The sequence below is a fragment of the Telopea speciosissima genome, chromosome 2 (genome assembly GCF_018873765.1).
Source record: "Telopea speciosissima isolate NSW1024214 ecotype Mountain lineage chromosome 2, Tspe_v1, whole genome shotgun sequence".
NCBI classification, from domain to species: Eukaryota; Viridiplantae; Streptophyta; class Magnoliopsida; order Proteales; family Proteaceae; genus Telopea; species Telopea speciosissima.
The window spans coordinates 17,631,187-17,775,365 of NC_057917.1; the positions used below are offsets into that span (position 1 = coordinate 17,631,187).

Consider the following 144,179-nt stretch of genomic DNA (forward strand, 5'->3'; position numbering starts at 1 on the left):
CACAAGCTGGATCGTAAGTCTGAAACCTATAAGGCGGCTATATCGAACAGTGGCATCGTGAAATCATATTTGAGCTCGGTGATTTTATGTGCTTACAGAATGACAACCCCCCCCCCCCCCTTTGGTTGGAAGCTACAACAAGCTTAGTGATCAGAAGCTTACTGTACAGAAAATAAACAAAACCACATGATTCTTATTCGAACTGTAAATACCAATAAAGTTATTCTTTTGCATGCAGGTTTCCGTTTCAAAACTGAACTAATTTCACCAATTTAAAATGGTTAGTCACTCCAGGAAGTAAACTGTGAATGACCCACATGTAAACTTCGACACCAACGGTTGGCGCCCCAGTCATGATGAAGACTGTATGACCAGGTTTCTATCCACATTCTCTGGTTTCATTGCCTGAATTTCAATATGAACGGGTTTCTACTTTCTACCTTCTACCCTAAATTTCAGTTTTCCGTAAGCAGGACTTCATTTTCCTCTTCTCTAAACATTTATGTTTACCCTAAGAATATACCGTAATGTTATTCAGAATGTATTCTCAGAGAGGGGTAATCTATTCTCCAATATACAAATTCCAAATTTCAATATACAAATTCCAAATTCCAAACTACAAGCAAGAAATTGGTTGAAGTGTTGAACTAATCGAAGTCCACTTAAATGCAAACTTAAACATTTAACCACTTTAATCACTAATTTTCCAGGGAATCTTTCATTAGACAGAGATTAATACCTCAAGGTTCACCCTTCAAATATTCATACTTGAAATAGGATTCTTCGAGAGACTTCTATTCTGATTGGGATTCAAAACAAGAGCTACAGGGATTCTTTCCCACATGTGCCCATCATCACTTAAACTACTGAATCAACCATGTTTTTCTCACCCCTCCCTCCCCCCCCCTCCCCCTCCAAAAAAAGGGATTACAGGTGTGATTTGAACGACTATGCTACCACCAAAGTTCAAAAGCCATAATTCCAAATAGAAATATATTAGAAATTTAATCCTTACACAAGATATTGTTTACCTTCTCATTATTAAATTAATTATCCATCCAAGTTTAGCACTATATAAGATAAGTTTTCTCAGACCATATTTCCCAATGCTACCCATTCAAAAGAAAACCTCTCATAATTTAGGGACCTCTTATAATTTAGGTGGTGAACAAAAATATGAAGCAAGAGGTACTATATGTCATAGAATATGGTGATGAAAACAACCATATATGCAGCACTCATACAAAATGGTGAACCAACCCTCAACAAGTTTTCTCAGAAACTTCCAAACGGTATAAAAAGTTGAGCATACAATGATCCCTCCTAAAGACAAGTAAACCCCTTATGCAGAACAAAGGCTCCAAGAAGAACATCAAAGACTGAGAGCAGAAATAACTCAAGAAAGGGAATAGTAAGAAAAGAACTAAAAACCCGGAAAACAAAATAAAGAACATCAAACAGTGACAAAAAAGGAAAAACAAAGCAAAATGTCTGGCTACCTCAGTAGTACTATCAACGTCTGGTAGTTTTCCCAATTCCTCGTTTCCCAGAGAACAAGTGTTTTGGCCTCAATGTGGGAATGACCCTATCTGCCTCTCCCCGACGAGCATCTTTATTCCTCTTCATCACAGATTTCTTAGCAAGCTTCCACGCTTTAACTTTTTGTTTGGAGTCCCTGAAGCCTTCTCCTGGAACAAGTTCACTAGGTGGCCGTGACGTTGACCGGGATCGAGACCTCATCATCCGCAGCTTCTTGTTGGACTGGTCAATATCCATATCCATAGCATCACTGCCATCACCTCCTCTGGCCAATGACCTCTCCCTCTTCCGACCGACCCTAGAGACAGACCTGCTACGGGCCTCTTTAATGGCTGATGTGGGGTCCAAACCCAATGCAGATAGCTGCCTTCCCATCCTTTCGGATGTGAACTTCCTGTCTTTGTCAAATTTCCTTGGTACTGTAGGCCTGCTTTCTGCAGTACTCTTCTTGATCCTATGTTGTTGAATGAGCAAGCTTTTCTTTTTCCTGATCTCAGCCAATGCTTCCTTCTCTTCCGGTGTCAATTCCTGACCATCCATCTCAAAATCATCGTCTGCGTCTTGTTCAAGTTTTAGACCCTCTTCTCGTTCCAACTCCTCAAGCCTCTGCAAGATATCTGGATCAATGAAGTCATAAACATTGTGCCCCTCAATAAATTCTGGCATTATATCTTCTTTCCATTCTTCATTGGCTAAGATATGGTGCTTCCTCAAGCTAGCAGAGTAGACACCAGCCCCCCCATTCTCATCCTCCAAATCTTTTTCAAGCTTCTTCTTCTCTTCTCTGTCTCCTGCTTCCTTAGCTTTGGCTTCCAAAACTGCCTGAGGTATACAAGGAGGTCTCTCCTTTTCATCTCGCTTCTTTGGCATTGCAACATGAAATCGATTCAAGCAGTCATTGATCTTCTTTGACTTCATCTTCAATTCCACCCGTTGATCCAGTAACCTCTCACAGGCCGCATTCTTCACAGCAATAACCCCTTCCTCAGTTAAAGTGCTCATGGTCAAGAGTACTCCATCACTGTCAGTAGCCTCACCACCTTGACCTAATACCGTCTTCATTGCTTCAGCTTTCATCTCCATGACCAACTTCATGTCTTCTTCTGACAGCTCATCCAAAGGCTGCAAATCAGTCTTGTTACAGACTATAACCAGGGGCTTATTCATAAATAATGACTTGATGCTGTGGAAAAGAGCAGCCTGCTGGGCAATGGTATATCCACAAGATCCTGAGATGTCCAAGAAGAACAATACTGCAGCTCGTAGATGAGCAAGAGCCGTGATACTGCACATCTCAATTATGTTACGATCTTCAAAAGGACGATCCAAAATCCCAGGCGTATCAATGACCTGGTACCTTAAGTACTTGTAGTCTGTGTGGCCAACAAATAGAGATTTTGTAGTGAAAGCATACGGCTGAACATCCACATCAGCCCTAGTGATCTTGTTGATGAAAGAGCTCTTGCCAACATTAGGATACCCACAGATCAAAATTGTTCGGGTGTTTGGATCAATTGAAGGTAGCCTTGCCATGTGCTGTCTGATCTGCTCTAGGTATGCCAAACTTGGGCCAATACGCTTGATCACAGTACACATGCGTCCAAGTGCCGCAACCTTTAGAGACTTGCATCGATAGAGCGAGTCCCCATACTTCAACAGCTTCACATAATCTTTTGATATCTTACCAATAAGGTTCCTTGCAGTGTTGATCTGACCAAGAGCAAGTTTGTAGTGGTCTTTGTTATAGAGGACATGGAGAAGGTCTCCATAGAATGGGTGGATGTCATCCAGCCGCGGGAATTCATCAATAATAGCAGAGAGCTTATCATGAAAGTTCTGTTGGGTGTATTTCACCTTGCGCATATAGAACTGCCGCAGGCGAGATATGGCATAACCCTTGTGGACAACAGTTGGTGTCTGGCGTTGGGTACGGGAAAGGATGATATCAATGAAGTCCTTGCCGGAGGGGACGACAGTGATCTTCTTGAAGTTGTATTGCACCATCTTTACAATCTCTGTTTACACTGAAAAATATATTGCATATTTATTAAATGCACTAAAATTAGCTAATTTCAAGAAACAAGTATCATTATCCAGAAAAATATGAGCCCCAAAGATTATTATTTAAGACTTCCAGATGCAAATCACATTGAATCTGACACAAGTTGTATTGCACCATCTTTACAATCTCTGTTCACACTGAAAAATATATTGCACATCTACTAAATGCACTAAAATTAGCTAATTTTATTCATTCACCCAACAAAAAAAAGCTAATTTCCAGAAACAAGTATCATTATCCAGAAAAATATAAGCCCTAAAGATTATTATTTAAGATTTCCAGATGCAAATCACATTGAATCTGACACAAGCATATAATAAAACCATATATGAACATACAATCGACTTGTGAGCTGTGATGCATATAACTCAAAAGGGAAACAAAAAGCAAGAAAATTTTAAATGAAACAGAAAGAACTTTAACTAATCTAGTGTAACCTAAGGTATGGAACTCGCAGAGACAACAAGAAGAGCAAGAACTGGGCTGCCTCGGATATCTAAGTGCAGAAAATCACGGGTTAGAGTTCTTGAAACATTATCGAAGCAGAGGACTCTTGTTAGAGATGTAATAAAGTATAGAAAATGTATGGCAGCAAATACAGAAACGTTGGGGCAGAGAGAGAGAGAGAGAGAATCAACCTTACGGTGTGATTTAGGGCAGCCACTAATTGATCGTGAGAAAGAGAAAGGGAGAGAGAGCGCTTACAGGTTACAGGCCTCCTTTGGTCTTTGGATCAGCGGATGGGATGGGATGGGATGGGATTGAAGCTCAACCTTTGGCCGCCTTTCTCCGTTTCTCAGTCCGTCTCTCTTCTAGTTTCCCTCCCCTCTCGAAAAGACTAAATTCTAAAACCCTAGTTTTTTTTTATCTGTTTTAGGTAAGATAAAAGCCTAGCTATATAATCCTCCAAAGAAATTTACCAAAAAAAATGGTTTTTTTTTTTTTTTCTTTCCCCAAATGGAGGGAGGGGCGTGGGCCGCGTCGCGCTGCCTCGACACATGGGACGATCCCCATGAAATGAGAAATGACAGAATTGAGCTCCTCTAAAGGGAGACCAGCACGCCCAAGATGTATCCAACCGTTGGGCAGTGCTATACACATCCCTAGACATGCAACAAGATGTGTGCAGTACAGCCCAACCCTTGGATGCCCCTTGGGCACTCCCTGGGCACTGAGCTCCCTGGAGAGGAGTCGGATCTGAAATGACACCCTCATTGATTCTCACACGCACAAGGGTCATGCCAGATTTGTATCATCCCCTTATATGCCTCCTTTTTATTTTGGTAAGATTTATATGCCTCCTTAACTGCATGAAACTACATAGTCCATCCCAATGGTGGTAGGGATGTAAATGCATAACTGAAAATCCGTGTCCGATCCATATTCGAATAAGTTGAGTTTTTGAATCTAGAAATCCGATTGTAAAATATGATTAGTTTAATATTTTTGTAAAAACATATGATATATTATTATATTATCACACTTTTATAAGGATATTTTGGTAATCGGAGTCAATAATTAGGAATCGGAGTTAGAAATCGGTAATCGATATAGGTCAAATTTATTTACTAATCGAATAGTTTATCAGATCGAATAATATCCGGATATCCGATAAATTTCCGAATTCAGATACGATACTAATTTTTAAAATTTCGTAGGTGAAAAAAGTATGGTGCTCGAACCAAATGATCCCAAAACTTCTTCCATCTCCAATTCATTTCCCTTGGCCATGGTCGTTGCACCACCTTTTAAAGACACACAACTTGTGTCAAGGGGCGACCTTTTCTCTTATAACTGACCCTTTAATTTTGGCTTTTCAGGTATCGTTTGTTTTTTATATCTCAAAACTGTGGTTCTGTTTGTATTTAATAGGCTTTGTTTTTTCTCATAAAAAAAAATACATGCAAAGAGGGCCAGTCCAGAGAAAAATGGCAAGAGAATACTAGAAAGCAAAATAACCTCAACGCAAAAAGAAGAAGTAGCATGACTAGCATGGTTCGTGATCTCGGTATCGGTTGGATCGGATCGGATCGGTCGATATGGATCGAGATCACCTAAACTCGGGCAAATATGACACTTTTGTTCCTGTTTTTTTTTTTTTTTTTTTTTTTTTTTTAAATTACATTTTTACCCCTATTCATACAGCTGGATCGAATCGATATCGAGCTCGATCTCGACCGATACTGATCCAATCCAACCAAAATCGGATGATCCGATCCGATACCTCCAACCATGATGACTAGTATCCATGATCCTTAAGCACTAGAAGTAGTAAATGAATGTGTTATAGTCGATCTGGAATCATCCATCCCGGCTCCTTGCAACAATGGTAGTAGATTCTCTCTCGGGGTTGGAGGTCTAATAGAAATCACATCAAATCTTCCCTGCTCTATAATCAATCTAGGAGTTTAAAGTATTGTGAGTGGTGGTCTTCTACCAAATCAAAATTTCATCTTGCTTCTTATCTTAGATTTTGATTGAGTAATTGAAGGCAAAGCTGCCTAAATTGCTTATATGTATCATAGTTGGAATACCAGGTTTTCTGAATCAACTCGTCTTTCAGAAAAGTCTGGTGACTCGGTCTTGTCAAACCCGGTCAAGGCGAGTCATTTTTTTAAAAAAAAACTTTTTAATGCAATAGATATGTATAAATTAATGAAATAAATCAGAAAAATACAAAAAAAAAATAAAAAATTCAAGGAATCACATATCAATGCATTTTGAGTTTATACCATTGAACAAGAGAGGGGAGGCGAGGAGTTGAGGGTTTCTTACTGTTTTAGACTACAGATTTACTATTTAACTCAATTCAGTTTTTAAGTGAACTGACTTTATGGTTTTTTTAAAAATGACTAGATTTGTCGAGTTTGTCATGACTCATGTAAAAATACCGAGTCTTATTTAACTCGGACGATTTATGACTCATTCTCGTCATTTTTTATTCTGAACTAGTCCACACAACTCTTGACCAGATTTCTCAAAATTTTGACTCGACTCGAGTGACTCGCCAACCTAAACCAAGCCAGCCCAGCCTAGGCTAGTCCATTCCATACTTTTCTCCTTAAAAACTTGGTATTAAATGTCAATGCCTATAACCAAATTTTTTTTGTTGTTTCATTTAAGAATATGTTTCATATCGTGATGGTGATGGTGCTGCTTGGCAGTGACACCCACGTGTTTCATTCTCTCACAACTCACAACTCACAACTCACAACATAAACATTGATGTTCCAACAATCACAAGCTTCTACGTTGGCTAGTTGCTTTACCAAAAAAAAAAAAAAAAACGTTGGCTAGTTGTAATTTCTATTGAATTGCAATCACGTTTTTGTTATGTAATAAATTCTAGTTTCTTAATTAGTATACAGTAGCACCAGTGGTCTAGTGGTAGAATAGTACCCTGCCACGGTACAGACCCGGGTTCGATTCCCGGCTGGTGCATTCTTTTTCAATTTCTCCCAAAATCCACCCTTTTCATGGTTGGGTATCCGAGCTCAGGTCGGCCAAATAAGATGCATTTACCTAGTTTTTTCATAGGGGTGTCAATCGGTCGGGTTCGGTCGGTCTCGGTCGGGCCTAGACGGGCCTCACCAATTTTATAGGCTGCACCGTGTCCGACCGTTTAGGTGTTCGGGCTTGCATTGGGCGGACATGGTACTGTTTAATTTCGGTCGGTCGGTGTTCGGTCTTTAATCGGGACAGCCTTATTCAAGGTAAACGGGTCTTAAACGGGCCTCGGTCGGGCTAATGGCCTATTTAACTCTAAACGGACACTAAACGGGCACTAAACGGTGTGAAAAGTAATATCAGTCCCATTTCCCATGTCCACAAACTATAACGTCCCATGTCCCATGTCCTATTTAAAAAAAAATAAGAAAAAAGGAAAAAAGAAGTGCAATTTTGCTGTGTGACTGTGTGAGACTCAAAGACTGAAATTTTGATTTTGTGAGATTGAATAGAAAAAAAAAAAAAGAGGTGGAATTTGGAAGGTTAGTTAGGGTTAATGGTTTTTTTTTTGGTAAATAATTAGGGTTAATGGTTAGTCATTTAGGAGGGTTAGGTTACCTGGGTTGTTACTTGTTAGGGAGTTGGAAGTTGGAACGTGTATACGTTTGGGAATTTTCTCTGGGGTTGGGGGTAGAATAGGTAATAATAATCGGGCTTAGGGGGTCGGGTTTAAACGGGGCAAAGGGGGTCGGGCTCGGTCGGGCCTTTAAACGGGCGGGTCGGTCGGGCACCCGACGGTGTTACTTCCAGCACCGGGAACGACCGTTTATAAACGGGTCGGGCTGAAGCCCGGCACGTTTATTAATCGGGTCGGGCCGGTTCGATCTTTAAACGGCCGGGTGGGGTCGGGTCTGCCGGTGCGGGCCTGGCATTGACACCCCTATTTTTTCATACGAAGTCTGTTTTTATTACCATTTTAGCTACCGATCCAAAAAGCGATGCCGGAGTAAAGTTGGATAATCCTAAAGACATCACACATGAGTTTGCCTCTCATCTTAAGAACATTTTCATCACTTCAAACCCATTGGATGCTTCTTTTGAGGAGAGTTTGTTTGAGCTAGTTTTAAATGATGGGGACAGAAACCTTATCTGTGCCCCCCCCCCCCTTGCGGGGTTAGATGAGATCAAGAAGGTGGTCTTTCCTATGGGCCCTCTCAAAGTTCTTGGAGTGGATGGCTTTCAAGCCTGCTTTTACCAAAACTTCTGGGAACTGGTAAACTCCAATGTTCTTTCCTTTGTCTCTAATTTCTTCATGGGAAAGTCACTCCCCTTCGGAGTTAACCATACCCTACTCTGTCTTATTCCCAAAAAAAGAAGAATCAGTCAGGGTGACTGATTTTAGACCAATCATTCTTTGCAATGTCTCATATAAAATTCTTGCGAAGGTTTTGGCCAAAAGGTTAAAAGGGTTTCTTCCTTTTTTTATTTCTCCCTTTCAAGCTGCCTTCATCCCTGGCAAGCAAATAGCTGACAACATTGTTATTGCTCAAGAGATTTTTTGTTATTTATCTCACAAGAAAGGTAAAATTGGCAACGTTGCTATCAAATTAGATATGTCGAAAGCTGTTGGATTTATGTGTCCATCAAACCCGGTTCAGTCCAGTTCAATCCGATTTTACTTTGTATTAAATTTTTATATATTTTGGTTTAATATTATCACATGCGATATAAATTTTTTGAGCATTATGTGTTCGTAAGTGTTACTTTAAATGGTAGTCACGATTAGGGTTTGGGTTGGGCACCCTTATCATATGGTCGTCGCATTAGCTATGCCTAGACATGTGATGTCAGGGTACGAATGCGAGTACTCACATGTTCGATGTGTGTATTGGTAAAGAATCTACTTTGTCGATTCCCTCATGTGTTACTGCCAGATGTAGGAAAGGATAGACATGAGTCACAGTGACCATGTACCCGAGAAGACCCTGTCACTGCAAAGTGTGACCGCATTCTTTGGTTCATCAATGACTGAGACTCAAGTGAGTCAAAGCCAATGTTCTGGGAATGCGCGAACACTTTGTGAGTGAAGGAGTTACTCAACATGGTCACCACTGTCCGATTGGGGAACACCAAGTTTGAAGTTGTTTGTGAATGGTCGGATCAGAATCTGGATCCAATGCTGTTTTGGAAATGTTTTTTGCAAAACCTATTTTACATAAAATAATAGCTTATATGTAGTTATTTAATTAAAATATTTTATCGAGTTTTGCAGCACCCAATCAGATACACAGACACTCTTGTATGGACATGTACTATGGAATGGGGTTTGACAGTACTAGTGTACATGCCCTAGATTCCATAATGATGGTGTTGATTAGTGGGGGGTTGTACATGATAATAAATTATCATGTATTTGGAATTTGCTAAAATAATTGGTTATTTATTTAATTAATGGATATGGTGCTAATTGTAATTATTCATAAATTAAAATAATTAATTAATTATATTATTCCCTAGTAGATTCTGCTTCTTCACCAATTAGAAGCACTTTGAGTTTAAACAGAAAAGCCAACAAAGAGAGAGAGAGAGTCGGGCTCTCACAGGGATTTTTCCCATTCAGGGTTTTAGAAACCCTAGCTTTATAAGAAGTTAAAAAACACAAAGGGGGAGGGGGGCAGTGCTCCATGTTTTTGGCTGCCCCCCTTTGGACGAATTTTTGGCTCTCCCCTCTCTCTCTTGTGATCTATTATCTTCCCTTCTTCTAGCTCTCTAGACTTTTGAGAGTTAGGGTTTTGGAAACCCAGATCTATGACTGAGGAACTAAAGAGGATCTAGAATTGACTTGAAGAACCTTGGCTGCACCATTGTAGGTTCAGATCTATTTACTTGGAGTGCTCGTTGGAAGAAGAACCATTGTCTATTGGAGGAGCAACACTTGAGGTTCATCAGGTTAACAAATTTATGTCAATTCCTATTGTTTTAATTTTATGATTATTCATGGGATGTGAAAGTAACCCGAATCGATTGTTTTTCCGCTGCTTATTTGGGTATGGGATGGATCCCTCTTTCCATGGGATGGAATGGAGATGTGTTTTCTCTATGATATGGATCCCTTTATTTTATGGGACGTCAAAGAGATGGACTGGGCATTGGTTTGTCATACCAAACCCTAATAGGATCCTAGCAGGGCACCATGGACGACCATGAAAAGCCCTAAAACTTGAAATTAGGATGCCCAAGCCAGTTTGGGGTGCCCTAGGGCAACCTTGAGATTCCCTAGGGACAACCCTGGAGATTCCAAGAATTGGAAACTTTAAAAATATAATTTATTAGTTTCCCAAGGTAACCCACCATGAACAATCCCATGGACCGTAGCATTGCCTAGAAAAGCTTATGACTGGGTAGAATAGAGTCCTATTACATGACTCTTTAATTTCTTAGGCTTTGGTCGGCAGTAGGGTGACCTTGTTCAAAATCTTATTCCAACCCCTTCTTTCTCAATTAAAATGAATGGCAGCCCTTTTGATTTTTTCACGGCCACTAGAGGAATCCGACAGGGTTGCGCTCTAAGCTCTTATCTGTTCTTACTGACCATAGAAGTTCTCTCTTGACTTCTTAAAATCTATAGGGACTTGGGTATGTTCAGGGGTATTAAGGTTGCTAGATCCGCCCCTGAAATCTCACACCTTTTACAGATGATACCTTTATTTTTTGCAGAGCCTCCGAGAATGACATCCTTACTATAAAGGCTACATTGGATTTATTTGCTGACCGCTCGGGTCAAGAGATAAACTTTGGAAAGAGTGGTATGTTCTTTAGTAGAAATGTTCCCGTTACTGAAAGAGCCAAGCTTTGCTCTTTTATTAGGATATCTAGTTACCAATCTAACTCTACTTATCTTGGCACCAATCTCATTCATTCTCGCTCCAAGACAAAGGAATTATCTGGAATTGTCAATTGATTAAAATCTAGATTGTCCACATAAAAAGCTAACCAACTTTATTTTGCAGGTCGTAAAGTTCTTATTCAGTCAGTTTTAAGCTCTATTCCGGCTTATCCAATGTCAACTTTTTGTTTTCTCTTAAAATCTGCAAAGGTATTGATTCTGTTTGCCTCATTTTTTTGGAATGGAAGCACTGGCACTGGAAAAAAAAAAAAAAAAGTCATCTTATCGCCTGGGACAAATTTTTCTCTTTATCCTTAGGGGTCTAGGTATTAGGAAAGCTGAGATTCATAACAAGTCTTTATTACTCAAGTTAGGATGGAGACTTATAAATAATACTGATGACCTTTGGGCTAAGATTTTAAAGGCTAAATATTGTCCCCACACATCCATTATTGACCCTCATGTATACACAAAAAAAGGTTCCTGGTCGTGGAATGGTATAGTCCATATGCTACCAACCCTAAAAAATATGGTTCTTCTCTAAGTTGGTGATGATAGGACTTTTTCTGAAGGACTTCCTTTTTCTGGACTGACCCCTGGGTGAAATCAATTCATGGTCTTAGTTTAACCAATTTTCTGCATTATGATGTAAGAGGGGATTTGCTCTGTAAATATTTTGTTCATAATAGACTTAATAATTCTTCCATTCCCTCTTTTCTTCCTACTTGTTATGTATCTGCCTGTGCTATATTGACTTTAACTAAGAATGCAGATAGTTGGAGATGTTCTATCTCCAAAAATGGTAGATTCACAACTCGATTAGCAGCCGATTTTATTCAATCTTCTTTGAGACCATCTATACACGCTAGAAACTCATGTTGGTGGCCCTTTCTCTGGAAGCTTCCTATTCATCCAAAATTTAAACTATTTTTTTGGCGTATTTTACATGCAGGGATCCCTGTTAAAGCGACCATCTCGAAATGGATCCAGATCGATTCCCATTGTGTATTTTCTGGATCTTGTGTTGCATCCATATGGCATCTCTTCCTTTCATGTGATTGGTCTAAGCATATATGGGTGGCAGGCCCCCTGGGATTGAGAACAGAGTATCTCTCCCACTCCTCTTTGCTCCAGCTTTGTGTTTCTTTTCTCTCTGATAAACATCATAAAAAGGCTCTCTCTATATGGTTCTTCTCGGTCTTTATTATAGCATGTTATTTTATTTGGCACCTTAGAAATAAGGTGATACATGACTCTGTTAAGCCTGGTTCGATGTGGGTCATCAACAATATTCAAACTTGGTTATGTGACTTGAATATTTATCCTCCCCCCCCCCTCTACATCATCGTTTGAGATGTCTAATCCGGGCAGATGTGAGAACTCTATGTTGTTGGTGAAGCCTGATTTGGTCCAGAAAGTGCGATTGAGACCTTCAGAGGGCCGTTTCAGCCTCGAAACGACCTCAGAATACCAAAAATGGAGGGGCTCCACCCGTTGGCGTGGAGTTGTGTTGGGCTCGTCGAGATCTTATGAGTACTTTTGAGCCATGTGTTATGTTTTGGTCCGGCTCAGGTTTTTTGGCAATTTTTTGGGCTAGGGGCATTTGTGTACTTTCTGAGGTTAGGGTTTTCTTATATATTGTTCTTATCTCTTTGAGATAGGGTTATGAGGGTTTGTAACATTTTCAAAGAAAATAGTGAAACATGTTCTACTGCTCGGTCGTGGACGTAGCTTCCTTCTTGGAGGTGAACCATGTAAATCTCTGTGTTGTGCATTGTGTGTGCTCTCTCTATTTTCGTTTTTCTTCTGCAAATCGCCATTCTGTGCGTTGTTTTCTTAACACTCTACATTTTCATGCTTGGATTCAATGCCTATATTACACTATACTATTCTAATTTGCATAGGGACAGCCTCCTCTCCTTTAAAGAGATCAGGGTGGATGTATTCCATTTTGTTGGAAGGACAACTTATTTTGATAGCTGTAGGATTTTTTTGGAGACAGACCTTTTTGGACTAGCTCTGGGTCTAGATCATGCTTCTCAACTAGGTTACAAGAACAAGGAGATCTAATGTTGCAACAAGGATATTACTGCCATGATCCTAGCCCCAACTGCTATAGTGAGGTCGTGGTGTCTGATTCCTCTATTGCTGAAAGTGTCTCAATCTTCTTCAACCATTTCTATTCCTCCAACCAAGAATGGTCATATTTTGGATCTCTCTAACTTTTTAACTAGATATGTAACTGTTAACCAACAGATTTTTATTTTAAAGGGTAACATTGTACAGACTCATTTATCTTTCGTTTAATATACATCTTTTATTCTCATTAAAAAAAAAAAAAAAAAAAGAAGATGGACACAACTCCAACATTGAATCATCAGTCTGATACTTACTTAGTCCTCAAGCGAAGGACCCCATAGCCCAAACCCTATTGAAAAAATCACAAGACAAAAACAAATACCACATAGTCTCCATTCTTTGGTTGCAGAAAACACAAATCTCATGCTTGCTCCCCCAGCTGGCCAATTTAGCTTTACAGGGTACTTCTACATTAAACTCTTAAATTTAGTTTGAATGTTTAACTTCCTCATAAATTTCCACTACTTATTAATATTGAATGAAACTCCAATACCATAGTCCATACTTGAGTTCCTTTTGAAAAATGCAACAACCGTTTTAGTAGTTAGCTGACCTAACTTAGAATAGACACAAAATCAATGCTCATTTCATGGAATTGTAGGTAACCAACCATACATCAAGATTATTTGGAGGTAACATACTAGATAAAAGAGGAATGTTCCACTCATTATTGATAATAAAATCTTTGACTTTATTAAGAATAGGATGCATTCAACTTAGGATCCATGAAACCTCCCAAAAATTAGTTAATGTTCTATTCCCAATACTAATATACTCTATTTATTTTAGTAAAGCTAAAACACTAGCTATACCATTCCACGTCTATGACCCTTTATTTTTTTTTATAGAAAAGGAATTTATATATATATAGGGAAGCAGTTTTCTGTACGAGAGTGTGGCCTATGCCAGCACTCCCATGTGTTTATCTCTCTCCTCCTTAAGACAAGGGAGCAGAGGTGTCTTTTCACATAAGGAGGAGAGAGATAGACTGGCGTAGGCCACACTCCCGGACAGAGAACTTTTTCCCATACATATATATATATATATATATATATATATATATATATATATATAGAGAGAGAGAGAGAGAGAGAGAGAGAGAGAGAGAAGTGATAGAATGTCTGAGAGAGTCCCACTAGTAGTTAACCTCGTGTATAGTGTACTTGCTTTGACAGCATGCCGGTTAAAAAGAGCCAAAATCCCATCATCCCAATATAACAAAACAGAAATTGTATGAGTAAAAGTTCTGAGCTGATAAAAAATGTAAAGAGAATTCCAAAAACCATGAGTAGTCATAGGATCATTGATGATCTGTTGCAGCTCGTCTAAAACATTCCATATCTATACAGTGTGCCATCCCTATGAACTTGCAAAGGTTAGTCCACTAAAAAGCCCTCTAGCTTCTGCTTCTATGGTGCTAGTTGAGTTGATGTAATCCAGTTCAACCAAAGCAAAAAAAGATTTTTTTTCACAACTCCGTAAATACATTACCATTGTCAAGTTTGATTTGCTCCTTATCATCTAATCTGTTGAACATATTCAAATCAGAGATCCATAAAGATTAAGGAGGAATTGCTAGGTTAGAGGGGGGGTTAACATTATTGGTTAAAAGGCCTAGGGGTCCAAACACCCATATCGTGGCTGGTATGGTACATGCAAACAAGCATGCCAAACAGATTCTTGTTGCTCATTGCAAAAGGGACAAATGTGATCAATATTGCTCCACTTGGCTAAGGAGAGCTTAATTGGGAATGCTTCATAACTGATTCTCCATAAGAAAATGGTGAATTTAGGATGGTTTTTAATTTCCAAATAAATTTTCACCATTGAGAAGGAATTCGAGGGTGTCAGGTGTTACTGTTATTGGGCATATTCTGAAGGTATTTAGATGCCAATTTGGTTGAGAAGATTCCTGATGATAAGTGATTCAGAAGATGAACATGATTTTACTTTTAGATGTATTTTGAATTTAAGTGATTGGGATGATAAACAAGATTTATGTATTTATATGTATTTGGGATGATAAATAGTTGTTATCTATTTTGTATTGAATGGATTATGTGGATGCAAGAAATAGGTGTTATATATATATATATATGCAGCTAATATCCGTAGCACAACAATCTATAACTAGAAAATCGCAGTCACAAGTTTTTAGCCACAAAATTCTGCAGGTAAAATCTACAGTTATAAATTTACTACAGGAAAATCCACAGCTAAATATCTGCATCTATAACTTTACTGTGGGAAAATCCACATCAAAATATCCACAGTTATAGATTTGCAGTGGAGATATCCGTAGCTAAACAATTGTAGCTATATTTGCTGCGAAAACATTCGCAACTACAAATCCGCAGCTATAGATTTGTTGTAGAATAATATGCATAAAAAAATCCGTAGCTATAGATTTGTTGTGGAAAAATCCGCATCAAAGAAATCCACAGCTATAAACTTGTTGTGGAAAAGTCCGCACCTAAAACTCCGTAGCTATAGACTTGCTGCGAAAAAGTCTGCATCTAAACATCCGTAGCTATAGACTTGCTGCGAAAAAATCCGCATCTAAAACATCTGCAGCTATAGACTTGCTACGGAAAAGTCCGCATCTAAAACTCCGCAGTTATAGACTTGCTGCGGAAAAGTCCGCATCTAAACATCCGCAGCTATAGATTTGCTGCGGAAAAATCCGCAGCTAAAAAACCACAGCTATAGAGTACCCTTTTCCTGCGGTAGGATATCCGTAGTTACAGAAGTAGCGACGACACTTGTAGCTGCAAATAGAAAACCGTAGGTACTCCATAGCTATAGGCTATTGCTACGGATTTTTTTACTTTTTACTGCGGAAAAAAGCGCAGTTATAAGCCCTTTTTGTTGTAGTGAGTGACACCACCATTTATCCATCTCAGAGGATAAAGGTAGATTTGAGATTGTATTCACAGTACCTGAAGGTAGGTGGTCATTGATGAGGGTTGTTTTCCACTGGGTAGAATCAATAAAGTGGCAGACTCTAAGCTGGTTGTCAATTGAAAACATTGAGGATGGGATGAGATCAGTGGTTGTTGTTGACACCAAGGGTCAGTCCAGAAAAAAGTGTCATTATTGGTTCCAATCCTCGTACTAACCAAGGATTTTAATATTGGAAGATTGTGGCAATACTGTTCCATGTCCAGGTCCCTTTTCTTTTAATGGTGTAGGAGTTAAAAAAAGATCTATTGTGAGAATATTTGGCTTTCAAGACAATTGACCATAAGGATTGAGAATCAGTAATCAGTCTCCAACCTAATTTCAAAAGAAGAACTTTATTTTGGGTTATAGAGGTACACAGACCAAGGCCACCTTGTGGTTTGGGGGTGCAGATCTTTTCCAAGGAGATTGGATGGAATTTTCGAGAACCTTCCCTGTCTCCATTCCAAAATCTCAAACAAATAGAGTCAATTAATTTACAAATTTTATTGGAAAGACAAAACAGGACATGAGATAATTAGGAATAGAAGAGAGAACTGATTGAGTGAGAATCTTACGTCCTGCATTGGATAATAGGTTAGCTTTCCAACCTGACAGTTTATTCTTGATTCAGTGCAAGATTTGGTGAAGACTTTTTGATCTAGCTCTCTTGTGAAATAGATTGATTCCCAAATAAATTATTTCTTGAGACATCTCTTTGATTTCAAGGATTTTGGTGAATCTTCTACGATCATCTGCAATGACATTTGCTAAAACAAACACCACTTTTCTTTAGGTTAATGTATTGTCCAAATAGATCTGAAAAAAGATCTAAAATGGACTTAATTGAAAGGATATCCTCTAAATTTTTTTATTTTTTTTTTTGGAATTGGCGAGCTTTAATAGGGGGGGATAGGCCCCAACGTGGTCTGAACTCATGACCTCTTTATTTGAGGAGTTGGTCTTTTGCCAACTGAGCTGACCCCTTGGGATGATATCCTCTAAAGTTGCTCGACAAAAAATAAAAGTATCATCAACGAAGAAAAGGTGGGATATTTTAGGAGCATTTCGAGCAAGTTTTATCCCTTTAGACATATTGAGGTCTTTATAAGTAGAAAGGAGACGGGATAAAACTTATATAGCTGTAATGAATAGGTATGGGCTAAGAGAACATCCTTGCTTGATTCCTCTAGAGGGGTTGATGAATCCAAATGAGGATCCTTCTAATTTTCACAAAGGATATTAGGTGGCCTATCAGGTCACACCAGTCATCAATAAAGCCGAGAAATTCAAAGATTGCTCAGAGGAGACCCCATTCAATCTTGTCATAGGCCTTAGCCATATCAAGTTTTAGTGCAAGGTAACCTTGCTTACCTTTTTTCTTTCTGAGATGGTGAAAAAAATTTATGGGCTAGAATAATGTTATTAGAGATATATCGCCCCGGAATAAAAGCAACTTGGCAAGGAGAAACAAAGGACTGCAATAAACCCTTTATAATCTATTGGCCAACAATTTAGCAATGATTTTGTAGGACACATTACAGAGGCTGATAGGTCTGAAATCACCTACTCTTATAACACTCTCTTTTAGGAATTAGATAAATGAGTGTGTGATTAGTACCAAAAGGTAAGGTATTGGTGGCAAAAAAAAATTGGACACAAAACTGTAAATGTCACATTTGACCATCCCAGAATTATTGGTAGAAACAAGTTTGAAACCCATCAACTCCTGGTGCTTTGTAAGCTCTCATGCCAAAAACAACTTCTTTAATCTCTTCCTCAAAGGGGATGAAGCATAAAGCAGAAGATTCATCTGGGTCTAGGATTGGGTTGAAGAGACATTCTACGAAAGATGGGTCTAGAGGATGTGAGGTTGTGTAAAGATCATTTAAGGAAGTAGCAAAGGTGTTTGCTATATTTGGTGTTCCAGTCGTCACAAATGACCTCAATTTTTATTGCATGGTAATATTTGGTATTCCCATCTCCATCCCAAATATAAAAATGTCTCGACTTCTGGAACCAAAATTCTTCTTCTACATCAAAAGTCCATGATAGCTTCTGAGTAATGGAGTTAAGATTCTTGATCATATAAGGATCGGTAACGGTAATAATAAAAATGAAAGGACTTAAAAGGGTATCCTTGCCTAATTCTTCCGGAGGATTTAATATTCTCAAAACTACCTACGAACTTTTTTTTTTTTTTGGGTAAACACCTACTAACTTAATAGAATATGATACTGTCAAGATTAAGTATCCTATCAAGTCACACCATCTACCTACAAATCCTAGAAACTCAAAGATTGCTCTAATCAGACCCCATTCCAACCTATCATATGAATTCTTACGGGAAAGAAAATGGAAAATTCCTGAGATATTATAATATTATCAACAATCTGCAGACCAGGGACAAATGCATCCTGGTAGAGAAAAATGTAAAATCCAAAAGGGTGTACGGTCTCTTAGCCAAAATTTTAGCTATCACTTTATAAGACACATATATAAATTAATCGGTCTGAAATATTCAACAAAGACTACATCTGATTTTTTAGGTATCAATCACAAAATGGTATGATTGACACCAAACGAAGGGGTCGGTGTAGTAAAAAACCATGGACAAAATTAAAGGAATTTAAATAATAGCATCCCAAAAATAATAATAATAATAAAATAAAGTTTGGAAACCATCACAGTAGGGGCTGTGAAAGCCCCAATACTAAACACTGCTTCTCTCACTTCTCCCTCAGAGGGCAAGCAACTTAAAGCGAAATTCACAAAATGAGACGCAACGGGGGAGAATAGAGATTCCACAAAAGAATAAGCATGTGACGGCTTATCTAAGTGCAAGTACTTGAAGAGGTGGGATTTTTTTTTTTTTTTTTATGAAAAAACGAAACAATATATTAACAAAGCAAAGAAATAATATCGTTTACAGATCCACTAAAGGATATTCCCCTCCCAAGCCAATTAAACAGAGAATAGACCCGATTATCCCCATCATTACAAAAAATAATTGTTTGAGAGTACAAATCTAGCTGAGATAAAATATAAATAGAGTACCAAGGTCGTAAATTTCCAAACGGTTGCTTGATCATGTCTTGTAATTCTTGAGACACATTCCACATTTGAAAGTTAGTCTATCAAAAAATTTTAAGCTTTTGAGAAGCACATGGGCTTCAGCTTCTATAAAATTTTCTGTTAAAGTACTGTTTAATTGAACTAAAACAAAAGAACTTTGATGCAGGATTCCAAAGGCCTAACCTGACTTGCCTAGACACCCTGTTAGTGTATCCTGCACAAATCAGAATAGGATCCGTTAGATAAGAAACATCAAAGATGTACGAGGAATAGAGTCATTACCATCGAGTTCGATTAAGTAATTCCCTTCTTCATTAGGAAATGGGGATAAGTGCAAATCAGCAATCCAACGATTGATATTATCTAAAATCAACTTATGAAATAGGATGTGATTGTGATGATACTAAAGACCCATCTGCAAGTACTTTTGTTAGAATGTAAGGTGTTAATGAGATCTAAAAAGAATGTTTGAGTGGAGGAGTGATTGAGATTCTCCTTTCAAAGAACTAGCGATCATGTGGCCCAGATCCTCCTAGAGAGATCACAGGTAAAATGAACATGCCAAATTGACTCCTGGTGAGAATTACAATAAGGGCAAAGAGGATTTAGATTACTCCATTTAGCCAAGATTTCTTTTACAGATTTACAGGTATGCCATTGTGTAAGACTCTCTAGAGGAACATCTTAAATTTGGGATGTACTCTATTTCCCAAGGACCTGATACTTGGCGGTGTAATCTCTCTAGTATTGGCCTATTTGCAACAAAACTAGGTGGTGTTGTTTATAATTTAAAAATAAAAAGCTTAAACAAAATAGAACTTAAATGGTATCTTTTTTTCTTTTTCTTTTCTTTTCTTTTTTTTTGGGGGGTGGGGGGGAGCGCTACCTGGTCTCCTGGCCCTGCAAACCTAGACACAGAGGTCCAAAATGACCGATCCACTCCCATGGAAAGGCGGAAACCCCATTCCCTATGATACTTGCGTGCACGCTCTCATTGGCCTCCGCATTGATGTAGGGGCACGCAACCAAGTAGTGTTCTCTTGCCCCTTTTTTATCTTTTTTTTTTTTTATAATGAAAATCTCAAAACAACAAAAAGGTGCAACCAAGGGATTTGTTCTTTGGGCATTTTTTTCAGAACAGTGTGCCTTGATAAGGTTATCAAAGAGAACCCAATATCTGTCAAATGGAAGATTGGATGGGCCCAAAATTTTGTTTACAGGTAATAAACCCCAAGGCCCCCTGCTTATGTGTAACACTTCAAATCAAACAATGTTTGTTGAATGCCGAAATAATGCTTTGAAATTTCAAGACTCTGGGAGACTACCTTATAGTGGTTCAAGAACTGCATGCCAATACATGGGCAAGTATTTGATTAAATTAGACTTTGAAATTTAACACACGATTAATACAGACCATGAACTACTTATTCATTTGTCCATGTGGCACAATGAGGGCCAATTTGATCAATTTATCAAGAGAGCCATGAGAATGAATTTCTCCCTTTTAACATATAGCTATGGTCAAATGTACGCAGTCGTACCCCTGTTTCCAGAGAAGCTGTTTTCAGGACTTGAACCCGTGACCAAACGTTCAGCAAGTGAGCACTTGACCATCACATCCAAAGCACTGTTTATATCACGCAGGCGGTAATTTCCAGGCACCCAAAACACTTTTTAGGTCTAGACGTGGTCGCCATACCTACGACCGATTGGCTTCTTTTCCCCATAATGTAAATAATTTTAGCCTAAAAAATAATAAATTTTGCATGATAATTGAAGTAGAGATATTATTGAATTGTCTTTCTTAATACTAAAATTGAAGTATATTGGTTTAGAAGTAAACATATATTGCTATATTTGGTAAGATTTGGTGGCTTTCACTTTTGCTTCAAATAGCATCTCACTTAAGTGTTTGCTTATCCGAGGAACACTCCTTGGAAGTTTTATTTCTTTTCACATCCTATGAACTTTTTTTGTTGGAAAAATGTTTTCTGCGGCGGAGAGCAAGCTGCGCACAGACACATGGGGATGGGCACAATGACCACCTTGGCTCCCTAAGTGGCAGGCACAGACACATGGGGATGGGCACAATGACCACCTTGGCTCCCTAAGTGGCAGGCCCATGTGTCCGGTCACAGCACATGCAATGCAGAGAACATGAGCCCTTTTTTTGGAGGGGTGCAAGAAAATCCTACGAATGTTCGGAAAGACCAAATGAAGCACCTTTAAACCTTCAGATCATAAAATTAACAGGAACATGGCACAACTTATTGCCAATCTCAAATTAATCCATTCTCTCTCTCCTGTGTTCAAAGTAATTTCAATTCTATCCACCTTTGACAAGCAGTCATTGCAACCTTCCAATCAATCATCTCTGCAACTTGCTTGTTGAATATTCAATCTTAGAAATTGAAGTGAACTACTTAAAATAGCATATCAATAGGTTGAACGTGTTTTCTAAAAATAAACTGATCATTAAGGAAGGCATTACAAAGTTGCAGCCCTTGAAAATAGAATTCAAGAAAAGACCTGCTACAACAACGTTTTGTGATCCAACCATACTATCAAATTAAATTCTTAGCTTCTGGGCATGCAATTTAATAAATAAGATATTCATGAATAGAATGAAACCTTTTCAGGGATCATGCATTAATTCATGAAATGAGACTGAACTGTAAAGAAAAGATGCACACCGTATCCCTTGAATCCAGAATGAAACCTTCTCAGGAATCATGCATTAATTCATAGCAACAGTAATTGTATTGTAAAACAAAACCCAAGCGAATTTCCACTAGAAGGTAATCCAGACTTTGTGAGAACCCACAAGAATAAAGTGCAATAACAACCTACGACCAAAAAAAAAACAAACTGAACGAACTTTAGATTTAAAGGTCCCAGTAAACTAAAGGAAAATATCTCAAACAGCATCCAAAAAAGCTCTCCCAGGAGTGCGTCGTGCCAAAGGTCCATGGCACCCAAGAAGCTGCATACACATTACAAGACTGAATTCTGTAAGTAATTTTCAATTGACACGTGAATCAAGCAAATCAATGGAATAAATTAAAATAACCAACACTATTCAACAGTTAAAAAGGGGGGACAAAATCATCGTAGCCATAAGATGCTTAGCATTCAACATTAGAGAATGAACAATCAGGCTAATAAGCAGAAAACAGACCTTGGCATTGACACCATCTGATACAATTCTGTTCTCCGACTTCCACTTCAGATAATCAGTACGATTGTACTTGGTAAATCCCCTGAAAAATGGAGCAAGGAGGGTTAGTGAATGTGCGAGAATGATAATCTAGATTGGTTTATCAAAAGTCTTCCTCCAAACCAAATAATTATCAAATGAACCATTGTGGTCAGGACAGTATATAATGATAGGGCTTGAGTTGATTATGAAAGAATTTATCCTAATTTATCCTTTCATATTTACATTGTAGGGAGGGGGACTTCTCATACAGAGCATCATCTGTGAACATTAAATTGATTTCAAGGAGAGTTTCTTTCACAAGGACTTCAGATTGGAACAACAGCACACAATATTGATGAAATGCTAAGACCCTAACTCAATACAAAGGGTACAACTTGATGGTGCCCCCTCAATAAGATCCTACCATAAAATTAATCAAACCAACTATCACGATAATACAGTTTGCTGGAATAGTACAGAAGGCAAAAATAGTGTAAAGGAAAAGATCTAGATTGGGTCATGGATCATGTTGGATGATGGTGACAATCTAGCGATTCTTCTAATTTCCTATAGTGATTCTTCAGAATTATTTATAATAAATGAATACACAGATGTACTGTAGGAAATTAGATGTCAAAACATTGCTCTAGTAAATATCATCATTTTTTCAAGAATCAAAAGTATCCATAGATCATACCATGAGGGACTATGTAAGATGGTCACTCAACATCCATCTGATGTTGGGTCCTTGCCAGGGTATATTGGACAGTCTAATTTAATGTTTAATAACCTTCCCACCTTTGCATGGACTATGCATGAGCACGAGGGTCTGGGACTTCAAGACCCTCGTTAGAACCTGGGTAACATATAGTAGAAACACCAAATATACATACCACTTCCTGCTAACAATAATCTTTTGGCGACCAGGGAACTTGAACTTGGCACGGCGGAGAGCCTCCTGCGCATGAGTGCTGTTATTATCCTTGCAGCGGACGGATAGGAGGACCTGACCAATGCTCACTCTTGCACAAGTTCCTTGTGGCTTACCAAAAGCACCCCTCATACCAGTCTGGAGCCTATCAGCTCCAGCGCATGAAAGCATCTTATTGATCCTCAGAACATGGAAAGGGTGCACCCTAACCCTCAAATGGAAAGCATCCTTGCCTGCAAACTTTGTCATGTACTTGTTGCAGGCGATACGAGCAGCCTCAAGAGCCTCACTTGAGACATTCTCCTTCTCCCAACTCACCAAGTGGACACAGAAAGGGAACTCATCCACGCCTTTCTTCTTCATACCCACATCATAAATCCTAATCTTTGAGTCAGGGACACCACGACAGTACCGTGATTTTGGATATGGCTTGTTCTTGATTTGGCGATAGCACCTTGCAGGTCCTGCGTTTGTAACAATAAGTCTGTCAACCACACATCAAATGATCTTCACAAAAACAATTAGATTTAGTTATGACAAGTTGACAATGATCCTGCTCTTAAAAATACAGTACTTGGGGCCACATCTGATAACAAATATAAAAGAAACAGAAAGCATATATTACTTGGAATGGCCACATCTGATAATAAATATAGGACTAACAGAAAGCATGGAATCATAATTTAATACACATGATAATATCCACAGAAAAGAGCAGTAAACAAGTTCTGGAAAAGGTTTGCCCAACTCTCAAATGAATTATTATACATTAAAGGAAAGGGTTGAATTAATGATCTAATTTTTAGCATTATCCCAAGTCAGTAATTAACCAGACACGTCATATGAAGATCAACAAATATAAAATCATACACCGTTATATTTTCAGGCATATCACTACATCTGGATATAAATATATTCTGGACAGCATTCATACAGAAAAAGGAGATGAAAAAAAGATCGAGGGGGAAAATGAGAATTACAAACAAATGTTTATAATATATAATGCTAGATTAAAACATCCATATAGAGTGTGCAAACTAGTCCATCAACAAATATCATGTTTCTTTGGTCCAAAAGAGGCCAACATAACTATAATATAGATGAATTAATAATTTACTGGCAACTATACTAGACAAGTGAATCTTATGTCCATAGCAAAAGCTGCTGTCTCTCAACGAGTTCAATGCAGCCAGCAGGATATAAGGGGTTTCTAATCTTAGTTTTAAGAGACATTCAGTAAAGCTGCAGCTCACCAGCTCATCAAATGTGTGTGACCAAAAAGTAACCTGCGGTGCAGACAGAAAAGGCAAGAAAGTGCCAGCTGCCCTCTTGTACAAACAAAGCCCAAATGGGATCTCCTCCATTGCTTGATATTATGATAAACAAGCAGGTAATGATGGTTAAGACTCTGAAAATGCCTATACCAACCTTCAAATGGTAATAATCCTCCGATCATTGGGGCACCTTGCCTGAATTTAGAATTTAGTGGATCTCCAAAAATGGAAACTGAATGAATAGTAGGATATGGTCAAGATGCCAAACTTTTTAATGACTAAGCTATTTTCCAATCAAAGTATATCAACAAATTCTTCATTTTCTTGAGTAGCTTCTGCTATTGACTGAAATCAATTAATAATTTCCTGTTACAAACTGGGTTATAAATCATTCCAAATAGTTCACAGAGACTGTTTACAGACAACGATCACTACAGTTCCCATTTGTTAAATACGCTAGACCCATCTTCAAGTTGAAGGAATTTCCTAATAAACTAACCTCACCACTGCCTGCCAATACAGGGACGAAGTTCATGCATTGACCCAATAATATATGGAACTCTCATGTCAACAGCTTAAAGGCAGCTCGCACATAGTAAAACATGTCCCATCTAACTAGCATTACAATCATTAGTGCAGATGTTTACACTTTTCAGTGTAGTAATTTAAAGTTTGAAACAACTTCAAATGCTATATCGGGGTAACATAATTTATAACCTATTACCAATAAAAGGTGTTAATTCTGATTATGGAACCGCACCACCACCACCATCATCAGTCCACATATAAGATTTATGAACAATATCACCAACTCATCCACTCCATCATTACAAACCCATGTAATCAAATTTATAAAACTCTGCACGAATACCTAACCATTTCATGCGCCCACCACTGCACCGAAGGAGACACCCACCATGCCATGACATAACGACCCATAATAAAGCCATATATGCTATATAACTGTAATCAAATCAAATACTAAACTTATTAATGCCTACTTCTGCAAAATTTAACATGAAATCATCCATCAAAATTCCCTCCAAAATTTTCTCCTCCCCTGTATGAGAAAAACCCTTACCACTATTCCAAAACCACAATATTTATTTGTATTAAAATCTAATTGAATAGAGAACTCCAACCCAATCCGACAAAATAACCTGCACAGCTCCTACTTGAGAGAGGGAGGGTTTACTAAGAAAACCCTGTATTAAACCGCCTAGCCATCAAACCCAACAGACCAACCCAAACAAGACTCTGAAAAAAGGGAAATGAACCCTACCTTTAGAATCTAGACACAAAATCCATGGACACGCTGAAACAAATGAACACAAATTCCTTACAAGATTTCATCCATAAAACAACAGAAACAGATGAATACAACTAGGTCAGCTTAATTAGAAAACAAAATAACAATTTGAATCGAAAATAGGCATCCAAAAACTCATAAAGCATACAGATCTCTCCGATTAGCACTCCTATTAAGCCACAAATTTATCAAATCACTACAAGAATAAACTCATCAAAACCAAATAAACAAAAGAAAAATCGAATCTATACTTCAATAACAAAAATATATTATATATATAACTGCATAAATGCACAAAGGCCTCGCATCCTCTCGCATGCCACCCAGGAGGGAGACGAATACCATGCAAGAACAATTGACAGAGATATAGAAGCAAAAGTAAAAGAGATTCTTACTTCTCCCCATGGCGAGAAATCTTCAGAACCTCTAGGGTTTCTTGACGAGAATGATAGCGAAGAACAAGAGTGAAAACCCTAAGCCTATGATATTTATAGGATAGGAGTAGCCGAATGAACCCCCCAAACCACCGTGTCAAGGCCAAAGTCTCTACGCTTCTTATTACATTTTCGTGTGGGCGTGCGTCATGGACACTTAGGCCCATGGGCCCATGGGCCGATAGTTTTCAAATATCGGGATATTTCGATAACCGATATGGTTTGGCTGTATCAGTTCGTATCAGACGGTTTTACTTTTAATTTTTAGATGGTTTTGCTCTTACTACGAAATGTTACACCGATACTATATCGGCCAAGTATCAATGTAGCAGACATGGCCGATAAAACTTAATCCGATAACGATATTTGAAACCATGCATGGGACGAGAAATTAAAATTCCCAAATCTAGGTCTTTAATCTCCATGGTCCACCCTTTTTGGCGGTGGGCTTTTGACGAGGTGTATTTAGAATCTAACGGTGCGAGTCTCCTGCCTGGTACCTTATCCCCTCCCCGGTTCGATCCCCCCCTCTCTATACAAAATATATAACGCGTTCATTTTAAATGCGCTTCAGTTTTAAACATGTTTTGTTATATGTTTTTCAAACATATGGGAAAAAAGCAAATGGCAACCAATCCCATTTTAAACGCATTTAAAAAACGTTCTCGTTTTTTTGGGTTTTTTTTAAGACCTTGGATTTGTTGAACAATGGCTTACTTAACTGACCATATCTGTCATGCCCCTATCCCGATGTAAGATATTTTGCCACATAGGGGTCTGACTGGGACAATCACACATCATCCCAACACCTACAAGGATCGCAGATACAGTGTCCCGAGCCACAGTCCACCCTGTCATCACATATTGATAACAGAAAGGAACTTACAAAGGAAAATAAATCGTTCCAGAAACAGAGTTAACGGAAGCGAAATTAAATTAAATCATGTGAAATAATAGAGTATCGGTTCTCTAATGATAACACATATTCCAATTCTAATATAAGTAACCATTCATTACTCTCCTATTAAATAAACACACAGTTTATACATGATTGTAGAATGAAAATAGAAATTAAATGATAAATAATTGCCACAATGGCACCACTCTTGGGTGTACGCCTACATCCAAGCCACAGTCATTGGCTCCACTTGATTCGCATCCAACGGTGCTTATCTAAGTAGTACCTCCTGCATAACAACTAAAAAGGGGTTGCGCAACGGGGTTAGCTAGACTAGCTAGTGAGGGAACACAGGGGAATGCACATACACCATACAATCAATATCAATCAGAATGATGCATGCTGATGTTAGATTCATTTTTCACCTAGCACACAATTCTATCGGTCAAATATATGCTACTGTGATAACTCGGGAGACACTGAGGGTCACTTATCCTATCGCCCCAGTGAAACCTCAATTATCACAAGGGAACCTGCGTCGGTAGAAGCCATCATGACCACCCAGTGGCAAACCCCGATAGCCATCACTACCCCTGTCCTGGCTTCTCCCACTTCCACAGACCGCAGGTGCTCAGACTATCCAACACATAAACCCATGTTGGCAAGGGTCGTAGCATAAGGGAACAAGCATCCTAGCCGCAGATATACTATATGCAAGTCCTATCGTCCCAAGAGGTATTCCTAATACATCAACGTCCCATTCCATCTAGTACTCGGGTACCAGCACGGCACGGCACGGCACATACAGTTCAGGATGACATATAGCAGTTTTTATAATTAAATAAATTGGGGTTTCGGTACCGACACACCCAGCACCGTAGCCCGATACAATGGTGAGCATAATATCGCATTCACAACAGTTCAGAGCTGAATAATAATGCAATGCGCACAATGCTTATAAGTATATATTAGCGCTTAAGATTTCATATTAATATATATTCAGACCCAACAAATCACCCAGAACCCACTCACCTAACATGGGCGCCGCCGCGTGTGGTTGACATGAATCTCACCTAGGCTCCCTGCTATCCATTGAGTTGGGTAGCCTAGGAACACAAAAACAATCATTAAAGTATGCATAGAAGGGTCCCATGCTAGGCTCTCAAGGTTAAAATCAGATTTCAACCAAGGCAGTGCGAGCGGATTCATGGACGGTTTCAGCAGAGGTGAATCCGACCCTGACTCTGTTCAGGCCAAAAGGAAAACATAGAGCGAGCGGACCCACGAATGGAACTTCTTAGTTGAATCGGGTCGTTGATCCGTTCGACACCTGAGGCAATCATAAAAGGGAACGGATCCACGGGCGGATGTGCTTCTTGGGTCCGCCCCTACATCCGTTCAATTCCTGAGACAGACCCGAGAGCAACAGGCTTCGGGCAGAGGCAAACAGAGTGAATCCGTGCCTTCATCCGCTCAGGCCAACACACAGGGTTTATACTGGGCGGACTGACGGGCGGTACCACGATAGATGGATCCGATCGTTTGTCCGCCGGCAGTCTCTTCCGAGATTTCAGAGGCCTTTTGCTCCAGCTTGAAGCTTGGAGTGCCCCAAGCTCTCAAAGACAAATGAGAGGTGTCTAAGCCTTCCTAGGGTCACTAGATCCTTGCCTCACCATCAAGGATCCAAGATCCTACATGGTTTAGGTCTCATATTGGTCCAAGGGTTGGGTTTCAAGGTTCAAATCAGGGATTCATTAGCCATGGCTGCAATTGCAGCACTTGGAGGCCTAGGACAACATCATTAGAGCTCCCAACTAGGGCTGAGCTTCACCTTGAGTCCCAAAATGGAACCCTAGGTTAGCCCTAGCTCAAGGAATTACCAAAATCAAAGAGAAATGGGGGAGAGCTAGGTTTAGGGAGCTTACCTTGGTGAGCTTCCTTCTTCCAGCCACTCTCTCCATCTCTTCTCCTCCTCTTTCTCTTCTCCCTTGGGTCTGGCCAGCTTGGGAGGAGGTGTGGGGCTGCCAGCCATCTTTGCATGGCTTCCACCTTCTTCCCTTCCCCTCCTATTCCTCTCCTACTTCTACTTCTCCTTCTTCTTTCCTTCTTCTCTTGTCTCTTCTCCTCCACGGTTTATGGGGGAGGGGGAGAGATAAGTGAAAAAGAGGGGTTTTCCTATCCTTTAAGGGGTTAGATGAGCCTTAGGGTGTGTTGGGTTTAGGGGTCTTAGAATGTAGTTGACCCATAGGTCTTTAAATGGGTTTTAGTTAGGTCTTAGGGCTTGTTTGGCTTTAGCCATCACCATTAGGTCCATAGGTCATGTTTGGGGTGTACCCTAAGTCCATAGGACTTAATTGTCCACTAGGGTCGATTTGGTTTAGATTAGGGTATATAAAACACATCATTAACCTAAGTTAAGCTTTGTGGGCCCACTTTCATGGCCCACACAACCAATCAATGATGAGGGCAGGGGTCCTCATGGTCCAAAGGTTCAATTAGGGTGTCTAGGACATGGGCATGTGGGTCCCACAGAAAAATAATCCAAAAAGGTTGATGACAGCAAGGGCCGATCCTCGAGCGGATTCAGCACGAGTGAGTCCGTTCGTGACTCCGGTGCTGCTGTCAGGGCCTAAACTTCAAGGAAAGTTGCAGGGCTTTGGTCCACACTTCCAAGGCTTCGAGGGGATTCTTTTAATAATAATCCAGGTCTGAGGTTATAGGTGTTGGTCAGTGCCACTGTGGCATTGCCTCTAAGTAAAGGTCTAAACTGCCCCGGGTATAGGGGTATATCTGGGGTGCAGGTGTAACAATATCTCTCTCTCCTGAATTTTGATCGGCGGCCTGATTCTTTCACCGACGTAAAGATGACTCAAAGGGCTATTTTCGTGGTGTCACCTTCAACTCAAGGTCAACGCATGGACATCGAAATTCGAAATATATATTTTTAAATAAAATTCCTCAATTTATATAAGAATTTGCCCTTTTTTGGTTTCGTTTTTTAGAAATATAAACGTTTAAAATCCATACCTTCCATTTTTATTGTTCTCTGGTTTTTTTTTACCGTCCATTTGCAATTTTTTACCATTTAAAGCCCGTATCGTAAGACTCCACTTTTTTATCGTTCTTGTTTTTTGCTAACTATGGGTGAGCCTAATTGGTAGGTATTACTAAAGTGAAATTTTAATCTTCTCCAGCACCCTCATCTGCCAGTGAGGTGCAGTGAGAGGATAGCTGCATGACACGTAGATTATTCTAAATCCAACGGCTAGATCAAAAGAAAAAAACCAGTCGGCATAATCCATGTGTCATGCAGCCAGCCCCTCACTCCACCTTAGTGGCAGGTGAGGCCGCTGGAGAGGATTAAAATTCCATTGAAGTGTGCTCAAATCTCTACATCATAATAGGTCAGGTGAAGCTTAAATTTTGTAGCAGAGTTCTCTATTCCATATCAATTTTTAACCTAAATTGAATTAGTCAAACAACAAAACAAACTATTGAAGAGGGCTGGTATTTTTCGATCGAAAAATGGTGAAACTAAACTCGTTTATATGCATCTATTGCCATAGGGCATGTCAAATGAGACTGAAATTTGTGGATAGATAGATCGATCCTAGGTCACCCATGTGTTTAGCTAGAGTGTGTCAAATGGTTAAATAAAGCATTTAAATTTTTTCTTTTTTGGTAAACAACATTTAAAAAAATTCAAGTAATATAAATTGCGCATGGATTATCAGAAGGATAAAAGACATATATATGTCAGTAAGGATGTAAACACATCGGATTTGATTCGGATTTACTACTATCTGAATCCAAATCTAGTTACTAATGACATATCTGTATTTGTTCCGATAACCGACGGAATTTTAAGAACTAATATCAAATTCGAATTCGGGAGTTTGTCGGATATCCGAATATTATCCAATCCGATAAACTATCCGATTAGTACATGAATTTGACGTATATCGATTACGGATTTTTGACTCCAATTACTGACTTTTTACTCCAATTATCGATTACCGACTCCCGGCTCTGATTACCGAAATATCCTTATAAAAGTGTTTATAATAAGGGTAATATGATAATATATCATATGTTTTTACAAAAATATTAAACTAATTATATGTTACAATCGGATGGTAAATTATTCGGATAATATCCAATCCGAAATGAAACTATCCGAATCTAAATCTAATTATCTTTCGGACATTGGGATATTTTTCGGAAACCGCTAAACGGATTCGAACATGGACCGGACACGAATTTTTGGCTATCCGTTTACATCCCTATGTGTCGGGTTACATAATTGAGTGTATAATTAAAATTTGTCATCAATGACTAAAAATGCCACATACCCTTCCATGTGATAAAACCTAGCATGTAGGCCATGTAGTGGTTTCTTTGTAACACTCTTTGTAGGTTCATGCATTGATGGCTAGGTACTCCTCTCAACATGAGATGCATCACATCCTCTCTGTCTCACTTTTGATATCAATTTCAGATTCCGACATCGACAGGTTAGCTACTAACAGTCAATCATTGTTTAGTGCTTGACCGGGAGAACCTACATCGGTATCCAGTTGAGATTAACTGTTTATAGCCCAATTTATAGCTTGATCAACTTTTTTTATGGCAGATTTACAATCCATTTATGGCCTAATTAGATTCTTACAATCCAATTAACTTGAGCCCAACTATAAACCAATAACTAATCGACCAAATATAAACATGTCCATGCCTATCCTATGAGGCCAAATAAAGTAAACGCTACGGTAATAATGCATGACCTTAAAATGGTGGGGACCAGTTAGGCCCAAACAAAACCAGCTAGGACCAACTAGTTGACACCCCTAGTTGCAAGGGGAGGGGGGAGGATTGGGGTTGCCTGGGGTGGTGATTGGACCTGAGGGGCTATGGTTATCAATGGAACATTAGAAGTTGATCAAAAGCTTTGCCTTCAGGTCTTCAGTGTCACAATTGAGCTTAGGAGTGCAATGGAGCCAGGTCTTTTAATAACCCAGCCCCATCTTGGCTCAGGCGTAGCCCAGCTTGCAATCTGGCTAAGATATCTCAACTCAGGCTAAACATAGTTGGGCTCAGCCCAACCTAATTCAGCCTTGATTGACCCTAGTTGGGTTGGACTGGGTTGAGCTTAAACTTAGGCCTCAGCCAAGGCCTTGCCCAACTCGAGCCTATAAATCTTTGCCTTGACCCATGGACTGAAAAGCACAACCCATGCTCTATTAGGTTCAGGGTAGGCTCGGGCTCATCGGGCCAAACTTGCACCCATACTCAAGCTTCTCTTTGTAGGTGCCAGTATTGATGTCTAAGTACTCCTCTTGATATGAGATGCATCATATCCTCTTTGACTCGATTTCAATATCGCTTCTAGATTCTGACATTGACAGGTTAGCCACTACCAGACAATCATTGTTTGATGCTTGGAAGTCTCAACAATTGTAATGTCGCGACTATATCATTGTGGAGCCTTATGTGTCGAGCCTAAAAAGCATCAACAATAGTTGGTGAAGGAGATGTGTATGAACTATTTCCAAGTGAGGTGTCGAATTGCTATGACAAGAATAAAAGTTACACATTATACCCTTCATTCCTCTTCATATGCGCCTTGGATCTGAGTTGGAGAAGGGGAAGAGGGGAAGGAGGGAAAGGGAGAGAGACACAAAGAGGGGGAGTGGGCAGGAGAGGAAGAGGGAAGGGAGGAGAGAGAGAGAGAGAGAGAGGAAAGAGAAATATAGGGGAGTTGCAGGGATAGGGGCGAGGAGGAAGAGGGATCGGAAGAGGAAGAGATAGAGAGGGAAGGTTAGAGAGAAATAGAGAGGGGGATGGGGGGGAGAAGAAGTGGGAGAGGGAGAGAGAGAAATAGAAGTGAGGAGTAATTGCGGTAAGGGTATCAAAACCAAACCGAAACCGTCTACCAAAATTGAACTGATCTGTTTAAATCGAAACGGCAGACCGTTTAATAAATGGTCCTGTTACGGTTTAAAAAATGACACTATTTATTTAACTGGTTCGGTTCGACTTAGACCGTTTAATCCAATGATTTCAAATCATTTAATCCAATTAAAATCGATTATAACTAGACCGTCTAAATTGTTTAAAAACCTAGTAACTACTAACTAGTTATCATTGTCGGACTTGACTTGGGATGATTTGAAGGCTCCTTATGGTTGTTGCAAGCCTACAATGACAATCTATTTTTGATATGCAAGTCCCCAATCAGATATTTGGTGTGGCTGCCCATTTTTAATTTGTGAAGGTGGCTTTGGTATGGTTTGAAAACTATTAAAGCCAGTAGGTTCCAATTTAATCAGGTAGCACCAGAACATGAGAATATGATATGAATGGGAGTATGTGAGTCTGGGACCAAAGCACCAAGCTCTTGAGTTTCTCACTTATGGAGAGGAAACCAGTGTAACTCAGTAAATGGTTTTTGAAACTATTAAGGCTTGATTTGGTATGATTTCAATTTCAATTTTGGATTGATTTCTTGAAATAGTCAACAAATAGATTTTTAGTCAAAAAATTGAAATTGTTTTGGTTGTGTCAATATGAAATATTTCAAAAATAAAAAAATCCATTTGATAGTTCAAATTCTAAGAATAGATTCTGTATATTTCTTTGGGAAGGATGGTGGTGGTGGCGGTGAGGTAGTAGCGGTGGTGGTGGTGGTGACGGTGGTGGCAGGTTGGTGGTGACGTGGAAGTAGTGGTGGTGGTGGTGGTTATGGAAGTAGTGGTGGTGGTGGTGGTTGTGGAAGTCGTGGCGGTGGTGGTTGTGGAAGTAGTGGTGGTGGTGGTGGTAGCGGAGTAGTAGTGGTGGTGGTAGCGGGTTAGTAGTGGTGATAGTGGTGGTGGTAACAGGGTAGTAGTGGTGGTGGTGGCGGTGACAATGGTGGGAGTGGGGTGGTGGTGGTGCGACCATTAGGAGAAGAAGGGTGGTGTTTTATTTTTAGCATGAAATTACTACTTTGCCCATTAAATTAACCATATGCTCATTCAAGAGCAAGAGTGCTAAATCAAATGAAATAGAAATTCTGAAACAGCTCCTCAGCTATTTCAGAATTTCTATTCAACTTGATTTCTATTTCACTAAAATAAGATGCTAAAATCAAACCAAACAATTTCAGAAATAGAAATCACCCCCTGAAATTGAAATAGAAATCATACCAAATCAGGCCTAAGTAACCATTTAGTTAAATTGGTTTCTACCCTCAAACACACAAAGTGAACTGCATCAAACTATTTAACCAGAACCGAACCATTTAAGGCCCTTAAGTTGCGGGGATACTAGGGAGAAAAGGGGACAGGGAGGAGAAGAATTGTCGGAGAGTGATAGGGGGGGGGGAAGAGAAACAGAGGGGGGAGTTGCAGAGAGAGAGACAGAGAGAGAGACAGAGAGAGAGAGAGAAGCGGAGGGGCGGGGTCCGAAGGGAATGGCTAATCGAGGGAGGAGAAAGACTAGAAAACCCTAGTTTCCTTTACATATAATAAAATCCAATTCAGTGGTGAACTAGCGATCCCATACCGGTCCCAAAAACCAAGCCAATTCTAGTCAATCTAGATCGATCAAAGCCAATTCCAATTGTGATCTTAATTGGAATCGCCATGATAGATTCGGATTCGGGTTCCATGTTTCTAAACCCCACACTAAATGGGACCCTAGTGGAATTTTTATCATCTCAAGTGCGGTGCACTGCCCAATGCACCACACTTGAACATCTGATAGTGGTCATGAGACTAAGAGGATGAACTAGTACCGTCGGATGCACAAGTGAGGTGCATACAAACTGAAGAACAGAACACAAGGGTTCGGATTCAGATCCTCTACTGCCGAGCTGCCCGGCAGGACAGTGTTGCCAAGACATGGTGAGGCGTGCAATGTCCGCCTTACCCCTGCTCGAGCGCCTTGCCCAAGTGAGGGTAAGGCGGACATTGCACGCCTCATCGTGTCTTGGCAGCACGGTCCTGCCGGGCAGCTTGGCAGTAGAGGACCCAAATTGATGCATGATTAAGGACATCAAAATGGAACCGAAACCAAATATCGGAACCGGAATCGACTATTTATGATTGAACCGAACCGCACCGTAGAAAAATGATCCGATTTTGATTTTATAGGTTCTCTTTCCAGTTTGGTTTTGATTTGCACTGCAAAACCACGGTTCTAACCAAATAAGAAACTAGAAAAACCGAATAGAAATCGATACCTCTTACTCGAATACTAATTCATGCCCCAATTGGATTAATTAATAACATAATAATTAATTTAATAAACATAATTATTGCATTATACTTGAAACATAAAATAAGTAAAATGTCATGGGTTAACTATATATTATATTTATTCAATTATGAATTGAAAATTATGGATGATGTTAAAATGGATTAACAAAATCCTACTTTTTAATAGAAGAAATAGTTTGTTTATCATGTGAGAGTGAAGAAGAGAAAAAAATGAAAAATCAAAGAATATAAAAAGGAAATATGACGAGTGAGGGAGACCTAGAGAGAATGGGAAAACATGAGAATATAAAGACCTTGAAAATCGAGGTTGTCTTCATTACTGTTTTCTGTTTGAGTTAAAATAAAACCGCAAGCGTATGGGTCAATCGTAGCTACGGGTCGAACACGAGGAGATATACGCCACTCTATTTAACTAACTTAAAAGTAATGCAAAGTGAACCAAATTAAAGTGTTAAATTAAACTAATTAAACTAACGAAAATCAATGCATCCTAACTCATAAGCATCTAACAAAATTAAGGGATTAAATCAGCATCCTAACACATGAGCATCTAACCTATCAAACTAAAGCGAATTGAAAGGAATAAAAATGCAACCACACATGCTAACCACATAAAAAGAAATAAGGGAATAAAAATGCATCCATAAACCACCACCATATAAAATTAAAATAAAAGAAATAGAGGGGGAAGAAGAAGAAGATAGAGAGAGATAGAGGAGATGGAGAATGAAATTGGGAGTTTAGATAGTAAAACCTGGATGTGCTTGCATGAATGTAATTGAAAAGCTTGAATACTTGCATAAACTTATCATGGCCTCCTCTTCTAAATCTTCAAATCTTGTCATCAACTTAAGAACTTAGACTAGAAGGCTTAAAACCTAAACTAGAATTAAGAAATTACAACCCAATTGAAGACTTAAATTGAAATCAAAGCATAAACTAAACCTATTATAACTATTAACTAAAAATCATAAAAGCAAACTAGAACTTAGAAAAGCCAAAAATCACAAATTAGAAGGAAAAGAAGATAAGAAATTTCACTAAGTGAATGAGCCAAAAATTACACTAAAATCTGAATTAAAATTGAACTAGAAACTAACTAAAAAACTACCTTCTTACAACCCAGAGGGCAAGGGGTATTTATAGGGGGAAGAGAGGAGAAGAGAGAAGAGGAAAGTGTAGGAGAAATATTCCCTAAGAAAATAGAATATTCTCTTATCCTTCCTCTTTTACAATGCCTTGAATCCTAAGAAAAAAGAAAAAAAAATAGAAAGAAGAAGAAGAGAAGATTGTTTACATAGATTTTCTATTTCTAGAAAAGTAAACTTCCAATTCTAACAAGTGCTTAATTTTCTTTGTAGATATCTTCTCCAAGCAATAAAATCAAAGCATCTTTGACTTTTCAACTTTCCATAGGTGAGAGAATATCTTTCAAAATAAATATATCCCAAGTAGAATTTCAGAAATGCCCTTGAGAAGTTGGAGGAGAGAGAAAGTAAGGGTGATGACTAGGATTCCTTCAAGAATAAATAAAATACCCATTCTGTCCTTTAGAAAACGTGGAGCATGGGGTGCTTATATAGGTCTTACCATTGTGTTCCTTGCGAAAAATCACCAAAAATAGACCCAAATTTCGTCCAATTTGGAGTTGGGGAGCCCAAGATATCTCAAGTTGAAGTTGGACTGTCCAGAGCCCTCCAAATGGAATCTTTCGGGTACAGGAAATATAACTTTTAATTATTGCGTTAAGGCCCCTGGAACACAAACTTTCGCTTCACTTTATCCCTGCCCAACTATCAATAATTACAAATAAACCTTTATAGACCATTTTCGTGCTTCGTTACGGAAACGACCGTAACTTTTTCGTTTCAACTCGGAATCAAGTGTCGTTTGAACCGTTGCGAAGCTGACTCGATGGGCTACGCATCTAAATCATTAACACCTCTAAACAACTTAAAAACGTTTTCTTAACATCATCTCCTCAATTTTCACAAAAATTCACCTAAAACCTGAAAAGCACAAGAAAGCACCGAATAACTCTGTCCAATGTGGTAAAATGTATGTTTTATGCCCTAAGATTTCACACAGAAATGTGTTCATCATTTTCCAAAAAGACATTATACAAACCGCATGTAAACCGATTATGAATCAAATAACGAAAACTAAATAAAAACTGATAAAATCGAACCGTATACAAAATGATAATGATTTTAGTTGATTTTTATCCAATTCAATTTTGATTTCACCTTATCAAATTGTAAACCACACTCCAACCGAATCGAATAACCAGAACCGCACCGTTTGACACCGTGATCAATCCATCATCCATTTCAATTTTGTTTTTTTGGTAAACATCATTCATTTCATGACACCATCAATATTATGGGGTGAGAAAGCATAAGGGAATTTTAAAATAGATAAATGAGTAAGTGTGTTGTTATTTTGGGATATAAAGACAATGACACGTTGGGGTTACAGTAAATATTCAATGATCCAAGGCCCGTGCCCGATGGTGTGCTTCACCCATTGGCCTTTATGGAAAGATATTCCTCAATGGCTCCACTTGGAAATCCGCAACTCTTCAGAAAAATTTCGAAATCCCACGAAAGTGACGATGACTTAAAAAACAGAAAGTATGGAAGCAATGATGGAGTGAGTTTTCAAAAAGAAGTAAAATGGTGGAGCATGAATCGTTCCACCACCAATAATACCAGATATTGAGAGAAAGAAAGAGAGAGAGAGAGAGAGAGAGAGAGAGAGAACCCAGAAGCCATGTCCGTGTGTTTCTTCTCCATTCTTCATATCATCAATTTCTCCGCTTCTGTCTCTAAGTTTCTGGTACTTGTAGCTGTTCTTCACTTCCTCCGCCGTTAATGGCACTGAGTGAATCTTTCTTTTCTGTATAGACAGTCTAGTTTTGCCCTTGCATATAAAATGCTCCGCAATCTTCTTCCTTACAACACAGTATTTTGAAGAAGAGGGAGAAACGCCCCCCAAGAAAAAGAAAAAGAAAAAAAAAAACCCAGAATGAGATTTTGACATAGAAATAAAGAAATTAAAAGAAAGAAAGAAAGAAAGAAAGAAAGAATGAAAATGAACAAGTGGAATTGCATTTGCTTATTTCTTATGGGTAAGATTATTATTTGTTTTAGCCTCTGCTTGAAACTAGTTATACTTTTTCCCTTTGTTTTGTTTCTTAGGAGTTTTTTTTTCCCCATCTTCCTTGGGTTCATTACTAGTTCAGAGCTTTAAACCGATCTATTTTCAAATGGGTTATTGTTAATTGGCACCATGTCTTTGCTGCTCCTGGGTTTCCTTTGTCCTCAGTTTTATAGTTCGCTGCTTGGAACTGGTATCTGTATAATGGTGTTGGTTTGAGACTTCGAAATTCGTTGGGGGTTTAATCTCGAGAGTTACCAGACTTGCATGGGCAAACAAGGACCTTGTTGTCACTGTGGTATTACAAGTAAGTTTATTTTACTCTGGCCTACTTATTGAATACTAATGTTTCTTCCCTTTCGTTTTAAATTGAAATATTCCCTTCTTCTGCATGCAACTAAAATGGTTTTGTCTATACAATTCTGCCTGAGATTTCAACTTTTTTTTTTTTTTTTTTTTTGGGGTGGGTGGGGAGGGAATTAAGTAATAAGTAGTAGTTTGTTTGCTTGGGTAGACAGAATTTTAATTGAATTCCCACATTTTATAAATGTGATAAAACATTTTTTTGTCTTTGTTCCTTGAATTTTGGTTCTGTAGATTTTCCCCCAAATTCTGAATTTAATTATCTCTTGGTGTTAATTTTATCCTTTTAATGTTCTGCTGGTGGATAACTTATTTGACATTGTATCATGAAGAATCATTGGCAGTTAAAGAGTTGTTTCATTTTCGATAGTTAGAGGCATGAGGGTTATTTGATTGTGACATGCTATCTAGAGTTGGAGATTCTTTTCATGGTAGCGAAACTTGTAAGGCATCTAAGTCATGAAATTGGTTGAATGCTCTATTTTTTTTCTTTCTTTCTTCTAAATGGTTGTGTGTGTGTGTTTGGGATGCATAGCTGGGCTATGGTATTAGAAGAGAAGTGCTTTTATTTGGATAAATTGGCATCTTTATAATTCAGTACGTCTTAACTGATGTGTGAGGTGCATCCAGAGGTACAAACTAGGCAGTGATTAGAGTGCCCAAAGCATAGTAGGAGAGCTAGACAGCCAAAGTGAATGTTCTAAGGTCAAGTTAGGCTGAAGATAAATAAGGGTAGTTGCTGTGCAATGTTCTCCCTTCTGAAGCATTGCTTATTGGAAGAATTTTGTATGTGAGGTGATGTTCCTCTTAAGCTTTTTTTGCTTTCACTATTGTTCCCCACAATAGTTTTCCTCTTTTGTTCCTGCTTCATCCAGCTATATCAAAGATGTTAGATCAACAAATTTGTACCCTATCATAGTCTGCTCACAGCTTCCATTGGGTTTAATTTAATGTGAAATTAGTTAAGTCCAGCCTACCCATTGAGTAATTGTTTTGTTCTATCCATCCTACTCTTCGATAATCTCCTGATAATTATGTCACCATTAAAGGTCCATTGCAAGTTTGTGAAGAACATCTTGGCAACATTATCTTAAAGTTTTGTAATAGGATGTAAAATATTGTCAGTGTTGAGAATGTTTTTTACCAAAACATTGAAGTAGTATCACTTTGGTAGTCCATTGCCTCTTCTGTTGTGGCTGAGATGAATACCATAGGCTTCCTTTTTGCATTGAAATATTTATAGATAAATGTGTTTGCACGCTTTCATTTACTTTGACAATGTACAATATCTTATTTTTGAGTTGGGATACAGCCTCTCCGCGAAGCGGAGTTAAGTTAAGGCTGCGTACATTATGACCCTCCCCAGACCCGGCAGTGGCTGGAGCCTCGTGCACTGGGTATGCCCTTTATATTAAATAGTTTCATATGTGAGCATTTTATCTCTTTAACTCTATTTCATGGGATTAATCTATTGTTAAACACTATTTTCTGACATGTATCAGGCCATTGCAAGAAGTATCAACAAATTGAGTTTCTTCTGAATTGTTTTATCAAAAAGATCTTGTGATCAATCTAAGGAACCAATATTAAGTATTGTATTAATCTTCTACATATTCTGTAAATAAAAGCAGATTTAATGGAGAAGATGGAGAGGAAGAAGATAAAGAAGAAGAGAAGAGGCTGCAATCCTTTGGGGAGAACAACCGATTGATATTGAACTCCCCCTTTCACTAATAAATATAAGAATAGGGTACAAGAGACAAGAGGGGACAAAATCCCCAAAATAACCCCACCAAACCCATCTTGGCTAGATGCCAAATGTTGATATCTAACACTCCCCCTCAAGCGGGAGCATAGATGTTAATCATGCCCAGCTTGTTACAAATATAATCAATTCTCACACTTCCCAAAGACTTAGTAAAAACATCAGCAAGTTGCTCTCCTATACGAACATGTTGTGGAGCAATAAAACCTTGTTGTAGTTTCTCTCGAACAAAATGACAGTCAACCTCTATATGCTTCGTCCTCTCATGAAACACAGGATTGGAAGCTATATGGATAGCAACCTGATTATCACACCACAGCTGTATAGGTAACTCCTTCGTAAATTTCAACTTAGTCAACAATTGCTTCATCCACATCAGCTCGTAAGTAACCTGTGCCATAGCCCGATACTCTGCCTCTGCACTAGATCTTGCTACTACTGGCTGTTTCTTGCTCTTCCGGGACACCAAATTTCCCCTCACAAAGACACAATACCCAGTAGTAGACCTTCTATCCACAGGAGAACCAGCCCAATCAGCATCACAAATTCCCTTAACACGTCCATGATCACGATCAGTATAGAGTAGACCACGACCTGGAGCTTTCTTGAGGTATCTCAGAATTTGAATCACAGCATCCCAATGTGACGTCCTAGGAGAGGACATAAACTACTTACTACACTAATTGGAACGGCAATATCCGGTCGAGTCACAGTGAGATAATTTAATTTTACAACAAGTCTTCTATATTTTTCTGGATCATCAAGAGCATCACCACTATCAGCTGTTAACTTCAAATTTGGGTCCATTGGAGTATCCAAAGTTTTAGACCCAAGCATGCTTGTTTCGGAAAGCAGGTCAAGAACATATTTCCTCTGGGAGAGAGAAATACCTTTGCTAGACTGAGCTACCTCAACTCCAAGAAAGTACTTCAACTTACCAAGATCCTTGGTCTGAAATTTACACTGCAAATGTACCTTCAGCTGCTTAATGCCTTCAATATCATCACCAGTGATGACTATATCATCTACATATACCACTTAAAATATCCTGCCAACCTTGCTATGTCGGTAGAACACCGAATGATCACTGCCACACTGAGTCATCCCAAATTCTAGAACAACATTCGAAAATCTCCCAAACTAGGCCCTGGGAGATTGTTTCAAACCATACAACGACTTCTTAAGCTTGCATACTAAACCAGACTCCCCATGAGAAACAAACCCAGGAGGTTGCTCCATATAAACTTCCTCATGGAGATCACCATGAAGAAAAGCGTTCTTCACATCCATCTGAAAAAGAGGTCAATGATGGGATGCGGCAAGAGATATCAAAAGAGGAACGGATGCAAGCTTGGCAACAGGTGAAAAAGTGTCAAGATAATCAACCCCATAAACCTGTGTATAACCTTTGGCAACCAAGCAGGCCTTCAAAATAGCCAAGGAGCCATCAGGGTTCACTTTAACTACATACACCCACCGACAACCTACAACCTTCTTGCCAACAGGTAACTGTACCAAGTCCTAAGTGTGATTGTCAGCCAAAGCAGCCAATTCCTCCTCCATAGCTGTCCTCTAGCCAGAGTGGGATAATGCCTCTGAAACAGACTTAGGGGTAGGATAAGACTCAACAGTAGAGAGACAAGCAAAAAAGTTGGCCGATAATCCTGTATAAGAAACAAAATGAGACAAAGGATGTTGAGTACAACTACGAACACCCTTACGAAGAACAATGGGAATATCAAGATCAGAAGAAGGAATACTTAACTGAGGAACATAATCCACCGATGAAGTTGAAGTGGGAGGATCAGTAGAGACCGGGGGTGCTGTATCATCTCTAGGACGCCGAACAAATGTAAACTTAACAGGAGGACGGGCTGGCCGAACAGGAGGACGCAGATGCGGCGAAGACGGAGCAGCAGCCGGTTGACCTTATGAAACAGTACGTTGCACCACATATAAAGGAAGATCCTCGTCCAATTCCGAGGAAACAAAAGATGTATCATCATAAGTAGTGGACTCAAAAAAGTTAACATCAGCAGAGACAAAGTATTTGCGAAGAACTGCTGAGTAACACCGATAACCTTTTTGAGTGCGTGAATAACCCATGAAAATACATTTAATAGACTGGGGATCTAATTTGGACAGACCTGGACGATGATCTCGAATAAAGCAAACACACCCAAAAATTATGGGCGGCAAAGCAAAGAGAGGTTTAGTAGGAAATAAAAGAGAATGAGGAATCCCATCCTGTAACACAGAAGACGACATACGATTTATAAGAAAACAGGAAATCAAAACAGCATCAGCCCAAAAGATTTTTGGTGCTTTCATCTAAAAAAGAATGGAACAAGTCACTTCCATTAAATGTCTATTCTTCCGTTCAGCCACACCATTTTGTTGGGGTGTGTCTGAACAAGAAGACTGGTGCAACATACCTCGGTCAGCCATAAAAGAATTAAATGGAGAAGAAAAATATTCAAGGGCATTATCACTGCATGAAACACGAATATTCTTATTAAACTGAGTCTAAATTTCAATAACAAAGGCACGAAAAATGGCAAACAACTCAGAACTACTTTTCATTAAATAAATCCAGGTGACTCTAGAATAGTCATCGACAAAAGTAATAAAATATTAAAATCCCATCCTAGAAGTAACAGGGCAAGGCCCCCTATACATCAGAATGCACTAAAGAAAAATGGTACGCAGACCGTTTATTGACTCTAGGGGAATAACTCATACGGTAGAGCTTTCCAAACTGACATGACTCTCACTCTAAACTAGAAAGGGAACTAAAACGAGGATCCAACTTCTGTAGACTGTGCAAAGACGGATGGCCCAGCCGACAGTGAACTTGGTGTGGAGACAAACATAGGAATAAGCAACTGAAGTAGAGTCTTCAAGATGATACAACCCCCCTTGCTCAAGTCCCCTACCAAGCATCTTCTTCGTCATAAGATCCTGAAAAACATAGGAATCAGGATAAAAGGTGATGCAAATTCATCACCGAAATGGGCTTATTTCCTTAGAAATAAGTCTAGGGTTGGGTTATATGCATGTTGGGCCTTTGATCCCATGGGTTTTCTATGTAATATGCCACTTTTATGGGCCTAAAATATGGGTAATTAGGTTGCATACGGGATTAGCTGTTTTAATTCCTTAGTTTTGATTTTTATGTAATTAGTGGTCATGTGATCACTGATTACTTAAGTGATCATGTGACTTGTTTAAGTGGTTATGTGACAACTTAAGTGGTCATGTGATGTAAGTTGGGCTGGATTAGGATTCTATAAGTCCAGCCAGGTTTTGAGTCTATTTCTTTTACTATTTTAGTTTCCTAGTCAGTTTAAGTTACCTAATAAGTTAAGGATTAGGTTAGGCCTTTACTTATTAGAGTAGAAGTCTATTTTTGAGTCTTTTATATAGGTTGTAAGGGGGCAAAGCCTTGATACGAATTTGATTAGTGAAAAGCTTTTGTTTGCTGCCATTGTTGCTACCCTGCTCTGTTGAGTGTTGTTCCTTGTGCGTGTGCATCCTTGTGGTTCTATCAAGATTGAAAGAGACTGGTGGAATCCGGTTGACTCCTTACGCCGTGACGGCTGGGAGGATTTTCTTCAATTCGAAGGTGGTTCCATCCTTCACATTTGTTCAAGCTGCTGCCAGTGGAATCTCCAGTAAGTTTGACACCCAATTTCTTCTTCTAACCCTCTAATCCTTTCCCTCAATTGATCCCCTTTTATTTTGGTTTGAATCCCACAAACCCTAACTCCATAAAACCCTAGATCTTGCTGCCCAGCCATATTTAACCATTAGAATTACTTCAAATTCAAACCACGGCCTCTCCTTAACACCCCCTACAGTCGACCCAAGCTGCTGCCCCTATTTGTCTTTCAAAACCCTAAATTTGACCTAATTTCTAAAACCCAAAACCTGAAACCCTAACCCTAATTTCTGGAATTTTGAATTCTCATCTAACCTGACCAAACCTAGCTTTCTAAACTCCCCAAAACCTGCCTAGTTTAATCCTATAAACTATATTCCCATTATCCTACCTTAACCCTAGGAATTGACCTAAATCCTAGTACTGTCCATTCGAACCAGCAACCCTTTTTGTTATTTGATCCTATTGTTTGGCTCCTAGTAGGTCTCCTACCTATCTAGGACTACATTATTTGGTATCAAAGCCATGGATCAGCATGGTAATCAAGTAGTAAATCCATCAACAGATCCTATGGCTGCTATGTTGGAATTGTTCCAGAAATTTGTTGCTGAACAAAGTGCTGCAACTGAAGCCATCCTGGATAGGTTGCAACGATTGGGAGAACAAAAAGTCACCCTTGCCAGAGATCACAGGGATAGACTCAGAGGTTACAGAGAAGACACAGACAGGTATAGAGAATACATATTTTCATTGCCAAAGGAAGTTGAAAATAAATCTGAAGTGACAATGAATTGTGATGAAAAGAAAGAGACCACTCCTATAGCTTCAAAGATGGAAAATCAACATGTAGAAGATCCTACTGAAGTGGTCTATGTCGAAGAAACCAATGTAGATAAGGCTGATGCAGTAGAAGATGAAGAGGTGGAGCTGGTGTCTAAGAAGGTTATTAACACTGAAGACTCTATGGATAGGGCATTCACGGGTGATTCAGAGATTTAACACATAGAGTTTGTTATGCCACCATGGTTCTTCGAAGAGAAAGCTCCACGCCTTGAAGACTTCATCCCTAATGTTCCTGCATCACCAGAATTTTGTTTGGGAATGGTTGAAGCTGCTGCTCATATGTTGTTTCCCCCTCATCACTGCAAAATTCGAGGACAAAATTTTTCAAGTTGGGGAGAGTTGATGCAGATTCATCACCGAAATGGGCTTATTTCTTTAGAAATAAGTCTAGGGTTGGGTTATATGTATGTTGGGCCTTTGATCCCATGGGTTTTCTATGTAATAGGCCACTTTTGTGGGCCTAAAATATGGGTAATTAGGTTGCATACGGGATTAGCTGTTTTAATTCCTTAGTTTGGATTTTTATGTAATTAGTGGTCATGTGACAACTTAAGTGGTCATGTGATGTAAGTTGGGCTGGATTAGGATTTTATAAGTCCAGCCAGGTTTTGAGTCTATTTTTTTAGTATTTTAGTTTCCTAGTCAGTTTAAGTTACCTAATAAGTTAAGGATTGGGTTAGGCCTTTACTTTTTAGAGTAGAAGTCTATTTTTGAGTCTTTTATATAAGGTTGTAAGGGGGCAAAGCCTTGATACGAATTTGATTAGTGAAAAGCTTTTGTTTGCTGCCATTGTTGCTGCCCTGCTCTGTTGAGTGTTGCTCCTTGTGAGTGTGCATCCTTGTGGTTCTGTCAAGGTGGAAAGGGACTGGTGGAATCCAGTTGACTCCTTACGCCGTGACGGCTGGGAGGATCTTCTTCAATTCGAAGGTGGTTCTATCCTTCACATTTGTTCAAGCTGCTGCCAGTGGAATCTTCAGTAAGTTTGACACCCAATTTCTTCTTCTAACCCTCTAATCCTTTCCCCCAATCGATCCCCTTTTATTTTGGTTTGAATCCCATAAACCCTAACTCCACTAAACCCTAGATCTTGCTGCCCAACCATATTTAACCATTAGAATTACTTCAAATTCAAACCACGGCCTCTCCTTAACACCCCCTACACTTGACCCAAGCTGCTGCCCCTATTTGTCTTTCAAAACCCTAAATTTGACCTAATTTCTAAAACCCAAAACCTGAAACCCTAACCCTAATTTCTGGAATTTTGAATTCTCATCTAAACCTGACCAAACCTAGCTTTCTAAACTCCCCAAAACCTGCCTAGTTTAATCCTATAAACTATATTCCCATTATCCTACCCTAATCCTAGGAATTGACCTAAATCCTAGTGTTGTCCATTCGAACTAGCAACACTTTTTGTTATTTGATCCTATTGTTTGGCTCCTAGTAGGTCTCCTACCTATCTAGGACTACATTAAAAGGTCACTGAACAATTGTAGACTTTATTAATTTTACTAACAGAAAGCAGGTTACAAGGGAAGTCAGGTAAATGGAGAACAGAAGACAAGGATAAGGACTTAGTTGGGTTGACAATACCTGTGCCAGTGACTTTGGCAAGGGAACCATTAGCCAATGTCATACTAGACTCTGAAGATCGAAAGGAAGAAAAATTACTTGATACACCAGACATATGATCAGAAGCACCTAAATCAATGATCGAGGGACGAGAAGTGGAGAAACATGCAGTGGAATTACCTGTCTGGGCAAAAGTAGCTGTGGAGGAAGATGTAGAGGGCTGAGAAATCTGAAACTGTGTGAACCGAGCATAATCCGCATTAGACAATTTTACCACCTTACCCTCAGAAGGTGTAGCAGGAGACTCGATACTAGCTGCTGAATTAGCATACTGCTGTTGCGGTGGCTTCACATGAAGTTTCCAACAATAGCGTTGGATGTGTCCTGGTCGACCACGGTGATTACAAGTCTTCACAGAACCAGAATTTTCACCACCATTACCGCTACCACTGCCTCTTCCACCTCCACGGCCAGCTGTACCACCACCACTGCCCCTATTACGTCCACCATTACCTCTCCCTTGACTAGAAGCAACAAGGGCAGAGCTCTCACCATGAGCAGCTGCTGGTTCATAAGAACTATCACGAGAAACACGAAGAATGCGAGAAAAAGTTTCTGCAAGTGAGGCGACTTTATCACCTCCAAGAATAGTGAAGCGTACTGAGTCATATTCCTGGCCCAGTCCTCCCAAAAATCCCATAACTGCAAGCTGTTCACGTTGATCTTGCATCTGTTTCACATCTGAACTAATAGGCAACAATGCATTTAACTCTTCAAATATTCGTTTATAATCGGCAAAATATTGAGTCAACGGATGCCCCTTCTTATCAGCACGATAGAACTCCTGTGACAGCTCATATATACGAGATAGATTATTCTGTCCAGAATACAAAACATGTAAGTAATCCCATAACTCCTTCACGGTATCCATGTGAGTCACTAAGTCAACAATCTGTGAATCCATACTATTCAACATCTGTCCTAGAATGCATGCATCTACAATTTCCCACGCTTCATCATCCTGTGGTTTGGCCTTTGTAAGATGTTTCTGTTGGCCACGACCAGTCAAAACAACCCACACAATTTTCTTCCATTGCTGGAAATTACTCACCCCTTCCAATCTCTTCTCTGTAATAGATTTCGAAGAGCCCGAAACAACCTTATAGATAACACCTTTGGAATCTTCAGTTGGGTCACCCATCTCGACCAAGCAAACCGATGCAGGAATTCACCAACAACTAATAAAAACTGAGCAAAAGTGATGAACCAGCAAGCAAACACGATCGCCAATAGCCACCGAAAAATTCAGAGATCGATTTTAGAATAAGAACAAAAATCGATGCACACTCAATATCCAGCAAAGATCAATTCAGGGAAAACCTTACAAACAATCTTCAAACCACCAAAAAAGAGGAACTGGAATCGAAAATAATTCTCTTCCCAAAACCCTGAATCGATATTAAGCAATCACCACAAAAACAAGACTAGGTTACTTTATATAATCATGAACCAGCCTCAGCCAACTACACCAAAACGCAGCATAGGGTGCTGCAACCCCTTCAAACTGTGGTCAGGAAAACCTTCAAACCTGAAGCCTTCAAAATTGCAACACTGTCTTGAGTAATCTCAGAGTAATCGAGTAGGTCCTAGGATGTAGAATCGACTCCTAAGATCCTAGCTCTGATACCATGTAAATAAAACCAGATTTAATGGAGAAGATGGAGAGGAAGAAGATGAAGAAGAAGAGAAGAGGCTCCAATCCTTTGGGGAGAACAACTGATTGATATTGAACTCCCCCTTTCACTAATAAATATATGAATAGGGTACAAGAGACAAGAGGGGATAAAATCCCCAAAATAACCCCACTAAACCCATCTCGGTATTAGCACCAAGCGCTAATACCGAGTTGCCAAATCTCGATATCTAACATATTCAAACTAGAATTTTATTTTTATTCCCAGTACTTGTATAGGTTTTTGCTCCATTCTACTCCACTTGATGATGATAATTTCCTTAATCATTCTACACTTGTTAATGGATATGCTTTTTCCTTCTAATCAGCTAACATCAATACAATCTGATAATTCTACTTAAAACGCCTATTTACTTCACCATCATGAATGTTATTGATGAACATGTGATGAATAATTTCTTTCCTTGGAAATTATGCATCTTCTTATTTACTTAATCAAATACTGATGCATGGCACAATTGCATAGGCACTCCACTTTGGAGGAATGGACCACCAGGAAAGCCAGTGTTGTGCAATGCCTGTGGTTCGAGATGGAGGACAAAAGGCACACTTGAAAACTATACTCCACTACATGCCCGTACTTTCCAACCTTTTGATACCGAGGAGTCCGATTACACTCAGGAGTGTAAAGTAAGGTTAAAGACAAAGACGAAAAATTTATATATGAAAGCCAATAATGTAGGTCACATTGAAAGGCCAGAGAATTTTGCAGGATATGATCTGTGTTCAACAGGTTTTGAAGATGATACAAGCAACAGATCTAGTTCAGAGTCTGCAATATCATTCTCTGAGAGCTGTGTTCAGTTAGGTAGCATAGAGGGGAATGACATCTTAGGTTATCTCTAAACCGTTTTTGTTTAATATTTAGCATTCTTTTCTAAATCTATCATACCTGGATAGTTCATCATTAGCATCTCATGGCTCAATTACTGATATTTGCATTGATACAACATTCCATTTTAAGGGTCCTTTTACTGGGTTTATCAATATTTGAATCTTTTCATATTGCTTAATTTCCTCTTTTTTTACAGTGCTCGTATTTAGCTTGTAATCACATTTTAATGGCACTAATGATATGTCACTGCTATTAGTGAAGGTTTTGTCTGTGTTTCTATATACATACTAAAGGCTGTTGTGCACCTTAAAATAGTCAGCAATTCCAAAGTACAACATTTTTTATATCCTTTATGTGAAGGTTTATTATTTATTTGAAAGGTTTTTTATGGGTATTATCTATCTATTCTGCCTATCGTAGTTAGCCTACTGGATTAGAGCATGAATTCTGGGGTATATCAATGTGAGCAGTGCCGATTCTACTTTTATATCTTATTTTATCTTTGGCATTGCCCTGGAAATAAATTTTTTTGGGTGCCAAAACATATTTATTAACTCAGGAAGCCTCAGCCATCAATCAGGAGGCGAGGTCCAGAGTCCAAACAAGCCAAGGTTCCAGGTTTTGACCAGGCCCGACACCGAAATGTTTCGACCGAAACCGAAATTTCAGTTGAAACCTATACATTTTTTTTCTGTAAGTTTCGATGGTTGGTTTCGAGGGCCAAATGGCCAAATTGCCAAATTAAGTCCTGAAAATTCTAGGACAGGATTTTAAAAAATCACACCCATAATGGTAGTTTGACATCGGAGCCTAGGTTGGTAGTGTACACTATATAAATTCTCTAATATTGCTTATTCCAAACTATGTTTAGTACTAGAACATTGTGTGAAAAATCAATGTTGGGGCTACACTATCAACCCTAGGTTGGTAGTGTACGCTGCATACCTTCAAACACTAAGTATTAACCCAATTTTTTTGCAAGAAAATCAAAATATTTAAAAAACAGAAAATGAATTCCAGCTCCATGAAAGTCATAAATCAGGATACAATGTATAACATATAAAAAATTGAATGCCAACTACCAAGTATTTATCCAATTTTTTTTTTTTTGCAAAAATTAGTTTGTGGGAAAAGTGATATACCTCCAACTTTGAATCTTGCACAAATCTTCCAACAACGCAGCAAATTGTCGCTTCCACTGCATTCCTCTACTGCCCAAGTACTTGTTCCAACCTTGTACAACTGTGATTTGGTCAAGAAAGCACAAAAATTGAGGTTGTCAACCAGAACTGCCAAAACTAGACGAATTTTGACCCATTTCTCTCGAAGTATGGAATTTGTACTAAAGGATTTGAACAGTTTCGACCGAAATACCGGCGAAGGGAAACAAAACATTGCAATCCTTCAGTATCACAGACTGTTTCATTTAATCGTTTTGATAGCCTGCGAAACCAAAATATTTCGGTTGGTTTCATGAAATTTTGTTGAAACCTTGGACCATGAAACAGGCCTGAAGTACAAGCCTGACAGGGAAGCACATTAGACTGCAAAACAACTGAAAAAAGAAACCAGTTAATTACTACTGAATAAAATGCTTCCTTGACTGACTTGATCTCTTCCCATAACTCGGACTTCTGCATGCCAAGGTATTGATGTCTTTTTTTTTTTTAACCCGAACATTACATGGGACCCGGGCCAGCCCCTGGAAATTTATTGATAATCAAAATTGAATAAAGAATACAAAGGGGGACATGCCGCCTAAACCCAACCCAGAGGAGCAAACACTCTCAACTCAAAACTAAACCCAAAAAATACGACAAAGACAATTTAAGAAGTAACCAAACCTATTTCCTTAGGACTGGTAAACCAGCCCTGTCTTCCCGGAGCATGCGAAGCACCTCCCTTGGCAAATGGCTGGCAACGTGGAACATGGAGGACAAACAAGAATCACAAGCAAGATTCGCCATCCAATCTGCCACCCTGTTACTTTCCCTGTATGCAAAAGAAACCAAAGCTCGAGTAGAGTCTATTAAGGCCATGACTTCTTGAAAACAATACCACCCCCTCCACAGATTACACCTTTTTTGACTGATCATCCTAACCGTGGAAGCCGAGTTGACCAGTAGAAAGGCCCAACTCATGGCACAACTTCAACCCATCTCTCAGAGTCCTCAGTTCTGCCACTGAGTTGGTGCAATCACCATAGAAGTTGGAGAAAGCTGCTAGCATAAAACCTTCCTTGTCCCTGATAACCCCACCTCCCCCACCAATACCCGGATTACCTCTACAAGCCGCATCAACATTAAGCTTCACCGAGAAAAAAGGCGGGCACCAGTAAACTGGGAGGGGACACCTCGGCCTGGCCGGCGCAACCACTAAGTCAAACAACTGCAAAATTAAGCCCTCTCTAGAGGAAGAGGAGCGCCTAATTTTGGCAGGTAAAGGAAGCTCTTTTACCCAATGCAAAATACTATCAATAACAGCAGCAGCAGCTCGCATCCTTTCTCCATGTCTTCTGTTATTTCTTTCCTTCTAGAGCTCCCAAACAATCAGAGAAGGTAGGATACTTAATGTAGTCCTAGGTAGGGGTAATCCCACTAGGAGCTAGGGTAATGGGGTCGCACACAAGGGCTGGCCAATTGGGTTAGGGTTTACTAATTTAGGGCAAAACTAGGGTTAGGGTTGGACAATGACAATGGGGTTTTAATGTGCAGGTCTAGGGTGCTTTTATGGCATATAAATAATAGGATTTGGGAAGGTTTTAAAATTCTGCAATTCTGGACAGAATTGTGTTGCAGGTTTTGGTTTTTAATGGAATGAAGGAATGGAGGGGATAGAGTGGGAGTTATGAGCTGGGTTTTGGATCGAATGTAGGGAGAAGTGTGGGGATGTATGCGGGAAGTTTGGTTTGAAACTGATGGACAGATTTGAAGTTATAAAGGAGTCCTAGTTAAGGTAGGAGTTGCAGGTTTAATGGAGGTTAGGGTTTGATGGATGGAGGGGGGTGTGGATTAGGTCTAATGAAGGGGAATGGCTGGACAGATTAGAAGAAGAAGGTTTGAAATTAAATTGCAGATTCAAACTTACTAGATTGTAGAGACAATGGCAGCAGTTTGATAACTTGAAGAAACCTCCCAATCTTCAGGATGCAAGGAGTCGCAGGAGTCCACCCACCCTATCCACCTTGAGATCCACAAGGATGCACACTCACAAGGAGCAACACTCAACAGAGCAGGGCAGCAACAGTGGCAACAAACAAAAGCTTTTCACCAATCAAATTCGTATCAAGGCTTTGCCCCCTTACAACCTTATATAAAATACTCAAAAATAAACTTCTACTCTAAAAAGTAAAGGCCTAACCCAATCCTTAACTTATTAGGTAACTTAAACTGACTAGGAAACTAAAATACTAAAAGAAATAGACTCAAAACCTGACTGGACTTATAGAATCCTAATCCAGCCCAACTTACATCACATGACCACTTAAGTTGTCACATGACCACTTAAACAAGTCACATGATCACTTAAGTGATCAGTGATCACATGATCACTTTAGTGATCAGTGATCACATGACCACTAATTTCATAAAAATCAAAACTAAGGAATTAAAACAGCTAATCCCGTATGCAATCTAATTACCCATATTTTAGGCCCATAAAAGTGGCCTATTACATAGAAAACCCATGGGATCAAAGGCCCAACATACATATAACCCAACCCTAGACTTATTTCTAAAGAAATAAGCCCATTTCGGTGATGAATCTGCATCAATACTTGTAATATAAGCACATAGGCTGCTGCTCCCTACCAACCCATGCCAATTACCAAGCCGACCTCTTATGTCTTGAGATGGCAGTAGGGCAACATCAAAGACACGAGAAAAGTGTTAAGAGTACTTAGTTTCAGGGGTATATTTGTACTTAGACACTTACTTATGTATTTTATGTGCTATTTGTATTAGGCTAAGGGCCTGAGTGTAATTAGATATTCTTCTCAATATAAGGCTGTTTGTCTCAAGTTGAGAGACATAACACATTACACCAAATCGTGTTTGAACTTTGCCTCCCTTGGAGCTTTTCTCCTCTCTTCTCTTTCTCCTCTAAAACCTAACATGGTATCGAGCACTTTCTTCCCGGAGTTTCAAGGTTGTGTGGAAGGCCGGAGTGAGCCGCAATCCACTTGTTCTTGCTGGTTTGCGAAGGAAACTCTGGGGTATCTTCACCAAGCTTCTCCTTCCTCGTTTGACAACCAAATGGGGAGCAACCGATGCTCTAGCATCGTTTGGAAGTCTTCTTCCCTATCATTTGATCCTCTCAAGTCTTGGTAGCATCGGAGGAGAGAATCGAGTTTCGGCCGACAGTTTTTCTCCCAGCCCGCCGATCGAGCTCTTGGAGTGATCCAGCTCTTAGTGTGAGCTGTGTTTGCTGCTTTCTTTGGGCCATACAGCATCGTTTTGGGTAAGGAAGACTTACCCTTGTTGCTCCGCTGCTGTTTGCCGCTTCGCTTGGTTTTACAAGCCTTTTTCAGTTTTTCTCGGTCTCTGTTTTACTGCTTTTACTGTGTTCAAGGAGCAGGGTCGTGGTTGAAATACTGTTGTTTGGACTTATTAAGCATTTGATTTGAGTTAAATATGGGTGACAAAGATGAGGAAACAGCCTGCCTTTGTTCGTAGACCCACTTGCCGCATCATCCTCCGTCCCTTCATAGAGAACACCAATGTGCAGCTTCCCATTGTCAAGTTGGACAATACCAATTACCTAGATTGGTCTCGATCCATGAAACTGATCCTTAGGTGTAAGGGAAAGATGGGGTACATAAATGGCAAGATCAAGGCACCTCTTCCTACCGAGCAAGGGTATTCCAAATGGGACACCGAGAACTCATGGTGATGGCTTGGCTTCTTTTCTCAATGAAGCCCGAGATTGACGGAGGTTTATGGGTAAAGAGACCGCCAAAGATATTTGGAACAGTGTAGCCCGTATCTTTGATCGTGTTGGAGACTCTACAAAGGTGTACCAACTTCTCCAACAGATTGTTAGCCTACGCCAGGTGATAGAAGCATCTCTCGACTACTATTGTCTTGTTGTGGGCCTGTGGGAGGAGTATGATCACTATAGAGATCTTGATGTGTCCTCGATGATAAAGTCAAGGTACACAGGTTGTTTGAGAAGGAGAGGGTACTATTTCTTCTTGGTGGCCTAAATCCTGAATTTGAGCCTCTAAGGGTACAAATCCTTGGCCGACCTAGTCTTCCCTCACTGGAGGAGGTGTGTGGATATCTACAGAGTGAGGAAACCCGTAGGGTGCCATGGAGACTAGTATCAACACCACTATTGAGCGCTCGCCTCTTGTTTCTTCCATCCCTCAGACTCCACTAAGGGAGCCGATAAGGGGGCTGCTAAGGGGTCTTCGAAGAGCCGATTCTTATGTGACCATTGTGGTAAACCGGACATACGAAGGACTTCGTTGGGATCTCCATGGGAAGCGCCCACCTGGTTCCATTGGGGATCAAGGGACAGCGGAAGAAGGGGCCTAAGGCTCATGTTGGGGTCATTGAAGCCGATTCATCCTCTCTTTCCCCTGACACATCCGCCTTTCGCCGGGTTGTAGCCCACCTGGACAGCTTCACCTGCAGCTCCTACTTCTACGCACTACAGGCCTCTTCCTCCTCCGCATCACACCTTGGGTTATTGACTCGGGCGCCACGGATCATATGACTGGTAGGTCCCAGCTGTATAATTCCTACTCTGTTTGTTCTGGGAAAGATAAGGTAAAAATTGCCGATGGTACATTCTCTTCCATCTCTGGTAAGGGAGATATCCAGGTTACACCTTGCTTACCCCTGAAGTCTGTTTTTCATGTTCCCAACTTTGCTACTAACCTTCTTTCCGTTAGCCAATTGACTAAATCTTTGAACTGCTTTGTCACCTTCTTTCCTACCCATTGTCTTTTTCAGGATTTGGTGACGAGGAAGGTGATTGGCAGTGGTCATGAAGCTGATGGCTTATATGTTTTAGAAACTGGTGCTTCCTCTGTTGTACAACCTCAATCCTGTGTTTGTGGGCTAGAAGGTGGACGTACTCAAGAGGATATTTTGCTTTGGCATCGTCGGTTGGGACACCCTTCGTTTTCTGTTATGAGGAAACAGTTACCTCACTTGTTTACTTCCTTTCCAGTCTCTTATGTTTTTCATTGTGAACCTTGTCTATTTGCCAAAAGTTGTAAAACAGTTTATACATCCAATGGTAATAGATCGACTTCACCTTTTCATCCTATACATACTGATGTTTGGGGGCCTTCCCCTGTTACCTCTTTGCGTGGCTTCCGCTACTTTGTCTCTTTTATTGATGATTATTCTCGGGTTACTTGGGTGTACTTGTTGAAACATAAAAGTGATGTACATGTTGCATTTACAAATTTCTATGAGTTAGTGTATACCCAATTTCAAACCCGGATCCAAATTGTTCGTTCTGACAAAGGTGGGGAGTATATGTATAGTGGTTTGGAAACCTTTTTTTTCTGACCATGGCATTATTCATCAGGTGGCCTGTGTTGATACCCCACAACAAAATGGGGTGGCTGAAAGAAAAAATCGCCACCTTCTTGAAGTGGCTAGGTCCCTTTGGTTTACCATGCATGTTCCCAAAACTTTTTGGTCTGATGCTCTACTCACTGCTGTCTTTCTTATTAATCGCATGCCGTCTAGTGTCTTACAATTTCAAGTTCCTCTTGCTGTCCTACCCTCACGGTCTTCTTCATTCTCTCTCCCTCCAAAGGTGTTTGGTTGTATTTGTTATGTACATGTTAGCAAATCTGCCCGCACTAAATTGGATCCTAAGGCTCTGAAGCATAGTTGTCACGGCGTCACGGCGATCCAAGTCGGTGGAGGGGTGTCACGTCGATATATCGACATGTCGCCAGCCATGGCGTTGCCATGGCGAGCATGTCGACCATGTTTTATTTTTTATTTTCTCTATTTTTAATGTGTTAATAGATGTATACTCAAGCCATGTTTTATTTTTTCTCTATTGTTTCTCAAGTTTTAAGAAGAAAATTCAGAAATCGAAGAGGGAAAGAAGAAATCGAAAGAAATCGAAGAGGGAAAGAAGACAGGAAGAAGAAATCGAAGAGGGAAAGAAGACAGGAAGAAGAAATCGAAGAAGAAATCGAAAGAAATTGAAGAGGGAAAGAAGAAATCGAAGAGGGAAGAAGAAATCGAAGACAGGAAGAAGAAATCGAAGAGGGAAAGAGAGTCAGGAAGAAGAAATCAAAGAGGGTCGCCATGGCGTAGGTCGCCATGCAGCCCTCTCCAGCGCCAGGACGCCATGACAACTATGCTCTGAAGTGCATCTTTCTCGGGTATTCCTCCACCTCCAAAGGATATAAATGCTATCATCCTCCCACTCGTCGGTGGCTTCTCTCCAGAGATGTCCGTTTCTTTGAAACCATACCTTTTTTTCAGTCACCTCTTCAGGGGGAGTGTTTATCGCTTGGTAGTGGTATTGCAGGTGAAGAGGTTCCCGAGTCTGTCTCACTTCCTATCTCCTATCCTGTTCCTATTTCACCTTTTCAGATTGACAAGGGAAAGAGAAGTTCTGTTGAGGGGGAGCACCCTTGTGTACAGGGGAACAGAGAACAAGGGGAGCTACTGGTGTATACGAAGGAAAGGAGAAATCCTGCTTCATGGCTGCCTATAAAGAAGACCTGCCAAAATCCTTCTTCATCACCTCATCCTGAGTCTCCATCCATCGAGACAGGTATACCTTCTTCTACTCCTATATCCTCAGACTTGGACCTTCCTATTGCCCACCGTAAGGGAACTCGGGCATGTACTAATCCCATTGCCAAGTTTGTTTCCTATGATTCTATTTCCCTTACAGGTATAGCCTTCTCTGTGGCTATCTCCTCCATATCTATTCCCAAGAATGTAGCAGAGGCTATGGCAGATCCAAAATGGAGAGAAGCAATGAACACAGAGATGTTGGCACTTGAGAAGAATCATACTTGGGACCTTGTTGAGCTCCCTAAAGGGAGAGTCCCTGTTGGGTGCAGATGGGTATTCACAGTCAAGTTCAAGTCTGATGGTACCGTGGAGAGATATAAGGCAAGACTTGTCGCTAAGGGTTATACACAGGTGTATGGCATTGACTTTCAGGAAACCTTTGCTCCAGTGGCCAAGCACAACTCCATCCGGTACTTCTCTCAATGGCAGCAAATCTTGATTGGCCTTTGTACCAACCGGATGTGAAGAATGCATTCTTACATGGTGACCTAGAAGAAGAAGTGTATATGCATCCTCCTCCTAGGTTCAAGCATACTCGGTGACAAGTGGGAAAGTGTGTCGTCTTAGGAAGGCTCTTTATGGACTCAAACAGTCTCCTAAGGCTTGGTTTGAAAGATTTAGACAAGCTCTCCTGCAAAACGGATATACTCAAAGTCAAGCTGATCACACATTGTTTATACAAAGGAAGGACAGCACTATTACGGCTCTCATTGTTTATGTTGATGACATTGTGGTCAGGGAAATAGTGAAGCCGAAATCTCAAAGCTTAAACTTTACTTGTCTCGACAGTTTGAGATCAAGGACCTCGGTCCATCAAGTATTTCCGGGATTGAGGTTTCTAGATCCAAGCAAGGGATCAATGTTTGTCAAAGGAAGTTTGTTCTTGATCTCCTTACAGAGACAAAGCTACTTGGGATGTAAACCTCTCCTCCCCATTGAGCGTAATCACGACTAGGGGAAGATTGTGGTAAACCGCTGTGGATGCTGAAAAATACCAGAGATTAGTAGGCAAGTTAATCTACCTTTCCTCACCTGACCGACATTACCTATCTGTGGGAGTGGTGAGTCGGTTTATGCATGCACCCAAGGTGGGACATCTTGATGCAGTTTACAGGATCCTCAGTACTTAAGTCATGTCCTGGAAAGGGTCTTTCTTTTCTAGGAATGGTAACTTGAGAATTGAAGTATATACGATGCAGATTGGGCCGGGTCTATTTCGATAGAAGGTCCACCTCCGGATCTCGTACATTTGTTGGGGAAACTTAGTTTCCTGGAGAAGCAAGAAGCAACCTGTGGTAGCTAGGTCAAGTGCTGAAGCGAATTTAGGGCCATGGCTCATGGTGTGTGTGAAATCTTGTGGTTGAAGAAACTTGTCCAAGAATTGGGGGTTGAGACGACAGAACCTATGAGTCTATACTGTGACAACAAGGCAGCCATAAGTATTGCACATAATCCGGTCCAACATGACCGGACAAAGCATGTTGAGGTTGACAGGCACTTCATCAAGGAGAAAATAGAGTCTAAGACTATTTGTACCCCTTTTGTGAAGACAAGTGAACAAGTGGCAGACATATTCACCAAAGGACTTAGTTGTCATCACTTCAGTTTTAAGTTAGACAAGCTGGGTATGTATGACATATACCACCCAGCTTGAGGGGGAGTGTTAAGAGTACTTAGTTTCAGGGGTATATTTGTACTTAGACACTTATTTATGTATTTTATGTGCTATTTGTATTAGGCTAAGGGCCTGAGTGTAATTAGATATTCTTCTCAATATAAGGCTGTTTGTCTCAAGTTGAGAGACATAACACATTACACCAAATCGTGTTTGAACTTTGCCTCCCTTGGAGCTTTTCTCCTCTCTTCTCTTTCTCCTCTAAAACCTAACAAAAAGAAGCTCCAAACCTTCACCGCCGTGCTCCCAGAAAGAAGGCAGCGATCAGTGGACTCCTGCATGGGATACCTACAACAATTGCACTTCGAAGCCAGGGGAATGCCAATAGACATCAATTCCACATCTAGACAGTCCATCTCGATCTCTATCTTATTCACCTCAGCTTCAACTCATATAGGAATACCCTGTGAATTGCACAGGGTTTTACTTCAAGCTGCGGGGAAGCAAATTCAGCGGAGGAGCCTGCAGCTTTATACTGGGACCCATTTAAGAAGGCTATATAACCCACTCCAGTTCTACTATGTTCCAATAATACCCCATCAATGGACAAGAAGCCCATCATCTAAATTTTGAGTTGCAGAGGGGGGGGAGGAGATGTTTGAGGCGGCATCAAAGGCAGTGTAGCATTCACTGTTGTGTTCCCAGTGCTATTATGATATGGAATAAGCACACACAGCCATTGGATAAACTGCTGGAAGGTTGGTAGTCCAAAAACCAGGTTTGGGATAAGATGTGGCCCAATTGGCAATATTATGAATTGCCACACTAGCTTCTCTAGATCTTTACTGAATGGAAGCTAAAGAAAATTTCCTCATAATGGACCTAATATCAGACACCACCAGCTGAAGAGTGTGGTGGGGGGGGGGCATGACTAGGATCTTTAATGGCATTGACTATTTTTTTTTGCAAGTTGAGAGACAGAGTGACAGACCACTTCCCAAGCTCCTAAGTGGATTGCTGTTCGAAGACCAAGTCTGACTGCTAAAGCCTCCCCAATAATTGGATTTGAAGGAAAACAATGATCAGTAGCTATTGCCTCCAACACACCCTGACTGTTAGATTGGATTGCCACCATTGCCATGGCACTTGGCCTTCTAGATATCGCTGCATCAGTTGAGGTTATCCATGCATTGGTTGTTAGAGATGTAGGGTTGGTAGGGGTTTTAGCAACTGATGCCTCCTCCTTACAAAATGACTGAAACTGCCTCTTGGATGTGGCAGTTAATTCTATCCAGTGATGTTGGGCCCAGGTGTATTGAACACATTCATTCCTTACGTTCCACACCTCCCAGAAGAAGATGGCATGCATTCTAAACACTTTTGGCTTTCCTGCTTTGTTTGCTCAAGAATGTCATGCTATTTGACCTTGATGTCCACAAAGGATAAGTTATGAAACTCCAAAATAAGAAGCCACAGGAGAGGCAAACCATGCACACCTCGAGTGAGGAAGTCGAAGAGTGTGTGCTCCACAGTTTTATACTCCTCTTCACACCTGACATCAAATAGTGGTGAAACTCAAAAGTCATTTTGTTTTTTATAGATAAAATATGAAAAAGTTTTTCTACTCTGGCAGGGCTAGAGATTTTCTATAGTCTGGCACCAATATTTTCCATGTTGTAGAGCTGAAATTTTGTGGACAGTTAGACCCCAAGGTTCCTTGCTCACATGTCAAGTTTAAGCCAGAAGGAGTTGGCCATGTGGCGAAATAAAGCTCTGAAAATTTAGTGAAATAAATGAAGATTTTTAAAAAAGAAATGGATGGCTGAATATGCCAGTATATGGGAGGGTATATGATCAAATTTGAGTCTTAAATTTGACATGCGACCAATTCAGACCATTTCCTAAATATCTGTTGGACGTATCATTGAGTCCCATTAGTGGGTCCCGGGATTAGCGCAAGGCGCTAATCCTGAGAATCTATTTTAGCTTTTTGTCTTTCCTTATTTGCCCCTACCCCTAATATATATGCTGTATCTCTTTCGTTATTGAGGTATTGAGGGTTTACGGCTGCTGCTCCATTCTCTTTCTCTTCTCTTCTCTATCTCTATAACCATTATTTACATGGTACCAGAGCAGGTCTATTAGGACTGGTCCACAGCCTGCGGCATCCTCCTCCTCCTCTTGTTTTTTCCTTGTCTCTGTTTTGCGATCTCTGGTTCTCCTAACCAGCGACTTGCGGTTCTAAAAAAAACCAGGGGTGTTTTCACCCCTCCTTTTGGCTGGAGTGTTAGTTGCGGTTTTGAGGATTGAAGTTATGGTTTAAATCTGCTTTTCTATTAATATTAAACCAAAGCAAATTGTGGAAGGCTGTTTTTGATGATGTTATGAAGGATTTGATGGTTGCAATAGGTGGTGATTTGATTGGAGCTTGCGATATTTTATTGAAGCAGTTCGTGGCTGCCAGTGATTGATTTTGGAAATTTTATGAGTGCGTTTGGTTGTGTAAATCGACCGAACATCATTCTGTTGGACCATGATTCTGAATTTTTTAAACCGTTTGGTATCCTAATTCTAACGGCCGACAAGAATTACGTAATTCTACATTTTACACTGTACTAGATCATTCATCTGAGTTCACCTTTATAGGAGAACTCAGATTTGGATTACAAATTACAGCCTAGGTATAAATAGGATAATCCAAGAGGATCATACCTATCTGCCCTAAATCGAAAAACCTGGCTATCGCGACCTGCATTCTCTCGCGACTGAGAAGAGAAGGGTGAACAGGAGTGTCTCGCGAAGGGAAGAAGAGAGCAAGATCAGATCTCACTCTCAGACTCTATAGCTCCCTCTCTGCTACCGTTCGAAAGAACAGGAGTGTCTCGCGATTCTCTCGCTCCCTGGGTATGTCGTTCCTAAATCTCATTCTTCTTTTCATCTCTCTCTGTCGGATTCTCTCGCTCCCTCTCTGATATTTCATACCCATTTTGCATCTGTGCTCTCTCTTTCTCTCTCGCTCTCTGTCCTAGAACATGGAGTTTGCATTTTGTATTTTTTGTTTTTTAGGATTTTAGTTCTAATTTGGGTGTTCTTCTTTCAGGTGTAACCGAAGATTTGTCTAGGGTTCCTGTTCAGGTGAGTTTTTACACCTGGATTTTTGATTTAGTCTTTAATTCGTTTCTACCTTTGTACATCCTATCTTAAGTGGCAGTCTACAACAGTTTGAACCAAAATAAGGAATTAGCTAGAAATTCAAAAAACAGGTGATTTTTCACCTTCGGCTGTAATACCTGCCATTCAATGCTTTCACAGCCAACAAACAACTCCTTCATGAGATGGATGTGCTCTCCTTCATTCAAACGTACATGTTCCCATTGACGAAAAATAGATTGTAGTTGATCAATCTGAACAAGAAAAATGTAGAACAGTTAGACACATTCAAAAAAAAATTAAAAAAACAAAACAAACAGTAGGACCACCTTCCCCTAAACACACACCAACAACACAAACAGAGAGAGGGAGAATGACCTCCATTGAGCCAAATGACCAAATGTTTGGATTCTGGGAGATGAACAGCTTCAGTGAGCCAATAGAAGAGAGCTCTGCTAGAGACTTTATTAATAGAGACATAGCCAGAGTACTCTGTTTTACACATAGCCATGCCCATGGCCATAGAAGTCCAAGACTCCCAAGTAGTATTAGTAGAAAAAGAAGAAGAAGAAGAAGAAGCAGAAGTGAGTGATGGGTATACACCACCAACCAGCCCAGATGCTAACTAGTAGTAGCCGAGTCTATCTTATTGTAAAATGCACTATTTTCGATGAAATAAATAGCACATAGGGAGAGAGAGAGTTTGGGGTATTTTCAAATTTTTTTTTTAAATTTTAAATAGAATTTCTCTTTATTTCTTTTAATGGTGAAAAGGGTCACATGGTCTCCCTAACCCACGCCCTTGTTTCAGTCCTTGAATCCTCCATTAATTCCTCTTGTATTTATTTGCTTGTGGCTTTGACTACCTTTCCCCTAGCTAGCTAAGGGAACTACTTGCTCTCTCTCTCTCTCTCTCTCTCTTTGTACTGTTTTAGTTCACCTGAGTTGTATTCTTTAATTGCATAGATTGATGCTTCGGTACCCATGCCCTCATGCTTCTGTTACTTCCAGTCCAAGTGGTTATTGTAGGCATAAATCTGTCAAAACCAGGTCCAAATACTTGTCCATTTAGTGTTTATTCAGTCTTTTTTCTTGAATTTTTTTGAGGGTACTTGGAATGCTTTTACCGGAGTTGCTAAAATTGCAAGCGAATTAGAAATTTATTAGATTTGAGTTTCAGGTCGAAAATTAGAAAGCAAGTCTTTTAGTAACTTTCTTGGATTCAGTTACTTTCTATATTCTTTTCTTCTACCTCATCTCCCCCCCTCCCCCACACACACCAAAAAAAAGTGTCATTGGGAGGAGGTTACTAAATCCAAAAACTTTGAAAGCCTATTCGAAGGGGAGTCAGGGGACAAAGGGGTGATAGTGTATTGAGATAACTGTTAATGAGTTGAAGTGGAGTTGTTCCTTCTCTTTTGCTGCTTGTGGTTGATTCACCACTTTCTTGTGCCTACCTATTGCTTGTATGAAAACGTTAATTGAAATTTTTTTTTTGAAAGGGGGGGGGGGGGGAAGGAGTTGCAGTTCACATAGTTTTTTCTTTTCCTTGTTTATTTTCTGTTTTTGTTTTCTTGGATAAGGTTCTCTGAGCCTAAGGTGTACACCGTCCCTCCTCACATGCATTATTATATTAATTTTTTTTATAGAGAGAGAAAATATGCTAGTACATCAAAACTATACCTGATAACAAGACTGTCTGGATGAAACGGTAGTTAAACAAGGGTATTCTGTCCAATAAATTGAGTATCCTAATTTCTTTGCTCTGTAAAATGAGTAAGCAACTGTTAGTATGTTACAAAAGTATAGCCTACCACATTCAATCTTGCCGCTTGATACACTGGTTCCAACTTCTTTACACCGTGAGGCCTTGCATTGGGTTGCTGGATCAATAGTTGTAACTCGTAACTTACTACTGTCATATTGCTAGTGTTTTTCGCTCTTTAAATGATTTCTATTCCATAGGTCTAAAGTTGTTGGAGACCCAAACATATTTGAGGAGAAACATAATTGCAGAATCACTTAATCCCCTACATAATATTGTCTATTTATTTTATTTTTTCAATTACTTATCTTTCAATGAAATTTCTCCATGAAAATTAGAAGAAACAAGTAAACAAAGGGAAAAAAAGTGCTTGAACTTGAGTAATCCAGGAAGGAATAGGAAAATATTCTTCATGTAATGTGGGATTCTCATTTTCCTCTCTTGATCTTCTGTTTCCAGTGATATTTCTTGTATGGCTATATTGCTCTGGATTTCAGAACCTCAAATGTACATTGATTGTCTAACAAAAAAAATGTACATCGATTGGGAAACAAGTAGCCATTTCATGATTGAATCTGTGAATTGGAAATTCAGAAAGTAAATTCTAATGCAATGAAACAGTTTTCCTTGGGGATGGGCATCTGTAAAATTATTTGATTCGGACAGTCTATCTTGAGGCTGTATAGGATGAATTGAGGTCTACACCCAAGAAAAAGCCACTTCTCTTTTTCTTTAATGGACTGTCTACATCTTTGTTGTAGAACGTCAGTCTATCCTATCAATCCCATGTTATGTTCCAACCCAAACTATTTAACCATTGTCTTAGATGTACTCCAGCTTGATTTCTTTCAGCTATTACTTTTATGATTGAGATGTAGTATAGTTATTGGAAGTTCTAGAGATATCTATATTTGGTTTTATCTGCAATCAATGTAGTTTAGGCATGGATTCTTTATAAAAACCTTAGTAATTGGACCATTTAGAAAGAGAGGAATGCTAGATTTTTTCCAGTTTGTGGTAGATCCATCCATAATGTGATAAAGAAGATTTTCATCAAGTTACTTTGATGGCTAGATTCCTCTAAAATTCTGAATCCCAATTGATTCCACCTTGAGAGGCTTACAGGAAGCCATTATTATTATGTATAATAATAATGGGAGAATCTTAGGAGACTCTAGTTAATGCTGGGTTTCCTAATCAGAAAGGATTCTTGAGACCATTCCGTAATGTTCGATATCATGTGAAAGAGTGGAAAAACTCTAATTTGGGACTGCAAGATAAGAAGGAGTTGTTTAATTTGCGACATGCCTCTTTGCGTAATTGCATTGAATGTGCGTTTGGTCTCTTGAAGAAAAGATTCAAGATATTGAAAAATCAGCCTGAATATCCTTTTAAGACACAAGTCAAGATTGTGAATGCCAGTGTTCTTCTTCATAATTTGTGTTTGACTGTAAATAGTTATGAGGAAGAGGAGTCATTTTTCGAAGCTGAGGAAGAAGAAGAATCTACTTCCAACAGTGCTAGCATAACAGTAGAAACAGATGTGGAATCTGAGGATGATGACAATGTTGTTCAAGGTATTGGTAATGTGGAATGGGATCAATTCCGAGAAGGCATGGCTGACAACATGTGGGGCAGCTGGATGGGAGGCGGTGTAGATGATGATGATCTCAATGATTTTGATGATGTGAATGATTCAGATTGAGTTATCTCAATTTCTTTGGAACTAAAATGTTTGAATATGTTTGTAATTTGCTTTTGCGTAGTCTACTTTGAACAAGTTTGAATATGGACATTTTGTATGATGTGGATGTGTTTAGATTGAGTTATCTCAATCTTTTTAGAAACAATATGTTTTGATGTACAATTTTATTTTGTATTTATGCTACGCATATGCGTATTTTACATTAAACTAGTTTGAACAAGTTTTGTTTGGTTATTGTGATTACCATATTGTTTTTTATGTCAATATGGTATGTTGCACTTGTATACATTGTTAATTTACACTCTTTAATATTTCTCTTATATGTACAATAGTTTTTTCATCAGTCAAGCACAACAGATTTAATGGCTACAGAGGAAGGTTCCAAGAAGTCACGTGATATTGCAACATGGCCCAGTGAAGTCTCTTACTTCATGATGGAACGTCTCATAGAACAGCATAAAAGTGGAAAAACTGGAGACAATGGTTTGAGGAGGGAACAGTGGCAGGAGATAGCAAATGCCATAAAAGATAAGCATGGCATGGTATATGACTGGGAACAAACTCAGAATCATTATAGAGTTTGGAAAGCAAGGGTGAAATCTTTGTGTGATTTACAAAAGAATAGTGGGATGGGCTGGAATCCAGTGGAGCTGAGGTTCGAAGCACCACAACACGTGTGGAATGAGTTCAAAGTAATAATTTTTCTCTTTCAAGAATGTATTTACAACTATTATATGACAATACATATATTACAATATATTTTAATTGATTGTGACAGAAAAGGAATGTATTGGCGATCACGTAAAGTGCTTCCCATCCATATTACCCTTGCGATTTGGTTAGGAAATGAGATAGCAACAGGAGAAGATGCTATGCACCCCGCTGACTATGTTTACAATGACTATATGGTTCAGTCTCCAAGTATGGATGACAATGTGGTTGACACTTCCATTCCATATGTGTTCATTCCACTCCATCGAAAGTGGCGATCGTGATCGTGGGAGCGGCAATCGATTCGTGTGGCCGCATGAGATGTCACAACCGGTAAAGAGAAGAAAAAGAAAGGGGGTGCTGAAAAAATTGCAAGTCCTTTGAAAAGAATAGCGTCATGTATAGATAACCTAGTCAACAAAAACATCACACGGACCGAACTTGCACAAAGTGTAGCTGATGCGATTGATAAGGTTGATGGCATTGATGGCTTACAAAGTCCAAGCAAAAATAGCTTTAATGAAAGACAAGGACGTGGCTAGTCTTTTCTTGACTGCAAGTGACGAAGACAAGCCGAAATTCATACAACATATTTATCAAGTGAACCAGAACAGTTGAAGATGTGGTTAGATCCTTAGTTTTAAGCATGAACTAATTGAATGGATGTTTTTATGTTTATGTTTTGTTGGATAGATGTTTGGTTTAGCTTTGTTTTGGATGGTTTAGCTTAGTTTTAAACAATTGAAGATGTTTATGTTTTGTTGGATAGATCCATTTGATCTTATACTTGCTGGCCTTTGCATTTAGACTAATTTCACCTCATACTTATGGATGCAATTTTGTTGTTTTAATTATATTTTCTATGAATTTTGTTATAAGATATAGCTTCTGTGGTTTAATGGGCATTCCATTAAATTGTGGTAATTTACAGCTCACTAAGTTTGGATGCATTGGAACTTGGTATATGTTCAGTTTTTGGTCCATGTTAGTTCGTCTACCCACACTTTTCTGTATTAAGAAGGGTCATAGACAAGCCTAACCCACACTTTTCTGTATTAAAGATGTGTTTTAGAATATTTCTCTGCAGGTATGGATTTTCGGTGATCTGTCTCTGGTGCCATTGCTAGAATTGTTTTTCAAATACTTTGCAGTTTCTATGCATACTATATTAATTTTTAACTTTTTGGGATGAGTTTGAAGGTTCTATTTTCATGGATCCAATCTCTTCAAAATAGAATCTAAACATTAATGGAGATTTCTTCAAAAGATAGTGGGAACTAATGAGTCATTGAAACCTCGTCTCCTATTTCCCCATTTTACTTACTCTATGATTTTGAGGTGGAGCCCAATCGTATGGTCACTCTCTGTCCTTCTCTCTTTTCTCTCTCTTTTGGGTTTCTTGGGCAACTCATGCCGTGCTTTGTACATGTGGGCTGCTGTGTTTCAAAATGAATACTCATATGGAAGTAGACGACCAAATGTAGAGACTAGGGAAGAGAGATACTCTTCTCTCCTCCCATGTACTTTCACTGTAATTTACCAAACTTTAACGGCACATCATTTTATAGTCATCTGTAATCCATTAACTCATTACATTTCCCAAAAATCAATATTTTTTTAATTGTTACAATCTCATGTACTGATTCTAGCGTCGAAGGCCATCAAGATCTAGTGGGATATTGATCAACTAGCTAGATGGACATTGTGGCGAGATGTGACATTTGTGGTGAGCAATGTATAATATTAATTTCCAAAACCAAAACTAATCCGGGCAGAAGTTTCTACAAGTGCCCTATCCACCAATCATTTTTTATGTGGGTCAACCACTTCCGAATGTGTGACTGTGGCAAAGGGCAGTGGCGCAGTGCAAGGTTAGAAGATGCACTAGAGGCCCTTCTGTAGGACGAGATTTCTGGTGTTACCCACGTTCCACCTCGGTATGGTGTCTCATCATTTATTTTTTTAATTTTCATTTGTAACACAGTTGGTCTCCCTATATTTACAAATATCTTTTTTTTTTGGTATATAGGGCAAAAATGATGGTTGTGGGTTGTTTAAATTCATAAATGAGGGAGAATCTTCATCTTCAAATCAGGTACCAAGGAATAATGTCATGGATGCACCAACCATCTCACCAACACCATGTCAATCCAAGGACTATCTGATGGGATACCTCACAGCAAAAATTAAAGATGCCAAACAACATACTAAGACATGGGAGGAGCTACTTGATGCTGTCAAAACACTAAATCTTAACAAGTGAAGTAGTATAGGAGGGGGTTGAGAGGGGGTGTATGCCCAAAACATGTGACTCATGTAATTAAATTAAAATTTGTGAAACAATGTATCTCTATATTTGTAACCCTAGATTGAATCGGTCTAACCGAATAGAGGATGGATGGGTGGTATTTTGATGGTCTTTTATGTTAATTGTTTTGTGTAATCGTGGTAGATTAATGGGCATTTAATTGCGTGCATATTTATCTGGTACGTATTTGATTCAATTGCAAACTCAGGAATTTAACTCATCAACTATGGGAAGTTAGAAGAAATTATTGCAGTTTTCTTTAGGACCTTAGCATGAAAGACCAGACCATTAGGTTGTAGTTGAAGTGGTGTAGGTGGAACAATGAAGCAAAAGTGCATCTCTCCCCTGTTAATATAGGAGCTTTTTTTTTTTGTTTCCTCTCCAAAGTATCAAGTGATTTTAGATTTCTCTTGGCCACTGGTTTTCCATCTATGATCATTTCGTTTTTATGTTTCTTAGTCTAGGCATTTTAATTTTAAATTTAAAAAGCTAAAAAAAGAAGGCCATGTATTAAAATAAACAAAATAAAAAATATAAAAAAAAAACATAATTCCAACTGACATAGTGAGGGTAACCAAACAGTATTTCAGATAGATTTAAATTGATTCTAACTCACAGACTCAGGGTAACCAAACAATATTTCAGATAGATTCAGGGTGAATCCAAGTGACAGACTCAGGGTAACCAAAAAGTTTATCCAAAAGAATCATGTCACAGAATCATGGTAACCAAACAGTTTATTTTCTGGAATTACGATTCATTTGATGGTAACTCAAATAAATGACAATCTCCAATCAGACAACATCCAAAGGATTTACGCAACCAAACGCACTCTATGGGATTCGATTGGTGTTTGCGATATTTGATTGGAGCAGTTCGTGGCTGCTAGTGATTTAATTCTGATTTTTCTCGATCTTTTGTTTTTTGGTGGAGCTTCCTGAATTTTTTGGTGAGTGTTGAGATTGGTTGTTTGTGCCTAGTCTCACTATGGGTGATGAGAAGAAGAATATAGTTACTGAGGTTGTTTCTTTGTCCTCCAATCGAATCACGGAGAAGAAGCTTGAAGGGGTCACAAATTTTCAGCAGTGGAAGAAAATTGTGCAGCTTGTGTTGACAGGTCAAGATCAGCAGGCACATTTGACAGGCAATAAACCTGTTGATGATACAACCTGGGAGACTATTGATGCTAGAATCCTAGGCCAGATGTTGAATTCGATGGAGAACCACATAGTTGATTTGGTCACTCACATCGACATTGTGAAGGAACTTTGGGAATATTTAGGGGTCTTATATTCTGGCCATAATAACTTGTCTCGGATTTATGAGCTCTCTCAAGACTTCTATCGGACAGAGAGGAAGGGGAGATCTATTACACAGTACTTTGCTGATTTTAAGAGAATGTATGAGGAGTTGGATTCTCTCCTTCCCATCTCCTCTGATGTGAAACAAATGCAGACTCAAAGGGAGCAATTGGCAGTGATGGGTTTTTTGTGAGGCCTTGGGCAGGAATATGATTCGGTTAGGTTCCAAATTATTGGGGCTGAGACTATTGCATCTCTCACTGATACCTTTTCTCGGGTACTTAGGGTGTCTCGGGATAGCTCTCATGATGCTGCCCCTGTTGTTGAAAGTTCAGCCCTGGTTTCACAAAGAGGGACTGGTGGTGTTGGTTGTGGAGAAGTTGGAGGTCTTGGAGGTGGCCGTGGCACAGGAAGGAGTCAAAACCAGTAAGGTTTTGGCGAGTTAGGTATGACATCTGATGGTAATATACGAACTTGTCATTATTGTGATCAGCCTGGGCATATTCAGAGGTTTTGTTGGAAGCTCTATGGGAAACCAGCTCATCAGCAACAATTTGCCAACTCAGTTACTTCTATGGAATCAGCCCCTTAGTCTCAACCATCTAAGGGTAAGATAGTTGTCATGTCAGATGAGGAGTTTGCCCGGTACAATCAGTTCCAGATATCCCAGCCAACTTCTTCCACTGCTACTCTGGTTCAGACAGGTAATGCCACTGTGTGTCTCTTAGCTACATCTCGTCCCTGAATTTTTGATTCTGGGGCATCTGATCACATGTCTGGCGTGTCAGGTATCTTTTCTTCTTTGTCCCCTTCGTCTTCCAGTGTTACTTTAGCTGATGGATCTTTAGCCAAGGTTAAAGGCACTGGTACTGTTGTTCCCAGTTCGTCTCTATCCTTGCCTTCTGTTTTCTACTTTCCCCATTTTCCATTTAATCTTATGTCTGTTAGCAAATTGACTAAAGCTTTAAATTGCTCATTGACATTTTACCTTGAATCCTGTGTCTTTCAGGATCTTGCTATGAAGAGGACGATTGGTAGAGGACGAGAGTCAGGGGGGCTGTACTTACTTGAAGGTTCTGGTTCGGTTGCTTGCTCCAGTACAACTTCTCATCATCAGATTCATTGTCGGTTGGGTCATCCCTCATTGGAGAGTCTTAAAAAATTAGATCCTAGTTTTGTTTCTCTTTCTAGTCTTAAATGTGAGTCGTGTTAGTTTGGGAAATTTCACCGTGTAAGTTATCCCCCTCGAGTCCAAAAGCGTTCAACTTTGCCTTTTCTTTAGTTCATTCTGATGTATGGGGTCCGTGTCCTGTTACTTCCAACTTGGGGTTCAAATATTTTGTTACTTTTGTTGATGACCATTCACGGGTCACTTGGTTATATTTAATGAAAAATCGTTCTGAGTTGTTTTCTATTTTCTGTGCTTTTGTCTTTGAAATTCGAACTCAATTTGGTGTGTGTCAAAGTATTGCGTAGTGACAATTCTAAAGAATATTTTTCAGCATCCTTTTTTGCATTTATAGTTCAGCATGGTATGATACATCAATCCTCCTGTTCTGACACACCTCAACAAAATGGTGTGGCAGAAAGGAAGAATCGTCATTTATTGGAAGTTACCCGTTCTCTGTTATTTGAGATGCGAGTTCCTAAAATTTTTTGGGCTGATGCTGTTATGACCGCCAATTATCTTATCAACCGTATGCCCTCATCTATCTTGAAAGGAGGAATTCCCCATTCTTTGCTGTTTCCTAAAGAGCTATTGTTCTCCTCGCCACCTTGCATTTTTGGGTGTACATGTTTTACTCATGACTATCGACCTGGTCTATCTAAGCTGGATCCAAAAGCCATCAAATGTATTTTTCTTGGTTATTCTCGTACTCAGAGAGGATATCACTGTTATTCCCTTGTCTTGCGAAAATATTTTGTTACGGCTAATGTGTCATTTTTTGAGTCCACCCCTTATCATGCTGAACCTGGTAATGCTTCTGAGTTGGATGATGATTTTCCTATCTATATTGTTCAGCCTTCTTTGCCTCAGGGTCCTGCTCCAGCTGCTCCTGTTCGTCGTCCTTCTATTATCCATGTTTATAGACACCACCCGATGGTAGCTGCTACCCCCCTGTGCTCACGGACACTGCCGTGACTCCTCCAACTGCAGATCTTGATGGTAGTTCATCTTCAGCTTAACCTATTTTTCCTGATCCTGATATTCCCATTGCTCACCGAAAAGGTAAACGTAGCTGTACCACACATTCTATTTATAACTTTGTGTCTTTCTTAAGGTTGTCTTCCCCGTATTGTTCTTTTTTTTTATCTACTGTTGAGTCTCATCCCCTTCCCAAGTCTGTGGCAGAGGCATTGTCTAGTCTTGGCTAGACAATAGCTATGAAGGAAGAATTATTGACTTTAGATGTGAATCAGACTTGGGAACTAGTTTTGTGGCCACAGGGCAAGACAGCTATTGGTTGTATGCAGTGAAAGTTAATCCTGATGGTTCTCTTGCTCGTTTGAAAGCGAGACTTGTGGCAAAGGGTTATGCTCAGGTGTACGGTGTGGACTATTTAGATACTTGTAGTCCGGTTGCCAAGCTTGCTTTTGTCCGTATTTTGATATCTCTTGCTGCCTCCCATCATTGGCCTTTGTTTCAGCTCGATGTCAAGAATGCCTTTTTGCATGGTACATTGCAAGAAGAGGTGTATATGGAGCAACCTCTTGGGTTTGTTGCTCAGGGGGAGTCTGATATGGTCTGTCAATTGAGAAAATCCTTGTATGGGCTGAAACAGTCCCCTCGTGCATGGTTTGGTCGGTTTACTGAGGTGGTTCTTGAGTTTGGTCTATCTAGGTGTGGTGGTGACCACTCCTTCTATAGACACTCAAGTGCAGGGAGGATTTTTCTTATTGTATATGTTGATGATATTATTATTACTGGTGATGATTCAGCAGGTATTGTGGATTTGAAGTCTTATCTCCAACAGAAGTTACAAATTAAGGATTTGGGGAGGTTGAAGTATTTTTTGGGAATTGAAGTAGCTTAATCTCAAAAGGGAGTGTTTCTGTCGCAGAGAAAGTATGTTCTAGATTTGCTGACTGAGACAGGTATGCTTGGGTCCAAGCCTATTGACTCTCCTATGGATCCGAATGTAATACTAACAGCTGAAGAGGGAGATGTTCTGGATGATCCTGAAAGATATAGAAGACTGGTGGGTAAGCTGAATTATTTAACAGTTACCTGACCAGATATTGCTTTTCCTGTTAGTGTGGTGAGCCAGTTTCTCTCTTCTCCTCAGACTCCTCACTGGGATGCTGTTATCCGGGTGTTACGATATCTCAAGAAGGCTCCGGGTAGAGGAATAGTGTATCGTGATCATGGTCATAACCGAGTTGAGGGTTTTTCAGATGTTGATTGGGCAGGATCTCCGATTGATAGGAGATCAACTACAGGATATTGTACTTTTGTTGGAGGGAATCTTGTTTCTTGGAAAAGCAAGAAACAAAGTGTCGTGGCCCGTTCGAGTGCTGAATCAGAATATCGAGCTATGGCTCATGTGACTATTGATGTGGGTTCAACAGTTGTTATCTGAGTTGGGTTTTAAAACCTCAGTTCCCATGTAGCTGTGATGTGATAACCAGGCAGCCATTCATATTGCTTTAAATCCTGTGTTTCATGAGAGGACGAAGCATATTGAGATTGACTGTCATTTTGTTTGTGAGAAGATGCAAAGTGGCCTAATTCTTCCAAGCCATGTCAGAACCGGAGAGCAGCTGGCTGATGTGTTTACCATACCTTTGGGTAGTGGGCGTATTGATTATATTTGTAACAACCTGGGCATGATCGATATATATGCTCTAGCTTGAGGGGGGTGTTAAAAGTATCGTTGAGTCCCATTAGTGGGTCTCGGGATTAGTGCCTTGCACTAATCTTGAGAATCTATTTTAGCCTTTTATCTTTCCTTATTTACCTCTACCTCTAATATATATGCTGTATCTCTTTCGTTATTGAGGTATTGAGGATTTACGGTTGCTGCTCCATTCTCTTTCTCTTCTCTTCTCTATCTCTATCACCATTATTTACAATATTCATATGATCAACATTGCCATCACCCTTCCATGTGGCAAAACTTGGTGCTTGACTATAGATATCTTCTAGTCTTGCTAGGCTAGTAAAACTTAAACAAATAAAATATTTCTCCTTTTCAAAATCATACAGGTATCAAGTACATGATCACGGCAATGTAGAACCACTCTGTTTCTATATCTTTTATAAACACAAGGTCATTGCTGGTCTTTATGCAAACTGCACCAGTGTAATTATCAAACATAACTTCATGTGTTCGGAAGGGAGTTTCATACTGTTCTGTTATATTTTGTGTCTTCCATCACATCATAATAACAGAGTATGCTCCTAATAACACTTGATCTTGTTGGCAACTCCACCATGTGAGTAAAACCATCTCCCTTGGTTCCATTGTTTGGAATGACATGACCAACCTTGATGTCAAGTATTTTCTAGTTGTTACAATTTCAAAACTTAAGGTAGTAGAAAAGAACGAGAAAGAAGTCCAGCAGTGTACTGCAGAGAGAGAGAGAATAGCTATCGGCAGTCCCTTATTGCATTATATAATAGGTTTATTACAAAAGATAAAATAAAAAGGACAATTATGCCCTTGTACAACATTCAATAACTTAAAGAACAAAAAACAAAGCATTCTACCACTGGGTATGACAAGAATACCCCTACGGTAGCACATTACATAATTTAACTCCCCCTCAAACTGGAGCATATATATGACCCATGCCCAGCTTGGAACACCCTTCAAGGAAAGTAGGCCAAAACAATGCCTTGGTGAGCATATCCCCCAGCTAGATACCAATTCTAACAAACGGTGTAGCACTCAACCGCTTCATAACATCTCTAACAAAGTGATAATCAACCTCAATGTGTTTTATTTGTTCATGGAATATTGTATTACTTGCAATATAGATGGCTGCTTGGTAGTAGAAAACCCAAACTCCTGTAGAAGAGACTTCACCCACAACAATTCAGCAGTACTGTGGTCATAGTTCTATCTTCAGCTTCAGCACTTGACCTAGCAACCATGGTCTGTTTCTTATTGATATAGGCCAAAACATGAAGAAAAAGAGGCCAAAACACTCACGTTGCTGTTCATGTGAACTTTGTCACAACCCCTTATTTTAGCTTGGTGAGAATATCCTTAGGAGAATCGTGGGGGTATTTTAGTCAGTATTACTTAGTCTTTCTTCAACACATCTGGTGGCTGGTAGTATCTATGTGGGGACCACATGAGACTCCAGTTTTGACAAGAACGAAAGGATCGGCTGCACTTGAGAAGATTATATTTAGTTTCTATTTTCATGTTTCTAAATATTAGTTTCGATTTCATGTCATTCCTAGTTATTAAGTTCTGTTAGTTTCTATTTTCGAATAGTTTCTCTTTTGTTAAAGCTTGAGGGGCAAGTTATGCCTTTTTATTTATATGTAACAGCCCTTAGAGGCTCTCCACGATTTTAGTAGATGAATGAAATTTTGCTTGAATGCAATGTCTATTCCCATGTCCAATTTGGTTGTGACTTGAAGGGCTGAAGGAGCCTGGCTGTGAGAGCCTAATCCACCTATATCCTCACCTTCTATTTTGTTTTCTTCTCTACCTTCCCTACCTCTCCACCGATCTCTGTGTGCTGCTGTGTTTTTGAAGCTGTTACAGCCACTGTGAAGATCATTTGAAGGTTGCCCCTGCTCTCCAATCTCAAGCCAAGGTTGTGCTGCTGCTGCAACATCCAATCGTGTGTCCCTGCTGCTGCTCCTGCAAGTTGAATAGTTGCAGCTATTCCTGAGTTCCACAACTCCACATCCCACCACTAGAATCTGCTGAGTTTTGGACCATCAATTCACACCAACACTCCCTTCACTTGATCCCAATCTTGTCCACTTCTGCCCATCAAGATTGACCCAAACATGCAGGCAAGCCTTCTACCATCAAGGCCTACACTCGGTTATCATTGGAGCCTAAGATCAGAACTGTTTTGGGGGTTTTCCATAACCTTCTAATTTGATGTTTCTCTTATATCTCAACATCCAACCATCACAATTGGATGAGATTTGGAGCCAAGGATCCTCTTATCAATCCCTACACTTGATCCAACCATCACATGGCTGGTTTGGTTTGAAACCCTAAGTTTCTAATTCTGGTTTTATTGCTATTATGATGTTTTGCTGCAACCTGTCATCTATCTTACTGTAGAATGGTTCTTAGTTGAACCCATAGCTGTCAAGGCGCTAGGCGATCCAAGGCGTTTGAGGTCCTCCTTAAGCGCTTAGGCGCCTAAGCAGTGCCTAGGCAGCCTAAATCGCGTTCCAATATATTGTTTTTAATATATCATTTCAAGTATACCTAGTCTCACATTTGGTTTATACTGTTCTTAGAAAATATGATGTTATCAATAAGTAATTAATCTGCTCTCAATTTAGAGAAATGTTCTTGTTCTTTAAGAAATTTGATTGATCAAATGATTTTATTTTTACATGGGACTTTTGTATTAGGTAAAGCACAAAACCAGCTTTCCAACAAATCCAAGATTGCTTAAATCTGATTTGTATAGAAGGAGTTATGTTCCGGTCAAACCTTATTTGGTGTGCACGAATGTTGTCAAAATTGCTCTAAATGAAAATATTTTTTAGATATCAAAACAAATGAATATTTTACCGTACTTTTGGTTTTTAGCAATGTTTTACCATATTAAGATTTATGGAATTTTTATATTTGAGAAAAACCCCAGCATTAGAAAGTTGAAAATTTCACCTACCGCCGAAAATCCAGTTTTTGTTCTTAAACTGGGGGGTTGACTTTTTATCCTTTTGGAATTTGATTTTTTAACTATTTTTATTGGATTCAAATAGGGGGTTATTTGCTTATTTATGAATAATATCTTGAGTAAATGAAATACCAAATAAATGATATTTGGCATAAATAAGTGCTAAAACCTGGTTCGATACCAATTAAATTAAAGCAAGGCGCCCTAAAATAAGGCGGCAGCCGCCTAGGCGACGCCTTGACAACTATGGTTGAACCCCATCTACATTACTTACTTTGCCAAGTAATAAGATTTCCCTTGAAAAAGTTAAAAAATCCATTAGTAGACCTCCTATCACCCTGAGCACCACCCCAGTTAGCATCAGAATACCCAATAATATCAATATTTTTCTTTGGTCTATATATAAGACCCTTTCCCAAAGAATTTTTGAGATAATGTAAAATCAGATACGCTACCTCCTATGAGCCCTTTTGGGCGTCTCCATAAATTGGCTGATAACTCCCACATCAAAAGAAATATTTGGTCTGGTCACAGTAAGGTAAATAAGTTTCTCCACAAGCCGCCTATCTTGATGTTTATTTGCAAAGTCCTCTCCAAGTACTTCTTCAATTCCTCAAAGGCATGTTGGCATTCATCCGTCTATATGAAATCCTTCGGGGTCCGGATATTTTTCAAAATCTTGAAGAACGGGAGGCATTTGTCGCCCGACTTTGACATGAATTGTGCCAGCACCGCTACTCTTCCATTCAACCTTTGTACTTCTCGGATTGTCCTTGGAGGGCTCATCTCTTGGATGGCCTTGATCTTCGCCGGGTTGGCCTCAATGCCTCAGATGGAGACTATGAAGCCAAGGAATTTTCCCGAAGTCATGCCAAAGGCACATTTGGCGGGGTTCAGCTTCATTCTATTCTTCCTCAGTACCCCGAAAGCTTCTTCAAGGTCGGCCAAGTGATTTTCGGCCTTCAAGCTCTTGACTAACATGTCATCTACTTATGCTTCTATATTTCGGCCGATCTGCTCTCGGAACATGTAGTTTACCATCCTTTGGTATGTCGCTCCGGCATTCTTCAACCCGAATGGCATGACTTTGTAACAAAAGTTCTCTTGATCGGTTCGGAAGGTCGTGTAGGTCTCATCCTCTTTATGCATTAGGATTTGATTATATCCGGAGTACGCGTCCATGAAGCTCAGTATTTCATACCCGGCGGTGGCGTCTATCAACAGATAAATCCGGGGTAGCGGGTACTCATCTTTAGGGTACCCCTATTGAGGTCGGTATAATTGACGCACATTCTCCACTTCCCGTTCGGCTTGGGAACCATAACGACATTCACCAGCCAAGTTGGGAATTGCTCTTCTCGGATGAACCCTGACCGTTGGAGCTTCTTCACCTCTTCCTTGATCTCCGCTTGTCGATCGAGGGCATAATTCCTTCTCTTCTGTTGGATTGGCTTTCGGCTCAGATCAATGTGGAGTCGGTGTTCGGCTATATGCCTCGGTATACCTGGCATGTCCGCGGCCGACCAGGCGAAGACGTCGACGTTCCTCTTCAAAAAATTTTCGAGCCGATTCCTCTGTTCCTCGGTTAATAGTGATCCGAGTTGTACCGTCTTGGTAGGATCCTCCTCGCTAAGGGAGAATGGGATGAGGTCTTTGACGGGCTTCCCGCGCCTCTCGGTGAGCCCATCTCTTTGATCTTTAGGGAGACTCTCGAGACATATGGCCATTCCTCGGATATTTTCCTTGTTTTGCTTGATGAATGTCGTGTAACACTCTCGAGCTTTCTTTGGTCGCCTCGGATTTCTCCGACCCCGTTCTCCGTGGGGAACTTCATCTTTAAGTGTATCGGCGAGATGATGGCTTGGAGGGCGGTGAGTGACGGTCGGCCGAGTATGGCATTAAGGCCACCACCGATCGCACCACCATAAACTTGACTTTGATCGTCGCCTGACATAGTGCCTCCCTAAGCGTGACTAGTAGTTCGATCGACCCCTTGATGGTGGCCGAAGCTCCCAAGAATCCGTGTATGGACGTTCCCTCAGGTTTGAGCACATCATCGCCGAAGCCGAATTGTCAGTATGCATCGAGTGACATTAAGTCTACCGATGCTCCCATGTCTATCAACACTCGGTGGACGGGTCTCTTCGCAATCTCCACTTGCACCACCAAAGCATCATCATGGGGTAAGCTTATACCTGCGGGGTCGGCTTCGGTGAAGGAGATTGTTGTCTCGGACTTCGGCCTCTTACTCGACATCTCAGCAACCGCGACGAACCTAGCGTTGGCCTTGGCCTTCCGGGTGGATTCTTGTCCGGGTCCTCCGAGGATGGTGTATATGAGCGCCCCTTTGTCACCGCTCGGCCCTGATCCATCATCTTTCATTTCGGGTCGGGCTTTGCTTTCATCGTGCTCGGCCCTTCGGCTGTCCGGCCTCGGCTCGGCCTTCTTTCGATCGTGATCCTCCGGTCGCCGACCTCCGCGTTCATCTCGGCTCCCTTTTATATACCCCTTCAGATGTCCTGCTTTGATCAACTCTTCAATTTATCTTTTCAGCTGGTAGCAGTCCTCGGTGTCGTGACCGATATCCTTATGGAACTGACAGTATTTGTTCGAGTTTCGCAATGACCCGGCTTGCATCGATCGCGGTCTGCGAATATACCCGTCATCTTGAATTTGCATCAAAATTTCCTTCCGCGACGTGTTCAACGGAGTGTAGTCGGGACTTCGGGCTTAGTCCGTCTTCTCGGCTCAACGGTCTGCTCATTGCTGTATGTGCCGTAGCTTCATCCAAATTCTTGATGTCCAAGGATTCCTTGTTAAAGCAGGAGACGAACGCTCGGATCGACTCGTCGGGCTTTTGCTTCACGCTCAGGAGATTAACCGTCGTCGTCTTATGTTTCATGCTGCTTTGGAAGTGTGTGATGAAGGCTCGGTAGAGTTGAGCGAAGCTTGTGATGGAGTTCACCGGCAACCATGAGAACCACGCCGCCGCCGCGCCTGTAAGAGACGAAGGGAAGGCTCGACAGAAGACGATTTCGGTTCCCCCGTACATGGTCATCATCACGTTGAAATAGTTAATGTGATCCGTCGGGTCAGTGGTCCCGTCGTACCAGTCGAAGGGAGGCGGCTTGAACCCGGCTGGTAGTGGTGCAGTCATAATTTTCGGAGGGTAGGGGTGTCTCCCGACAAGCGAGTAGGCATCCAGGGGGGAACCGTCTTTCTACTTCGGTTTCGGGTGCTTGGCCATCCTACTCCCCGGGCCGAGGTCGGCTCTCGCGGTCATCCAGTCGAGGTTGGCCGTTCTGTTCGGCTCGGTCAACTTTGCCCCTTCTTGCCCGTCGTTCACTTTGGAAGTTAGACCCACGGGGACTTCTTTGCTGCTCTTCCCGGTACATTGGGCTTTGATGCCGAGGATTGTGACGAGATCTCTCTCCCCCTCTAGCGGCACGACCTTCGTTGGGCTCTTCCCGCCATTCTCGGCGTCCCCTCAGTTGCCCATCTTCACCGAGTCGGCCTGAGAACACCGACCTTCTAGCGACCGACTCTGCCGGTTCTAGCTCTACCCTCGCCCTCAGGCTAGGGCGACGTTCCCGTTCATCTGGAGGATCGCTCCTATTCAGACGCGGTGGAGGAGTATTTTGGCGAGGTGGACGAGACGACGTAGCTCGGCTTGGCTCAGGTCAGCATCGACCAACGTTTCGCTGCGGGTCTCCCTCGACTAGTGCAGGAGCCAATGGTGGCGCGACCGGCGGTTGGCCCAAGAGCCTCCCTTGGGCCATCTGGTTCATGAAGGTACGCAGCATCTCGTTGGTGCGGAGCACTTGTAGCTGAATATCCATGACTTGCCGATTGTTTGTCGGGGCTTCAGGGTCCAAATTTTTTGGCACGGGTGGCGGTTGAGGCAAATTCAACCCGTTCAGAGTCTGCTCGGCTCGGGGCTGGCCTTCTGCTACCGTGTTCAAGACACTTCCTCCATTGCCTCCATCTCCCAGCGGGATCGGGTTGGCCGCAACGCTCGCGGAACGCTGAGTTCCCATTCCTTACAGGGGTCTTCCGTTTGCACCTTGTTGGGAAGTCTCAGGGGGCGGTGAGCGCCTCGCAGAACCGTGCTGACCCGATCTCGTTTGCACGACCATTGTCTTGGCTCTTTTGATTGGTAGAAACGACGATGTTTAGTTGATGTCGTTCCCACAGACGGCGCCAAATCTGTTGCGTGTGAAAACCTCCATCGCCCGGTTCGCCCAAGGATGAGCCTGCAAAAATCGAGTAAGCACAAGAGAGCCGGTGTGGCTCCGGCCAAGGACTCTCCGATGCCTAAGTCAGGTCTTCGGTGGAACAGCGTTTCAACTTAGTGAAAGTGAGATGATCGTTTGAGCTCCATACCTGGGTATTTATAGGATGAGTTGAGGCGGCCGGGATGAGTCCTTGTATGGTAAGAGTCCTTTTTTGGTTGGGCTCTTCCATGTGGAGCAGAGATGAGAGTTATTCTCGGAGTCGGTCTCTTGATAAGGTAAGAGTACTTATTGGAGCACAATTCGATTCCGTCGTTGGATTATGGCCCGATCCGTATCCCGTGACTATTGGGATATGATGACGTGGCTCCGCGATCTTAGCGAGTTGCAGTTACCACCTTTGGAGGGGGCCTCGGCCTCAGATGGCTGACCCCGCGATGCTCGGCTCAGTTGTCGGCGGAGGTGGGAGGTGAGAGGTGCCAGAATGTTCGGCCAGAAAGCCCCGACATAGGGCTCGACTCGGTGAGTTCTCTACGCACGATCGATCCCCGGATCACTCGTCTTGGTGTTCGTCCTCAATGTTCTCGGCAGCGTGATCGGACAAGGTGGGTTCGGCTCAGTGCTCGGCCACCTTACGACTCGACCCTTAGTGCTCGGCCATGCCGGTGATCGAAATGGTCCGGGCGACGTGGTGTCTCCGACTTCTCTAACCGGGACTCGCCGGTTTCTCCTCAGCTCGGTACTTGGGTTCGGCTAAACCCAGTCCATGTGTCATCCACAGATTGGGGGACGTTTCTATGACTTATCAGCTTAAGTGGAATAGAGAGAGAAAGGAGGGGTAATATATGAAACTAGATAAAGTTTTTTTTTTCTTTTTGGTAAAGTTTATAAAACTAGATAAAGTAATGATGACATAGGGTACTATTGGAGTAGTTGTCTTCACGTGAAACAAAGGGGTATTAATGGAAATCACAAAATAAGTTTTGAAGAAACCAACTTACGAAGGTTGTCTCCAAACTTACGACAGAGAAGCCAGAGAAAGCTCGGCAGCGGAAACAAGGGAAGAAGAGGAACCAGTGGCAGCGGCAACTCATCATGGTTCATGATCTCCTAGAACTAGCAGCACCATCTCCAACCTCCAGCCAAAAAACCAGCCAAAAAAACGATGGCAGCACATCATAGAAACCCAATCTCACGATAGATCTGCAACTCCATTGACCAAACCTTTGAATCAAGGAGGAACAACTTCACAAACCAGTAACAGGGTAATCGATTCAGCAAACCCTAGTAGCAACTCGATACCAACAAGTTGCTACTGAATAATCAACATCAGCAGCAAATCGATTCAACCAGCGAAGAGAACCTGTTGACAGTCACGCTACCAGCAGCCAGCAGGAAACCCCTATACCCCCATTGACTTACGAGAAAAGGGGAAACAGAGAGGGGGAAACCAAAGAACCCATTGATGAAGGTTGTCTTCAAACTTCGAACCAGCAGCCAACGGATCTGGTTCAGATATGGTAGATCGAGATGGATCAAGATGCAGCAGGTCTTCAAGTAACTTGGAATTTCAGCAAAGAAGGCCGTAGGCAGAACAGATCTTCAAAAAACAGGAGAAAGCCGTGTCGAGTCAAATAAATCTTCGGCAGTAGAACAGACACCGCTGCCAGAAAACCTTCGAAGCTTAGGGCAGCAGCAGAAAATCGTTACAGTCAAGGGTCCTCTTCAACCTTGCGATTCCAGCATGCAACGACTGTGGAAGATTAAAAAAAAATCGATAAAGATTAATTGAGCAGGAAACCCTAGTTCTTTTTTTCTTTCTATGAACTAGGGTTTCTCCATAAATTGGAGAACCTTGAAATGACTCTCAAAACTGCAAATCTTGGAGAGAATCAGTCACTGGTTGCCTAGCTCTGATACCATCTAGAAAACCTAGGACTTGTAACCAGTAACTTTAGAGAGAAGAAAAGTGAGAAGAGAAGATGGAAGAAAATTGTAATGCTTGAGTGAATGGCTTGAATGATCTAATTGATCAGACAGGCCCTTTATTTATAATAAAGGGAAAATTACAAAGGGGACAGAAATACCCCTACACTAGCCGACTCTATAAGAGACAAGGTTATACCTAATGAAATAATAATTAAACTACCCCAAAAGGACCAGAATACCCCCATGGTGTTCTGGTGTACATATTCCAACACAAAGCCATCTCCACATCCATAACAAATTCCCACCCAGAATGAGAAAGCACTTCAAAATGGGTTTATGAACAGAATGAGCGGATAAGGACAAACACCCAAAAAAAAAAAAAAAAAAACTATGAAGAGAGGATGGAAGATAAGACACAAAAATAAAGTCATCAATGGGATAGGCAACTACAATACTCTATGTACAAGAACGTTTACCTTTGCGTGACGCAATAGGCAGATCATTGGGTGAAGAGAAACCAGGAACTTCATCCACAAGAGCTGACTGAGAAGAGGGCAGCGGAGAAATAGACATAGGAACCGGAGCAAACGACTTGGGGCATCGGTGGTGGACTTGTAGTGGTGCTGGTTGCGGTAGGGAAGAAATATCCGAGAGAGGAACCATAGCAGGTTGATGTAAATTGGCTGTCTAAAACCAGCCGCAGGTGTAGGGATTCTTCCCTACACCAGCATGAGTAGCCATCGGGTAGGTGTAGGGGAATCCCTACACCAGCAGTTAAAATCGTGGGCTGAAGAGTTGTTATTTTTTTTATTAGTTAATCTTTATTTGAATTGTAATTCTAATTGGGATTCCTAGTGCAAGTTTGAATCCTTGTTAGAAGTCCTAGTTAGTATTCTAGTGCAAGTTTGAATCCTAGTTAGAAGTCTCTCTCTCTCTCAGATAGAAATATTTACTGTAATTGAACTTACATTACCTACTATATGACATCTCTCAGAAATTTCTCTTGATATTATGGGGTCTGAGTTGAAAGATAATATGATTTAGTGCCTAATTTGATTGATCCTGTGCTCAATATGACCCTTTGCACTGCAAAACACCTTGTGCTTCATATAACTCCATGTTAATGGAGAGCTCATCAACCTCAAGCAGTCTTACATGGCTTCTTCTAAAAAGACGAAGCATCGGTAATCAGATTTCAACACTCAGCAGATTGAGTAACACATCTTCATTCTATCATTTTTTGTTTGTTCGAAGACGTCTAGCATATATTTTTAGTTGCATATTATAGGACTGTATAGGGAACCCAAGAGGAGGGGGTGAATTGGGAAGTGCGAAATAAAATCCCAACTTAAAAATTTCTTTTGAAACCATCCGCTGTTTGTTATCTCAAATCTCCAAACGTTGGTAGTAAACTACAATGAAATAGACAATGGAGAGAAAGAATAAAATAGAGATGGTTACACAAGATCTATAGTTTTTCGGCATGGTCTCACCACCATCCTACATCCACTCCCAAAACCCTCTCCGGCTTGGAATTAATAGTCACCATTTAAAGGAGGGAGCGGCACCTATACACAATCTCCGTTTAAAGGGGGGGGGGGGGAGTAGCACCTAAACACACTTTTCTTGCAGAGTAAGAGAAACACTCAACACACTCTCCTTGTAGAGTAGGAGAAACACTAAACCAAGGATCAAGGCCTCAATACCCTTCACCAACAGAATCACTAAAAAGTTATTCACAATGGCTCAAAGGCCAAACACAGTTACCTATTTTTAGGTGAATTTACAAAATATAGCTCTGATATGAACCCTTTGCTTAGGCTCTCATGCTCAAGGCTTATTTGATATGCAATATGTAGGTCACAACCTTCTTTGCTCAATAGCTCATATGATCTTCAAGTTTTCGATCAGCCACCACCATGTAGATTGCGAAGAACACCTCTCGGGCATTGTCCAAACAATCTGCCGGTTGACCGACCTTGCATCCGTTTGCATCAGTGCTCTCGGTAACCAGCAGATCATGTACCAGTTGTTCGCTCTTAAGCACACTGGTCGTCCTCTCTACTCCAAGCCGGTCGGCCGCTAGTGTAGTAAATGGCCTTTTCACATTTTTAAGCATATCACTTGGACATATTTTCTTGTAGGTTCTTATACCTTGTCAAGTAAACCAAGATAAGGCCCATTCAGGTTACCATAGTGCTAAGTCAATGATCATGATAGATGTTAATCATTTAGGTCCTGTTTGACTTAGTCAGTCTACACTATGAGCCACCTATCTTAGGTTTTCCAGATTAAGTCCTTAGGTGATTAGCTGAGCTTGAACACTTGGGATCATTACATCCTAGGATTATCTAGTTATTACAAAATGAAATAAAACACCTAGGATGCATTCAAGCAAAATAAATCTTCCATTTCTGGCTCGAGTTGCTTGAATCCTCATGGAGGGCTTGACTTGATCTTCCAATTGAGCTATAGTTGAGTTTCAGATTAGGGAAACAATGGAGAAGGAAGGAAGATGTTAGAGAAGAAGGAGACAAGAGAGGGAAGAAGAGAGAGTTACGGTTCAAAGTTGTGTGTGTTAGAGAGACTTCTCCAACCCACCTATATTGCTCAAATAGAATTACTAAAAGTATTACAATCACCTCCCTAGGGAGGTAAAAGGTAAAAAGACATAAAAAGTTAAAAATACATAATAAGGGAACTAGTTAGAAGTCTAGTTCCTGAACTACCCCTGATACATATTTACTATCAACTCTAACACTCCCCCTCAAGTTGGAGAATATATATTATGCATTCCTGACTTGCTTAGAAGGATATTAAGCGAGGAGAGCAAGAGCTTTGGTGAGGATATCTGCCAACTGATCACCAGTCTTCACAAAGGGAGTACAAATGCAGCCAGAGTCTATCTTCTCCTTGATGAAGTGTCTATCAACCTCTATGTGCTTGGTTCGGTCATGTTGAACAGGATTGTGGGCAATACTGATGGCTGCCTTGTTATCACAGTAGAGTCTCATAGGACCTTCAGTGTCAAATCCCAGTTCCTGAACAAGTCTTCTCAACCATATAAGTTCACAAACTCCATGGGCCATAGCTCTAAATTCTGCCTCTGCGCTGGATCTAGCTACAACATGCTGTTTTTTGCTTCTCCATGTAACCAAATTACCCCCAACAAAGGTGCAATAACCGGAAGTGGATCTCCTGTCTGTAATGGAGCCAGCCCAATCAGCATCTGTGAAACCTTCCACTTTCAAGTGGTTATGTCTGGCATACAACAATCCTTTCCCTGGAGAAGACTTCAAATATCTAAGAATACGGTAAACGGCATCCAAGTGGCCACTCTTGGGAGCATGCATGAATTGGCTCACTACTCCCACTGCATAGGAGATATCTGGACGTGTCATGGCAAGATAGATAAGCTTCCCCACTAGCCTTTGGTACTTTCCCGCATCCACTAGAGAAGAACCACAATCTTCTCCTAGTTTATGATTTTGCTCAATAGGAGAATTGGCTGGTTTGCAGCCCAACATTTCGATCTCTGTCAACAAGTCAAGAACAAACTTCCGTTGACATATATTAATTCCTTTCTTGGTCCTTGATACTTGATGCCTAAGAAATACTTGAGGACCCAAGTCTTTAATTTCAAACTGTCGTGCCAAGTAACTCTTGAGTTATCTATCTCAACTATATCATCTCCTGTGACCACAATATCATCAACATAAACAATAAGGGCTGTAATGGTACCATGGCCCCTCTTAGTAAAGAGAGTATGATCACAGCTCCGGGAATATCCATTCTTTAGAACGGCTTGCAAAGCGCTCAAACCATGCCTTTGGTATTGTTTGAGACCATATAATGCCTTCTTGAGGAGACACACCTTCCCTTCGGTGATGGCAGTTTGAAGCTGGAGGAGTTTGCATGTACACTTCCTCTTCCAAATCCCCATGGAGAAAGGCATTCTTCACATCCAACTGGTATAATGGCCATTCTTTATTGGCAGCCAATGACAAAAGAACTCTAATTGAGTTGTGTTTGGCAACCGGAGCAAATGTCTCCTGATAGTCAATTCCATAGACTTGTTGTATCCCTTAGCCACCAACCTTGCTTTGTATCTCTCAACGCTCCCATTAGATTTGTACTTGATTGTGTAGACCCATCTGCATCCAACAGGACACGTCCCTTAGGAAGATCCACCGAGTTGCCAAGTACCATTCTTCTCAAGTGCCATCATTTCCTCGAGACATAGCTTGTCTCCATTTTGGGTCGACATAGCATCAATAACATTTTGGGAGTAGAAGCGGAGAGAGGCGAATAAAGCAAGACACTGTAGGAGAAAGAGCATCATAGGAAACAAAGCTGGGCTATAGGATTAGTACAAGCTCTTTTCCCTTTGCGAACAGCAATAGGGAGGTCTAAATCACATAAAGAAGGAGAAGGAGATCACTGAGTTAGAAGAGTGGATCTCGGGTTGTGGATCTGGATCAAAGAGGACTCTTGGTAGGTCTTCTTTCTTTCATTATGCAAGCCTTCACCTTTTACGTATGTAATGTGGTAATCTTTCTCCTTACTAGGACCCTTGGCGGTCCTCGACCACCGAATCGGTATGCACATCATCCAGATTCACGAGACTTCCATATCGAACATAAAGGGAGAGATAGGTAGTGGGTAATGGAGAGAATCAGCCTGTTCATTCCCACAATTCTCCCCACGAAGAGGATCTTTGAGATGGGGCAAAAAAGGAATAGATTGAGGAAGGTGACATCTTTAGAGGTAAAGCACGGCGAGAAGAAGCATGGTAGCACCAGTAACCTTTAGAAGTAGAAGAGTAGCAGAAAAAGACACTTGAGGGCTTTGGGATCAAGTTTTGTGCGATGTGATTTGTTAACATGCACATAACAAACACTGACCAAAGATTTTAGGAGAGAGAAAGCGAGAAACTGTGGAGATAAGATGTCTAAGGGAGATTTGAAACCAGAAGTTTGGTTGGCATGCGATTGATGAGGAAAGAAGCGAGTGAGAAGAAGCGTGCAGACCAAAAGTCTTGGGAACATGCATACCAAACAAGAGACTACGGGTGACCTCGATAAATGGCGATTTTCCTCTCAGCAACCCCATTTTGTTGGGGTGTGTCAACACACGCTAAGCGATGGAGAATGCCATTCTTAGTAAAGAAAGCTTGGAGACCACTAAACATATATTCTCCCCCTTTATCAGACCGGACAACTTTGATACGAGTATGCGAGTAAGATCATTTGATAAAGATCGAAATGCCTCACAAACATCACTCTTATTTTTCGGAAGAGCAGTCCAGTGGCACGAGAAAAATCATCAACAAAAGAGCGATATTGAAAGCGAATAAAGAAGTAGTGGGAGAAGGTCCCCGAACATCGGTATGTATAATATGGAAAGGAGCGTGAGTTCTATTACCATGATATAGATAAGAGGAGCGACAATGTTTGGCCAACATACATGGTTCACATTCAAAAACATGGGAAGATGCAACAGAAGAAAATAAGTGAGGTAAATGTTTCCTCATTACAACAAAAGATGGATGGCCTAGACGCCGATGCCATAACATAACGAGACTCGCTGAACTCGTCATCACGTCCACACATGGGGTGAAATGTGGTACACTAGGATAAAAAGGTAAAGGCCTTTCTCCTCACGTCCGCTACCAATAATCCTCTTCGTGCCAAATCACTGAAAGAGACAGTGAGAAGGAAAAAAGGTGACACAACAGTTGAGGGATTTAGTCAAGTGACTTACAGATAAAAGGTTAACAGCAAGGTTAGGAACATGAAGAAGCGAGGTAAGGGAAATAAAGGAGGTACAGGATACTACCTTTACGGATATCGAGAAAGGGATCCATCGGCTATCCCGACTTTATCCTTACCGGAAGCAAATGGTATAGGTATCATAAGTAGAGGACATACGGTCATGTGGTCGATGGCACGAGTCGATGACCCCAGCGGGCTGCGATAGAGGTCGTAGCGGAGACTGCAAGGGCGAGGACGAAGATGAGCTGGCCACGGTAGATGCGGAGATGTGCTCAGCGGGCTATAATCCGGCGATGTGTCGCAAGATAGGATCATCTGTGGAGCATCGCGCGATCGTCACGGAGTGAGCTCGAGCTCCCCTCTACGACCACCACGACTACGTGTGCTAGGGGGCGACCATGAAGGACCAACACCTATCCTTGGTGTGCCCGGTTCTCCCACAGTGATCACATTTAAACTGTCTCTCCCAACTCCACTGGCACCAATTGTCTCTACTACACCGGCTGCCTCACGAGTGGGCCCTTGGCCTCTACTACCCCAAGGGTGTCTCGAAAAAAACTGGAATTGAGAGTGACTTGTCGTGAGATGATGCTGATGTGGAGTCCATAGTGACACGGCGAGTCTCCTCGCTCTGTAGGTAACTACGAGACCTCACTAAGAGATGGAAGAGGAGATCGGCCTAAGAGTTGGAGCCGGATGGGTTCATAGTGCAGGTTCGAGACCACCAAGTAAAGTGAACACCCGCTCCCTTTCAAAGGTCGATACACCTTCGCTTCATCCGCCGGGTTAATCAAATGGAGGTCCCGGTAGTGGTCATATTCTTCAAAAGACTAAGGAAGGCATGATAGTACTCGAGAGATAGTTCTGTCCCCTTGCCGCATGGAATGAATCTTTTGGTGGTGATACACTTTGCGAGTCACCCGCTCTGTCATAGGCACGAGAGACACTATCCCGAGATGGCCTTGGCGAGTCTCCTTTCTTATAAATCTTCTCCCAATCTCGAGGCTTCATGGAGAAGATCAACCATGTCATGATTGTAGAGTTCTCGATCTCCCATTTCTCATAAGTAGGTGCATTCGGCTCTGGAGGCTTGATAGCACCTGTGATGTACCCAAGCTTCCCTTTGCTCCTAAGGGAAAGTTTCACGGAATGTGACCAGTCCAAGTAATTTGTCTCATCAAGTTTCACAAAGGAAAGCTGAAGCTGTGTGCTTTCATAGGCAAATTGAGGAGAAGGGACAGGTATACCAGGTCCCGAAATCTCGAGAATCAGCCATTGTTCAAGTGGGAGTACACACTCTACCCAAATAATAAAAAAAACTTCCAAACAGGTCGATAACACAGAACCAGCAAGTAAAGGCAGCCTGTAGAGGCACAAGTAAAGGAAAAAAGCAGGAAAAAGGGGCTTCACCCTAGCATTCACCAAGAAATAACATATCTGAAACAATCTTAAGGCCCTCACACAGGCTGATGTTAAACATTTCTCAGCAAAGGCAGCAATACATAGCAGTCCGAGAAATAAGAGGAGGAGAGAAATTGCAGTGAGAAATTGCAGTCCCGATATTACCTAGGCAGAAACAGAGATTCCACGAAAGAGAGTATCTGCTCAAGCAGTAGTGGAAGATTGAAACCAAGGCCAGATGGGATGAAAAGAACACCCTTGGGCGATTCTATGGAGCCATTCCAAGGCTGAAACCAAGGCCGAGAGAGAGAGAACCAGGGGCTCGAACTTGAAGCTGGCGGTAATAGTTGCAGGTGATGGAATGGCTTCAAAACTTCATAATAGCTTCTACCAAGCTCAAAGAACACCTCCAAACAGATGAGTAGGTTATTTCCAACCTATTTCATACTTCTATACCACAGATTTTTTACATTGGTAGCTTCTCTTTGAAACCCTTTGAATCCTAGGATTCCAAAGAGAAGAAAAGAATAGAGAAGAGCAACCAAATATGACTCTCAAACCAACCTGCTTTGATACCAAGTTGAGTTTCAGATTAGGGAAACAATGGAGAAGGAAGGAAGATGTTAGAGAAGAAGGAGACAAGAGAGGGAAGAAGAGAGAGTTACGGTTCAAAGTTGTGTGTGTTAGAGAGACTTCTCCAACCCACCTATATTGCTCAAATAGAATTACTAAAAGTATTACAATCACCTCCCTAGGGAGGTAAAAGGTAAAAAGACATAAAAAGTTAAAAATACATAATAAGGGAACTAGTTAGAAGTCTAGTTCCTGAACTACCCCTGATACATATTTACTATCAACTCTAACAGCTATACCAATCCATAGCACAACCTCTTGAGCAGCATGGGATCTTCCAATTTAATGCTTAGGCTCAAGGACACGCTCCTTAATGCTTGGAACCTATATACTCATTAAAGCACTAGGAAGAGCATTATAGTTTTTTCATATACAATAGACTGTGAAATAAAATAAGAAGAAAGAAGAAGAGAGGAAGAAATAGAAGAGTATTGCTGCAACAGTTTGGGAGTCACAGCCTTGAGATTGACTGCCCCCAAAACCTTCAATATATATTAACTTAATTCAAAAGACAATAGGGTAAACCCAAAAAGACCAAAACACCCTTGAGGGAGAAGTCGTGAATTAGCTCTAGTGCTAATTCACGACTCCCTCCCCCTACTACGACAACTTCTAACACTCCTCCTCAAGCTGGAGCATATATGTTAATCATGCCCAGCTTGTTACAAATATAATCTACTCTCACACTCCCCAAAGACTTTGTAAATAAATTAGCAAGTTGCTCCCCAGTTCGAACGTGACGAGGAGAGATAATCCCTTGTTGCAGCTTTTCACGAATAAAATGACAGTCAACCTCAATGTGTTTTGTCCTCTCATGAAACACAGGATTGGTAGAGATATGAATGGCAGCCTGATTGTCACACCATAGTAACATAGGAGAATCATCAACAAACCCAAGTTCTACCATCAACTGTTTAACCCACATCAGTTCACAAGTGCCATGTACCATAGCACGATACTCCGACTCTGTACTGGACCGAGCTACAACGGTCTGTTTCTTGCTTTTCCATGAGACAAGATTTCCTCCAACAAACACACAGTAACCTAAAGTGGATCTTCGATCAACTGGAGACCCTACCCAGTCAGCATCAGTAAAGCCTTCAACCCTCCCATGACCATGATCAGAATACAGAAGACCACGGCCTGGAGCTTTCTCGATCTAGCGCAGACTCTTATAACTGCATTCCAATGAGACGTCCGAGGAGAGGACATAAACTGACTCAGTACACTGACAGGAAAAGAGATGTCAGGCCTAGTCACAGTCAAATAGTTAAGTTTCCCTACCAGCCTCTGATACTTCTCTGGATCATCAAGGATGTCACCACCATCAGCCACTAGTTTCAAATTAGGATCCATAGGAGTATCCAAAGGTTTAGACCCCAGTAACCCTGTCTCTGAAAGCAAGTCAAGTACATACTTTCGTTGAGAGATCGAAATTCCTTTCCGTGATTGGGATACCTCAATACCCAAGAAATATTTCAGACGTCTCATATCCTTAGTCTGAAATTGCTGTCCCAAATGTGTCTTCAAGCTCTCAATACCTGAAGAATCATCTCCTATGATAACAATGTCATCTACATACACTACCAAAAATATCCTCCCTGCATCAAAACACCGGAAGAACACCGAATGATCACTCTCAGATCAAGTCAGTCCAAACTGCAACACAACTTCAGTAAACCGGCTAAACCATGCCCGTGGTGACTGTTTCAGCCCATACAACGATTTCTTCAGCCGACACACCTTACCCGACTCCCCCTGAGCAACAAAACCAGGAGGTTACTCCATATATACCTCCTCATGGAGATCACCATACAAGAAAGCATTCTTGACATCCAACTGATACAAAGGCCAATGATGTGTAGCAGCCAAAGAGAGAAATATACGAACCGAAGTGAGTTTCGCAATAGGAGAAAAAGTATCCAGATAGTCTGTACCATAGACCTGGGCATAGCCCTTAGCAACAAGACGGGCCTTCAACCTAGCCACAGACCCATCAGGATTGACTTTCACCACAAAGATCCACCGGCAGCCAATTGCGGTCTTACCAGAGGGTAAAGAAACAAGGTCCCATGTCTGATTTTCCTGTAGCGCAGACAATTCCTCAGTCATAGCAGCCCTCCACCCAGGGTCAGACAAGGCTTCGACAACAGACTTAGGAATAGGATGACTCTTAATAGTGGAGAGACAAACAACAAAATTAGAGGACAAACCAGAATAGGACACAAAGTTAGAGATAGGATGTTGGGTACAACTCCGAACACCCTTACGGACAGCAATAGGAACATCCAAATCAGAAATAACAGGAGCAGGAGGTGAAGGGGAAGTACCTATTGGAGGATCCGGATCTGGAGGTGAAGAAGACGTGGTAGAGGGAGCGAACCATTTGCTATATTTGTCAAGGGCTGAAATTCGAGTTGTCGGCTCGTCAGAAGAGCGACAATGAAACACAACAGGTGGCTTAGCTAGAGGTGGCGCTGCTGGCAAAGGATCCTGCAAAAGAGAAGATTGCTCGACAACATAGAGGGGCAGATCATTGTCCAAATCTGAAGAAGGCAGCAAAGACTCAACAAAGGGAGTGGACTCAAAGAATTTGACATCAGCAGTAACAAAGTATTTCTTCAAATCAAAAGAGTAGCAACGATAACCCTTTTGAGTTTTAGAATACCCCACAAAAAGACATTTAAGAGCCTTGGGATCCAATTTAGAGTGACCAGGACGATGATCCCGAATAAAACAAACACTCCCAAAAACCTGTGGAGGCAAAGCAAACAAAGGCTGCAAAGGAAACAATAAAGAATATGGAATACTCCCACACAAAACCGAAGAAGGTAGACGATTAATAAGATAACAGGCTGTCAAAACAGCATCAGCCTAAAAAATTTTAGCCACTTTCATCTCAAACAAAATAGAGCGAGTAACCTCCATTAAATGCCTGTTTTTCCTTTCGGCCACACCATTTTGTTGTGGTGTGTCTGCACAAGAGGACTGATGAATAATGCCATGCTGAAACATAAATGAAGAAAAAAGAGTAGAAAAGTATTCTTTAGCATTATCACTACGAAGAACTTTTAACGAAGTTTGAAACTGATTCTGAATTTCAAGAACAAAAGCACAAAAAATGGAGAATAACTCAGAATGATTTTTCATTAAATAAATCCAGGTAACTCTGGAATAATCATCAACAAATGTAACAAAGTAACGAAAGCCTAATTGAGAAACAACCGGACAAGGGCCCCAAATATCAGAATGAACAAGTGCAAAAGGGTGGGCAGCCCGTTTATTGATTCTAGGGGGATAACTCACACGGTGAAGTTTCCCAAACTGACATGACTCACAATTAAGACTAGACAAAGACTTAAAATGACTATCCAAAATTTTCAAACTCTCCAATGAAGGATGACCCAAACGACAATGAATCTGATGAGGAAGCGCAACACTCGAACATGCCATAGCTGATGTGTCTTCAAGCAGATACATCCCCCCAGATTCCCGGCCTCTACCAATCGTCTTCTTCGACTTGAGATCCTGAAATACACAATAGCCAGAGAAAAAAGTGACAGAACAATTATGAGCTTTGGTAAACTTGTGAACAGATAACAAATTAAAGGGAAACTTAGGTAAATAAGAAACAGATGATAAGGACAAAGATGAGGTAGCTTGCACAGTGCCAGTACCCCGAACCTGAGCTAAAGACCCATAAGCTAACACTACATTGGAAGAAGACTCACAAAATGAGGAAAAAATACCTGGAACCCCAGTCATGTGATCGAAGCACCTCGAATCAATGATCCAGGGACGAGAAGTGGAGGAGAGGCATGCAGTAGCATTACTGCTCGAACCAGTGGCGGCAGGAGAACCGAGATGACGGAATTTAAACGAGTAAAGCGCTCATAATCTTCATCGACATCGTCACGTCTTACCCTCGGACTTGGAAGAAGAGGAAACACCCGACTCACTGCTGGCTGAGTTAGCAAATTGAGGTGGCTTACCATGTAGTTTCCAACAAAGCGCCGAATGTGGCCAGGCTTGCCACAATGATGACAGTCCGCACCTGTCGTAAGTCTCTGAAGCACCGATCGTGGGGGCTTTACTAGTACCAGTCCCACGACCCCTACCACCACCACCACTATTACCCAACCCTCTTGTAGGACCACGGTTTGGTGGAAAAGAAGCAAGAGCAGAATTTTCAGCAGTGGTGGTCTCTTGGCTGCTCTCACGGGAAGCACGTAAAACTCGAGAAAAAGTGTCAGAAAGAGTGGTGACCTGATCCCCACCAAGTATGTGAGACCTCACCGACTCAAACTCCTTACGAAGTCCACCCAAAAATACCATAACAGCAAGTTGTTCTCGCTGATTTTGCATTGCCTGTACATCCGATGAGATAGGAAGGACTGAATTGAGCTCCTCATACAAACGTTTGAAGTCAACAAAATATTGGGTAACATTGAGATTCTTTTGCTCCACTTTATAGAACGCCTGTGACAAATCATATATACGAGACAGGTTATCTTGTCCAGAGCATAGGACATTCAAATATTCCCATAGGTCCTTAACTGTATCAATATGAGTCACCAAATCTGCAATCTGATTTTCCATTGAATTTAACATCTGGCTCAAAATCCTAGCATCAACAGTGTCCCATGTGGTATCTCCATCAGGTTTTGGTTTAGTTAAATGATCCTGTTGATCACGGCCAATCAAAGCTAATCGAACAACCTTCTTCCATTGCTGGAAATTTGATATGCCTTCTAATTTGCGATCAGTAATACGATGAGAAGCTGAGATTTCAGCCACGGTAGTCTTGGTTTCAACCATTCTCACAAACCACAGGGACAGCCAACAAATAGGTCACCAATTAAAATAAAAAAATAAAAATCGTGACTCTCCTCCAAAAAACATAAACCAACTCAACATAAAAAATCACTGCTCAACATTCTTCATAAAAAACACAAACAAATCAGACCTAGTTCTTCATATAAACTCGAACTAGTCCCTAGACACGCATCAAAAACAGCATAGGGTGCTGTACCCCTTCCAACGAGAGCCTGAAAAGACCTACAAACCAATCAACTTGTCGAAGCAGATTACAGCCACTGTAGAGCCTCGATCGAACAGAGAATGACTGATATTTGTTAGTGTAGATCAGTCCCTATCGATCCAGCTCTGATACCATGAAATAAAATAAGAAGAAAGAAGAAGAGAGGAAGAAATAGAAGAGAATTGCTGCAACAGTTTGGGAGTCACAGCCGTGAGATTGACTGCCCCCAAAACCTTCAATATATATTAACTTAATTCAAAAGACAATAGGGTAAACCCAAAAAGACCAAAACACCCCTGAGGGAGAAGTCGTGAATTAGCTCTAGCGCTAATTCACGACTCCCTCCCCCTACTACGACAACTTCTAACAGACTGTAATCACCAAAACATGAAAACCATTAATATCCAAAGATTGTACTCATGGCATCCTTTGCCTCAACACATCTTTTCCTGTACAGAGTACATGCCTCTTTCTGTATGCACGAAATAAACCAGAGGATGATTCAGTTAGTAAACTCTCTTTCTGGATGAGCCCATGATCCAATTTTCTTTAGCCCAATGAGATAGACTCCCGAGCATGTGTAATATTCCTACTCCCAATGTGTATATAGGAAAATAGTTCTGCAACATTATCAAATGCTTTATTCTGCAACGTCAGTTAAACATCAAAATTGCATTTTGTCACAAAGGATGCTAAGAACTTTAATGTGAACCATCATAACATGACCAACCTTTGTCCTTCAGTGCAGTGAAGGGTGCATGAAGGCTTATTGTTCTCATTTCACTTATGAGCTGTTTTAGATGGTCTTTGAAACCTTAATGAATTGCCGTTCATATTTGTGGAAATGTTTTCCAACAGAAATAAATAAATATCTGTGAACTCTAAAAATAGTATTCTTATTTATTATTTCTGGTTATTCATTGAGTAATTTTCTCATTTATTTTTCTGTTATTTGCTTAAATCTTTATTAAGAAGTTATAAGGTGTTATACTAAATTCTTCCTCCCTCTCCTTTGGTCATAGATCAGATTCCTATAACATTCCTAAACTTATTCCACTTATGTTAGTTATTTTTCTGTTGTCTATTGTGGTTTTGAAGGTTTGGAAGTTTCAAATGGAAGGAGTTAATATTACACTGTTCCAGACTTCCATTCCCACAGAAATCCATAGCATGTTTATGTTTCATCTGTCAATGAAATGAATTATAAAATTTGATTTGTTTCATCTATATCAATCCAGGTTCAGTCCAGTTTAATATTTGGGATTCCTATATTCCTTCAAAAAAGAGATCAAGGACTAGATATCACAGTCCGTCACCTGTTGAGAAGCTCAGACGGAACCTTGTTGATATTCTACAGGAGCAAGAGCCATCCTCCCTTACTGCATTTTCGGAAGAGGTGCTCATTTTTGAGAAGGAAGATCCAAGGTTTTCTACTGAGATAGGTCTGGGGGGTGTTCTACTTAAGCCCTCAATATCTTTCACCAGGGAGGAATCTGAAGCAAGCTCACTTGTTATAGAAAACGATGCTTCTTGCTTGAATAACGGATGTGTTGAATCATTGTCTCTACAGTCCCAAAGTAGTGAATTTAGTAAGAGTCAAGAAAGTAACAGATTAATTCAGGAGACTGGGGATGCAGAAGAGCTGAAAGTAAATGTTGCGAAGCAAAGTACTCTCAGAAACAAATATTCGTGAGTTTCCATCCTTTGTTTGTTGGCACAGATTATGAAGTAGGTCGCTTTCTTTAGGAATTACTTATTGTCATGTATCATAATGCCTACTCCCTGAACTTTATCCTCAGGGGGAACACTCTTCTCAGAAATCCTGATATCCTACAAAAAACACATTCTCCTCATATGCAAATAAGTTGGAAGGTAGTGTTCTGCTGTTGTTGTATTATTTCATGATTTTTGATTTGTTGCACTTTCAACTGGATTGCTTCAGCAGAGTTATAAATCCTTGCGTGGAAGTCTTTAGGGCTTGCTCCAGTTGCATAAATTTATGATGTTCTCTTTTGTTGGTGATGACAAATTGTCTTGATGTTATTGCATGCAAGTTCTGTTATTATATTCTGATGATTGTGCCAGTGTTAGAGATGGACTGGGATGCGTGGGCAACACAAGTTCTGAGAATAATTAAAATATGTACTGCATCCAGAATGTTGAAAATAAATTATTTTCAGGCCAGACTTGGTTGTGTTTGGTGCTTCTTTGAGATTTATTATTTATGAATTGACTTTCATTCCGTTATGATGACATAATTTCTCATTGTTTTAAATAAAATTTTACTCTATTTTGTAATTAGCTATGTTTAAGCAATATCTGAGATGCACTTGAAAGTGCATTAATCCATGAGCTAGACTTAAAAGGATATGATCACAAGTACATATATTTGTTTTGTGCATTGTATCGTGAACTTCCATGGAAAGAAGGTAAAATGAATAACTTTTGAAAAAGATTAAAAGGTGAGGAACAGAGCTGGTTTTGAAACTTTCAGTAGGAGTTAGGTTCTTCAAGTTTAGGAACTTTTAATATCATTAACTGCAAGCATCTCCTAAAGCTTGGCAAATAACTGAAATGCCATTTCTTTTGGGATCTATTATTGTAATTCTAGATGTTTTAGTAACACTTGTGGTGCTTGTTGGGACAGTGGGAGGGACAGGGACTTTTGGTTCCTGAACTTGACTAGGGTGCTTGATAATTTTCAGGAAACTAGGGATAGTACCAAGTAAGTGATAGGATGGGGGAAAGTGGTTGAGATTGCCCATTCATATGCAACAAAAGATCACATAATATTCCTGCAAGGAGGGATCAGTGAAAGTTTGAGCGTTCTAGCTGTTTAGAATTTTGTGGAAGAGCCCTATTTTCCGATCGCCTGGAAGGGACAAAAGAAACACCTTGTTCTTTCTTCAGCAATTTCTGATCTCTAGTGGACCTCTCAGTAGGACGTTCTAGCTGTTTAGGATTTTGTGGAAGAGCCCTATTGTCCGATCACGTGGAAGGGACAAAAGAAACATCTTATTCTTTCTTCAACAATTTCTGATCTCTAGTGGACCTCTTAGTAGGATTCGAACCCAGATGAAGTTTTGACCATCTGTTAGAGAAAAAATAACGAATTGATCTTGTAGGATTCCAAAGAAATTCTTCGATTTCTTCCGGAATCAGATTATTATTCATCTACTTCTCATGTTCCATGAATAGCCGGGACATTGAGGAATATCCACAAAATCCTATTCTCTTAGTTGGGTTATGTTGACTTGAGTTGCTGGTTGTATACTTGTACATATACTTTGTCTGAGGAACCAATTGGAAGTCTTACTGAACGGAAGGAAGGAAAGCAAGCAAAGAAAACTATAGGGTGGCCATATAAGGAGATGCCCTTACAAAAATTTTAGTTTAGATAAAATTATTACATTGGAACCTTGGAGTGGGATAGAAAGCCTTCCTTCTGATTTCAATAGAGTGGCTGATAATACCATCGAGCTTGGATATAGGATTGTATATAGATGCTTTGAAAAGGCTGATAAGACATGAAAATTATGTGAATGCATGTAAAAAAGATCCTAGGAGAAAAGAGATAAAAATGATAAACCAACATTTTGGCTGAAACAAAAGTGGCAGCATGTATATGACATTGACTATGAGATGATCTCTGACATGATCAAATATCAAAAAAGGCCGTGTCATTGTTTTTTAGCTTTTTCCTATCATGTGCCCCATGTGCCAGTCCCTTATGTGTCCAATACGTCAAATTTCATAAAATTTGATTTCCCTGTTCTACAGAATGCCATTGTTTCAGTGTAATTAGTCTATCCCAATAATCACTTTTGTCATGGTGTACTTCATTAGAGTCCTCCCCCCCCCCCCCCCGCGGCTTTGTCTGACTTTTTTCCTGGACATTTTCCAGTCTCAAAATGTTGAAAGCTTTATGCCTAAGAACGAAATGCCTGAAATCACTTCTTGCTCATCTTGTCTCATTGGAGGTGGAATCTCACTACCTGCTAAGAGAAATGCAGATTTTCCGTATCTCCCAATATCTGGAGGTAATCTAAAATCTTGACAGCATTTAACTTGTTCATGCTTAGTTGCTGTTATGAAGCAGTTACTGTCTGCTTGCATATTCATATTAATGTTGCTAACCATATTTCAATAGAAAAAGATGTGCACGGGTTTACCTTTTAAGAAGGGATTTTAAAGGTCTCCCTTAAAAGATGTTTACAAAAAATAGAAGTGCCATAGTGTACCAAAAAATATTTTACAGTTTATCGATATGTGGAACTTTCAGTTTCTTTTCCACTTGTTTTGTGGATAGTTTAAGACAGGTTGAAGAATGATTTTAGCATGATTTAACTTGGTTCAAATGTCTCAACGCTTTTATTTTCTTTGGGGTGGGGTGTTAAAAAAGGTTTAGCACTCTTAAGGTAGCATGTCAGCATAAGATTTGAGAATTATGTTCTTTTCCTCTATAGAACTTGTTCTTTGAGCCAAGAATGCTACTACTAATCCATATTATTTGGATATTCCAGAATAGAAACCGTACCCATGTCCACATATGGACACAGATTTCAACACTGAATATTGCAGAGACACCTACTACTACTGCATTTATCCAAAAAAAGAAAGAAAAGAAAATCACTGCTGCTGCAACTAACAGAAAGATTTGTATATGAAACTACTACCCACCCATACTCACATATGTTGTGCTGCTGCATAATTTACTCTCTTTTTTATATTACCTTATAAGGTGTTTTCCATGATTCATGCTAGGTGGCTACTCTCTTCTTCTGTACTAGTGTTTGCCCTTGCCCCATTATCTCTGATAAAGCCATGGCTGCAGTAGTGTTATGATCCTTATATATTTCTTCATCATAATTATTATGATGCTGGTTTGAATACCTCGAATTAACATATGTGTGCTGCACCTTTTTTTCATTTTTGGTTGTGTGTGTGTATGGGGCGGGGGGGGGGGGGGGAGTTAGGGACCAAATGAGTTCAGTATTCTGCATAAATTGCAGGCTATATTTTCTTCAGTCTTATTCAATTCAACGTCTTGTTCTGTTAACGGGCCAAAGTCTTGGTAATATTCATGTTGAATCTTCAGATCCAAGTTTTGACTCCTTTGAAGGTTTTGAAAAACCAAAAGAACAGATAGTAGTACAGAATCCTCCTTCAAGCACAAGCATGTCTGCTTTCTCCATTGGAAGAATTTGCAGTATACCTCCCTTGACTGAATTTCAAGTTAAAACTTCTGATAAGGACATACAGATGAGAGCACATCCTGGAAACAACTTCCCTGTTGTTAGACTTCCTATCCCTTCAGCCCTTCAAAAAGAAGCCAATGTCAGAGAACAAAATCAGTTGCTGAGACAAACCAGTACCCAAACAACAGAAACATAAACTGAAAGCATTTATACTTCTCTTGTAGTGGCATTTGAATTTCTCTAAGCAGGAACTTCTGGAGCATATTGAGTAAGTGGATCATGGCACTCATTTTCTTGTAGTTTGGATGTCTAACTGGATTTATGTGATCCAATTTGTACTATTCTGATCCTTTTCTTTTGTTTGCATGATGAAGGTTCCATCAATTAGATTGTTGCCCTATGTTGGCACTGCTGTAATAAAAGCCATGAAGATGGAGCTAGTGTTTTGGAAATGGGCGCCATACGCAAGCAGGTTAATTATTTTTTTTATGCCTGCATTTTTGGAAGTTTTCTTTTCAAGATTATGAGTTAGTTTATAAACCTGAAGTGAATGAAAGTTATAGTTTCAAACTAGAAAAATTGTTTTGTTGGCCCTTTTTGCTGTGTAGGGAACACCAAAGTAAGAATTGATGAAAATGTTTACTCAATGGTGGAAAGTCATATATTGGTTTCATTAAGGTTAAGCTGTTTCTTGATTTATTCAATCATTTTTCCTAGGGCAAATTTCACAGACACCCCCTCTAAGTATTCAATATGCCACGGACATCCCATACTTTGAAAAAATATCAAAGACTGCCCTTATTTTATGATTATATTTCAACTAAGTCCAGTCCGTTAGTCTTTTGCAGGTAAGTTGCTGTTAACCTTTTTATAATGGCAAAATTACCCTTTCAACAAGGTGAACTCCCCATAATACCCTTAAGGATAAAACCTCAAATACAGATTTCATTCTCTCTGTTCATCGTTTTCACCGGGCGGCGTAAGAAACAAGAGCAGCGTCGTCGTCGTCCCAGGCCCAAAACCATGGCCGATAACCTGGTGGAGGTGGAGGGTATGGGTACGCCCCTTGGGGTGCCACCGGCTGAGGATATCCCATTGGTGGTGGATACGCTCCTTGCGGCGGCGGCGGATAAGGTGGATAACCAGCGGCCCCTGGCGGAGGATGTAACAGGTTCACCTGCTTTCGATATTGTCGGCAACGGAGCAGTAACTTTATCGCCGAACTTATATGAGAAATTCAATTGGCCTTTAGCTTTTCCAGTAGGTTTCCTGACCTTATATGAGAAATTCTCTGCTGCCCATCTGGGTTATTGGTTACTGCTTCCTCTGTCGACAGCTCCGATAGCTTTTGCCTCTTGTGAGCGTGTGAGGCTTCTGCTTCTGCTTCTGCCTCTGCTTCGGCTTCGGTATCGAACACCTGGGGAGCACCAACTTTGGGGCTGGCGAGAACAGTAGTTTCATCATGAAGAGAAGTGAATCAAAGTTAGGGGAACCCTCGAGGGTCTCTAAGATGTTGAAGAGATCATCAGTGGAGGCAGCTCCAGCGAGCTGGTTCAGGTCTTCGAACTCAGATTCCTCGAAAAGGTAAGAAAAGCTGTCATTGCTCTCACCACCCATGTTCGGGAGTAGTGAAGATTGGGAGAGAGAGAGAGAGAGAGAGAGAGAGAGGGAGGCTCAAACTGGAAAGAACAGGGAAGGGAAGGGAAGAAATAGGAAGAAAAGGAAAGAGGAGGAGGATCTCAGAAACCCATGAAGATGTTAGATATTGAGGACCATGAAAGCAGAATAGGAGAGGAAAGCTGCTGTGAAAGTGACCAAACCATCGCCATCACATGATTAACATCTTTCTTCTCTTTCTGATGGACTATGTTATGAATCAGATCAATAGTTAGTAGTGAACGTTACATCCAACGGATTTCACGGAGGATATGTATTAGAGCGGCCCTCGAATAGAATTGCCGGAGTTGGAATTGCCGTTGGTAATGGTCACCGTCGCCGGAGCCGGAGCAGGTGATGGTTCTCCAAACCGGTAAGAATATGGAAGAAGAGGGAAGAAGATGAAATGACAGTTTTTTTATTTAAATAATTAAGGGGTAAAATGGATATTTCACCTTTGGGTACTAACTGTGCTTAACGTCAAGGGGTAAGTTGCCATTTTGACGAAGTTTGGCAAGTCCGTGACATATTGAATACTTAAAGGGGGTGTCCGTGAAATTTTCCCTTTTTCCTAAGAAGGTCATGATGCATAATATATTTTTCACCATTTCACATGATCCAATTACAAGGCCTCCAAAGAGTCATTTTAGGTATACTGTATATGCAATACGAGGGCGGGCCTTGGTGCAACAGTAAGGTTGCTCCATTGTGACCAAGTGGTCATGGGTTCGAGTCTGGAAACAGCCTCTCTACGAAAGCAGTGGTAAGGTTGTGTACATTATGACCCTCACCAGACCCCACATTGGTGGGAGCCTCGTACACTGGGTATGCCCTTTGTATATGCACAATACATTCAGGTCTAGAACACAAGGTGTAGAATGAGAAACATTTAAAGACATTTTGGATAAAGAAGCAAGACAAATAGTCTACTTTGTTAGGAGAGCCGCTTCATGTCACCTGGATGACAAGACAATCAAAACCATGGAAATGTCAAAATCTAGGCCCAGCCCAACCAAACTGGACCTGAGCCCGGAGGAGCTCAGCCTGGGCGAGGATATCTCAGCCCGATATCAGGGTAAAGCTAGGCCGGGCCTGGCTGATGATTAGGGACCCCAAAATGGCACTTGAAACGGCAATTAATACGGTTGTTCTTAAGATTCGCGTACGGAATCAAGCTTTGAGTCGGGATATTAATTTATACGATTGGGTACGACAATTAATACGCAAACTTACTAACTATGCCTAGGATTTCTTGAGTTGCCCTAGATTCCAACAAGGTATCAATACTATTGCAATGATGTGTCAATCAAACCTGAATTTTAATTAGTTAAGTTATTTGTTCAATTTTTATGCGTGATATATCATTAACGAGCTTATAAGATTATCCTTAGGTTTTCACCTAAAACGTTCTTAGCTAGGGATAAGGCTGGATACCCTATTCAAAGGGTCGTTTCATTATGTGTTACCAAAAATGTTGATTCTAGGGCACAAATATGAGTGCACATACGGTATGTGTATTGAATTGAATCATGTGAGAATCTCGCATGTGTTACTGCCATTGACATACCAATGGTTGATGTATTCTAAACTATATATCAGTGTACTGGATTCGTGGTAACGTGTCGTGAATGAAAGAGATGCTCTACACAGAATCCACTACCATTTTGGGGAATATTGAGGAGAGAGTGTTTGTGTTTGATCGGACAAAAATCTGAATCTAGTGTTGCATTTTGTAAATTGTTTAAAAAATTATTTTATCTTATATAAATTTATCTATATTAATATTTGAAAGTTGTTTCAAAATGTTTTTGGGTTCAATCATGATCACAGAATCTCCGATACAATTATGTACAATGAACTGGGGTAGGGCAGTATTTACTTTACATATCCTATAGTTCACCATGTGAAATTGCTTGGTGGAGAAACAATTTTGCAATAAAGGAATTTAACTGCATTAACTAATTTTTGGGAAATTAAGGGTTTAAATTATTTAGCTAAGAATTATCTTTCTATAGCTTTAATTGGATTAAAGTAGACATAAGATAATTATATTAAATAATATATCCCTTTTTTATTCTATCTCTTTCCTCTTTTAGTAACAAGTTAGGAATAGGAAACTTTCATAGCTTATACATACAAGGCAAGTGGGATTAGGGAATCCCAATTTCACTCATACAAGACAACCCTTTATGGGTTTTTATAAAAGCAAGCAAAGGGGAGTATTAGAATATTTATATTTGATGTATCTCTATCAAACCCAATTTGATTTGATTAAATTAATTATTACAATTCTTTTTATGTGCTTGTTGTAAGTATTTCGATAATGTGCAATTATCCACTTTTACCGTTGTTGTTCACAACTATGGACAGAACTAGACACTCTGTTTGAGGTCGCCACATTGTATATTTCCCCAATAGGGATTGACGCAGAATTATAAATGCGGGCACTTTAAAGTGTTGAACATTAATCCATTGAAAATCCCGAATAGTTCACCACCAATTGTTTTTCATAATGGGGATTTGTAGTAGTTTCTTTATTCCGTACTTGACATGCACTTATCATTGAGTATGTATTTTATACATCTGTGGTGATCCAATGGATAATGACTACCGACAAGATTGACTACATATCGAACGCTTGACGTGTAGGGTATGTGCGTGAATGGGGGTGACACTCAATAATGCTTTTGCACTCCGTTAAGGGTGAACATCCAAGTATGTGTTGTCGGATTATGACTGGTCAAAATCTGGGGCCTCAGTACTATTTTTTATAATATTATTATTTGAAAAGTGTTTCTGTAGGATCGAATGCAACCCAAGAGGGGGTGAATTGGGTTGTGACTAATTTAATTAAAATATAACTAATAAAACTTAAACCCAACACTAATCTTAACAACACCACACAATGACAAACAAAGAAAGTGCCATGGAGGATGTTACCAGTTGCTTGATGTAGACTACGTGTAAGAGAGAAATACAAAGAGACAACCAATTACACACAAGGATTTAGAGTGGTTCGGACCAACTTGTCCTACGTCCACTATTTTGATCACGAACTAAGGATCTATCCACTAACTGATTCTTTTCTCGGGCAAGAATCAAGTCCTTACACCAACTCAACCACTGTTTCAAGTTGAGCACCCGGACCATCCTGATCAAGGATTCCCACCTTGGTCACACATACCAAGGATTTCGTCTCAAGACACACATACTTTATAGCATAAATGACTTATTTCTTCAAGTCGGATACTGTAACCACTTTAAGCACACTTTTGATCAAAATGGTTTTTGTTCTTTTGAACTGTACACGTTGAAGCTCTTGTATTTCTGCCCTTTCTCAAGATGATGAAGCTCTTAATCTTAATCAACACAACAATAACTTTTCAGAATGATGTTCATAATAAAGCATGGTTCTTCTCAAGATATTGAACATGATTTTAGCTCTAGCTCTTGTTGTTGTATTTTTGTTATTGATTAATTGACATCAAGTGACTCCATCCTATTATAAGCATACGAACTAGCCGTTAAAGTTAAGCTTAGTTTCTCCTTTGAACATTTGAATTCCACTTACATTTTCAAGAGAAACTAGTTATTGGAGAACCATTTGAACTTCAAAACAATTTGAATCATTAATCCATTTTAGTTTCCAATATTAAGATTTTCAAGAAAAATTAGTTGTTGGAGCTCCTCAACATCAGTGAAAATATTTAAGAGTTCCACTCAAGTGGTTAGAATCAAAATGATTATTAATAAGTCAAAGACCTTTCAACTTCTTAACTAAGCAACATTAAAAAATATTGCACGGAAAACCACACGACAACCATGAAAGACCGCGGCTACAAGACCCAAGATTTTCACGTTCGAACATGCATGAAAGCTGGTCACAAAAGACCGTAGTGGTCGTCCACGAACACTTAGCTTTAAACCTCGATTGTTGTAGGTACCGCGGTTTTATGGTGTTCGGATTAGGAAAACATGACGAGAAGTTGCCACCTAGGATGATGGCCTAGGACCCTTTATGGGAGGCTCCATCCCTGGTTAGGGGAAAGAGCCCGATTTGATTCCACATGGTCTGGTCAAACGTTCGGGTAAGGGTCAGATTATAGAAGTGGGAAGGTGCTAGGCATCCGAAATTAAATTGCTTACTTGCATAACGTATTTGTTGAAGCTTACAACTTGATGCTAATGGATGTCTTTTAAAAATACATATTTTTGGAGTTTTTCTCCAAGCAAGACCTATTGAATGTCTCTTGAAACATGGGCCAATAAGACATTGGGGCCGGGACGAACCCCATCAAAAACTACATCTAAAAAGAAAAAGATAAAAGATAAATTGTTTGTTGTTTTGATATGGGGATCCTTTGTTTCTGAATTTCTCTTTTATAGGCACTCTTAGAATCTTAGTAGGTTTGGTGGTTTCTAGTAGTTATCAGATAGTTACAGAACTACCCACTTCCTTAATGGTTTGTTATAACTCCCCTATTGACCATTCGTTAGTCATTGACAGTTCGTTAGTTACTGACCGATAGTCGGTTACTGACCGTTTATAGGTAACTGACCATTAACCGGTCACTGATCGGTTGTTGATCATTCGTCGGTAACTGACTGTTTATCGGTCACTGACAATGTCAGTCACTAAAATACTTGATTGAAATAGGTTCGGTCTATTGACCGAAAATAGAGTATAAACAGTTGCACAAAACAAATCCAACCAAAAGAGTACTAGCACTCTATCAATGAGGCTATACATCATTAAAGATGAAGTCAAAAGCTTTGAATCTACCTGATCCTACAACCAGCAACAAGGAAATCTTGTAATCTACAACTAAGAAATAAAAATATGAACAATTCTACCAAGAAGCACATACAACTGACAGATTGATAAATGACTACATAGCTTTCATGAGTAGAATCCATGAAACAAGAAGTTAAGAGTGATTTAGACCATATATATTAAGCTCTACAAGTGCAGAGACACTGATTTTGAGTACCTTCCTTACCACCTCTTCTTTGATAATTGCCCCTTAAAATCTAGTTCACTACAGCTGGCTTCTTATCCGAACAGAAATTTCCTGAACAATTTGGAACAAAAATATGTAGAAAAGATGAAGACTGAATAACCAGACATGGATATGAGAAAGATGATAAAACACTCAAGCATTGAAGGGATTCTTTTTATTTATTTATTTGGGTTTTCTCTCTTTCAATGGAGAACATGGGAAAGAAATAAAAGTAAGGCAAACTTGATGATGAGGCATAAAACACCCTACCTATCGGAGGTTGCCACGTGGCTGATCCGACCTCAGTCCGAGAACCGAGTTGAGCCGAGCAGGAGAATGGGCCAACCCCATCTTCGATAAGTCATCTGACAAAGCCAGGCTCGAGCGAGCTGGCCGGTGGTTGAGGCCGAGCTCATACAGGTCAGCCAGACTCCTAGCCGAGCTTGAGGCCGAGAACCACCTCTCGGGCCAACCTCCTCTGCCGACCCCTTGGGCCGACCTCCGAGGCCGAGTCCTCCTCCACTGAGGTTGCCATAGCACCCCGCCGGGGATCTCTGGGCCACGTCAGCACATCCCGAGAATCACGGGATAGGGATCGAGCCACGATCCCAGCATAGCACGGAATCGCACTCTACATGGACTCTTACCTTAATAAGAGTCCGACCCCGAAAATGACCGTCCACTCCGCTCTACGCGAGAGAACCTTCCGAAAGAAGGACTCCTACCATACTAGGACTCTTCCAACCGTCTCATCTCCTCCTCACTCTATAAATACCCAGGTATGGAGCACGATTCCTCATCTCACTTTTACTAGCAGTTACGCTATTGCACTGGAGACTTGACTTGAGCATCGGAGAGTCCTAGGCCGAAGCCACACCGGCCCTCTTGTGCTCATTGCTTGGTTTTTGCAGGCTCGTCCGTGGGGGAACCAAGCACCGGAGGTTTTCACACGCAACAGATTTGGCGCCGTCTATGGGAACGACATCAGCAAGCATCGTCATTTCTACCAATTCCAAGAGCAATAACAATGGTGCACACTAGGTCAGGGCAGCATGGCTCGACTTCCCGCATGGAGGAGCCGCAACCTGTTGGGCAGACGAGGCAATCACCGCCCCCCGAAGCCTCTCGGCACGGGATAAACAGAAGACCCCCTAGGGCAGGGGGTGCGCAGCCCATCACGGGCACCATTCCCCCACCAGAGAGTGGGAATGGGGGAGGTGCGCTAACCACGGCCGCGGCTAAACGGGTACAGGCCGAGCCAAGCTTGGACGAGATGGGCCTACCGGCACCGCCACCCTTGTCGGAGAGTTTGGACCCCGAAGCCCCGGCCAATAATCGACAGGTTATGGATTTGCAGCTGCAGATGCTCCACACCAACGAGATGCTGCGCACCTTCACGAACCAGATGGCCCGAGGCGGGCTGATGGGCCAACCACTGGCCGCGCCCACTCCAGCCCCGATACGCGCAGAGAGAAACTTGCAGCAAAATGGTGGCCGGAGTAGAGCCGAGCCGAGTCGAGCCGCATCCTCACACCCGTCTTGTCAAAAGACCCCACCTCCGCGCCCTAGTAGAGGCACTCGGCGGGATGAACGAGAGCATCGCCAAAGCCCGCGAATAGGGCAGGAAATCGAACCAGCCGGCTCGGTAGCAAGGAGGTCGGTATTTTCTGGACTGCTCGGAGAGGACGAACAGCCGAGGAGAGTCTGAGAACAAGGGAAAGAGCCGGTTGAAAGGCGCGCACCGAGACAAGGAGAAGGATCTCGTCATACTCCCCAGCATCGAAGCTCGCCTATCCGAGAAGAACAACAGGGGAGCCCCCGTGGGTCCAACTTCCAGGAGGAAAAAAGAACAAGGAAGGATGGTGAGGACCGAGCTGACCACAATGACCGACCACAACGGGACGACCGACCCTATCAACCCCGGGTCGAGGAGTCGGTTGGCCAAGCACCTGAAACCGAGCTGGAGAGGCGGCTACGAGACTTGGCGGAGCAAGTGGAGGGGTTGAAGAAACAAGCGACCCCGGACGCCTACTCTTTGGTCGGGCGTCACCCATATCCTCCCGAGATCATGACCGCGCCGCTACCAAACGGGTTCAAACCTCCCCCATTCGACCGATATGACGGGACGATCGACCCGACAGATCACATCAACTACTTTAATGCGATGATGACCATGTACGGGGGAACCGAGATCGTTTCTTTCCGAGCCTTCCCCGCATCCCTCAAGGGCGCGGTGACCTCATGGTTCTCCTGGTTGCCGCCGAAATCCATAAAAAGCTTCGCCCAACTCTGTCGAGCCTTTGTCACGCGCTTCCAGAGTAGTATGAAACACAAGAAGACAACGGTCAACCTCCTCAGCGTGAAGCAAAGGCCCGACGAGTCGATCCGAGCATTCGTCTTCCGCTTCATCAAGGAATCCTTAGACATCAAGGATTTGGATGAGGCCACGGCCCCTACGGCTATGAGCAACGGATTGGCCGACATGGACCTTATCAAGGACTTGGCCAGGAAGCCGACAAGAAACTTGGCCGAGCTCTTGGAGAGGTGCAACGAGTTCGCAAATATGGCCGAGGTCCTCCAAGCCCAGAAGGGAAACGAAGGTCGACCCGACAAGAAAAGGCCGACAACGGACGATCGTAGGGAAGACAAAAGGCCCAGGACGGATCACCGAGCCAACAGGTCGGATCGAGCCCAGAGCCCCGACTACACTCCACTAAATACCTCGCGCAAGGAGATCTTGATGCAAATACAAGACGGAGGGTACATCCGTCGACCCCGACCAATGCAAGCGGGGTCACCTCGGAATCCCAACAAATACTGTCAGTTCCACAAGGATACCGGTCACGACATCGAGGATTGCTATCAGCTGAAAAGACAAATCGAAGAGCTGATAAAAGCGGGCCACTTGAAGCGATATGTCAAAGGAGGCCGAGAAGATCGTGGAGGTCGGCGGCCTGAAGACCGAGATCAAAGAAGAGCCGAGCCTAGGGCCGAAAACAGGCGAGTTGAACGAGACGATGATAAAGTCCGAGCCGAGAAGAAAGAGGACGGATCCGGGCCGAGCAGTGACAAGGGAGCTCCCATATACACTATCCTCGGAGGGCCCGGGCCAGAGACTACTCGAAAGGCTAAGGCAAACGCGCGGTTCATCGGAGTGGCCGAGATGTCCCCCAAAAAACTCAAGCCAGCGGCGACGATCTCCTTCACCGAAGCTGACCTCGAAGGTATAAGTTTACCTCATGATGATGCATTAGTGGTACAGGTAGACATTGCGAACAGACCAGTCCACCGTGTATTGGTTGATACCGGCGCCTCCGTGGACCTTATGTCACTAGAGGCATACCGACAATTTGTCTTCGGCGACGAAGCACTCAAGCCAGAAGGCACCTCACTCCACGGGTTCTCGGGAGCTGTCGCGACCATCAAAGGCTCAATCGACCTGCTGGTCACGATGGGGCAAGCTCCATGCCAGGCGACGATTCAAGTCAAATTCATGGTGGTACGATCGGTAGTGGCTTTCAACGCCATACTCGGCCGTCCTTCATTGACCGCCCTCCAAGCCATCATCTCCCCGACACACTTGAAGATGAAGTTCCCCACCGAGAACGGTGTCGGTGAGGTCCGAGGCGACCAGAAGAAGGCACGGGAGTGCTACGCTACTTTCGTCAAGCAAAACAAGGGTAATGTTCGAGGAATGGCAATGGGCGTCGAGCATCTCCCCGAGGATCAGCGGGATGAGCTTATCGAGAGGAGAGGACGACCCGTAGAAGACCTGACCCCATTTCGTCTCAGCGAAGGTGACCCAACAAAAGTGGTCCAGCTCGGATCATTATTAAATGAAAATCAAAGGAATCAGCTCGGAGTTTTCTTGAAGGCGAACGCCGATGTCTTTGCCTGGTCGGCCGTCGACATGTCGGGCATACCCAGGCATATAGCTGAGCACCGACTCCACATAGATCCGGGTCGAAAACCAATCCGGCAGAAGAGAAGGAACTACGCACTTGATCGACAAACCGCGATCAAAGAAGAGGTGGAAAAGCTTCGCCGATCAGGGTTCATCCGAGAAGAAAAATTCTCGACCTGGTTGGCTAACGTTGTCATGGTCCCTAAACCGAACGGAAAGTGGAGAATGTGTGTCGACTACACCGATCTCAACAAGGCTTGTCCAAAAGATGAGTACCCGCTACCTCGGATCGACCTCTTGATCGACGCCACGGCAGGTCACGAGATGCTGAGTTTCATGGATGCGTACTCCGGCTACAACCAAATCATGATGCATGAGGAGGACGAGTCATACACGGCATTCCGAACTGACCAAGAAAATTTCTGCTACAAGGTCATGCCGTTCGGATTGAAGAACGCCGGAGCAACATACCAGCGCCTCATGAACTATATATTCCGCGGGCAGATCGGAAGGAACATGGAAGTCTACGTGGATGACATGTTGGTGAAAAGTTCGAAGGCCGAACATCACTTGGCAGACCTGGAAGAAGCTTTCGGTGTATTAAGAAAAAACCAAATGAAGCTGAATCCCGCCAAGTGTGCATTCGGCGTGACCTCAGGAAAGTTCCTCGGCTTCATGGTCTCTGTCAGAGGCATTGAAGCCAATCCGGCAAAAATCAGAGCCATCCAAGAGATGAGTCCTCCAAGAACGATCCAAGAAGTACAGAGGCTAAACGGGCGTGTGGTGGCGTTGGCACGATTCATGTCGAGATCGGGAGACAAGTGCCTACCGTTCTTTAAAGCCCTCAAGAATATCCGGAACCTAAAGGACATTATATGGTCGGACGAATGCCAGGAAGCTTTTAAAGAGCTGAAGAAATATTTGGAGAACCCGCCTCTCCTTAGCCGACCCGAACCAAAAGAGGAGCTTCAAGTCTACTTAGCCGCTACCCCTGTAGCGGTCAATGCGGTGTTGATCAGAGAGGAGAGTCGGACTCAAAGGCCGATATACTACATCAGCCACGTTCTTGTCGATGCCGAGACAAGGCACTCCGGGTTCGAAAAAGTAGCATTCGCTCTTGTTACGGCTGCAAGGAAACTAAGGCCGTACTTCCAAGCTCATCCGATCGCGGTACTGACCGACCAGCCACTCAAGAAGATATTGCACAAACCCGACGTTTCGGGACGGCTGATTACCTGGGCAGTTGAGCTAAGTGAATACGATATAAGCTATCGTCCGAGGATGGCGATAAAAGGACAAGCCCTTGCTGACTTCATCGTCGAATGCACAGGACCCGACCTTGAGGTCAGGGAGGAAAAGACAGTAGAAGAGGTCGGGGCTACGACCGACCCGACATGGACCATGAATGTCGACGGCTCAAGCAACTCCGGAGGAAGCGGGGCCGGCCTGATACTGGTAAGCCCCGAAGGGTTTCTGATCCAATATGCCCTAAGGTTCAAGTTTCCCGCCTCGAACAACGAGGCTGAGTATGAAGCCTTTCTAGCTGGACTTCGAGTCAGCAAAGCAATGGGCATAAAGCGGTTGAAGGTGCGAGGAGACTCCCAACTCGTGGTCAACCAGGTCAACGGAGACTATGAAGCGAAAGACGAAAGGATGATAGCTTACCTGAGCCGAGCCCGAGACCTGATTTCCGAACTCGAGCACTTTGAGATGACTCAAATACCGAGAAAGGAAAATGCCATGGCTGACTCCCTGTCCAAGTTGGCCGAGGCTGACCTCCAATATCTGAGCCGGTCCGTATACATAGAAATCTTGGAGAAGCCCTCCTTACAAGAAGAAAGCGTGAAGCACATTGAAGAGGACGGGCCGACCTGGTTGGACCCCATTGTCAACTACTTGGAGAATAACCTGCTCCCGGAGAACCGAGACGAAGCAAGAAAGGTCAAGATCCGAGCTGCCAAGTACGCCATGATCAATGGGGTGCTCTACAAAAGAGCAATCTCGGCCCCACTTCTCCGATGCCTTGGACCAAAGGGGGCCGAGTATGCATTGGCCGAGGTGCATGAGGGAATATGCGGGAGTCACCTGGGTGGCCGAGCTCTTGCATACAAGATACTTCGGCAAGGATTCTATTGGCCAAGAATGCAAGAAGAGGCCATGAGGTATGTGAAGACGTGCGAGAAGTGTCAACTGTTCGCACCAATCCCAAGCCGACCAGCAACAAAGTTGACTTCAATGTTGAGTCCAATCCCATTCGCTATGTGGGGAATGGACATTCTCGGAGATTTCACCCCGGCATCGGGGAACAGAAATTATGTGGTAGTCGCGATCGATTACTTCACCAAGTGGGTCGAGGCTGAGCCCCTCGCCACCATCACCGAGAAGAACATGGAGAAATTCTTCCGAGACAAGGTCATCTACCGGTTCGGACTATCGAAAGTGCTCATCACTGATAACGACACCCAATTCAACAACCCGGCCTTTCGAGAGTTCTGCGAACACTTCTACATTGACTTCTGATCCATCTCAGTAGCTCATCCGCAAGCAAATGGACAGGTAGAAGTATCCAACCGAACATTACTCGCCGGCATTAAGAGAAGGCTAGATGAGGCCTGTTTGAGTTAAAATAAAACCGCAAGCGTACGGGTCAATCGTAGCTACGGGTCGAACACGAGGAGATATACGCCACTCTATTTAACTAACTTAAAAGTAATGCAAAATGAACCAAATTAAAGTGTTAAATTAAACTAATTAAACTAACGAAAATCAATGCATCCTAACTCATAAGCATCTAACAAAATTAAGGGATTAAATCGACGTCCTAACACATGAGCATCTAACCTATCAAACTAAAGCGAATTGAAATGAATAAAAATGCAGCCACACATACTAACCACATAAAAAGAAATAAGGGAATAAAAATGCATCCATAAACCACAACCATATAAAATTAAAATAAAAGAAATAGAGGGGGAAGAAGAAGAAGATAGAGAGAGATAGAGGAGATGGAGAATGAGATTGAGAGTTTAGATAGTAAAACCTGGATGTGCTTGCATGAATGTAAATGAAAAGCTTGAATACTTGCATAAACTTACCATGGCCCCCTCTTCTAAATCTTCAAGTCTTGTCATCAACTTAAGAACTTAGACTAGAAGGCTTAAAACCTAAACTAGAATTAAGAAATTACAACCCAATTGAAGACTTAAATTGAAATTAAAGCATAAACTAAACCTATTATAAGCATTAACTAAAAATTATAAAAGCAAACTAGAACTTAGAAAAGCCAAAAATCACAAATTAGAAGGAGAAGAGGAGAAGAAATTTCACTAAGTGAATGAGCAAATTTTTACAAGAGAGGTAGGGGGTATTTATAGGTGGAAGAGAGGAGAAGAGAGAAGATGGAAGTGTAGGAGAAATATTCCCTAAGAAAAGAGAATATTCTCTTCTCTTTCCTCTTTTACAATGCCTTGAATCCTAAGAAAAAAAAAAAAAAATAGAAAGAAGAAGAAGAGAAGATTGTTTACATAGACCTTCTATTTCTAGAAAAATAAACTTCCAATTTTAACAAGTGCTTCCTTTTCTTTGTAGATATCTTCTCCAAGCAATAAAATCAAAGCATCTTTGATTTTTCAACCTTCCATAGATGAGAAAATATAAATCTATCCCAAGTAGAATTTCAGAAGTGCCCTTGAGAAGTTGGAGGAGAGAGAGAGTAAGGGTGATGACTAGGATTCCTTCAAGAATAAATAAAATACCCATTCTGTCCTTCAGAAAACGTGGAGCATGGGGTGCTTATATAGGTCTCACCATTGTGTTCCTTGCGAAAAATCACACAAAATAGACCCAAATTTCATTCAATTCGGAGTTGGGGAGCCCAAGATATCTCAAGTTGAAGTTGGACTGTCCAGAGCCTTCCAAATGGAATCTTTTGGGTACAGTAAAGTAACTTCTGATAATTTCATTAAGGCCCCTAAAATCCGAACTTTCGTTTCACTTTGTCCCCATCCGACTGTCAATAATTATAAATAAACCCCTACAGACCATTTTCACGCGTCGTTACGGAAACGGCCATAACTTCTTCGTTTCAACTCGGAATTAAGTGCCATTTGAACCATTGCGAAGCTGACTCGATGGGCTATGCATCCATTTACACTTCTAAAAAGCTTTAAAACATCTCCTTAGCATCATCTCCTTCATTTTCACAAGAATTCACCTAAACCCTGAAAAGCACAAGAAAGCACCGAGTAACTCTGTCCAATGTGGTAAAATGTATAATTTATGCCCTAAAATTGCACACATAAATGTGCTCATCAAGGCCAAAGGGAGATGGGTGGAAGAACTCCCAAGTGTCCTATGGGCCTATCGTACGACAGTACGAACTCCAACCGGGGAGAGTCCTTTGCACCTTGCTTATGGGACCGAAGCCCTCGCCCCGGTTGAAATTATGGCCTCGTCGTACCGAGTGCTCAACTTCGATGAGAAGACCTATCAAGATGGACTGAGAGTCAACCTTGACTTCCTCGATGAAGTTTGAGAAAATGCCCTACTCCGGAACGTGGCATACCAACAGAGGACGGCAAAGTACTATGACTCAAGAGTAAAGGAGCGGCACTTCCGTCAAGGGGACCTTATTCTCAGAAAGCTTAGCGCATCCCAGCCGAGGCAACAAGGAAAGTTAGCACCAAATTGGGAGGGCCCGTACATAGTCTCTAAGCAAATTCGCCCGGGCACATATCGCTTGCAGACTCCGGGGGGCAAGAAGGTACCGAGACCTTGGAACTCGGAAAATTTGAAGAAATTTTTTCAATAACTGAGAACGCTTGTATTCGGCTTCAGCTCCGACATTTGATTCAATAAAGTCTTTCTCCACCACTTAACGCATTGGCAAGCTCCCAAATCAAAGTCGTAAGATCGGTCCTCATAGACCTGGCCGACCTCAAAGACCAACCCTCGGAGGTCGGCAGCCAAGTCATAAGACCGGTCCTCATAGACCTGGCCGACCTCAAAGACCGACCCTCGGAGGTCGGCTGCCAAGTCATAAGACAGGTCCTCATAGACCTGGCCGACCCCAAAGACCGACCCTCATAGGTCGGCAGCCAAGTCATAAGACCGGTCCTCATAGACCTGGCCGACCTCAAAGACCGACCCTCATAGGTCGGCAGCCAAGTCGTAAGACCGGTCCTCATATACCTGGCCGACTTCTCAAAAGCAAACATCCCCCTTTTGGCCGAGCCTAACAAAGTTCAAAACTAAGCTAAGGCATTAAGCTTGGCCAGGAAGGATGATCGGCCACGCATCCGTTTATATGGTAGCCTGTCCAATAGGACCAAAGGGAACGGCGAATTAACCAACTAAGGCAAGGATCACATTGACCTCGGGCATGGCATGGCCGAGCCGCCACCACATGAGGGATGGGAAAAAAAAGAAACAAGTTCCTAAGCTCGGCTAGCAAAATGACTCTACAGTTCGGCCACAAATAGAACAGAGTACACAAAGAAAAGAAGGTGGAGAGCGCCGAGCTAAAACACTTAGATAGATTCTGGCAAAAATAAAATTTTTCATTCATTATAAGCCGACAGATCGGCACGATTACAAAAGGGCAGTCCGGCCCCCACAAAAAAAAAAAAAAAAAAAATTACATCTCGGTCTCCTCGGGGTTGGACTTGGAGACGACCTCGAAAGTGTCCGCGGCGGTAGGCTCGGCAGGAGGGTCTTGTGGTCCAGCTTCTGGAGGGACGACGTCGGCCAGAGTAGGTTCCTCAAGGGGCAGAGCCTGGGTGACTTCGGCCCCCTCCTCATCTCCCAACTCCCCGGCAAAGGTAGTCGCATCATCATCAAAACGGGAGAGGTTGAGATCCGGGTACGCTGCCTTGATCTCGGCCAAAAGTTCAGCTCGGCCTGCCTCGAAACCCTCGGCGTATGGAGGCCTCCTGATCTCATGGCAGACATCAGCGTACTCCTCCGATTGAAGATAGTCGCTGACCGCCTCGCTCCGAGCCGCAGCCAGGTCCTCCTTGACCTTCTCCTTCACCTCGGCAAGCTGAGCCTGCAGAGCCCGGACCTTTTCTCTCTGCCTGACCACCTCGGCCTGAGAACTCTCCACCTCGGCCTCGACAGCAACGAGCTTCTCTTGGGTCTCTCGACGCCTCTGAACGGCATCCTGGGCATCCTGGTAGGCCTTCTTGCACTGGACGCCCAAGGAATGGTTCTCGGTCAGGAGCCGCTCAAAACGGAGCATGGTCTCCACTGCCTTGGCGAAGCCCTACAAAAAGGAACGAGAACAAAAATCAAGACAGACTACACAGATCATATCTAATCACAAGAGCCGACCAGGGAACTTACCATGTTGAAATCCTGGAACAGAGTGGAGAGGAGCTCCGGGTCAGACAGCGCCTCGAGCTTCTCCTTATCGGTTGGAAGCCGACCTGAATCCAGCCATTCTTTGGCGTGCGCGGTCGACGTCAACGCCGAGTCCCCGGGGAAGAGGCGCCAGGTCGGCCTCACAGGAACGTTGCTGGCTGAGGCCCTCCCCAAGACGTATCGGGAGATGTTGGCGGGCGAAGCCACGGGCGGAAGACCACCACTTGTCAGATTAACCGAGAGCTTCTGACGCTTGCTGTCTCTCGGCGGGCTCCTCTCGCCTTTTCGGCCCTTCCCCTTTCTCGGAGACCCCGCTGGGCCAGTGTTCTTCTCGGCCTCAAGGCCGACTACAGCGTCCGAAGGGCCCTGCATCACGGCCTTGCCCTTGGGGGCCTTGGAAGATTCGCCCCGGGACTTCTTGTCCAAGTTTTTCTTCCTCCAGTCTGCAAGGGTCTCGACCCTTAGCCTAGCTGTATCCATAGGAGGAATGTGGCCAACCACTGTAAGAGAAACCGACAACATCAAAAATAAGTAGAAACAGAAAAGAAGACTAAGTAAGGGGGTCAGCTCGGACCACATAGACGGTCTCCGCTCGGGCTCGTACCAGGGGTCATATGCCACCTCTGAAGAAACCCCTCGTCCTAAAGCTGGAGGACATCGAAGGGCGGATGCTGGAGGATTAGGTCCAACGAGGTCATCTCGTTCTCGGTCAGGGGTAATACCTATTGACATAGTTCAAGTTCATCTCCTTCCACTCGGTTCGGAGAGGGCTGTTGGGAATGGAAGCAAAGAAAAAACGAGGCTTCCAATACTTATTGAAGGTCGGCGTGCCGACCAGAAATTTGTGGCCGCCCAGTGCCGCACTCTTCCCTGATCGGCGGCAGAAATAGTACCACCCCTTCTCGGGGGACTTCTTCAAGAAGAAGAGCCGAGAGAAAAGCGCCACGCTCGCACCTCGGCCCATCTCGCAAAATAAGGCATGGAAGCCGTACACGGCCAGCCAAGAATTTGGCACCAGCTGACCAGGAGACAGGTGGAAGTGGTCCAAGATCTGGTCCACCAGGCCGAGAACGGGGAGCCTGAACGCATACTTGAAGGGCATCTCGTACAAAGCCACCTCACCGGGCCTGATGAAGCAGGCCATCTCCCCGGGGCTAGGAACTCGGAGCTGGATGTCCTCGGGGATGGCATAGGTCGCCCTCAGATAGTCGAGGTCGGCCTCTGTGATCGTGCTCGAAACGGTGCCGACACTGCCTTCCTCGGGCTCAGGGGCGTCAGCAGACGAGCTGACCGAGCCAACCCCCACCTCGGACGAATCTCCCTCACTTGAGTCCTCATCGGATGAGGACGACCCGGAGTTCTCAGCTAGGTCTGCGGCAATGGATTGGGCCGCGTGGTCAAACTCCAGGAGTAACGGAGGCTCGGCCACCTCGGCCTGACGAAGCTCCACTACATCGGGCTCATCTGAGGTCGAGCCCAACAGGTCTATGGTGGGAGAACGAGCGGGGAGCTCTCGGCTCGGACTCGCGAGCTCTGCCGCCCTGGCGAACAACTCGCCCATGGGACTACTACCAACTGACATACTGGGCGGAGAAGACTTACTGGTTGAAGAAGAGCTGGGCGCGAACGAAGCAAAGGCCGAGCTGATCGCGAACAAGTAAACACCGAGCGCTGCCGAGCTGAAGAAATCCAAGCTTGCCGAGAAGTCAATAACTTAGAGCAGTGAGGAATGAATAGTTAGGAGTCGCCTATTTATAATCCTTGGGTCTTACTGATCCAACGGCCAACCAGAGCTCAACATAATTCAACGGCCCAGATCAAAGGACGTTTCGAATTCTCGAGCCTACCATAATGACTCTGCCGATGTGGCACGGACACCCAACCGTCAGACCGTGCAACGTCAAATCTGTGCCAAAAAATAAGCCTGGCTTGACCGCGCAAAATCTTCCAGACAAGCCGACCTGGGAACCTCACTCATCAGTGCCGAGCCGACTCCTGATAAGTGGGGGGGCCTGTGATGAGGCATAAAACACCCTACCTATCGGAGGTTGCCACGTGGCTGATCCGACCTCAGTCCGAGAATCGAGTTGAGCCGAGCAGGAGAATGGGCCGACCCCATCTTCGATAAGTCATCTGACAAAGCCAGGCTCGAGCGAGCTGGCCGGTGGTTGAGGCCGAGCTCATACAGGTCAGCCAAACTCCTAGCTGAGCTTGAGGCCGAGAACCACCTCTCGGGCTGACCTCCTCTGCCGACCCCTTGGGCCGACCTCCGAGGCCGAGTCCTCCTCCACTGAGGTTGCCATAGCACCCCGCCGGGGATCTCTGGGCCACGTCAGCACATCCCGAGAATCACGGGATAGGGATCGAGCCACGATCCCAACACAGCACGGAATCGCACTCTACATGGACTCTTACCTTAATAAGAGTCCGACCCCGAAAATGACTCTCCACTCCGCTCTACGTGGGAGAACCTTCCAAAAGAAAGACTCCTACCATACTAGGATTCTTCCAACCATCTCATCTCCTCCTCACTCTATAAATACCCAGGTATGGAGCACGATTCCTCATCTCACTTTTACTAGCAGTTACGCTGTTGCACTGGAGGCCTGACTTGAGCATCGGAGAGTCCTAGGCCGGAACCACACTGGCCCTCTTGTGCTCATTGGTTGGTTTTTGCAGGCTCGTCCGCGGGCGAACCAAGCACCGGAGGTTTTCACACGCAACACTTGACAATCAAAATCAATCTTAGAACATTACTGGAATCCTTGGCGATAAAAGGATGTGATAAGAGCTGTGATATTGTCCATCTTTTACTGGAATCCTTCTGCAAACAACAATTGATGAAGCTCTAAAACTCCTCCGAGGCACTTTTAGGCAAGCTCGGTGGTTCTCCGAAACATATGGCGTACATAAGCGTGACCCAGTTGGGTCTCTGGTCTGGAGAAGGCAAGGGGAAGTGACCCACGTAGAGCTCCATTAGGATAAGGCCGAAGCTCTAGATATCCGCAGCGTAATCGTCGTAGTTGGAACCATAGGTGCATTGATCGAGCTTCTGTACCCTTCTGTAACAGAACAAAAATAAGAATATCAAATGAATACTACTTCAGATTCCAACTAATTAATTCTTTAACAGAGGCATATTTCTCATCTTTCACAAAAATTTGTGTTTAACACGCCGGTCAATCCACTTCACTGCAGAAGGTGTCATCGAAAAGGATATCAGTCCTTTTGATAATCAATAATGCCTACTTCTCCTTCTTCAATTTGTTTTTGACAAGGATTGCTGCTCCGAAAGCTCCTCAATTGATCTGCTCCTTGATCTCATAGTGAATCATTCGAAACTCCATGACTTGGGCCAGTGAGAATCCAAACCAAAAATCATTTGGAAGTAGATGAATTAATCAAGTGATTTTCTTTTTCTGCTTTAACAACACTTCTCACAGGGTTTTTTGACCAATAATCCTTACAATAATCCCTTTAATTTAAAATCCTCACTAAACTTCCTCACTTCAACTGTACTGAGATGCTCTAACCTTATATCTTACACAACTTATCCGACTCATTTTCTCATCGACAAAACTCCTCGGACATCAAATCAGAGAACAGCAGAACCCTCGGAGCCCTCATTCTCCACTTCGACACAGATCTTTCTTTTTTTTTTTTTTGGGGGGGGGTGGTTTGGGGAGACTGTAAGGGATGGAGTAGTTCAGAGAAAGAGGGAGATAGTCAATTTGGTTCTTCTCTAGCCGTGGCAGGAGCTGGAGGGTCCAGCCTAGCAAAACAAGGGGGGGTTTTGGTCATTTCACAGGTGGGACCCAACTAGGGCTCCCTGTTTTTGCTAGGCTGGACCCTCCAGCTCCCGCCACGACTGGAGGAGAGCCAGATCCGGGAGATGGTTGGGAGAAGTCGGCGCCACTCCTGGGGCATCAAGTCAGAGAAAAGAGGGAGAGGATTTTTGAGGAAGGAGAGTTCAATAGATGCCCGACGAAAGTATAAAAGTATTAAAATAAATACAAAGGGTAGCAGATATTATTGAAAAATAAAAAAATGAGAGAGATAATTTAAATGAAGGACATGGAATGATATACTCACTCTAAAATTTGGTAAATCATTGATCCAATGTAACTTCCCTCCATCACCTTTACATGCTTTTGGAACTCTATCTGTTAGTGAGGTAGAACATTTGTTGTTTGAATGTTCATTTTGAGTTTTTTTATCTGAATCGGAAAAACAAAAAAACAACAACGTTAAGTAATATTCATAAATCCTTAAACAAATACATCCCTGTTATGAACAAAACAAAGGTAAACACACACACACAAGAGAGAGAGAGAGGGAGAGGTTATGGGTTCAAATCCCTCCTTTCTCATCTTTTTGTCTCTTTCTTCTTTTTTCTTTCTTTTTGTAGATATATATACTCTTGCCTTCATTTCACTTTTCACTTTTTGCTTTTCACCTTCTCTCTCTCTCTAACTTTTTCTTCTCCTTTTGCTTTTTCCTCTTCCACTTTTCACTTGAGCTTTGGATTTGGTGACCACTCATTGTGTCCCCCAAAGTGCTTGATCCCTTGTCACAATGAGGGGCATCTTGCTTAGTTCTTAAACATTAGCCTTGTTGTCTAGCTTGGCTTGGTGCTCTTGGCCTTGCCTATTGTGCTACACACTTCTTGCATCCGTGTGCTCCTTGTTTGCCTTGGCTCGCACTTGCGGTTGCTTTGTTCGGGTTTGCGATCCGCAGTTTGTGCCCGAGGTGGTTGTCTTCCATTGGTGATCCACGCCCAGGCGATCCGCGCCTAGGCGGTATGCACCCGTCGATCTGCGCCTGCAATCCGCGCCTAGGGGTTGGCTTCCAGGGGATCCACGCCCAGACTAGTCCGCGCCTGTGGGGTTGGCTTCCAGGTGATCAGTGCCCAATCGGTCTGCGTCCGTGGGGTTGGCTTCCCAGTGATCCGCGCCTGTGGTGTTGGCTTTCAGGCGATCCGCGCCCTGACTGATCCGCGCCCGCGGTTGATTGGAGTCGATCCGTGCCCGTGAGTGATTGGCGTCGATCCGCGCCTGGGGTTAAGCACCCATGATCGGTTGAGCACCCATCGATCCGCGCCCGGGGGTTGAGCACCCCTTGATCCGCGCCTGGGGTTGAGCACCCCTCGATCCACGCCCGTGGTCGGTTGAGCACCCATCGATTTGATCGGCACCCAACAACGATCCGCGCCCGTGCCTGTGGCTTTTGATCGGTGCCAAGCAGTGATCCGTGCCCGGTGCTCATGCTTGGTGTGTAATGCTCTTCTCTTCCTTTCTTTTCTCTTTTTTTTTTTTTTTTTTTTTTTTTTTTTTTTGATTGGTTCTGCATTGGTGGTTGTAGGTTATCTCCTTTCTCTTCTTTGCGGTTGCTTGGTCTTGGGAGGTCTTCATTCTGAGTAAGTGACCCGTTGTCTTCCTTGTCTGTTCATGTCTTCCTCTGATGATTCTGATCCGACTTCGATTGGAGTTGGATCTGTTGAGGCGTCTTCTTCAGGGTCGTCTTCCCCCGCGGAAACTTCTTCTTCCTTGCCTTCCCCGGTTGCTAGTGATGGGGAAGAGGCTTTTGGAGATTCTGCTCCTAGTAGAAGTCGTCAGGCCTCTCGAGCTTCCACTTCTGTTGGCGACCCTAGGAGCAAGTTGGCCCATATTGCTAGTGTTTTGACTTCTTCGGACTTGGCGTCCCTCCGCCAGGAGTTCTATATACCCCCGGAGGTCTTGCTTCGTATCCCTGGACCGGCTGACCGTGCTTACTCCCACCAAGGAGATGAGGTTTGCTTGTACCGCATTTTCTTTGTTCATGGTCTTCGTTTCCCTGTCTCCCGCTTTGTGGAGCTTATGTTGGAGCATTGGTGTCTTACCCCCGAGCAAGTGTTGCCCAACTCTTGGAGGGTCATACTGGGCTTCTATGTGTTCTTCGCCCGGATGGGGCGTGCTGCCAGTGTTCCCTTGTTCTCTTACTTCTACGTGTTGAAGAAGGGGGAAGGTGGGTGTTACCACTTCGCCCATTGTCTCCCTAGGGGGTCTCTTACCGCGCTCGATCCTCTGGTGGGGATCACCAGTTCGGTGAAGTACTGGAGGGATCGCTTCTTCTTCGACACGGTCCCCCACTGTGCCTTGTGTTGGAAAACACATTCCTCCATAAACTGATTTTGATGATAACAAACATTAAGATTAATACTAATATTCCAATCTTTAAGCAAGCTTCATAGTCAGACGTTGGAAGCATCAAGCATCCAGGAAAGACTTGATCAACGGAGCTCACAACAGAAGAGTTAAGGAAAAGAAGAAGTTTGAAGATTGAAGAACATCTTTTAAAGGAAGCCAAGAATTAACAAGACAAAGACTCTCCAAGAAGATTCAAGTGCATTAGAACACATTTCTTTACATGTGCATATCACATTGCACACACATTGCACTCACATGTAAGAGACCCTAGGAGGAACTCATTCCCATACCCTAGACTCAAGAAACATGGCCATTAAAGTGTTGGACAAAAACCTATGAAGTCCCAAGGAAGCAGGACCAAAAAAATCCCCTTGACAGACAGTAAAAAATAGGACGACTGTCTATCGATCGACCTACAGACTCTGTCGGTCGACCTACAGAACATAAAAAATACACACCTGTTTCCAGTAGCCTGTCGGTTGCAACCGACAGAATTATAGGTCGATCGACACTTGTAGGTCGATCCATAGGTCGACCGACAATTGACCGACAGCCCCAAACTTGGCCTTAACGGCTAGTTTTTCAACGACTAGTTTTTGATGGTCGACCGATAACCTTTATAGGTCGACCGACAGTCTAAAAATATGACTATTTTATATCCATTGGAGAACAAACAAACTCCAACTTTTAGCTTTATAAAACACATCCAAACAAGAAACAAATAACATCTTTTAAATAGAAAAAGTGCATAGTACATTCGTGAAAGTACAAAGGTGAAAATTTGTCATTGAGCTAAATTATTCAATTCAAGCTCTTCAAAGAGATCTTACCAAGCGCTTAACTCTCCACTCTCTCCACATGCCATCAAGGAGAATCATCTAGGAGACTCAAGGTGCATCACTCTCATTCATATCATTGAGCACCATCACTCAAAGGGTAAAAGTATCACTACTCTTTGATAGGTATTTATACCAAACTTTTATTGTATTTACTTGTTTATGCTTTTGATTTGATAAAGCATTATTGTATTAATCTAGACCGTACTTAGATTAGTACAAGGACCCTCTCATCCTTAAGAGATTGAAAGAATACTCTTGTCCTGGAACTAAGATTGTAAGGATCCTCTTATCCTGTTAAAAAGAGTTGTAAATGTGTCATTTCTCCACCTATTATATTGAAAGGGAAATATTAGTGGAATTCTCTCAAGATTGAGAGGAGTGGATGTATGCTAAGTTAGCCGAACCACTATAAATCTTGTGCCTCATTTACTTTTGCTTTTTATATTTAATATAAGTATGCAACCAATCAAAAAAGAGGCAAAATCCACTAGTGGTAACCTATTCACCCTCCTCTAGGTTACCCACCAATTGGTATCAGAGCGGGAGCTCAAAACTAAGACCATATTTGTCTTTATATTGTGCTAAAAATGATCCATGGCATCATCATCATCTACACACCAAATTGAGGGGCTCAACACTTCTAGGCCACCATACTTTGATGGTGAAGGATTTGTCTACTGGAAGTGTAGGTTCAAAAATTATGTGTGTACTCATGATATTGATGTATGGACTGTGATTGAAGAAGGTCCATTCCAAATCATAGAAGAAGTTGGAGGAAAAATTATACCTAAGGAGAAATCAGAATGGACACCATCGGATAAAACACACATACAACAAAACTACAAAGCTATTGCATTCCTACAATGTGCTCTTAGTGAAAAGAAATTCAATAGAATTAGTATGTGTAACACGGCTAAGGAACATCACAAGTTATACTCTTGTGGTTACCTATGAAGGAACATCACAAGTTAAACAACTCAAAATTGACAAGCTTATTCATGAATATGAATTGTTTAAAATATTTGACGATGAAAGTGTTTCTAATATGTTTACTAGGTTTACTAACATTGTTAACAAGTTGAAAAGCTTAGGAAAGGAATACACCAAAGCGGAGAATGTAAGGAAGATCTTGAGATCACTACCCTCCAAGTGGAGACCAATGGTGACCGCCATCAAATAAGTAAAAGATCTAGAGGTCCTACACATGGATGAATTGATGAGTACTCTACAAACCCATAAAGTTGAACTCCTTGAAGATGATAAAGTCATAGAAGTAAAAGAACCAAGGAGAAAGTCCATCGCACTCAAGACCTTTTGTGAATCCGAAGAAGAAGAAAACGATGAAGAGGATCTAGAGAAAGAAATCTCTATAATCACAAGGAAGTTCTAAAAATTCCTAAGAAAGAGAGGAGGAAGATTCTACAAAGGACAACATCAAAAGAAAACAAAGGTAAAACATATTCAAAGGAAAAACCTTTCAATACTAACAAGGACATTGTGTGTTATGAATGCAGAAAGCCCGGACACTTCAAAATCGAGTGCCCCAAGCTAAAAGGAAAGGAAAGTAGAAAAAAAAAGGCTTGCACCGCTGAGATATCATGGGATTCAAGTGATAGTGAAGAAGAAAATAATGAATCCAATGAAGAGACCATCAACTTAGCACTAATGGCTCACAACAATGATGATGACGAGGTAAACTCTCCTTATCATAGCTCCTTGTCGGTTTGCAATGATGATTTAGAATATGAAGAACTTCAAGAGACCTTTGAAGAACTTTATAATGTAAGTCTCTAAGAGTAAGCTTCTAAAAAGGCCTTAGAAAAAGAAGTAGCCAATCTTCTACATAAAATTGATGAGTTGACTTCACATGCACACAACCTAGAAGAAGAAAATAAGAATCTAACCTCCACATTGCATACTTTTACTAAGGGTCAAAAGACCTTAGATACATTATTAGGAACCCCACAAAAGGGACCTCAAAATAAAGAAGGTCTAGGCTATGATGGTAAAAGACCACATCAAGCCAAAGGAAAGGGAAAGATGAGAACTCCAAAATGGAGAAAATCAAACCAAGGCCAAACCTCACATCCCATTGTATGTGAAAAATGTCATTTATCCGGGCATGAAACTTGCATCGGTGCCTATATTGATGGTAAGGTGATATATAAAGAATCAGATACAAAAAGGAAGCATCATGCATTCTACTATACTTCTCAAAAGAGGACCAACAAACCTCAAAGAGAATTTATACCCCAAAGGCCACAAAGGCAATATCCCAAGCCTAAGCCATTTCAACCATATAGGCAAAATGCTTCATATATGCCATATGTACCCCAAAGACCTCAAAATCACTATAGACCAAACACATACACTAGGCCCCATGATCACCAAATGGCCTATATCAACAATAAGTCTTACACATCACAAAATTACTATGTTCCATATAGACACTATGAATTTCAAGGGCCAAGAAGAACCCAAAGATCATATGGACAGTAAAAACCTACATCTCTCACACCTATAACACAAAATCAAAATTCTAGAAGAACTTGGACACCTAAGGGTATAATCGATCCTAACCTCAATAGACCCATGAGATTATGGGGACTAACATATAATTGATTGCTTTTGTAGGTATGCTTGAAGAGCAAGGAAGCAATTGAATGGTATATTGATAGTGGATGCTCCAAGCATATGATGGCTAACCCCAATCTATTCACCAAGCTAAACAAGTACAATGGAAGAATGGTGACATTTGGGGACAATAGCAAAAGAAAAATCATTGGCATTGGTGAAATCACCATTGGAGGTACAATTATATCCAATGTATGCATAGTTAATAATTTAAAGTATAATTTGCTTAGTGTGAGTCAACTATGTAATATAGGATATAGTGTCATTTTTAAAACCTTTCATTGCTTAGTAAAAAATTCAAATGATAAGACTATCTTGAAAGGAATTAGGAAAAATAATATCTATATCTACTTATTGGATAAAGCTAATTTTAGTAATACATGTCTTATGTCAAATGATGTTGATCCCTACCTATGGCATAGAAAATTAGGACATGTTAATGTAAAAATGATTAAGACCATTGCATCTAAGAATTTAGTTAGAAACTTACCCAAACTCAAATTTGAAAAAGAACATATATGTGATGCTTGTCAAAGAGGAAAACAAACCAAGGTATCTCATAAATCTAAAAATAAAGTGTCTACCACTAGACCCTTAGAACTACTACACTTGGACTTGTTTGGACCTATTACTACACCTAGCCTAGGCGGTTCAAGATATACCTTTGTAATAGTTGATGATTTCTCTCGCTTCACATGGACTCTATTTTTAAAACATAAAGATGAAGCCTTTGATGAATTTGCATCTCTATGTAAGAGAATACAAAACCAAAAGGGATATCTCATAACAATCATTAGAAGTGATCATGGAGGAGAATTTGACAATCTCAACCAATTTGGGAGTTATTGCAATGAACAAGGCATAACCCATAACTTCTCCACTCCTAGAACACCTCAATCCAATTGGGTGGGTGAAAGAAAGAATAGATCACTCTAAGAGACCGCTAGAACAATGATAAATGAATACTCTCTTCAAAAATATTTTTGGGCCGAATCGGTCAATATGGCTTACTATGTGTTAAATCGTGTGTTAATTAGACCTATATTACTCAAAACACCCTATGAACTCTATCATAATAAACTAACTAAAGTTGATTACTTTAAAGTGTTTGGGTGTATATACTATATATTGAATACTAAGGATAACTTAAGAAAATTTAATGCTAAAACCGATGATGGCATTTTCCTTGGATATTCTTCAAATAGTCGAGCCTATAGAGTCTTCAATAAGAAAAGCTTGATTATTGAAGAATCAATGAATATAAAATTTGATGAATCTCTTCCTAAAGATAGACATAAGCCATTGGTTGATGATGATGATACATTTGTTGAGATTAGGGAGAGCATAGAAAATTTCTCTCTAAGAGAACCCGAAGACCAACCAAAGGATCTACCCAAAGAGGTTAGAGCTTGGAAAGACCATCCCTTGGATCATGTCATTGGAGACTTAGACAAAGGAATCCAAACTAGATCTAAAACTCAAGACATTTGCAACAATGTTGCCTTCATATCCAAAATTGAACCTAAAAACATAAAAGAAGCATTGGAAGATAGTGATTGGATAGTAGCTATGCAAGAAGAGCTCCATCAATTTGAAAGAAACAATGTTTGGGAGTTTGTCCCAAAACCCAAAAATCATTCTATTATAGGAGCCAAATGGGTGTTTAGAAACAAACTTGATGAAGATGGATCAATCATTAGAAACAAAACTAGATTACTTGCCAAAGGATATAATCAACAAGAAGGGATAGATTTTGATGAAACCTATGCACCGGTAGTAAGACTGGAATCTATTAGAATGCTACTTGTTTTTGCATGTCATAAAAATTTTAAGCTGTACCAAATGGATGTTAAAAGTGCTTTTTAAAATGGCTTTATCATGGAGGAAGTATATGTTGCACAACCTCCCGGATTTGAGGATACAAAATATCCGGATCATGTCTTCAAACTTAACAAAGCTCTCTATGGACTCAAACAAGCTCCTAGAGCTTGGTATAAGAGATTGAGTGAATTCCTAATCCAAAGTGGATTTCAAATGGGTAAGGTTGATACAACTTTGTTTGTGAAACATAAAGGAAAAGACTCTATTATTGTGCAAATATATGTTGATGATATTATATTTGGATTTACCAATGAAAATCTTTGTGTTGAATTTAGCAAATGCATGAGTGATGAATTTGAAATGAGTTTGATGGGTGAACTAAATTTTTTCTTAGGACTTCAAATTAAGCAAACAAAAAATGGAATCTTTATATGTCAAACTAAATACACTAAAGAACTTTTCAAGAAATTTGATTTTGATGAACAAAAGTCATTTAGCACCCCCATGAGTACCTCTCTAAAGCTATCAAAAGATGAGGAAGGCACTCCCATAGACCCTACACGCTATAGAGGCATGATTGACAGCCTTCTATATCTCACCGCTAGTAGGTCAGACATCATGTTTAGCGTGTGTGCTTGTGCTAGATTCCAAACCAACCCAATGCAATCCCACTTTAGTGCCGTTAAAAGGATCTTTAAATATCTTAAAGGTACTACAAATGTAGGATTATGGTACCCAATGAACCAAAATTTTGATTTAATAAGCTTTTCGGATGTCGACTTTGTAGGGTGCCATCTTAATCGCAAGAGTACAAGTGGCACATGTCACTTCTTAGGATCTTGCTTGGTTTCATGGTTTAGCAAGAAACAAAACTCTGTTGCTCTTTCCACTACTGAAGCTGAGTACATTGCGGCCGGTACGTGTTGTGCCCAAGTCCTTTGGATGAGGCAAACTCTCATAGACTATGGGATACATTTTGATTCATCTCCAATTAATTGCGACAATACAAGTGCAATCAATTTAAGCAAAAATCCCATTCTCCATTCAAGAGCCAAACCTATTGATATTAGGCATCACTTTCTTAGAGACACAGTTCAAAAAGGGGAAATTGTTCTAAAATACATTGAAACTGAAAAACAACTTGCAGACATCCTCACCAAGCCATTAAGTGAAGAGAGATTCTGCTATTTGAGGAGAGAACTCGGGATCTGCAACCCTTTTGAGTAAAGTGAAATCCTCAAAAAGCCCAAAAATCAGGCTGCTAGAGAATTCTGGGCTAAAATCCCATAAAATCCCTGTTTTTGACCTGTCGATCGACCGACAGACTCGTGTGGGTTGACCGACAAGGGAAAAATTCGTTTTTAAACAAGAACCGAGAGGATTCTTTTCATTTTCCTCTTCTTTTGTTCGAGACCTCTCCTCTCCAAAACCCTTTTTCTCTGAACTCCAAGGTAAAACCCTACAAAATTCCTTGAGATTTCACCAAATCCAAGCCCCAAATCACTCTTCCTACACAATCTACCCACTTCCAACCCAAAAATCTCTATTTCTCTCAAATCTCTAAAGCCCTAGGTTTCAAATGACTCCAAAGCAAAGCAAGGGCAAGCAACCAAAGAAGAAAGCCAAAGTTGGAGAGAGCTCTGCAGCATATGACAAGTCTCTCTTCATCTCAGAAGAAGCCTCCATTCTCTGGGGAAGATTTGAAAAGAGAAAAGTTGACAAGGAAAGAACTATAAGAGTTTCTCAATTCCTTGACTATGACATTGAAGAATATTTTAAATATTTAGGTTGGGAAAATACCTTAGTTTATGTTGATCCCTGCTATCTTGACCTTGTCAGACACTTTTACTATAATCTTAGAACCCAAATAGTGAATGATAGGCTTGCCATCACATCCCTAGTAAAGGGTGTTCCCATCATGTTCACTTATGAAGATCTAGGAGAGATCATGGGAATTCCCACCTTAGGAGATATGAGATATCTTCCTCCCAAAGGGGATGCCAAGACCTTTATGAATGTAGATGAAATTTATAGTGCCATCATGAAAGACTCTGTTGGGTTTGAACCAACTGTTAAAGCTATCCAACTTCATGAACTACCTAGGATGATTAGTTTCATTGTAAGCTACAACATTTTGCCCAAAGGAGGCCATAGAGACTAAGTCAATCCCTTTCAAGCCTACATTACTTGGTGTCTTGTCACTGCCAATCCTATCAATCTTTCATACTTGATTATGAAGACCATGGAACACTGTACAGTACTTCATTACAGGGGAAACCTTCCATATGGCAGGCTCATAACTGTCATCCTTAAGTTCCATGAGGTGGATCTCTCTGGGGAATTCATTGACCCCAAGATGATTGACATTGACTCATCCACCATCAAGAAGATGAAGTTGGGTTTTGTTGCGGCTCCTCCTTCACACCAAGCCCGAAGGAAGCGAGCTACCCAACATGTCACAGGTGAAGAAGCAGAGTCACAAGAAGAGGACGACAGTGAGGATGAAGACTATGTTGGTGAACCCTCAGGAGACTATGTCACCAGAGGAGAATTTTCAAGTTTCGCCAACAACTTAACACCCGCCTGAAGGGCTTTGATGATTACTTCACCTCTCTCCACAAAGATCAAGAAGAGATTCTTCGCATCCAAAAGGAGAACCAAGTGATCTTGCAGTGTCTCAATCTGCATTTCTTTCCTCCTCCTCCACAGTAGAGATAGTTGACATCACTAACTTTATATTAGAACTCTTGATATGTACTTTTATGGCATATTTTTAAAACATGGAACTTCTATTTTGAAGCATGTGATGCTTTTAAAATTAACACTTTATTGGGCTTCATATTATTTGCTCTCTGTTCTTCTAACCATGCAGGAAGTCATTTTCTTAGGGGGAGCCACCCTAAGATTATTTTTGCTTATTCTTGGTTACTAGCACTGGCTCAGGGGGAGCTACTCATGCTCTACACCTCCTTTTTGTGTTGACAAAAGGGGGAGAAGTTATTATGATTCAAATATTCATATTATGTGATAATGCATATATGATATGCATATTTATCTTTATCTTGAATTATGATTCAAATAATCATATGATGTATGATAATGCATATTCATCTTGAGTTACATGCCTATATGAGTAATGCATATATTTATCTTGAATTGCATGCATACATGAGTAATGCATATTTTGAATAACATGTTTGTCATCATCAAAAAGGGGGAGATTATTGGAAAACACATTCCTCCATAAACTGATTTTGATGATAACAAACATTAAGATTAATACTAATATTCCAATCTTTAAGCAAGCTTCCAATCTTTAAGCAAGCTTCATAGTCAGATGTTGGAAGCATCAAGCATCCAGGAAAGACTTGATCAACAGAGCTCACAACAGAAGAGTTAAGAAAAAGAAGAAGTTTGAAGATTGAAGAACATCTTTTAAAGGAAGCCAAGAATTAACAAGACAAAGACTCTCCAAGAAGATTCAAGTGCATTAGAACACATTTCTTTACATGTGCATATCACATTGCACACACATTGCACTCACATGTAAGAGACCCTAGGAGGAACTCATTCCCATACCCTAGACTCAAGAAACATGGCCATTAAAGTGTTGGACAAAAACCTATGAAGTTCCAAGGAAGCAGGACCAAAAAAATCCCCTTGACAGGCAGTCAAAAATAGGACAACTGTCTGTCGGTCGACCTACAGAACATAAAAAACAAACACGTGTTTCCAGTAGCCTGTCGGTTGCAACCGACAGAATTATAGGTCGACCGACACTTGTAGGTCGATCCATAGGTCGACCGACAGCTCCAAACTTGGCCTTAACGGCTAGTTTTTCAATGGCTAATTTTTGATGGTCGACCGACAACCTTTATAGGTCGACTGACAGTCTAAAAATATAACTATTTTATATCCGTTGGAGAACAAACAAACTCCAACTTTTGGCTTTATAAAACACATCCAAACAAGAAACAAAAAACATCTTTTAAATAGAAAAAGTGTATAATACATTTGTGAAAGTACAAAAGTGAAAATTTGTCATTGAGCTAAATTATTCAATTCAAGCTCTTCAAAGAGATCTTACCAAGCTCTTAACTCTCTACTCTCTCCAACTCATGCCATCAAGGAGAATCATCTAAGAGACTTAAGGTACATCACTCTCATTCATATCATTGAGCACCATCACTCAAAGGGTAAAAGTGTCACTACTCTTTGATAGGTATTTATACCAAACTTCTATTATATTTACTTGTTTATGCTTTTGATTTGATAAAGCATTGTTGTATTAATCTAGACCGTACTTAGATTAGTACAAGGACCCTCTCATCCTTAAGAGATTGAAAGGATACTCTTGTCCTGGAACTAAGATTGTAAGGATCCTCTTATCCTGTTAAAAAGAGTTGTAAATGTGTCATTTTCCCACCTATTGTATTGAAAGGAAAATACTAGTGGAATTCTCTCAAGATTGAGAGGAGTAGATGTAGGCTAAGTTAGTCAAACCACTATAAATCTTGTGCCTCATTTACTTTTGCTTTTTATATTTAATATAAGTGTGCAACCAATCGAAAAAGAGGTAAAATCCACTAGTGGTAACCTATTCACCTCCCTCTAGGTTACCCAACACCTTGCGGTCTACCTGGGAGGTTATTGATATCAAGAGGGTAAACTGCCCTCTTGAGTTGAGCGACTTTGAGCGCGACTCCCTCCAGCAATGTCAGGGATGTGATCCGTTCGATGTCCATCAGTTGGATTCTGAGGATTTCTTGTGTCTTTAGAAGTTGAGTCCTGGTAAGATACTTGACTTCTTTGATATTTGCTTATGTACTTTCCTTCTATGTATTCCTATTTTGACCTGCCTTGTGCCTCTGATGGGATGTTGTTGTGCAGTGGACATCAAACCGGATCTTAGCCTCTGCCGCTCCAACCTACAGAAGAGGAGCGCCCCGACTGTTGCTTCTGGGGGTGGTTCTCCTGGTGTGGTACCCCCAGCTTCTACTCCTCCTCCTGCGGTTACTAGGACCAAGAGGAAGGGGGGTCCTGATCCCCCCAACTCGGTGAGGACTAGGCCGCGTGTCATTCTTCCACGGCCATCTCCTCCTGTCTCCACTCTTGGGCCTGTTGCTCCACCTCCTTCTAAGGGGAAAGGGGCAGCCTCTGCTCCTGCTGGAACTGCCACCGATTCGCCGACCTCTTCTCCGTTGGTGTTGGCGTGGGATCTTCTGGAGGGAGCGACCCTGGCCACTCGCGGTGTGAGTCGAGAGTGGTTGGACCTGGGTAGGCTTCCCACGGAGCGTTCAGTCCTTCGGGGGATCAGTGACGCCACGCTGTGTCAGAGTCTCTATCAGGACATGGCTTCTGTGAGTTATTCTTCTCATTCTCTTTATGTCATTGCTTCTCTTGTGCTTGGGATGTTTATTATCTGCCCTGTTGATTATAGGTCCAGCACCGTGCTACTTAGGCTGTGCTTCGACTGGAGGGTCACGCTTTTCACAATCTTTAGATAAAGCGTGCACTACAGAACGTGGAGAGGGAGGTCCAAGGGCTTAGGGCTGCCCGCAAGGAGGCTGTAGCACGTGAGCAGAAGGTGTCGGAGGAGCTCGAGGTGGTTACCACTGTAGCGGCTCAGAGTTCTTCTAGAGTCTAGGCCTTGGAGGAGGAGCTCCATCCTTTGAGGCAGAGGCATGAGGTAGAGTTGTCCGCTTTAAGGCAGAGGCATAAGGTGGAGTTGTCTGAGGCTGGGGAACGGGCAGTAGCGGCCTACCAGCAGTCTCCTGAGATCACTGCGTACTTTAATTAGTACAACCATGAGATATATGATGGAGGTATGCGGGATTTGGCGGTTCGCATCCTAGAGTGGACCCCTGATTATGATTTCTCGGGGTTCCCAAAGATTACCACATTGCTTTCTGAGACTGCTACCATGGCTCGTGTTCCTCCCGAGGATGGCACTGCAGCGACAGGGGAGGGTGCGGTTGCCCCAGAGGAGAATGCTACTCCTCCTGGTGATGCTGATTTGATGTCTCCTTCTAGATCAGAGGCTGCTCCTCCATTGGATGATAACTTTTTGGATGAGAACTTTCTACTTGCTTTTTATCTTTTGTATGTACTTGACTTTTTCTTCTGGTAATGTTGATATGACATGCATTTGATCCTTGTTGCTTTAATGGTTCTCGTATATGTGCAACCCCCTGTAGTTGGTGGTCCATAGGGATGTCTTGTCTCGGTGGTCTATGGACCTTGGTGGCATAATGCCTTAGGCATGAAGCCTCGGTGGCATAATGCCTTGGTGGCATAACGCCTTAGGCATAAAGCCTCAGATGTCTTGTCTCGGTGGTCCATGGACCTTGGTGGCATAACGCCTTAGGCATAAAACCTTGGATGTCTTGTCTTGGTAGTCCATGGACCTTGGTGGCATAACACCTTAGGCATGAAGCCCCGGTGGCATGACGCCTTAGGCATAAAGCCTCGGATGTCTTGTCTTGGTGATCCATGGACCTTGGTGGCATAACGCCTTAGGCATAAAGCCTCGGATGTCTTATCTCGGTGGTCCATGGACCTTGGTGGTATAACGCCTTAGGCATAAAGCCTCGGTAGCATAACGCCTTAGGCATAAAGCCTCAGATGTCTTGTCTCAGTGGTCCATGGATCTTGGTGTCATAACGCCTTAGGCATAAAGCCTCGGATGTCTTGTCTCGGTGGTCCATGGACCTTGGTGGCATAATGCCTTAGGTATAAAGCCTCGGTGGCATAACGCCTTAGGCATGAAGTCTCGGTGGCATAACACCTTAGGCATAAAGCCTCAGATGTCTTGTCTCGGTGGTCCATGGACCTTGGTGGTATAATGCCTCAGGCATAAAGCCTTGGATGTCTTGTCTTGGTGGTCCACGGCCCTTGGTGGCATAACGCCTTAGGCATAAAGCCTCGGATGTCTTGTCTTGGTGGTCCATGGACCTTGGTGGCATAAAGCCTCGGATGTCTTGTCTCGATGGTCCATGGATCTTAGTGGCATAACGCCTTAGTGTAGTGGCTAGTGGTAGTGATTCGATTGAGTGGTAGGAGAAGACAAGTATTCCCAAAACACCTCTTTATTTTGAATGAACAAAAATTTTCAAATTATCCTTGAAACAGTGTTGTCATCTACTGCTACTGCTACTGCTACTACTACTGCTACCACTACCACTACTGCTGCTACTTGACTGCTATTGCCGATGGTGCTGTTGCTTCTACTGGTAATACTTCTTCAGGTGTTCTGAGTTCCAGGTGCGGTCTACCTTCTTGCCCCCCAGAGTTTTCAAGCTGTATGTCCCTGGGCGTATCTGCTTGGAAACTATATAGGGCCCTTCCCAATTTACTGATAGCTTCCCTTCTTTCCTTGGTTGTGATGCACTTGCCCTTCTTAGTACTAGGTCTCCTTAATGGAATAACCGCTCCCGTACCCTGGCATTGTAGTACTTGGCTTTTCGTTGTTGGTAGGCTATGTTCCTCAGCAGTGCCTTCTCAAGCACCTCATCTAGGAAGTCTAGGTTCGCTCGCAGTCCATCTGTGTAAATTTTTTCATTGAAGTACAGTACTCTGTGAGACATGGCGAGGACCTCTACTAGTGCCAGTGCTTCTGTGCCATATGCCAGGCGGAATGGGTTTTCTCCTGTGGGTGTCCTTACTGTGGTACGGTATGCCCACAGAACGCTTAGCAATTCTTCGACCCATTTCCCTTTGGCTCCTTCCAATCTTTTCTTTATTCCATCCAATAGGGTTCGGTTTGTCACCTCCACCTAACCATTGGCCTGTGGGTATGCTACCGAAACAGGCCGATAGTCAATGTTGTAGCTCTGACAGAAAGCTCTGTACTTAGGGTTGTTGAACTGCTTCCCATTGTCTGAGACTATGATCTTTGGTACCCCGAACCTATAGATGATGTCGTCATGGATGAACTTCTCCATGTCATTCTCTGTAATCTTAGCTAGTGGTTTGGCTTCCACCCACTTGGTGAAGTAGTCTATAGCTACCACTAAGTACCTACGGCTGCCTGATGCTGCTGTGAAGTCCCCTAGGATGTCCACCCCCCACATGGCAAAGGGAATGGGGTTGATGATCGATGTCAGCTTGGTGGCGGGGAGATGGGATACTGGGGCGAACAACTGACATTGCTCGTAGGCTTTGACATACTGGATGGCTTCCTCTTGCATTCTTGGCCAGTAGAGTCCCTGACGGAGGATCTTGTAGGCTAGGGCTCTTCCTCCCATGTGGCTTCCGCAGATCCCTTCGTGTACCTTTGCCTGGGCATATTGTGCTCCTTTGGGTCCTAGGCTCCGAAGCAGTGGTGCTGTGACCCCCCTCTTGTGTAGTACTCTGTCCAGGACGGTGTACTTTGCAGCTCTCATCCATATCTTCCTTGCCTCGACCTTGTCTTCTGGTAAGACGTCGTTCTGTAGGTAGTCGAGTATAGAGTCCATCCAGCTAGGCCCCTCCTCGATCTCATTGACTAGCTTCTCCTGGTATGCCGGTCCATGCAATATTTTCACGTACACTGCACTGGCTAGGTTCTTGAGTTCATCATTGGCTAGCCTAGACAGTGCATCTGCAGTAGCATTCTCGATCCAGGGTACTCGAACTATCTCAAACTTCACAAACTGCCCGATCAATTCCCGAGCATGCGCTAGGTATGATGCCATGCGCTCATCTTTCGCCCATCCTTCGCCTCATACTCTCCAGTCACCTGGTTCACTACAAGCTGGGAGTTACTCCAGATGGATAGATGTGTGACTTGGATGGCTTTGGCCACTCGGAGTCCAACCAACAGTGCTTCGTACTCTGCTTCGTTGTTAGATGCTGGGAAGGTGAATCAAAGAGCGTATTGTATTCGAAATCCCTCGGGGCTGGTGAGTATGAAACTAGCTCCGCTTCCTGTGGCATTACTCGAACCATCCACGAACATCTCCCACGATCCTCGATCCTGCTCCTCTGGTTCCTGTTCTTCTGTTTTGTTCTCAGGCAGGGTACACTCAGCTACAAAGTCTGCCAGAGCTTGGCCTTTGATGGCCGTCCTGGGTTGGAATCTGATGTCGTGCTCACTCAACTCAACCGCCCAGGCGATCAACCATCCCGAGAAGTCGGGTTTATGCAACACCTTCTTCAGTGGTAGGTTGGTGAGGACTGTGATGGTATGGGCTTGGAAGTATGGTCTGAGCTTCCTTGCCGTGATCACCAGTGCGTATGCTACCTTCTCTATTCTTGTGTACCTGGTCTCTGCATCAATTAAGATATGACTCACATAGTAGATGGGCCTCTATATTTTCCCTCTTCTTTTAGTAGCACTGCACTCACTGCGACGGGGGTCGCTGCCAAGTAGATCTATAATTCTTCATTAGGCTCTGGGCGCCCAAGCAATGGTGGAATCTCGAGGTATATCTTCAATTCTCCAAATGCTTTCTGGTACTCCTCTGTCCATGTAAAGTCTTTAGGACTTTAGAGGTTCTTCAGCGTCTTGAAGAATGGTAGGCTCTTGTCTCCCGACCGTGACACGAACCTTGAAAGGGCAATGATCCTTCCATTCAATCTCTGTACTTCCCTGACTGTCCTCGGGGGTGCCATCTCCTAGATGGCCTTGATCTTGGAGGGGTTGGCTTCTATTCCTCGTACCGAGACCATGAACCCTAAGAACTTTCTGGACGTTACTCCGAGGGCATACTTCGTAGGGTTGAGTTTCATCTGGTTCCTTCTCAGTACGACGAATGCTTCTTCCAGGTCGGCCAGGTGTTGATGAGCTTGGATGCTTTTCATGAGCATGTCATCTACGTACACCTCTATGTTGTGCACAATCTGTCCCTCGAACATCTTGTTAACCATCCTCTGGTAGGTGGCCCCTGCATTGTTCAATCCGAATGGCATGACACAATAGCAGTAATTCTCCTTATCCATTCGGAAGGCGGTGTAAGACTCATCATCCTCATGCATGAGGATCTGGTTGTAACCGAAGTAGGCGTCCATGAAACTTAGCATCTCATGACCTGCAGTAGCGTCGATCAATAGATCGATCCTGGGCAGTGGACACACATCTTTGGGACATGCCTTGTTCAAGTCGGTGTAGTCGGCGTACATCCTCCACTTCCCACTAGGCTTGGGTACCATGACCACATTTACGAGCCAAGTAGGAAACTTTTCTTCTCTGATGAACCCTGCTCGGCTCAACTTCTCGACCTCTTCTTTGATGGCTGCCTGACGGTCGAGGGCGAAATTCCTTCTCTTCTGTTGGATCGGCTTCCTGGTTGAGTCCACATGCAGTCTGTGCTCTGCTATGGATCTGGGTATGCCTGGCATGTCTGCAGTCAACCATGCGAAGACATCCATATTTATCTGTAGGAGGTGTCCCAATTCTTCTTTCTTCTCATTGCTCAACAATGAGCCAACCTGTACGACCTTGGAAGGCTCATCCTTGCTGAGTGGCCATGGAACTAAGTCCTCGATCAGTCTTCCTCTCTTCTCTGTCAATTCATCTCTCTGGTCACTGACCAGGTTCTCCATGCACAGTGTCATTCCTCAGGTGTTGCCATTGTTCTTCTTCACGAAGGTGGCATAGCACTCTCTGGCCTTCTTCTGATCACCTCAGATTTCACCCACTCCGTCGTCAGTGGGGAATTTCATCTTCAGGTGGATTGGAGACACGATGCCTTTGAGGGCCGTCAGAGATGGTCGCCCTAGGAGGCCATTAAACGACACCACGGACCTGACGACCATGAAGTTTACCATGATGGTCACTTGTCGAGGGTGCTCCCCAAAAGTGACAGGTAGCTCTATAGTGCCTCTGATGGAGGCGGTGGCGCCCGAGAATCCATGGAGGTAGGTAGACTCTGGCTTAAGTTGATCATCTCCAAACCCGAATTGGCCGTAGGCTTCTAGTGACAGTACATCCACGGATGCCCCTGTGTCAATCAACACCCTGTGCACTGGGCGGTTGGCTATCTCCACCTGCACTACCAGGGCATCCTCATGTGGAAAGCAACGCCTTCCAAGTCTGCATCCGAGAAGGAGATTTCCATCTCGGTCTTTGCTATTTTGCTTGGCTTCTCTGCTACTCCCACGAACCTGGCATAGGCTATGGCCTTTCTTGTTGACTCTTGCCCCGGTCCTCCAAGTATGGTGAGGATGGGGGCTCCCTTGGTGCCATTTGGCTCTGCTGCATCTCTTCTCTCGTCAGTGCGGTCTCTTTCTCTATCTCGATCCGTTCTTCTTTCTTCCCTTCTTGGTTCTTCTCTTTCTCGGTCTCGACCTCGATCTCCTTGGCCCAAATGGCCATTGCGTCTTCCCTTCACGTATCTGTCTAGGCTCCCTACTCTCATAAGGCTTTCTATCTCTCTCTTCAGTTGATAGCATTCCTCTGTGTCATGCCCATAGTCCTTGTGGAAGAGGCAGTACTTGTTAGGGTTACGCTTCTCAGGTCCTGCCAACATGGGTCGTGGCCATTTGATTAGGTCACGGTCTTGGATCTGAATGAGGATCTATGACTTGGTGGTGTTGAGGGGTGTGAACTCTGGGCTGCTTGTCCTCTCCCCTCTCTCTGATCGAAGATCACTTCTTCCCGGGGCGATCGCCTTTCTCCTATCGTCGCTCAGTCCTTGATCTTTTATTCTCCTTACGGTCATCTGGTGCTGACCTCTTGTTGTCTCGGGTCTTGCCTTCAATTGCCTTCATCAGTGACTATACTATCTCAGCCATGTTGACGAACTCATTACATCGCTCCAGGAGCTCTTTCATGGTCTTGGTCTCATGACGTGCCAAGTCCTTGATTAGTTCCATGTCTCAAATGCCCCCTGCTAGGGCTGCATGCTGGGTCTGGTCTTCCAGGTCTCTGACTTCTAAGGACCCCTTGGTGAACCTGCTGACATACTCCCTGAGGGACTCCCCAAGGTTTTGGATCATGTTCAGTAGGTTGACCGTGGTCTTCTTCTACTTAACGCTGCTCTGGAAGCGGGTCACGAACTATTTGCATAGCTCTGCAAACGATCCAATCGACCGTGGTCGCAGTCGGGAGAACCATGAAGTTACTGCACCCTTGAGGGATGCGGGGAATGCTCGCTAGGATACCATGTCCAATCCACCATATAGAGTTATCATGCCATTAAAGTAGTTGATATGATCATTAGGGTCGGTGGTACCACTGTAGAGTTCAAAGGTAGGTAACCTGAACCTAGATGGTAGGGCAGCGGACATGATCTCTTCTAAGAAGGGGTGTTGTCCAGGTACCGAGTGTGTCTCGCCCTTGGTCTGCTTCTTCAACCCTTCCAGTTTCTCGTCCAGCTCACGGAGTCTTTGGTCTAGCTCTTCATCTGGCGTTTCACATCTGGCGGGTCGTTCATCACGACCCCGTTCGCGCCTTCTCCTGGAAGTCCCCTCCCATCTCGACTGTTGGTGAGATGGGGAGGAATCACGTCGTGATGAATCTTGCTGTGAATACGAGGGACTCTCTTCACGGTAGGTCCGGCTTCGCTCTGGGGCATGTCTTCTACCAAGTCGTCCATCAAACACCGATCTTCGGACAGACCCTTCGGGGTTGGGCACCACGGATCAGTGTGATGGTGTTCTCCCTCGGTCCAACCTTACTGGAAGGTCCTCTGTTCTCCTCTAATGCTGGGAGGGATCCCTTTGCTGCCTTGTGTGCCCTTCAGACCTATCACCCCTGGGAGGTGATCTGCTAGGGCTGTACTCTTGCCTCTGCTCTTGCCTATGATGACCGGCTTTACACAGTAGCCGGTGCATTGGGATCAGGTACTAGCTCAGCGGGGGCGGCTTCAATGGTTGCTTTAGGGTTGAGGTTGGCTGCCTCAACCTGTTGGTTCTCTGGGATCTCCTCCTCACAAGAGACATGGTCATTGACCCTGTGACGTGAACTCTCTAGAGGAGGTGATCTATTCCCTCCCTCGGGGCATTGTTGGTGGAGGGAGCGGTCTTCATGCGTGCCATGGTTGATCAGTGATGGAAACAAGCTAGTAAAGGTGATGGCTAGCGTCGTTCCCACAGACGACTCCAATCTGTTGCGTCAAGAAATCGCTTAGTGGTCCTTCGAGTGTCGTAACTAGTAAAAGACCCTGGGTGACAAAGGAGAACCGATGTGGTTCCGGCCTAGGACTCTCCGATGCCTAAGTTAGATCTCTCTGAGCAAACAGATGAATAGTAGTATTCAAGATAAGTTCAGATGTCCCCGATGGGGTTGTGTACCTTGCCTTTTATAGTAGTGTATGGCGGTGTGGAGAGTCCCAATTGATGTAGAGTGTTGGCCATAGGTGATAGAGTCCCTGAGTAGCAGGGCTTATCCTGATTGGTTGTCTTCCCGAGAGATGTAGTGTCTGTGATAGACTAGGTAGTTGTCTTCCCGGGCGATGTAGTGTCCTTGATAGACTAGGTAGTTGCCTTCCTTAGAGATGTGGTGTCTTTGGAAGTTACCTTCCTGTGGGACGTAGTGTCCGAGTGACCTTAGTAATCTTGATGGATAGACTCATCTACATGGTAGATGGAGTTCATGGTGTATGAGTCCATTCACTCCACGTGACTCGATAGGCGGTGGCCTAGAGTCCTTGGCGATGTTGTCTTGTTGATGGCAATCCGAGGGAGCTTGTGCTTGGAGATGGCGTGTGTGGGCATGACGTGTGTTGGGGATGTCATGCCCGAGTCCAGGTCCGCGCCCACGATCTGTGCCCGGGGTGCCCACGCTGGGTTGGGTCAAATCCTTACTTAGTTCTTCATTTTTGGGTTCTTGTACTGAACCGGTCCTCTTTATTGGGTTTGGACACGTGGCGTTCCCTGATTGGTCAGGGTGAATTTAGGTTTATCATTGATCTTAAAAGCAACCTGAGCAGCTTCTCTTCTTCTGAAGATTTTGGGATTTGGGTACCAAAATCAGCCTTCCATCCTCCAATTCAAATGTCTTGATTCCATTTTTCTCTTAATTTATTTTCTACCTCCCACGCCCCAAATTCTAATTCCAAATCGGACCTACCTTCTTCCTCCTCCAAAACCCTAGAAAGCCACACCGAAGAGCAGAAAGCCATCTGGAGCTATCGGACTATAGAACAAATCAACGACTGGGCGCAAGTGGCCATGGGAAACAAGAGGCACCGCCACTTTCTTCTTATCCATCCTTTGCAATCAAAGAACTCCAAACTAACCAGTTCTGATGTAAAATCACTAAAGGATGAGCAACACTAATTCGTATTCAAATTAGTTCAACAACTTAGTGCCTTAACCATAAGATAGCTCCGATGATCCACACAAAGATATCAATCAAACCATACATGATCTAGTCAAGTTGTTAGATAGTAACAGATGATTGTTTTTTTTTTGTTTTTTTTTTTAACAAAAAATTTGGAGATTCATAAAGCAAAAACCCTAAATTTTGGGGAACCGGATCAAAGTCTCAAAACAGAAAGAAGTTTTTTATACAGAGAAATGGAGAAATGGCGGCATTTAACACACGGGTGAGAAACGCTCGTCTTTGCGGGATTCTACACCCCTAACCCTCCATTGGAAAAACAAACCCAAAAAAGAGAAGAAAAAACTCCGTAGATCTAGAACTCTGGTTTCGGTCTACTTTTCTGTTGCTTTATGTTTATCTGAAATCCAATCTTCTTTCCTCTTCTTTTCTTTTATCCTACCTCTTATTCTTACACAATCTATCTAGCATATTTTGTCCAGAATTTAAATATCTTATACTCCTAAACCAAAATCATATTGATCCCTCTATATTCCCTTAGATTTGATCTTAAAATCTCATGAATCTTGTGGACCTACCAGCTGGTCTCCATTGAACCGAAAGGCCCAAGAGTCCCTATCAAGCACTTGACTAGGGGAGAGAAGAAAATTGAGTCATAGCGAGGGAGGGAGGGAGGGAGGGAGGGAGGGAGTGGTGAATGGCGGTGGTGGGAGGGGGTTGCAGGGGAGGGGGGAAGGGAGTAGGGAGCGGTTTCGGCTACAGACTGGTTCTGGTTCGGCCTCTAGGGTTTTGGAGAGAAGAGTGTTGTTGCATCTGAAGCTGTGGAAGCGAAACAAGAAGGATGAGGATCGCAA

At 41.9% G+C, this 144,179-nt stretch overlaps 3 protein-coding genes, 1 long non-coding RNA gene and 1 other non-coding gene across 6 annotated transcripts in view; 2 read left to right on the plus strand and 3 right to left on the minus strand.

Annotated features, from left to right (window-relative positions):
• The window catches only part of LOC122651328, an 8,218-nt gene extending 1,650 nt beyond the window's left edge, over positions 1-6,568 (minus strand). Inside the window, exons 1-2 of the long non-coding RNA XR_006331437.1 lie at positions 6,559-6,568; positions 947-948 (exon numbers count right to left, since the gene is read on the minus strand). This is a non-coding gene — a long non-coding RNA (uncharacterized LOC122651328). The remainder of the gene's footprint in view (positions 1-946; positions 949-6,558) is intronic.
• LOC122651327 (nucleolar GTP-binding protein 1-like) lies at positions 1,393-4,413 on the minus strand. Its single transcript, XM_043844678.1, has 2 exons — positions 4,307-4,413; positions 1,393-3,554 (listed from the first exon to the last, which is right to left on the minus strand). The coding sequence occupies exon 2, from the start codon at positions 3,541-3,543 to the stop codon at positions 1,513-1,515; it is 2,031 nt and encodes a 676-aa protein (XP_043700613.1). The 5' UTR covers positions 3,544-3,554; positions 4,307-4,413; the 3' UTR covers positions 1,393-1,512.
• Positions 6,569-6,971: 403 nt separating the features above from the next.
• Positions 6,972-7,042, plus strand: TRNAG-GCC. The gene has a single exon. It is a non-coding gene; the product is annotated as a tRNA-Gly (tRNA).
• A 14,912-nt stretch (positions 7,043-21,954) lies between these two features.
• On the minus strand, positions 21,955-26,280 carry LOC122652304 (60S ribosomal protein L10-like). The gene is made up of 4 exons (XM_043846011.1): positions 26,197-26,280; positions 23,181-23,682; positions 22,267-22,348; positions 21,955-22,071 (listed from the first exon to the last, which is right to left on the minus strand). Exons 1-4 carry the CDS (start codon positions 26,204-26,206, stop codon positions 22,006-22,008), a joined length of 660 nt encoding a protein of 219 aa, XP_043701946.1. The 5' UTR covers positions 26,207-26,280; the 3' UTR covers positions 21,955-22,005.
• Positions 26,281-38,490: 12,210 nt separating this feature from the next.
• On the plus strand, positions 38,491-101,279 carry LOC122649755 (GATA transcription factor 26-like). 2 transcript variants are annotated; one of them, XM_043842994.1, is made up of 7 exons: positions 38,491-38,521; positions 38,751-38,857; positions 48,974-49,342; positions 96,767-97,211; positions 97,322-97,394; positions 99,427-99,562; positions 100,621-101,279. In XM_043842994.1, the coding sequence occupies exons 2-7, from the start codon at positions 38,818-38,820 to the stop codon at positions 100,914-100,916; spliced, it is 1,359 nt and encodes a 452-aa protein (XP_043698929.1). In that variant the 5' UTR covers positions 38,491-38,521; positions 38,751-38,817; the 3' UTR covers positions 100,917-101,279. The 2 variants fall into 2 exon arrangements, with proteins under 2 accessions (XP_043698929.1, XP_043698930.1); XM_043842995.1 differs by having other exon boundaries at positions 101,095-101,279.
• The last annotated feature ends 42,900 nt before the right edge of the window (positions 101,280-144,179 follow it).

Bases quoted from the DNA above. Each gene is read 5' to 3' on its own strand.
- LOC122652304 (XM_043846011.1), bottom strand. The intron at 22,349-23,180 runs GTATGTATATTT...TCCATTTTTCAG, and splicing joins ATTATTGTTAGCAGGAAGTG to GGGATTTACCAAGTACAATC. The intron at 22,072-22,266 runs GTCTGTTTTCTG...ATGTGTATGCAG, and splicing joins CAGATGGTGTCAATGCCAAG to CTTCTTGGGTGCCATGGACC.
- LOC122651327 (XM_043844678.1), bottom strand. From the start codon at position 3,543: ATGGTGCAATACAACTTCAAGAAGATCACTGTCGTCCCCTCCGGCAAG.
- LOC122649755 (XM_043842994.1), top strand. From the start codon at position 38,818: ATGGGCAAACAAGGACCTTGTTGTCACTGTGGTATTACAA. The intron at 38,858-48,973 runs GTAAGTTTATTT...ACAATTGCATAG, and splicing joins TTGTCACTGTGGTATTACAA to GCACTCCACTTTGGAGGAAT. The intron at 49,343-96,766 runs GTTATCTCTAAA...ATCCAGGTTCAG, and splicing joins AGAGGGGAATGACATCTTAG to TCCAGTTTAATATTTGGGAT.